The following is a 120,751-nucleotide window of genomic DNA, read 5'->3' on the forward strand; positions in this document are numbered from 1 at the left end:
ATCTTAAACCTGGTAATGGTTCCAGAGCAGCTCTCTAAGTACTCTACTGAAATACAACTCCCTTCTATTTTGAGGTTTCATTACTTATAGATTAAGAAAACATAATATTACAAAAAAATTAGGAAAATGGAAAACCTCTCTAGCCTATCCATTCCTACCCTGCTGGGTTTTCTTGTATTTTGCCCTGGTTAATTCAGACTGCTGTGCCTACAAAAAACATGGGGATTTCTCCACATCCTCCTTCAACCCTGGTGCAATGTAAGGCCCTTCTGGTCCCTTGGGTTTTAGTGCTGGTTTGATTCCCTAATACTAAATGAACATCAGTAGTAAACATTGTTGTTCCAGAGTCCTTGGTGGGGAGCTGTCCAAGTCTGCTGTTTACAAAGATTGTATTTTGGTTGATGAGGATTAATAACGTCAACAGCTGCAAATAAACTATGAATTTTTGCTGTCAAGATCTGTATTTAATTTGAAAGGTGCTAGTGATAATGTCTACTTGCTTTCCAGCCTGTTCTCACCAAGCATATTTAATATTTTTATGTGAGAATGGCTTTAAGTTTACATGGTATGCAGAGGGGCTCCTATGTTCTGTCTCTTTGTTAAAAAAAGTGGCAGGGTTCATTAGCTTTGTGCTAAACTGGGAAAAGGTAAATGTGAAAAATTATGCATATTTGACTATGCATTGAAAACACCTCTGTAAGTTCTGTGTGATCTTGAAGCAGGGAATCCTTACTGGAATTTCACCAACAACATGCAGAAAGAAAAATGAAAAAACTCAAGCTGACTCTTCTGGCTTTTCTATCCCAATTCAGATTGTACTGGGGACTTCAGCTGACAGCTTCCAGCATGAGGGAACTGCAACAGGCACATTAAAATTCTTACACTGTGTAAGTGTTGGGACTGACTCAGCTGGTTCTTGGCAGCAGTCCTTTGCAGGTCATGCACAGTTGGCTGGAGGCATCCAGACAAGTCTGTCTGTGTCTCACTGGTTCCCCACTTCAGCAGTTCCCCACTCCTCCATGCAGGAGCCCCTCACCTTCCTCCTGGGAGTTCCTACAAGGTAACTTGTTAGTAACCTGTGTTCTCCTTGGCTTTTGTGCATCATGTAAAAATAATAGAATGAGACAAAGCTGGACTGTGACCTCTTCCTACATTCTTTCAAATGACTCTTAACATTGCTTGAGCCCAATAAATTCCTCTTTGATAGCAACATGGTACAGAAATTGGTTAAGAAGTGGAGCCCAGCCTGCAGCTACACAGCAATTTCAACATATGCAAGTGAGACAGCTATTGAGCAACTTCAAGTTTGGGGATGGGTGGATGGGTGGATGGAAGGAACATGCTAAAATGTATCAGTGTGAGCAGTAGGACTAGGGAAGTAGTTCTCCCCTTGTACTCCACAACAGGTGAGGCCACACCTTGTGTGCTGTGTCCAGTTTTGGGCCCCTCGATTCAAGAAAAACAATGAGGCGCTGGAGCACCTCCAGATAAGGGCAATGGAGCTAGTGAAGGGTCTGGGGCACAGGTGCTATTGAGGAGGAGCTGAGGGAGCTGGGGCTATTTAGGCTGAAGAAAAGGGTACTCAGGCGGGACCTTAGTGCTCTCTACAACCACCTGAAAAGAGGCTGTAGCTGCGTGGGGGTCTGCCTGCCAGTGGCAGGGCAAGAGGACATAAGCTGGGCTAGAGGAAATTTAGTTTGGACTTTAGGAAGAATTTCCTCTACCTCCAATGCTTAACTGCAGATGAAGATATAAGAGAATCCTAGTTTCTATATTTTTGGATCCTCCGGAGCCGAAGATGCCACCCTGGCTCGGGCGGCCGGCGGGGGCGGCCTGAAGCGCTCCATTTCAGCCCCGGCGGACAGGCGGGCGATGCCGGCCCGGCTGAGGCCGCAGGGGGCCGGGCCAGGGCCGGGGCGGGGCCGCCGCTCCCGGCGCCGTCAGAGCGGGCGGGCGCCGGAGCCGCTGGGGGCGCGGGCCGGTGTCTGCCGCGGGGCGGTGCCCGGCCAGCCGCGGCTGCGGAGGTGAGCGAGGGGCGCCGGCCGGGCGGCCGCGGAGCGGGGGGCAGCGGGCAGAAGGTGCGGGGGCGGGCGCGGCGGGGTCGTGCGGCTGCGGCGGGAGGCGCGCGGCCGAGCCCCCATCTTGGGGAGGCCCTGCCCGGCGGGTTCGGTGGCCGGCGCTGTCACCGGCAGCGCTGCCGGCTCCGTCCGTGCGTGCTCGGCGCTCGCTGTGGCTCGTCCCGAGCCGTGCCGGCTGCGGCGGTGCGTGTAAACAGCGTGTGTAGAAGGTACAGCGAGTAAACAGCCGCCTCCGGGGGGGACGCGGGAGCGAGACATCGGGCGCAGGGATGGTGTTTAACCTCCCCTGAATTATTACAGGCTGGCTTTCACGATTCCTTTCTCATGTTGAGAAGCCTTAAAAGGAAGCAGATTGTGCGTTTAGTTTGGTGCATATTTCGGATTTTTGCTCGTTTATTGAGCTGGAATATGGTTGTGAAATACGGTAGAAATGCCTTTGCAGTACTGATGCACCATCATCTGTTTTATGTGGGTTTGGCAGAGCAGCATTAAGAATGAACTTGAAGCTTTATCCCAGTGGCAAACATTCCCCCCATACCATGAGTAAAGTCAGTATATGCTGATCATAGCCCAGCTTGGACTGCAGAGACACGAGAGGGGCTTTTTCCTGGGTGGTCCAGCAGGGTGTTGACAGAAGCTCTCCATCCACACAGGCCGATATCATCCTTCTGCAGAAGCCTCTGGTGTTGAGCTTGTCTAGGCTGGCAGTAGAGATCCAGCTGGGAGGGACTTGCTGGGTTACTTCTTAAGCAACAGAGGCAGAGACACATCTTTGTCTCTGCCCTCAAACTCTAAAAAACCCTGTTGGGCTTAAAACAAGATTACTTTGCAGTTTCCCACTGCAGAACAGCTATTTGCTAATGCTTTTCACAAAAGCACTTAATTAAAAGCTTACTAAGTTTTTCTTCCTGCTTCTGAAGATCTTAATTCAGTGGACTGCCTTGCTTCTAGGAACTCAGAGAATGTAATATCTTGCCAATTTTTTCACAAGTCTCTCTGACTCTCTATGCAAATGTTAGGTGGGAGCAAATGGTGGGGGGGGGGGACAGATGTATTTTTGGCAGGAACTTGACATTCAGAATTTTTAAATTTAGAAGTTCTGGCACTTTAAAACTTTGAGGTGTATGTGACCTCTTTTACTCACTGTTCCCTGCTGCAGTACTAAGTTGATAGCAAATCATGATTTCATGGCTGTTTTCAAGGATCTATAACTAGGCTGCATGGATTTTGCTAGATACATGACAACTTTGCCTCTGATTCCATTTATTTTTAATGATCTAATTTTAACTTAATCTGTAGTGGGTGGTAACTTGCAGGGAGCCATGGAGAAACAAAGAATCCTGCCAAAGTGTGGCAAAAGAGCCATGTGATCTTCAGAGGGTGTTGGGCTCCCTTACTGAAGACAGTGATGACACCTCTGCAGAAACTTGCTTACTTTACATCTGTCTCACTTGCTGTCAACTGAGACTGAAGGCTGTACCCCTTCTCAGGTAGCAGAATTTTCAGTCTTAAGATCTCAGATATACTGAGGGTTGGATGTCATTAGTCATCTCTTAGACCTGTTCAAGTCCAGTATCATTGTACTGTATTAAATGGAAGTTCTCCCTGTGGAGTGAACCGACTGCTAGGAGAAATAATTGCTTTGTTTCCTATATGTTCTGTTTTCTCAGTCTCTGTATTATTTTACATGAATTAGGAAGGAAAATGAGAAGGCCAAGGATCCCCTTTCAGTTCTTGTTTCCTTGTTAAGATATACTTCAGGCTGCTGTGTGTTCTGCTACAGAAAATTTTAATTGCCCAGTTGCTAGTGTGTAAGATGCACCATTAGAATAAAACAATATCTCTTGGACCCCTTTTGTAGATGTCTGTGTTGGAAAAAATTCTCCATTTCTTGACTGGATATGAAGAACAATTGCCTTGCTTGGAGATGAAGTTTGAAACCTCTGCCTGTTGTATTTGAAGAGAGATGGGAGATCAAATAACACATGCAGCACAGCTCAGAGCTCTGTCTTACACGTTCTTTGCTTCTGCTTGCCACTTCCTTTCCTGTTTCTTGTCTGACAAACTGAATTTCCTCTCCATTGTTGGATTATCTACCTAAATCTCAAACAGACATCCTTTGCAGAAACATTGTTAGAAAATGTTGTTGACCTTGGACGAAAAAAGCTTTAGGGTGTATCTACTTCATGCACATCTGTCAGACAGATAGGCGTAGCCTCAAGTGTGTTTAAATCACACCTATTGCTGCTTTATGTAATGTGATAAACTCTTTCCCACAGATGAAGTTGATTCTTCTGGTTCTCAAATAGAAGGAGCTGTTTCCCTTTTCTGTTTCATGGGCACCTCCTGCTACCACTGCCTGCCTTCCTTTGCTTCCTATGTTCTGTTCTCTGTAGTGCTTTGCTTCCTATGGCAAGTGCTGCCACAGACTGGCAGCATGTGAGACAAAACCAAGCAACAATCAAGACAAATCCATTTTGAGTGAAGAGCAAATCAAGTGAAGTACAGAAAATAACAGGAACATTGTAAATTAATTGATGTGACCGAGAGGAGGGTGTGTGTCTTGGCTGCACAGGGGAGTGGTAGGGTCATACTCTGTGTGGTTTGTGTTGTGCAGGGTAAGGGAGGTGTACAGGAGATAAGGCAACCACTCCAGGCTTTCCTGGCAGTTACTGCTCTATTTTCCCTGTACCATAAACTGGGGTTAATGACACTGCATGAGCCAACACAGGTGGACATTGTGCTTCCGTCAGCCCATCGATCCAGCTACTTTTGTCTCACAGAGGAAAGGCAGGTGCCAGTACTATAGAAATATGTTAGCACTTCCTGAAAACAGCACTTGAAGCTTTCAGTAAAGTGTATTCACTCAGCAAGAAGGCTGTTTCTGGACTTCCATTGAATGTGAAACTCTTTATGACAATTTTACTGAATATGCAATAAATAGTGATCCAGGAAGTTGAAGCACCAGGGTACATCCTAACTTAGGTAAAACCAACTTCATGATATATAAGAGAGTAATGTAGTTTTCCCCCAAATTTCCAGGCAAGTTGAGATCTTGACCTTAAGTGAAGGAGACTTTCTGTCCAGCTTGTATATGTGACCAAGGATTTCTCTGCAGTTGCAAGGAGGTAACCAAGTGAGGTGAAAGGGAATATAAAAGGAGAAAAGAAGTGTGATATAGAGGAGGGATGTGAAGGGAAATGAGTGTAGAGGGTAAGACAGTACAGGAAAGAGGACAGATAGTGATAGAAAAATTCATCCAGGATGCTTCTCATCAAGGTTTTGTAGCATTTGCCAGTGGAGCACTCTGGAGCTGTAATTTCTGAATAAAATCTGGAAGTATTCCAAACCTGTAGCTGTAGTTGGGGTGTGCTTGGAGGGAGGGAGGGATGCAAAAGCAGGGGCTGGGCTTTATAGCTGGACTTCCCTGGCAGATGCATCCTGAATCTGAGCATATGGGAAGCAAGAGGGGCTGTGTCACTCTGAGTGCTTGCAGAGGACTGGTACAAGGTTTGTGTGCTGCTAACTCCCATTGCTAGGTAAGGGGTTTTAGAGCTCTTGGGGTCATCAGCTCTCTTAAGCACTTGTATTTTAGTCTTCCTTAACAAAATAATATGTGTTACCATGCATCTAAACTTTTAGAAGGATAATTATTCTTCCCACCATATGACTAATTATAGGAAGCATATATGTACAGATGTTGCAACAGCACACTTCAATTCCTTGGGGCAGCTTATAGTTAAGGTACCCTTACTGCATTGTTGCAAACTGTGCAGAATCCTGCAACTATAATTCACAGTTCCTGTGAATACCTCTGCACGTGCTCAGTTCCCTCCTTTTATACAAGGCTAAGAAGCCCAGATTAACTCTGTGCTTGAAAAACTGTTCTACCTGGCTCTACCCTGTTCTATCACTGAATTTTTTGTAACTTCCTTCCAGCAAAATGAAATGCGATTAAAAAGAATTTGATGCCTGGAATTTCTCCTTGCCATGAGTAGAACAAGTCTCTAAGGTGGAAATTACAGCTAGGAGTAGAAACACAGAGATTTGCTGAGAATTTGTTCTTCCACTCATTCTCTGTTGTTAAATCTGTTGTGTTGAAATGCAGTGCTGGGTTTACTGCTAAGGTTAGGCATTGGACCTTTCTGTAATTCTGGTTTGTGTTTGCTTCAAGTGTTAACCCTTGGCAGTCTGAAGCTTGGATTCAGACTTAAGAAGAATTTTTAAGCAATTGTCCAGTCTTTAAGAGTTATAATAAGACTTCAAAATGACACAGATTTGTATCAGGTATTTTGAAAATACTTGGTCTGCTTAGAGTCTCTTCTGTTCTTTGTCCAGCTCTTTCTCTACATTTTCTCTGTGATAACCAGAGATAAGAGAATAATTTTTCATAGTTTCTAAGCCTCTAATTTTTCACAGTTCTCTTTCAAAAGCTAACTGTGGGGTGGGGGTGGGTTGTGTTGGGCTGAATACAGTAGGTATTGATTTCTAAAAATCTCTAGAGATTTCGATATTTTTAGTTTTTCCCCTTACCCACCTACATTTTGTCTTGCCACTAACAATTCCTTCAATTATGTAGCTACTTTTTACATTCATTTGGCTGGAAACTACTGCCTCCCACAGTAGGGCAGGTGGAATGAAATGTGTCCCTACGCTTCAGCAACTTCAGTGCAAAGTTCAGTGGCTTAATTTAAACTGTTGGCTTGACATTTCTGAAGTGTTCACTTGATCTGGTCCATTGATTTTGCTTGGGAGGCTGTAAACTTGAACAGCAGTGTGGTAGTATCTTCAGTCACCAGAGCTACTTGCTGAGCTCTTAGTGCCATTTTTCTGTTATATTTTTTACCATAAACTGCTAAGTGCTAGTGCACTGTTAATTTTGTTAATAGTTCTGTAAATATTAAAACTTACTGAACATTACATAATTTCTTTTTAAAAGGGTTCTCAGATGTTGTCTTGTGGAAGTTGCTACACATAAAATGTAAAATCTGGGAGAAGTCTTCCTGTCCAAGTCCAGAAGTCTGTAGAGCATTTCTCAGCATTTCCATTTTTGAAAATGGACATTATCTGCACAAGAGAATTATCTCATGGCTGTCTTATCCCTTCCAGGTTTTATGGGTCACTTTTTAAAGTTCAAAATTGTACAGTATCACAAAGTTACAGCAACATTTAATATGATACCAGTAGATGATAATATCAGTAGAAAAGCCTTATGTATATGTATATTATATATTTCAAAGCTGATATCACAGCTAGAAGCTGGAAGCTTTTGGCCTGTGACACTTAACTCCCTGTGGACTCACGAACTTGCTTTGTTGGCCACTTGCATGTTCCTATGAACATGGATGAACATGGTCCTCAAGGTTTTCCAGTGATCATAACTTCTACTGCCAAAGTGTGGGTGGACCATCCACCATTATTTCTGAGGCTGGGAGAAGTGTTTGGAACTGGTTCCCTGCCGAATGGAAAGCAATGCTGCTCCATATAAACATGACAGTTCAGAAGTATGAATGCAGCATTTTAAACTGCAAATGGCCCACACTGCTGTCAAAATACCTGTCTTAAAAGGGCAATGTATGTAATCACAGTTTGGCCTTGTAGATTCCAATTATGCTAAATCTTAAGTTAGATGATCTACTTTTCTCTTGTTGTATTTAGTGCACAGGAGGGGACTAATCTGGGGATGAACTGTTGAGTAAAGACCATCAGTGACTGTAACAGCTTTATTTGTTCCAGAAATTGGAAGTTGTACAGCCATGAAAGCAGGAGATTATAGGAAGAGCTAGACAAAATTGTTTTTCTGATTGAGAGCTGCGTCCTTCTAGAGGCCTGTGACACAACCCTACCACTCCTCAGAGTTTCTGTGTGGTTCAAGGCAAGTCTTTGAAAATTTTCCTTTTGCCATTGGTCAGTACAATATTCCTCAGATTTTGTTTGCCTGATTTAAGATCTGATTTCAGTTTCATAGAACATCTAAGCCCTCCCATCTATTACTGCATGTGTTATGTAAAGGCTGCACATTTCCAATGTTGAATTGTGGGTGTCTTGAGTTGGACACCCAAGCTAGTTGGTACTTTATTCTTTCTGCAGAAACTGGCTGGTTCTCCCTTGAAATCTGTGTCCACTATCTCTCCCATTCCCAGAGAGGGTTCCCAGCCTCCTTGTACTAGCTTATACTGTTCCCCTTGGTTTTCCTCCTTATGCTACTTGCCCCATCTCTTTGGTCTTCCCATTTTTGGCAATTTTCCCACTCTTTACTGCATTGATTCCTCTCAGCCCAGTTGTTTCTGGTGTTATTTCTACCTCCAAACATCCGTCCTGGTCTTCTGACAACTTGCCAGTATTGCTTTTCAGTTACATCTCCTGCTCCTTTGGCTTGGCCATTTTTACCTGTGTTTTTGAATTTGATATTTCTTTCTTATCCCTGAAGGCTTGTCATAGAAATATAGGTTCTGTTGGCCAAGGTCAATATTTAGCTGAACTGCTGAATGAGTATTATAAGGAACTGTCTTCTGAACCCCTCGGGATGCTTGTAAGGCAGTACATGTGCAGCTGTTACTTGTGGAAATCAAGAGTACTCATTCTTTTGGCATCTTTGGAGATTTTAGTTTTAATTAACCTCTACTGGATCTGTGTTTACTATGATTTTTAAAGGATTAGAATGGAAGGGAAAGATTGACGGTTGTTTTAAGGTGTTTTTTCATATTATGCAAAATGTTTTTTCTTTACACCTTACTCTTGATAGCAACTGTTTGAGCTGAAACTGATGACTGTTCTTTAAAAACTAGTTTGAGACAAATAGTCAGCATGAGAAACTTATTGGCACACACTTTGGAAAAAGGTAACCAAGTGAAAAGAATAGTCTTTTAAGAAGTGGTGTTGAGCAGGTGTAGTTACAGGCACGGGTGCTACTGGTCCCACCTTCTGATTGCTCCTCTTGTGCTGAACAATTAGAAAGTGCTTTACAAACTGTTCATTCACTTCATGGGGGCCCGTGTATCTCAGCCATTGTTCAGTGGCATGGCAGTGTAATGTTTGACAAGCAGTGGCATGTAAGAGGTTTTTAAAATAGTGTGGGACTAGTGATGGCATTTAAATGACTTGGCCATTAGAAAATAGGGGAAAAACAAGGAACTGCTTTTACCATAAGCAGAGATTTTCCTTTTCTTCCCCTTTAGGTAAGAATAGTGGAAATGTTGAAGTGCATCTTTGCTTTGATGTCTAGCAAAACCCTTTCTCTTCCCAAACAGTGTACCTTTTCTCCAACAACCGTGAGGAAACATTTGTTGAGCAATAACCCAAAATGTATGGTTGCTGCCATTAAAGTTGTCAGAATTACTTAGAGTTTTTAATTCAAGTAATAGACAGACTTCATCTTACCAAGTTTATAAGACTTGGGAAAACTACATAGAAGCTTTTCTACAGTATGTTTCTTCTGGCAAGAACAGATTTCCCAAGAATATGTGTTCCTGTTAGTTTGACCCCATCTATATTTTAGTGAAATTACCCTTTCCAAGAAGTTTCAGTAAGAACTGTATTTCTGCTACAAATACTAATGGCTGTGGTAGCAGTGCTAGAGACACAGACATCTAGCATGAGCTATGGATTTACTGCTTCACTGGATCTAGAGATGGATGTTTAAAAAAGCTTTGTTAATTCTATATCAGATTCTTACTTTGTGATTGCTGTGTCATGGTGTTTTGAAATGTTCTGTACTTAATATATGAATGGCAGATCACAGTTCTGTGTTCCAAAGAGGCTTTCAAGCCGGAAGCAAGCAATCTTTTATGACCAGAAGATTATATACTCTATAAAAAGAAAATACAGCAAAATGCAGTCAGTCAAGAGGGGTTTCAGGATTAGCAGAATTTCAGGTGACATACAGCATGTTATTTTACTATTTTTAATGGAGAGCTCCCCTTGGCATGCCTTTTGTAATTCCACTGTCCCTGGAGCTGTAGGCTTTGTGGTTTTCTCAGCCATAACCCTAAGGGTAACCCTAAGTGGAGCAGTAAATGCAGCCTTTTACTGAGGCTAAGGCTCCCAGCACATGGGTGGTGCCAAGGAAAATGATTTGGAGGAAGCTATGTTATGGCAGTGCCATGCTTCTCTTGGTCTGATACTTTCCATCTGAGACCTGCTGCTGAGATTTATGTTAGAGCTTGTGAACAGTTGGTATAATTTAAACGGGGAGATCTGAGGATTGGAGGAACAAAGAAGTGCTAAAACCCCATCTATTTTCTTGTCCTTGTTTGTTTTTTTGTTATTGTTTAGCATCCCAGTTAGAGAGCCCTTGAAGACACATTCCTCTAGGGAGGGTAATGTTGCGTGGCTCTGGAAGGACAGCTTCAGTTTACCCAAAATGTTGCAAGAGCTTGGGAATAAAAATAAGGAAACATAAGTGTGACTTCTCTAAGTAGAAGGAAAAAGTGTTACTTCTAAGTAGAAAGAAAAGGGGTTTTTTTGGTTTTTTTTTTTCCAATGGCCCCTTTTTCCTTATTGCTGCAGTAATGCAGCAAGAATTTGGATCAATTGAAACAGGGAAGCTATGAAGGTGGCAAGAGATGTATACCTGAGCACAAGTTGAGTGGCATGGTCTGCCTGTGAAAGTTTGGCACAATTATATGAGTTCTAGGCACACAGACTTTAAAAGACCGTGATGTAAGTTTATGGAGAATATGGGGTAAATATAATTTGTCTGTCATTTTGATGATATTGCTGGGAAGGAGATAATGGAAGACACTTTAGAATTGTGATTGTAGATCAGGAGGACATAAAGAACTGCAAAAAGGAAGGCTTGAAAAAGCAAAAAGCAATCACCAAAACAACCCTCTAAAAAAGATAAGAAAAATAAAGGAAGGGGAACTATGGAACTGAGGGAATTTTGGTACTAGTGAATTAACAGAATTAGCAGTCAGAAAGTGAAAGTACACAAAAGTTTAGAAGTTGGGAGATTTGCATTTCTCAGAAAGAAAATGAAAGGAGAAGCAGCCCTCTGCACAATAAATTTTAAAAATACTCGAATAATGGTTTAAGGGAGTACCTTCAAGGTACTGTGTGAATTAGAAGGTCCAGTACAGAGGCTGTGTAGAATTTTTAAGTGATAAGAACTTGCTCTACTTTCAAAAACACTGCACTAAAACATAAAAGGAAGAAAGAAAACTTAGAAGTGAAGCATGAGGTTCCCATACTGACTACTACAGACAGCTAAATCAAAGAAAACCATTAATTGTAGCTGATGCATATAAAAATACTTCAGTTTACATGGTTATCCAAAAATATTCTCAGCTACTTTGATTTTAGCGATGATGATTACTAATATGAAAACTTCATTAATGGCTACCCTGTGGGTAAAAAGGAGTATGCAAATGTAATTTCCAGAGAGGAAGAAAGATGACTTTTTAAAATAAAACTGTGGTTGATAGTTGCCTATGTCTTCAACAAGACATTGACACCAAGGAAATGGTTTGTTATATTGTCAAGTAGCTCTGCATTCTGAATCTCATCTTTCCTGTTTCCATCAGCTGCAAGATACATACCACTTTCTACTCTTTTGGTCTAAATGAACAGCTTTTTACTTCTGACAGGGCGCTTGGTTAGGTTGTTTGTCAAGGTGAAACACTTGTGGCTGGAAGTTTGATGCATTACTAAAACATTGGCTTGAAATCCTTCCTGTCAGGTAGCTCTGAGTGCCATGGCATATGGGATATAAAGGGTTTTTTTTTGTTTCCTAATGAGCCAAAGTTAAGTAACATCCCACAAGAAATAAACAATTCTATCCTCCCTGAGGCTAGGCAGCATGAGAGGTGGTTCTAGTCAGCCTCTGTCTCTGAAAAGCTGCTTCCTGACCTTCCCAAAGGCTAAGCTTTCCCAAGCTGCCAAATGGAAGTCAGTCCCCATTCCCGTCCCATCACCTGCCTCCCTGTTTGCCTTTGAACAGCTGTTGTACCCTTTTGCAAGGTGAATGGGTGTGTGTGTAAGGAAGAATTTGGTTAACAACATTTAAATGCGTTGTGTAGGTAGGTAACTTAGAGAAAAGCTTTTATTTTCTTCAGTTTGCTTTGTTTAGTGAAGATATTTTGTAATAAAATCTTGCATTTATCTGGGATTATTTTTTGCTGAAGAGAGTGGAATGATAAAATGGTGCAGGATATATTTGTGCCTTCCTGTTGTGCTGTGTATGTGGCTGGAAATAATCTGGGTGTAGACCTCCTAAATGATGTGTTTCACACGGCTGAGAGCAGGCACTGTGAGTAAAGTAGTGGAGAGCTAGGTTGAAAGGAAGGTTGAAAAGGAAGCTAAAGGTACGTATTTCCTTGTTATCATTGCATAGTTTAATTGGGTTGTTTTACATGTTTTTGGGAATTCATTTGAATATTCTTCAATAAGATTTAGTGAAGTTTTCTGGGAAAAAGCAACTGCACCTCTGTGTGTATATAGAATGCACTTATATTTAACAAAATACCAGCACAGCTGATAACTCCTCTTTTTCTGTCAGCCAGCTAAAGCCATTTTCTATGTTGCCTTTCAGGCATGTCCTGCTCTTTTCTGTGTGATTTTTACACAAAGAAACTCTACCATATGCTGTTCAGACCTCTTATTCTGTGTCTGTGTGCTTCAATTGCTAAAAGATCCCTTCCCAGAGGCCTCCTGTCACGTTTTATTTGAAAGTGATATTTTGGTACTGATGAGTGTGTATGACATTGCATTTATCAGATACTGAATTCCTCTGCAACACTGAGCATTGGGTGCTAGCAGGGGTGGAAATGAAGGCAGAGTTTAGGCTCAAGAGGGGTGTTCCTGGCAGTAATGATCAGTGTGGAAATCCTCGAAATGACTGACATAATGAGTAAACTTGGTAAGATGAGTAACAGGGAAGCAGTCTCCTCTCTGAACAGGAGGGACATTAAGCTGGAGTGGGAGGTCCGTGATGTCCCCATGAGGATGATTTTTATGTGAAAATGTGGTGGTGGGTGATGAGAGGGGGTGATGAGAGGGACATGCAACACACTGGAAGGCTTTGGAAATATAGTCATTTGTTTGTGCTGTCAGGCTGACTGGCCTATTTTTTCTCTGGAAAGGATTTGTCAACAACTGTGTGAAAATCCTACAAATGAAGGCATAGCCCCATGTAGCAGCAGTAGTCTACCTGTTGGAGTTGGAATTTCTCTCTTATATCTGCTTGAATCTGAAATCTCTTGCTGTTTGACCTCCAGGCTTTAACTGAATTTCCATATTCAGAACACTAGATGTTGACTTTCAGATGGAAGTGGAGACAGGTTCTCTCATAAAGAGTCACAGAAAATCTGCTGCTGTCTGCACCTTCACTTTGCTGATAACACAGCTTTTGAGATCATGCTCTTAATTAACTTGATACCCTGCTTCAATTTCTTGGTGCTGGAAGAATGTTTGAAGCAAAGTGGATTTGCTCCTGTCATTGGAGGCAAAGTTAAAAGGAAAGAGGAGGTGTGGGGGAGAAACATTGTTGCAATTTGATAACATATTCAAAAAACTATTGTAAGATGGTGTTTTGTATCAAAATCAGTTGCCTTCTATATTTTTATATAAGTCTTCGTTTTTAATTTGTTGTTAATGTAAAATGCAACACTTGAAATGGCATTTTGCAGAGTGTCTATTTTTAATGCTGGTGTTTTATCCTCTCAGGAACAGGGCATTTGCTTAATCATACCCTCTTGGATCTTATCTTCTTCTTTTCCCACCCATCTTTTTCACCCATAGTTCAAATGTCTGGCTGAATATCTGTTCTTTGGATGCATCAGTGTGAAATTTTGCAGATGACCACCTGTCTTAATGCACGTGAAGCTGTGATCACAGTTTTCTAAACAGTGCCAGAGATGCTGAATTATGTTTGCAGTATTGCCAAATCACTTAAATCAGTCTTGACTGAAAAAAAAGATGGCATAAGTCCCAGATTACTAATGTGCTTCTGTGAGTCATTAGCAGTGGTTATCTAGATGTGATTGCAAAAGATAGTTTTCACCAATACAGAAGGGCCAAGAACTGGTATGGTGTAGCTTAGAGCCATTTTTATGTTTTTGGACATACAGGAGAAGAAACTTCTCATGTATTTTGTTCAGCATAGTACTTTGTACCTGGCATCTGGACTACCATGCTGTATCTGTTAATCAGACCTGACAGTAATGTCTGTTGTGTACAATGACTATTTCTGCATAAAGTAAACATACATCCTGTATGATGACTTTGGGAAAGTTCTATATATCTGTATGTTTTTATTTTGGTGTGCTGTAAAACTCTGGGTTTTGTTTCAGGTGGTAAATTTGCTCAGATCTTTCTTTTCCCTAGGCAATTCTAAATGTAATTAAATATATTGCACTGCATGATGTGATTTTTTTTCTCTCTTTCTTTCAACCATCATCCCTTTTTAAGTAAAGAAAACAAATCCCACAAAACTAATTTCATATTTTTGCATTCCCATATCTATTTATGGCTACTTGCATCATGAAAGAAAAATGCAACACACAGGAGGGCGACATAAAAGGCTAAATGTGACTGTTGACTGCTGAGAGTTCCAGTCCTTTTAGAATATACCAAGAAACAGTATAAGCAGAAATTTGACAAATAGTTCTTCAGGTTTTGGGGTGGTTTTCTTTATGTTTTGGTACATGTCACCACCTGGTTTAGAATCTTCAGGCTTTGCTTTCCTTTGTTGTCACTGGCTTTGTCCAAGGGTAAGAAGAAGGGGTAAGTGGTCATGTGTGGACAGAATCCAGAGAGATGTGAAGTGTGCAGTTGCTGATTGTTACAGTGCAACCAATAATGGTGTTGTTTAGGAAAAAAGTATGAGTTCTTTCCCAGGCAGGGTGAATGTAGGCTTTGAGATGGAGAATTTTCTTAATGCTTGAGAAATAGTGCTTTTTTATTGCTCAAGAAAAACAAAATCTAAAAACAGGAACAACTCATGATGGTAAATTATTTTGCTGGACAGAGTTGTGGCTTTCCTTGAAATTGGCTTTTAATTTCAGTGAAATAGAATACAGTTGGTAGCTGTCTCTTATACAGTGTGTTATTCAGGAGCTCTCCAAAAACAATGAAAAGGCCAATCAAAATATTATGGGGTTTTATTTCTTTTTGACATATTGGCCACTTTCCACTTTCAATTTGACCTAATGACAGATTTTCTTAAGACACAATTATTTTAATGTACTTTTTTTTTTTTTTGGCTATAGGCAGAGAGAGATGTGAGACATCTATAGATGGTTTTCTGCTCAGAAAAAGGTGTTTGTCTACATAGGTGAGAAATACTTACAAATATGCAAATTTACATATACATGTCAGTTCCATATATACAGAAACTCTTATATTTGGCTGTACAGGGTGTGTATTTAGGTAACTACAGTCAACAGAAACTTTCGTTGGTAACAGAAGATAGGATGAAAAGATGTAATATTTTTCTGAGCTTTGGGTTTGGTTTTGTTTTCCTTTTAAAAAAAAATAAGAGTTTCAAGTTCTGTTCTGTTGCAGGAGCATAAATAGATTGCAGTGTGCAAATGGAGTTCATGATAAATGCACAGAGAATGAACACTGCACAAGCCCATCATCTCTGCTTATGGTACCTGCCAGGACTCCAGCTGAGGGAGTCTTTGTTCTTGGCACTTGGTGTCATTAAATCAGGGAAAACCAGACACTAAATTGGTCAGAACAGACCTTTTACATTCTGGCTATTTTCCTCTCTTTATGGTCTGACTTGTCTCTTCCTCTGACATCCGTGGGTGTTGGATCAAACCTTTACTTCTGTGGAAGTCGTACAGACTGCAGGTAGATCATAGAATCATAGAAAGAAAAAAAAATCTGTACGTTTTTGTAGCAGGAGAAATAGGACAATCTGACATGAGGAAAGGTAATAAGCAATATACAGAAAACAGAAATACTACTAGAACTAATAACTCTAATAACATCTAATAGTTTTAGATGAAAAAAGTAATTACTTTTAAATAAACTGTGTCATGTTCTGGTTCATCAACAAAACATCAAAGGTTTAGCTCTTCCAGGTGCGAGTTCAGGGGGCTGCCTGTTACTTCTTTGAGGAACAGAAAAGCACAGCTTTAACTGTTGCCTCCTTGCAAACCTTTGAAACTGAGAAATGATTAATTAATGTAATTAAACAGAGTTTAAGCAAAGTTAAAGAGTTTTCTAGGTAACTGTTGGAAATGAGCTGAAACAGGATGTGCTTGTTTGCATCAGCACTAGTGTTTTTGTCAAGGCTTTTGTAAGAGCACTTGTATTTGTCTGGGCTTCTGCCCAGTTGTTTGCATGCTGAGAGACGTGAACCTGCTGTTGGAAGTGAGATGAGAGTGAAGGGCTGGCTCAGATTGTTTTTTCTGCAGGTTTTACTGGTATAACTAATGCCAGTCTGGTTTGAACTGACTTGCTGGGGCCTCTACAGGTAGGTATGTTAGAATGTCCTGTAGCAAAGAGGTGAAAAATTAAATGATCTATTAATTCATTCTGCTGAAGGGTTATGGGGATAACAGATGTGAGCCAGAGGCAAGATGAGGTCTAAAGCACCAATAAATTTCATGTGGGACTTGGGGATTGCTATTTGAAGGCAACAGATTTAGTCAGAAGAACCCGAGATGTCTGCAAAGTTAAGTACTTTCATTTTCTTAGTGCTTTTAATTGTATCACTAGAAGCAATTAAAATCACAATTAAAAGCACTTAAAGTCCTTTTCTGTGTTAAGCGTGAAAGAGGGAAACTGTTGCTAAGAAGGATTTCTCATGTAGTTTACATTTTAGAGTGGATGTTTTGCTGTCACTTTTGCTTTTACCTGTCAAACACGCCCCCCCCCCCCCCAAAACGGGGATTACAGATGTGTTAGGTTTTTCTGATCTCTGTTTTGGATGTGCTTATGTCCCCACAGATTCCCTGACTTTTTTTTTTTTTATTAAGCCAGATGGGTTACTTCAGCCTTACACAAAGTGAAGCAGTTCAGAGTTACATATAGTTATTGAGCAGTGCTTCCCAGCCGTTTTAGTTCTGAAGGGGACAGGTTTGCACAAGACATCTGAGACACTCATGGCTAATAATGTGTGTTGGCTTTCTGCTCTTCCTGTGCTCATAAGGCACAAAACTCACGCCTTGGGAAACTGACTTCTTCCTGTTTGTCACCCAATCCTGGGTATTGAAAAACAGCTTGAATACTGCGTCGAAGTAGATTCGAGCCTTGGTGTCTTTCTTGTGCTGAGTAAGTTGTACTGGCATTGTCAAGTTACTTGCAGAACAGGAATCTGACTGAGAAGTTATCTGACTGGTGTCAGTGTTTTAAATAACTTCTGTTAAAGAAATTACCTATAACCATAGGGAAAACTACTTTGTCCTTGAGCATTTTTTAAAAACAAACTGAAAGGAATTACTAGAGGGAGAATGGAAGATGGCTTTACTGCTTTGCTTGTGGATGTCTGGCTACAGTGGCATAGGGCAGGCATAATTGAGTAGAGACTACCCTTTAATGTAGGATGGATAGAAGATGTCTTTATCTTTTTAGAGGGAAGTCTCACATTGGTGCTGTTCTTTTGAGAGAAAAGTGCTGTCCATATGGAGGGAACCAGCTTATTTTTTGTTGTCTTTTGTGCCAACATGTATCCTTCTTTTTGCTACTTGAGCCTGGTCTAAATATTTCTGCAGTATTCCAGTCCAAGCAACTGTAATTGGGCGCAGCTACCTTGCTGCCAGTGGTCAAAACTCACTATTCAAGCTAGTTGTAAACATTGATGAGTTTTCAAATAACCCTGAGGTGGAAGTCCTTCTAAAAGTGTTCTTGCACTTGAACTTTTGTGGTTCAGGTCATCAAAGTTCCCTCTGCTAAAACACAAAAAAGTAGAGATTTGCAGTGATGGTTAATTAATTTTAAGAGTCAGATCTGAGACTTTTGCCTAGTCTTGCAATGTTACCAATTGGGCATTTGAGGAAAACATTGAGTATTACAGAGTTTTTAATTCCTGATACATTATATACATCCGTAGGTCCTTTAAGACTTCTGACTCTGCCCCACCCTTGGGGCAACATAGTATCAGAGGGTGTATCTTGTCTAGCTTATGCTTCTCGCAGTAGTTTCATCCTGAGGTGTTTTTCTGCCTTAATTTTCTTTGCAAAACATGCCCTTCCTTTGTTTGATCCTCAGTTTCTCCATGCAGCATTGAGACAGATGTGAATGAGTATGTGCAGTAAGACGGGATGACCTGTACCTCTCTACTGTCCTCTTCAAGTATTTGCTGAGCTTATCCTAAAAAGATTCGAGTTTTATTGTCTATGTAGCTTCATGTTCCAAGTGACATTTTTTGAGAAATATATTAAAGGATTTCTCATAATTACAAGAGTTACTTCTTTGGCACAAATTTTATATTGCTTTAAAAAATGCCAGGAGGAAACTGTTCCTGCTTTAACTTTTAAAAATTACACCTGTCTGTAGGGAAATTTTTCAAGCAGATAATTAGTTCTGAATGATTTTGTTTTAATAATTTGAAGGGTGACAAAGCAGATAGACTTGAGGAAATAGAGCAAAATGACTGCAAAAACTAGCTGACTAATTTAGTGTTTTTACCTGTAAAAAAAAAGGTAAGTGCTTGATTATGGTGCATGTATGCATAAGTGTTAACATTACCTTTAATTAGCCCCAAGTGTACAAGTCTCATCCTTTAGTACCCATAGTGATTGCATAGTGCAAAAATAGATTATATTGTGTTTGTTCAAACAGGCAACAGGATAAAAAATACCTAGGAGATGGAATATGTTTTGGATGTTTAACTGGGTAATCTCTGTCTAAAATAAGACCTACCAGTCTAATTATGTATCTGAAAAATTATTTTGTCTTTTTTTTTTTTTCTTTTTTCTTTCTTATTAAAATTGTTAGCTCTCATTCTTGAAAGACTGAGGGAAATGAAAAAGACTAATACTAATTTCCTGAATTGTCTTATTTTTGTGGTTGCAGATGATAGTAGGAGCATTCTGGGCCTGGATAACAGTTTAGAGATTAGCTTGGAGACATGTTGCTCTGCACCAGCTGCTCTTAGTGCTCTCCCAAATTGAATACTAAGGATGCTATCCCCCATGTCTTGCTGGGATTAATTTTATGCTGTTTTGAAAAACTATGGTTGGTCTGCACACATTGGAGTATGTTGGGTGTTATGTGAGCTAAAGACAGTTTTTCATTCTGCTCGTGCTGTTATTCTCCACAGTGCTGTATTTAAGCCAGGTTTGTCCTGGATTTCAGCTGTTAATGTCTTTAGTTTTTAGAAACTAGGCTGACCCTGGAGTACCAAAGTACTGCCCTCTATGTATCTACCTTTTCCACACCTTTCTTCAGTGTTCTTTGTACTTAGAGAAAACTGATGATAGCAGATTTTTGAGGAAAAAGGATGAGCAGCCCCTACAACTTCTGGGATGTAAAAAAGCAATCCTGTTAGTTACCCTTTCCTTCTGTATTTGACATCCAGCTCTTCAAGAAGACCAGGTACTAACTAGCTGCTCAAAGTACAGAAACTGGTGTATGGACTTAAAGAGAACAATGAAAGGTAACTGCTACAGGCATCTTTGTTACAGATTTCAGGGTGTTGATAACAGAGGATCATAGAAAGGTTAAATTTGCTGTACCATTTTTTTCTTTTTCTATGTGGCTTCTGCAGCATTAGAGGCCACACCTGCCACAGTACCTTTCCAGGCCTGAGGCCCACACGGTAGATTATCCTGTGGAGGCTTTGCACAGCCTCTTCTAGAGTTACTGGTATTTTTCTTCTTGTTGGCTTTTTTGGTGGTATCACACAGTTCTGAAAAATGGCACTAGTGCCAATCTGCAAAGCGACACTTGGAGAAAGCTGTGCTGACAATAAAGGATTATCAAACTGGAGCCAGAAGGCCAGGAGTTCCAGGGGTGGGTAGTCCAAAACAGCATCCAAGCTCAGCCTGTCATGTGTTTTGTGTATCTGTGCTCCAGCACACTCAGAAATCCCAGAGGACTTGCATAAGTCCATATTACAAGCTTCAGGAGGCAAGCCTCTGAGGATTGCTTAATGCTCAGCCTTGAGTTTCTGATTGAAGCACTGCAAACTTGCATGGTATTAATCAATGAATAAAATGGTATTGCTTTCCCTTTATTCAGCATTATTGCCTTTATTCATTACAGAGGCTAAGCAGACCTTAAATACTTCATGTGAAGTATCACCTGCTTTGATGTACGAAGTTGTTGCCTTGTGGTAAATGCAGTGGTAAATCCTTGTGGTAAATCCCTTCCTTGAACAAGGAAGGGAGTGACTTTTGTAGCCTCTGACTAAATAAAGCTTTATTGGTTTAGTGTCTGACTTGGTTTCCTGACAGTCAGACTCAAACTTTCAGGGAGTGATATGTTCTTTGGAAAATGCAACTGGATTTTTTTCTAGACTGAAACCTTTAGAGATCTTCATGGCTCTTCAGACATCTGTGTCAGTGGAAGAGGCCTTGCTGCTGTCAAGGAGCATAGTTAACTACAGCAAAGTTTTATGTACAGCCTTAAAACTCTGCTGCCAAAATTCAAAATGAGAGACAGACGTGGAAAATTTTGGGTCTTTTTCCACAGAGAATTAGCAAGCATTATTTTTATTGCCAAATAATACTTCTGTGAAGCTTTCCTGATGATCTCTTCCCAGGTCCTTTTGTCTCATTGCTCTCCCTTTACTGTCACAGTTTCCCCAGCATCTCTCTTTGTTCTGAACAGCCTGTCAATCAGCCAGCTCTCTCTTGCCTGCGGGAATGTGTGCCTGTCTCTGCCTGAGTTCCTCCTGTCCTGAATCCACCTCTTTGCATCTTTCTCCATCAGAGTTAACTGTGCTGTTTTTCTTGCCCTGCCACACTTTCCCCTAAGATGACTTGCTGTGCACTTTTGCCATCATTTCTCCATTTCCTGCTCTCTAAACCAGTTTGCCCCATTAGTGAGCCACCACAGTGCTACTGACTTCTCTCCTTTCAAGACCATATGCTAAGAACTGCTCTCAGGTTGGTGTGTTAACTGGAACTTGTATCCTGTTGATGCTAACATTGATCTTTGCCTTGCTGAGGGTCTTGATTCCTCTGCTCTGACATTTCCTTGGTATCTTATATTATCTCATAAAAAATCTCATCAGAGATTCTTCCCATCTATGTTCTATTTTGAGCTCTGCTTCTACTGGATAGCTATTTGACTTAAGTCACTGCAGCATTTCTGTAGAACTTCTGTGGAATTTTTTATTTGTTGGTAGGCTTGATTGGGGCATATTAGCACTAGCAGACTTCATTCCCCCTGTGGTTTTAGAGGGAAGCAATTGCTTTTATAGTGGTTACTCCTGACAGAATCTAAGTTAGCAACATAGCTCCTGCTTAGCTTAGGTGCTCTGAATTGCACTCTGCCTTTCTTCTTGCTGAGAAAGTAGAGAATACAGTGCATTTTCTTACTCCCCTGGACATTCTTGTTAATGTAGTCTATTCATCCTCCACATTGCATATAAGGGGCAGCATGAATTGTAGTAATTTTCAACCTATTGAAGTGACGAGAAGCGTTGCAGAATTTTAAGGCATGACTTTTAGTTTCTGTAGTTAAATGTTCCCTTATTCCTGTTTGGCAGACCTCATCTGTAGGAGGAATAAATAGATTTGTTTCTTTAATGAAGTATTTTAAGTTCTCACTTTTATTTTCCTTTTTTTTTTTTCCCTTAATGGGATATTTGTCAATGAAAAAAATTAAATCTAACTATTTCATCTTTTTAGTACCTAAATTACAGGAGTTTGCACATTGGAGTAAGAGACCTGAAAAGGTTTCTCTTAAAAGCAAACAAACTAAAAGATCAAAAGTAAGATACCAAAATATCTTGCTTTCCTGTGTGGAATTCTTTTCTATGTGAGTAAAAAATTATTATTTCCTTTTCACTTTCTTATATAGGTGCTGATTGCTACCAGTTTCATGCAGAGTTTGTTACTATCTGTAAAAAGGCCCAGGCATGTCTTAATTATATTTTTTAAATCTGTAATCATGTGTTTTTTGGAAGGAAGAGCTTGGGGGTAGAGAGCAGGTAGAAGAAATATGCTCCATTTTTGTAGAAGAAAAAGACTTCTGTTGACTGCTTGTTACAGTCTATAAAAATAAATTTTTAGCTTATTTATATGAAACTGACAAAGCATCATGTCCTTTTGAAATAGTGTGTAGCCAGTATTTGTGTGGCTCCAGCCTATTATATGAATTCCTAAAAAAGGCAGTTTATTTAGAAACTGTGCCAAAAACAGGTGCTGCTTAAATCTTACTCTATTTTAGACCCACTGTGAAAAAAAGAGACACCCATACTTTTGAAATTGGTTTAATGTGAGGATAGCTTTTACTTGTCTTTCATTTTAATGCTTCTGTTTCCTTTTCCATCACCTGTAACACTGAATTACTGTGTGTGTATTTTAAGAGTCCTTTCACAATTATGGGTGTGGATCATGTAGTTTCCATGCTCTGTGTTCTTCCCTGTGCTCAGCTTGCTGTCTCTGTTCACTATTCATATAATCAGGAAATGTTAATGTACTGTAGTCTATTTCAGAAGGCCTTGCATGGAGACTTACTAGAACTGTTTTTCCCAAGAGAAGTTAACAGAGAATTAGTGCTATTTTGGAATATAGCAATTGATGAAGTATTTTCATACTACCTGTCTTTGTGTCTCTTGCTGACTTGTACTTTTGTGGTGCTTTTGGGTTTACAGCCAGGTTTTTTCTGTTAGTCTTCTTTGTCTTTAAAATTATTTAATGAGTTTTTGAAATCCTCAACTTGTAAAAGTGAACGCAGTTTGGAGTGCACCTCTTTATGAATGTGACTGTCATTTATTAAAAAGTTCTTTGAAGTGTTCTGCATTGATTAGAGTCAACCTCTTGACTGGTTTGATAGTTTTGGATGGGAGATAAAGATATGGACATCTTCCTTCTGAAGCTACATATAATCCCAGAATTAATACCCTAAAGAAAGCTTGTCCAATATTAAATGCACTAATTAGAGCTTATGATTCAGTTCCCAAGACTCTTTGCGTAATGTCAGGCAGGTAATGAATAAAACCATTACCATCTCAGTGAGGTGGGCCCTACAAGCTTGTGCCTCTGAGCCTAAGACTCAATCTGTTTCATTCTTCCATTTGGAAAAAAACAAACCAACAAGACACGGCCATTCAGTCCCACACCTTTCCCCCCCAGAAAAACCTAAAATAGGCTGAGGGAAGGAAAGCCAGCCTTCCTCTGGTTTGGGTTAAAAGCTGTGAGGTAATCTAGAGAACAGGTAATGAGGATAATGTGACCTCATCTCCAGGTGCATGCTTTTTCTCTATCCTCAATTCCCTCAGATGCAAAATGCATGCCAACAGACCCGTCCTTTTCACCAAACTAATGTCTGTGTGAAGGAAGCCTTGGTTCTGTGACCCAACCAGCCTGGAAAGGACAGCAGCAGCTGCCAGGGGTGCAGAGTGGCTGGACCTGTGGGCTGTGACCATCATCAGGAAGTTGCAGGAGCAGCCATCAATTTCAAAGAGCAGAAGTACATCACAGAATTAGAAGCTGTAAATGAGAGAGAGCAGGTTGATAGAAAATATTTGTTTTATTGTCTTTATAACATAAAAGGATGATGCCAGTAATCTTACCAGTTTAGATTGGTGCAGTTTAACTATAAACAAGAGGTTGTATGTTAACATTGAATTCAAGGACTCAAAGTCTTTTCCCAAAACACTGTATGATGCAAACATCTGTAATCTCTGGTCTCACCTTAGTCACCAAGCTATCCCATGCCAGAGACCTTTTATTCTACTAGAAACTGGAAGTTATCTAAACATATTGCAATACATTAATGCATGCTTATGGATTATACACAAACAAGTGAAACTCATTGAAAAGAAAGACAGAAACCCGTCACAGCACTGATATATCACTTGCTCTTCCAACAGGTACATGTAAAAAGATGTCATAACTGGTGGGTCTCTTTGGGGTCTGTATTTTTATGTACCTGCCAGAAAAGAAAATAATTTGTTTAATAAGGACATTCTGAATCTATTAATTTTTTTAATCATTATTACTTGCCTACTTTTACCATCCCTGTAGGTTTGCTGATTTGGAGTTGACTGTTCTTAGAATAAGACATGTAGCCTTTGACATAAAGATTTTTTGAAATCCCAATAGAAACATCACAGTGCTACTTTTAGTGAGCTTCTTCTGTGACCTAATTTTAGGAAAAATCCCAAATGACCTCAAATCAATTAAGTTCTGAATGTCAAAATTTAGATTAATCATGAAAGAAACTCTTTCCTTATCAACACTTCTAATAAGCTTTTCCACCTTGGGCTCCCTGCTCAATGCGCAACTCAGCGAGTACAGTCCCTTAGTCTTTGAATGGTCCCATTGATTATTTGGTGGCATTAATCTGGAGAATAATTTCCAGATTATTTCCACAAATACATAATTACTTAAAAGCTGTGAGCTTGCAGATAACTCTTTATGACTGGATTGTTTTCTAATGTTTTCTAATGTTTCTAATAATTTCTTCCTTTGAAAGAAGAAATAAAGAATTTTGAGAGAGAAGAAAAATGGTTTAACCCCATGGCCTTTATTTTATTTTACTTTTTTTTACTGATCAACTTACGTTTGAGGACCCTCTTAGCATTTTGTGAAGTGCTGTACTACACTGTACTAAGAGTAGGACTTCTTTTTTTTATTTTGCACAATGGAGGCAAAGAATGCCAAAAATAGGAATAGGGAATGAGGCCTGTAAACATGTCTAGATAGGCAGTTACCTTTTATGGCCTTACTAATTAGGAACCTATGGAAAGATGATTTCCCTGCTGAAAATAGGGACTGGTTAACTTAAGGACTACAGATGAGTTGGGAAGACAAGACCAAGTGTTAGAAATCTATTGTGCAACCACAGAAATTTTGCATTACAGCTGTTCTTTCTTTGAGGAGATGAGGAGTAAATTTTGTAACAAATGCTGCAGGAATAGTCATCGGAAATGTCATGCTTTGCATTCAGTCTTACAGGGTTTTGATTTGTTTTCCGAAGTGCAGCAGATGGTAGTGGGAAAACAATAAGTCTTTGCATCCACTTTCTCCAGCACTGACAATTGTTCTTTCTGTGGCATTTGAAGAAACTATGGTTTCTTCATGCTGGTCACCAGCATGAGATCTGCAAGTCCTGCATTTTGGAGACAACAGGAAAATCTTAGTTTGAAAATGTTTAGAGTATATTGGATGAACAAAATGAGTGGATTTAGAGAATATCCATCACAGTATAAAATTTTGTTAGACGACGTGAAGAACTGTGGTGTTTAAGTCAAACAGACTTGCCTCAAAATGAGTTTATGCCTAGATTTGTTTGGTGTCTCTTTTCTTAGGATTCACAAGTCAGTATTCAATTGAAGTGATTGTATGACTGCAGAAAATGAGCATGCTGGTTTGTAACAGAGGGGTAGTTGTGCATTGTATAGAAAAATAAAGATCAGAATAAGAAATTTGGGTCTATATTGATAGAACAAATTGTAATGTTCTTGGAAACCTGGGGAGACCGGGTGTGTTCTGACATACTTTCTCTGTTACCCAAACTGAACTTTATAGCCTGTATGTAAGATTTGAGATTACAGATTCTTCTGCACTTGCCCTGAACTGGGATTTTTTTAGGAAAAAGCTGAGTTCTGAATATAAGGGGAATGAGAGTGGCCATACAGTAATTGCAAATGGTGCATTGCTTGATTATGAGGTTTAATGTGTCATTAGGGTCTTGCTGACCTTTTCTGTTGATGCAAAACATGGGCAGATGTTAGCATGAGAGAGAAAAAGAGCAGAAGTGGATAGATGTGGGCAGGCCAGCTGCCAAAAGATCAGCTGACACTGTGCTGACATCAAGTGCAATCTGGAGAGTCCTTCTTACCCAAGCAAGCCTTTGCAATGTATCATTGTCTGTATATGCAGGAACCACAGCAGTGTCTGTAAACCGGTCTCTCGTCTGGTCAGTACATCTTTGTTGCTACGAGATATATTGTCCTTGCCTTGTTTTGGCTGATTTATCTGATCTTAGTCTCTGCAGTTTGTTGTTTCATCTGCTGAGAACAGACAAGAGGAAATGGGCATTTAGATTGTCTTTTACATTTTCACTGGATTTCCAGAAGTACTTCCCTCTGAGATCTGCATGCAATGTGTTACTGACAGCTTGTCACTTTGTTGTCTTTTTCCATTGCAGTCTATGTAGCTTTGGATTGTGAGAGTAATAAAAAATACATTTTACGTGGGTCATAGCTATAGCAGTAGCTTGAGGAGGTGGTCTCAGTGAAGAGATGTACTTGTGTGCAAGAAATGGTTTCCCACAGCCTCTTGTGGGTTGCTTTGCTAGCTGCTTTTTAGAGAGGACTGCAAGATGCTACTGAGTGGTGGATGATGTAGTGGAGGTAAAAAGTTCAACTGCTACAGTGTGTCCTGTTATTTATCTTCAGAAACCTTGAGATAACTCTGGTAAGTGTATCATCCTCTTCCCTCCCCCCATACCCAATCAGTAAAGATCTGCTTTCATGTGTGGCTTCCTCTGTTCATTGTCTGTGCAGGGTAAAGTTTCTGGTTCTGACACTTCCCAGCAGGAGTCTTAATTTTCATGAGAAGCTTTTGTCATGGCATATCAAAATACTCACAAAAGGTAATTAGATGGATGAAGGGAACCTGCTAGTGAGATGCATTGAAAGGGAAGTCTAATAGTTTAGTGAGCAAGACACTGAGATCTAGTTTCTGCATTTTGCTTTGCTGTGGACGTGTCAAGTCAGTTAGCTGTGTTTGTAGCGTAATGCAAAAAATATTTATCTCCTCAACTTCTTGCCTATATGTATTTTCAAAATACATGCTCTTTTTGCAGTGGGTTTCTTCTACTATGTGCATGCATAGTGCTCACTTCCATGTGTGGCTGCTCACTGGTACTTTGGAAAGTGTTGTAATGCCCATATCAATGATAATTGGAGTATTAGGCTGTCCAGGAAATTAGCTCTGCTTTTCCTCCTTAAAATGTGTCAGTGCTCCTCAAAAAATAGTATCTCTGAACTCTTACCTTTATACAGGGCTCAGAAAAGCAAGATTACAAAGCAGAGATGCAGCAGAGAGTGTAGGTGTTGGAAAGATCACTGGAAAGCTAGGAGGGTGAGAGTGGAAGGAGGCACTGTGGATATTGGCAGCGGTCCTCAATCTGCTTCTGTTGCCCAGCTGTATCAAGAGCCAGGTCTGTCCTTGAAGGAAAGGAATGCTTTTTTTTCTATTCTTTCCATTCCCTCCCCAACCCCAGACAGTATAACCTAAGAAGAATAAGGCTCAGAAACAGAAATAGAGGTTCATGTTCTCAGTAAGGACAATCTGAGCTTTCATGGGAAAGCAAGTTAATAAGAAATCTGAAAATCTGGAATAGGCTGTGGGAAACCATTTCCACCATCACTGGTTTAATGATGACTTGAAAAAAAATTCCAAACAAAGAAATTCCTAGAGACAGGGAGCTGATGAGGAGGAACAAGATTCTTGAACCTAGTACCATGTTGAATAGGTACTATAGAAAAGCCTTTGCTTGCTTGTCACCTAAAGGTGAAGAAGGATAAAACATTATCTGTAAAGAGTGTATAATAGTCTAAGCTGCCTCTTAATGCAGAATCTCTTGCAGCATTGTTTAGTTCAGTAGGCTGTACTAAATTTCTGATCAAGATTTCATCCACATCTGTTTACATTTACTTTTGTTGGGGTAAGAAGCTTCAGGTTTTCTCACTTTTCAGCCCCTGATCCAACCCCTTTCTACTGCAGAAGGTCCAGCAAAAAAGACGGATCAATTAAACATTGGGAAACTGCTGCCTACAGCAGCTAAATCACATCTGATTTGTAGATGAGGTCATTTACAGCTGAGGCAAGTATATGCGTTTTACACAGCGGGTGCTCGCTCTTGGTGTGCTTTATCTCTTTGAGGCCTTTAACAGCTCTTTTCTTTGAGTCAGCTTTGATCCAAATCTTCACTCTCAGCTGTACAGCAAATTCACAAAATTGAATGTAGATACACAATTGCATGCCATATATTTTAAAGGAGACAAAAAACACAATTCCCCACCTCCCAAGAGAAAAGAAACTACCATCCTCCAAACCCCCAGACATGTGAAGTATCATCCAGTTTTGTCGTCTTCTCTGCCTTTGTCACAGATGACATTTGGACCGTGTTAGTTCTCCTGATTAAAATCTCAGGGGTCTTGGTTTGGATTTTTGTTGCTGCCGTTGTGTTTTTTGGTTTTTTTTTCCCTGACATGCTGTGGTTCTTAGCATTCTCTTGCCTATTCAAGCATTTAAAACATGAAAATAAAACCTTGGAAGCTTGATAGGAGCAAATATTCACTGTCATTAGTAAATTGGAGGAAAAGATGGGATTCAGCAGAAGATTTTCCAAATGATAAAATACTAATGGTTTTAGGGGAAAGAATTTAATTCAGTGTATCTTCATAGATACCAGCTGTTCTATATCCCACTTGCTTATGCTGTCTCCATGACCATGCTTCAATGATTGTTTTGCTCAGCTTGATTCTTCCTCATCTGTTGATCCCTGCCAAGGCAGTGTTCTTGGCTACTTTGCGATACATGGAGTAAACATTCGCCATCAGTAGTACAAAGTTTGTTCAGCAGTTTTAACAGCCAGATATAGTCCTGAAGAGTGCTGCACGCATACTTGGATTAAATGGGCAGGGGTACCTTACATTTTACTGGGCTTTGAAAAAGAAGGAATTCTCTAAAATGACAAAACACACAGACCCTTCAAAGCCATGCTTTGATATTAGCCTTTCCATGAGAAAGCTCAACACAAATCTGTTTAGCTGGATGATAGCCAACTGGACATTTGCTAAGTATGAGGAAAAATGTTCAGCTGTAAATGCTTTGACATAAACCAAGTGTTTTTTCTCCAAACTCTCTGGGATGTTTACATGAGTGGCTGTTAAGCAGGTCTGTGCATTTTAGTGGCATCGTTCCTTCAGCCAGTATCTTCTTTTAACAATGTTTGATTCATCCCACTGTAATTTGTTTCCATGTACTTAACCTAATGGCTCGGTACTAGATGGCTTCATCTGCCTCTCTTGAAGGCTGAATCTATTAAATACTGCAACTGCTTAGTATAATGCGCCTTTCAGAAATAAGTGGGATCAGTACAGCAATGCATATCAACAGTGTCCAACATTAAGTGCCTAACATTGGCTTTGTGATGCCTGTTCTTGTTCATTGTGGGGAGTCTAGCAGGCCTGGGAAATAAATACGTGTTCAAAATGCTTTTTTGACTAGGTTATCAGTGCCTAGTGAGGTGGATAGCTGTGGGGGAGACTGCCAGAACTCAACCCTAAACCCAAGTGCACTGTTCCTGTTTATAATGCAGCTATTCTCTTTTCCTATAGGCTCTTTTCCCTGGTAAACTAGTGTCAGGCACACAGCATTTCTGCTCATGTGCATCCCTTCCTACAGTCCTTCCTACACCTCTTTCATCTCACTTCATTTGGGACCAAATTTGCAGTGCCCAGAGTATTTAATGAAGCCATATTTTGATATGAAGTTGTCATGAATAAATGGATATTGCCCAGACTCAATACTTTAATTTTATAATCTTTCATGTTTTTTTTCAGTTCTGCCCCTATTCTTGATGAAATACGTGAGCCCATGGGTATCTTGTAGTAGTGCATCACCTGACATACCATGGTATTGGCTTGGTCTGCAGAGCAAGCTTTTGCGTTCCAAATAAATATATTTGCAGCAAAGAAGCAGAATTGCTGTTCTCGGGGGAAAAACCCAAACCCCCCCCAAACAAACCCACACTGCTCAACTCTCCAAGATTATTCAGAAGTTAAAATCCAATTTCTGCTGCAAGAACAAACTGGGGCAGTCTGCAGGCACACACAGAGACACAGGCAGGCAGTGAGCGCCTGTGTGACAGGGAGCCGGAGTGAGAGCAAGCCTTGAAACTTAAACTCCTCCTGCAGCTCTGCATCTGCTCTGAGTCACTGGTATGACTCACACTGACAGTGTTCACGTTAGCTAGCGTTCAGATGGAGCAGCTCTGGCAACAGAAGAAGCAGGTTATATTATTGATTACCTGCTGCAGCAGACACTTGCACCAAGATTTTTTTTTACGAGCACAGATGAAACAGAGGAGGCTCTACTGAGTGCTGCTGTTTTTATTAGTATTGCTTTCTTAAGGTAAGAATGCCTGTTTATTTAAATATGTACCAAAGGGAATTTGGAGCTCGTGAAGTCTGAATTGCCGTTATTCTCAGAGGATGCTGATCTTTGGGGCTGTGTTACTGCAAAGCTTTGTCTGGACTGTTCGCTGTGCCATATGGAGAATCATATGGCTAATGGGCAGTGTGCGTCCTAGGAAACAAAATAACTACTTTCTCATTCATTGATGTTATGTAAGGCATGGCAGCCATGTTAAGGGCAGAAGACCTCTTTTGAAGAAACAGTGCTGCTAGATGGTAGGGCAAGGAAAACAAGTAATTTTTAAGCAGTTCTCTGTCCTTTGGAGAGTGCTGCAGTTCTCTAGTTCTTGCTTACTGAATTTCTGTGTCAATAGAATAAAAAAGCAATTGCATTAGAAGTAGCAAAATAATTGTTTACCTTTAGAATCACTGTGTTGTTTTGCCTTCAGCATTCAGGCTGGGACTGTGCATGTGATCCATGCAGTGCCTGAATGTAAACAGTTTCTTCAAATACTATAAATGGTGCTTCCAGATATTGGGGTGAATTCCAAATCTTCTGCTACTAAAAGCACATATGTCATATTCTGACAATTAGTAATATGCAAAAAAATGAGACATATTCTAGTTAGTGTAGACATATGCAGAGTAGGTATAACATTTGTAGTGGCTTTACTGCTATTTTACTCATTTTAGTGTTGTAATTTTAATGTAGGTTAGACTGGTATCACTTATGCTCATGTAGAATCCACTAAGTCTTGAGAAATTGCTGTATTCCTCACAACAGATTTTATAAGCTAGGGATTCTGGTTTTGAACTGCAGTAGTGAATTTATCTTAAGTGATTTTTTTCTTTTCTCCTCTTCCCCCCCAACCCTCCCATTTATTTTGGATTTGCAAAGCAGTATTCTTTTAAAGTGCATCATACAGTGAGGCTGGCAGCTGCTTTCAGTAATAAGGAAGCCAGATCCCTTGTATTTGTTTTGAGAACGAGGGAATGAGGGTATTTTCAAAACCTGGTCATTTACTAGGTTACTTTCAGGTACTTGAAATTACCACTCATTTCCATGTAGAATTTACATAAAAGGGACAACTGTCATCGTCTCTGGAAGAAATACAGTGCCGTAGTAATAGCATTTAAAAATGACAGCATACTTTAGGCTCTTCTTCTGTTTGCTAGTTTATAGCATTTGCTGATGTACTGTGTTTTCATTGCTATGAATTAACCAGATTGGGCATTATTCTAGCTTTTAAAATAGATTAGTTTTCTTAATAAAATGGAAAGTAAGGTCTGTTAGGGCATTTGTAGTATCTTTATACTTCTGGTGACATCCAACTTGGAAAACTACAGTGTAAGAGGAGCTTTTAAAACAGTGTCTGTCATGGATGCCCAACTCCCAGAGGAAAAGTTTTGTTGACTAATTTTAATGACTCATGTTTCTGACATTAAATATTTCTCACATTGGAGCAGTAGAAATGCAAACTAGTTTAAGCAGTGTTAGGGTTGGTTTTGGGACTATTCACTAACAAAGTTCTGGCATGTGACAGTCTCCTTCTCCCAAATCCAAACAAGTAGAAATAAAACATTCTTTATAGTCTTTATTTTTCCACTGATTTCTATCTTGCTATTATTTAAGATTGTATCAGAACTGTGTCTTAATGATTGCCTTTAAATATGCATTTAAGTACCAATTCTATATTATGTCAGAACAAATAATTTATTATAATAAAACTCAATTACCTTCAGTTTATTTTATATAATTTCTTTATTGTAACACATTGTGGACACAGTTAAATAATTAATGTTAAATTCAGTGTTTTCAAAAGACATTTCAAGAACATGCTTAACATCTAGAAAACAGGATGACAGCCTCTGAAACATCTAAAAACCAGGATGACTGCCCCTAAATCAACACAAACCTCAAGACATCCTCTCCATCTATTTGTCCATAGACTTTTTGTGTAAGAGCTGACCACCAGAGAACTCCCTCTGATTCATGTCATCCTCATGTCCTTCTGCCACTGGGATGCCACTAAGGAAAAAAGAATGTCAGCTGAAAAAAAGGACAAAAAGTCCAGTCTTGCAAGATAGCTAGACGGTTTGCTAAATGTGAGTTGGAGAGCTGTGAAGAACTAATGCAATTCTAGTAGTGATTGTTGTAATACCATGTCAGTAATTATGTGACTTCTTTGGAATATAGTAGCAAGTTACAACTGTAAACATAAATATCCAAGGTAGGAGAGATTTGTGCTCAAGGTAGGATAGCTGTGTTAAGTGGAAAGGAACCAGCTGCATTTGATCCTTCTATGGAGGGATTTTCCAGTAAGGGCTTGTCAAAGTCTGCTCTCTAGGCACCCTGAAAGCTGGGTTTTGTTACCTTAAGATGGCTTTGTATTATGCTGGAAAGGTAATGCATGGCAGAAGCTATTTGGATTATTTCACTGGTATTTTTGGCAGGACTTGAACTGTGAGAGTTCATGCTCTCCTTGGCCTTTCTTTTTAGTAAAACCAAACAGAAGATTCCAGCTCTCTGTTCTCCCCTCCTTTTCCTAACCTACAGGATATCACGGCTGTTTTTCTCATCTCTGCATTACTTCAGAGCCATGCTTTGTTATTTTTGCCTCTCTAAAGCTTTTGTGAAATTCCTGCTGAAATTTAAGGCCTCTTTTTGATTCTCACTTCAGCTGCTCAGGTGTGGCTTCTTTCCCTCTGGTAGGTTTTCCACCTAGGAAAGCCTTGAATCCCACAAGCCCATGTAATTCAGCACTTCCCTTTTGCTCCTCATGCTGCTTGTGTTCCAAACAACAAGTGCAGTGTTCAGGCTGTCCTGTATTTGTTTCTTCCTTTGTAAAACTTCCTGCTTTTTATTTTATTTTATTTTTTTGGTGTCTTCCTTTGTGGCCATACTCTAACTGTGTTACTCTGAGCCCTTTGTCACCCTTCCTGGCAGTTGGGGAGCTGCTGGAATAACTCTGATCTCTTCTATGTTCTGCTCTCTCAGTCCTTGAGCAGAAGTTTCAAAACAGACAGTGGCATCACCCTTAGGCATGTTGTTCTACCTCTTCCTGCCATGACAGTGGGAAATGGCTGCAGGAAACAGCTGTTGCTGTGGGTAGTATGTGGAGAAATGGGGACCCTAGAGAAAATACAGCATTTCTCCAAAATTCTTTAGTGGGAGGAAGCATCTACTCTCCTATTTTACACAAAAGCTGCATTAGCAATTACTTATAATTAGCCTTGCCTGATGAAGAACTTAGGGGAATCCAATCCTGTCATTGCAATTCATTTAATTTATGTGAGTCATCTTTAATAGGAGTGATATTTTTTATTGTATTACAGTTTTTGCTAATGATAAACTGGACCACTACTGTATCAGAAGCTGAGTTTTATACAGAGTAAAAGATGACTCGTGAACTGAATAAGGATTTATATTTTTTTTCCAGAAAAATGGTGGCCATATTTTCTATGGTGATATGCTATTTGCTGCTTTTTCATACACTGCAGAGTCCTTTCTCAGGAAGTCTAGAGACTGAGAAAGGACGCTGCAGTGTATGAAAAGGCAGCATCTTGGTGTTTGTGTAATACATCCTTGTCAGAGAACAGCACAGCATTTCTATTTTCAAATAGGAATTTGAAATGGAGGGAAGGAAAAATTGTATGAGTTGGGGTATTTTTCCAAGTTTTTGTTTCTTTTTTTGCATGTTTGAAATAAGCCCATGTAAACTGGAGGTACATTGGAATAAAATCCTTGCATGTGAGCAATATGATTCAGAGACAGTGTAAGGATGAGGATAGTTCATTTTGCTCTGGTTAAATGAGGTTATGGCCTGGATTATGATGGCATGTTATTTCTGTGCAGAACTGTCCTTGTATTTTATAGGGATGTAGAAATCTGGGATTAGCTCAGTTTTTGTTTCAAATTGATGCTTTGCCTTTAAAGCAGCAGAGTACCTCTGACTTGTCTTTGTGAGCTTAAATAAACAGCACCTATATATGCTAGGTTTGATGTCTCACATAACTGTGAATTGACCTTTTATGTTCAGGTGAAACACAGTTAAAAAGGGAATGGGTTCGTGATCTTTAATTCAAATTTACTTTTTAGATAAATACTTGATAGTGCCAGATGGCAAGGCAGCTACAGGCAGAGGTGAATATCAGAGCATGCAGGTTATTTGGGCAGCAAGTCTGCTGTTAAAAAAAAAAAAAAAAAAAAAGACAGGACCACAATATTCTGGATTGCACTAAATGCCAGTAACTTCACTGGGTTTCGTGTGTGTGATAGGTGAATGTATTATAAGTCCCAGATTCCTGAAATACAAACTGCTATGAAAGATTTCTTCTGTCTCATTTCAAAAATAGACACAAGTGATCTGACTTTACAGCATAAGATTTATTTTTTTCCAGGCTTCAGTGTTATTTTTGTCAAGCAGTTGGAAGGGCTTCTCCTGAGAACATATGGAGCAAAATGGTAAAATGTTGATTTGTATAATGCACATACAAGGACATGAAATAAATAATGGCATGTTGACAGTGTCCTCTGATGTTTCAGGAAAACTTGGAAGAAGAGCTATTTTGAGCTCTGTATGATAGTATGGTGGATTTGTATGAAAAGGATTGTGTCACAAGTATTACTATCACTAAATATTAGTATCATGGCTCTAAATACATGTCATAAAAATACATGCAACTGAGCTGGCTAGAGTGAGCTCTTTCTGTCATAAATTCTCTCTCAAATGTGGGTGTTTGGGAAAAGTTACTTAAATTATTCTCTGTTCCTGAGAGAAATAGATGACTTTCAATTGTGTTTTGGTAAACAGGAGGTAGTGAGTAATAGGAAGAATGTGGCATTTGTGGTTTTGCCTGCACAAGAAAGATTTCTCATCATTGTCCCATAGCTTTATAGATTCTGATGAGAACATGATATTATAATGCTGACACTTCTACAGAAAACTGATTTTACACAGGAAAGTTGCATAAAAAAGTGTCTACACTTTCACTGGTACGTAATAAGAGAGACAGAGTGCATGGGCATAGTGGAAAGAGATGAGCACCTTCAGGGTACAGAGAGCAGTGAGAGTGGGGGATCTGGTTGGGCACATGGGAGGATGAACTTCCATTTGCACTTTCAGAGTGTGAGGGAAACAGCTTCCTTTATGTACGGAAGTGAGGGAAGGCTGTCAGTGTCTATGTGTGTGTGTGTGCGATCTAAGAAAGGGAGGGGTTTGGCTTCAACACCCATGTTGTCTTGATTCTGACTTCCTTGTAATGTTTTGCCTTTTTTTGGTGGTGGGGGGAATGCAAGTATTTTGTAATACCTCAAGAAGGACTACATATTCATTTATGTACTTGTTAGTGGGATTTATATTTCAGATATCTAAACATCAGCATAGTCTTTAATTTAATGGAAAATCAAAATGTCACAAGGGGCCATGGGTAAGATTTTATTGTGGGCTAGAAAAAATTTGGCACAGGTTAGAATTGTCTCTTTAAAAACCAGGGGTGTCTTTAAATAGCAATTTTCTGTAAAATTTAGCAGAAAGACAAATGGAGGACAGAACACTTACCAGTGAAGATCTGCTTAGCTGGTGTTATATTTGTGACGAGTAGGAGACAAGAACTCTAGTAATTTGACTCAATTTGTGTGAAGACTTGATCCTTCCCTGGATGAGCAAGGCATCCAGGACTAATGGGAAGAGCTTTTTCTTCCTAGCACAGTGCTTTATTGTCACTAGCAACATTTGCAGACATCTAAAATACTGTTAAGAAGGTATGTGTCAAATAGGCATTTGGGAGGGCTGTGGTAGCTGATGAAGGAAGCATGTTACAGTGTGCAGCATTTATTTTTTGAAAGTATGATGTCTTTCCCAACTTCATTAGAACTTCCATTTTTGACCCCTGTTCCTTTGGGATTCACATTTCTGAGAAAACAGCCTTCACAGTAAGCATGACTATTTATATGAAAAGCTAATAATGGAGCCTAGATTTCTTCATATTGTACTGTATGTTTCATGGCTGGAGTACCCAATGTTCCCATTTACATGAGCTCTCAAGCTGCATTTGGGGGCTCATAAAATGAACATTACAAGGTCAGTGCAGTAAGGAAAACCCATCTTAATGTCTCAACATCTTGGGAATTTGTGCAAAACTGAACATCCTCAGAAAACTATCAGTTGGTTACACGGCATGAAGATAATTTCCAGCCATTGTTCCTTGGATGTTTAGTTTTACAGTGAAACATTATCTAGCTTGAAAACTTTGCCTCCCATGATAAAAAAAGGGAGAGACATTGTGGGCATTTGGTAGCTAGGTAAAATGTGTCTTACTGTGACAATGCTAGAATAAATGGAAGAAGAGAGTAAGAATTTTAGATACTGGACACCATTTATTTACTGTCAACACTACTATAAAACTGCTCACAGTTGGTGCACCATGGTCCTGGGTGTCACCTCATCTTTTTTGCATAAACACATAGCAGATGGTTGGGTCAGTAATGCTTGTGAAATCAAACCATGTCTTCTCTTTAGTGTATAAAATAGAATATGAAATACAGGATCCACTTGTGCAAACCACTTTGACCTTGAGACTGTCTTTTGTAATCTTCTCTTCCTGGCTTCCCATTTTGTGGAACTGCTCTCTTTATCTAGACTGACTTTGTGGAGGTGTGTATTTGACAGTGTTGAGGAATGGACCTAGTGTTTGGTCATGCTTGAGGTTCTGACTCTGTGTATTCAACCTGGGGTGGTATTGCTCTGTTCTATGATTTTCTTTTCATAAAAATCAGGTGCAGGGTAAGGTAAATTTTACCTGTGTTTCTGCCTGACAAGAAGTTGTGACTCCTTCAGGAGCACAGCCTAACATTAGGAATGCTAAAGCACTGCTGTAACCAGGTGATAGAGTTGCAGATGTGTTTTATTTCTTCCCAACCAGTAACTGAGAATAGATAAAATTTTAATGTTGTGTACATAATGTGCACAGTACAAGTTGCATACATAATGCAAGCAAATCTGAAATAATTCTGGGAAGTGAGATGAGGACAAGGCAAGTTCACTCTTTTTCTGGAGGGTATATTTTGGTGTAACAGTGACAGTGTCTTGTGTAAGTACTGCAAAAAGAGGTGCCATATTGATCACAATAGTGATATGCTCAGAATGAAGTGAGTTTATCTTCTTTATGTTCCTATATTTCCTGTAAACTGGTATTTCAAAACGGGGAATGAGGAAAGAGTCCAGAATATCATATATAGTTGCAAAAGAGTTTTATTTGCCCCAAAGCAAAGGAGATCAGACAGAGCACAGCAGGACACACAGTATTTTCTGCCTTCTGTCTGCTAGAAAAAGAACATGCTGCCTGTGTTTGTAGGCTGATTATTGGAAACTCAAGTCTTTAAAATGTGTTTACAGGAAATATCTTTTGAGCTACACCAGATCTAACAACTTGCTTTGAATGAGTGTCAGTTTGCAGCTCTGCTGTCTTGTGGTTCATCCTCAGCTTCTTGTCCGCTGCAGAGGTTCTTGCTCCTCAAATTTGGCAGCATTATCAGCAACCAGTCCTTCCCTGTCCCGAGCTTGTTAGAGAGCTTTGGTTTTGCATTGTACCTTTTGCAAAGTGTTCTGTTTTGCTCTTTTTTTCTGTCCAAGTATTCTGGGGAGAAGGGGGGTGGGTGGTGGATTCTTTTTTTGTTTGCTAGTTTGTTTGCTTTTGATGCAGTGTGCTTGGTTTTTTTTTAAAAAAAAGACAGTTATACCTAGTTTAGATTGGCAAAACTCTCGGGGGAATAGCACATCTGTTGGACTGAACCTGGACAAAAACTGTCAAGGCTAACCTCCAGTCAAAGTAGCTCTGTTTTTCCCTGATTAACTAATAGACAAAATCACACCTGGTACCATGGGTTGCATGGGTTCAGAGGTGTTGACACCACATTTAATTGCAAAGGAAAAGTGTTGTGCCTTCCTTCTTGGTATGACTTAGTTGCTATCCAGTGAGTCAGAAAGAAGGAAGAAGGGAACATGGAGGAGAAAGTGAGGGATTTCCAGTGGAACCATGTATACTTCCTGTTATTTTTATGTTTGGTTTTTATCACACTGAGGCTTTTCTACAGAAAATAGTGTCATGCACATCACTTTCTGCAGTACTTTGGAATAATGGCGTGGCAGACTTAATTGAGAACTGATGTTCTCCTCTTGTTTGTGTGGTAACCCTGGATGCCAGTGTAAGTGATTGGGCAGAAAAAAAGCCTCACTATATATAATTTCCTTACAGTGAAGGCTCTGAATGGCTTTTAAAATCTGGCAGCAAGCTCTGAGGTTTGAACTGCCATCACTGGTTGATTGCGAAACAATTTCTGTGTGGTTTTAATTAAGCAAAATCACGCTGCAGTCTTTAATAGAAGAATATATTTTTTTTTCTGTAATGAAGATATCTTAATGCAAAAGGCCAGAGACAGAAGGCAGAGCACGTCAAGATAGTCCTTTGCTGCAGTCTACAGTAGTGCATTACCACAATCTGCTGTAGTTTTGCTGCTATTACAGGGCAATATAATTTAAAAACTTTACAAAGTAGGGTGAAAAAAGGTGGCTTGAATTGGTGCCCAGTTAGAATCATTCATCTTCAAATGCCATTGGCATCTCTGGGAATGTAGTATCTAGGCATATGCTGCTGGTCTTCAGTTTAGTTGTTCTAGATAAAGCTGCACTTCGATGGTTCTTAATCAGGTACCAAAGTGCGACAGAATTGGAGGGCAATTAAAAACTGTGGTTGTGTCAAAGAGGAAGTGTGTGTTTAAAGATGGCCTCTGTAAATGTAGTTGGAAACACAAGTTGCTTTCAGAAGGAGGCACAGAGCAGGAGGGCATCTGCAGGAGGTCAGAACTTGCAGAGAGATTGTTAGGAAGGTCTTGCCTTCTCTGCAGAAGCTGAAATATTTTTTAAAATATCTCGCTGATGGGCTGATTTTAAAACACATCACTAATCTCAGTGTTGCTTTGCAAGATGTGTGTGACTTCCTGAAGGTAATGAACAAATTATGAATATGACTTAGCAGCAAAGAGGTTCAATGTAGTTACTAGGTTGCATTGTCTCTATTTTACAGATACGTGAGCTAAGCTACAAAGTTGCAAAGGATTTGTCAGTCTGCGTGCATTGAACTAATCTGTTTTTTGTCAGTTTGTTTCATTTAAAACAATGTTGTAAATAGAGTTTTTAGATTCCTTTATCATTGCTGTCATTTTAATTTCTTCCTTTAAATTAAATAAATAATAACTGACCAGGCTGAAGTATTTGTATTTGTAGATGTCCTGAAGGTTAATGGTGGTACATTATTACAGGATTTTAATGCAGTAGATCCACAGTATCAGCCCTTGATCTTGTGACTGGCAATGGCTTGTCTTGGGAGTAGCCTTCATGGTGTCTAGGAGCTTTCACAGCACTTGCCCTGCTTTTAGAGTGGAAAAAGAAAAAAAATAACCATACTAAATAAATACAGTTGAAGTTACAAAGTATGTTAAATTGGAACTTTGCAACTTAATATGCCAATATAAAAATTATTTAAAATAATATATGACATTGCATATCACACTTACCCTGGAAAGAGCTCCAGATAATATTAGATGTCTCTGTCCTCATGGAGAACAAAAAGCCAGGGTTAATTAAATGCTTTGTAACTTCTCATCTGAACTGATAGTCATATATGTGAACCTTGAGTTTGTTCTGCCCTCACCTTAGATGATGAAAAGAGACCAAAACATAAGCTGCTTTGCAGGTCACTTCTATAAAGAGGTATAATTTTGTAAGAGATTTTAGATGCTTTGCCGATGAGTCTATTAAAGCATAGGGCTGGATGCAGTTTCCTGAGTTAAGTCTAGTGTTAACATCAGCGTAACATTCCTATATAGAAAACGAGGTTACCCTTGGCTAAACTGTTTTCCTTCCTTGCTATTATTCAGCTTAGGCTTGTTACTTTGTTAATATCCTGTTTATCTTAACACATTTTTCACCTCAATGTTGAAAGCCCTTGTCATGTATCTGTGAAGAGCAAATTGTAACTCATCTCAGCTTCCACTTTGATGAATTTTACAGCGATTTTGCAGAAGGCAGCTCTTCCTTGTCCGCACAAGTCTTTCTCTACATGTTGCGCACTGAGCTGGATGGTGTTACACTTCTTGTAGTGAGTGTTCCTGACTTAGTTTCATTGCTGCTTCTTGTAGCAACAAGAGTATATTGGCTAGTAAACCCTGGTGAAGTAGCTCCCTTTTTATGGCTGTGTTACCTGACTCAAAGGCCCTTTTTCTTCCTGTTTTTTTTCAACTGATAAGCTCTCAATTGGTAGCAGAAGTTCTTGTTAGTCTGTTGTGTGCTGTTTTATCTCTGTTCTTTTTGAGTTCTTTCTTTTACTTCAGTCCTGGTTCTCCTATGTTACTTTTGCTGTAAACTCATGAATTGCATCTTGATCACTGCATCACACATTTGAACGCTGCTTTATGTATGAATCTTTCCTGAATTTAATTTTTTGAAGAGTGCTTTGCTTATGACTGCATTTTTCTGTGAATTAAGGATTTACCTATCTTAATCTTTCTGTATATATTTATATGGTTGCCCCATCTGTACATTTTAATAGAGAAGCATCTTCTCCACATAGAAACCTGTTGACTTGCCATAGTTTTCTGGTACCACAGTCAAAGATTTCTAACATGCTCTGTTGAAGCAAGACGGTAGACATTTTGGGTTAAAAATTATACTGGAAAGCATACTACTTGAAAAGTTCATGTTTTTTCATACTACTTGAAAAGTTCATGACCTTAAGATAAAAAATTTGATCCATAGAGTTATTTGCTCCCTCACAGTTATAGAGACTTTGTTCCCTGAGTGTAAATAAAGAGGTGGAGGTGTGAAACTGAAAGAACAATTTTGTTTCAAATGACAGAGAAGCTATGATATAAAATGTTAACACTCAGCATTTTTTCACAGGTTTTTAGTGGGGTTTTGTTCCTACACTGCTGCCCTCTCCCCTCCCCTCCCCCCCCCCCCCCCAAAAAAAAATTCCTATACTAGTAGCCTGTTTATTTGGATTGATTCAGTTAGAAATAATTTGTCCTTTTTGTGTCTTTCAGACTTCATTAAAAAAAAGAACAGGATACACATGCTGAATTTCATTTGTGACAGGTGGAGTAAGGTAAGATAATTTTAGTGATTATTACTGTAATGTGTGATGATCTGTTGACACTGAAGGCAAGAGTTCAAAGATTCATCATAAATTAGAGATTGAGAAATCTAAAGGAACTTCAGCCTTGGAAATAATGAAGTGCTGACAAGATCTGATGTTCTGGTACCAGTAGCACACTTTTATTTCCAAGTTTTATATTGTAGGTAGTTCATTATATTGGCCAGGGGTTTTCTGTTCTTATTTGTGTGCATTGCCCACAGTAGGTGAGGAAGTCCAATAGCTAGTGACATTATGGTATCTTTGTATTTGGACAAATGTGTTTCTGGAAGTCTGTGAGATTTAAACTGCAGCCTACACTGAAAGGCCAATATTTGATGCCTGTTTCTACTGTAGGAACAAACCAGTCTTTCTTTAGTATTTCTCCATAAATGTCCAGAGATGGAAGAAGGCAGGTCTGCCTGTCATTGAGCATTGCTGTAGCATAGAGCAGTAACCTTCAGGATGGGAACTGAACCCTGCTGGGCACTTCACAAACATTTGTCAAGTATTGCTTATCCCCAGTGGAAGAGCTACTTTATGTCCTGTGGTATGGCAGCGTGCAGACGCTGATGGTAACATTGCTAGGCCCTGAGAGAGAAATCTCTGTCCTGGTGGGACTCCTGTTAGCAGAAATAAGAAGACTCCTGGCCACACGTTTCCAACCCAAGTTCAGTCATTGGATGCCTCTTGCTTCCTGTGTGCAGAGCAGCTGTGTTTTGAGCTGAGCAGTTGCTTCTGGTATTCCAGAGAGTAAGAGAAGCTGATGAGATAGGGATGTGGCCTGAACTGCAAGGCAGTATGAAACAGACTAATAAAATGAGTCTTCTGGTAGAGGCAGGAAGTTTTGCTGGTGTGGGAGTAGGATGTAGTGAGAGGTGAAGCAGGATGCTCTTGGTCAAATGTGATGCTTATGGTTGCATGCAGAAATTGAAACATCTCAGTGTCCTTGTCCCTGATGTAGTGCCCTCAGTGCCCTGTTACAGAGTTCAGCAAATAATGAATGGTGGAATAGAGTCAATGGTGACTTCTCAGTGTATTGACTTCTCAGAGATGTTATTCCCCTGCTCCTGCTAAGGGAGATCAAATTCATTTGTAAGATCAAGCATAGTCAGCAGATGCCCTTTCTCCTGCAGCATTGCTTTTCTTGCGTTAAATGTGTGTCTTAATGCAGACTGAGAATCAATTACTGAAAAGTCTAGAGGTGTGCTGCCATGACTGTGCCTGCAACTGAAATGAAAGCAAATGGTCGATACCATGGACTCAGTTATTTAATTGGGACAGAATGGAATAGAGTGCATAACAGGATGCTCTAGGGGCTTATGTATAATTTTTTCCTTTCACCATCTTGAACTGCTCAGTGAATAACAACTTGAGAATAAGGCATGCACTTACAGATCTTTCTCCATCCCAAGAAGGCCAGGATAAAGTTGCCAGCAGCAAATTACCATTGCCAGACCCTGTAGCTATGACTTAAAAGGAATTGCAGTAATACTAGTCATTCATACTACCTTTCTTTCTTTTATTAATCATTGTATGCATTGGAAAAGAAATGCCTCAGGCAATCCTTCATCTCCATCCAATGCAGTGCTGCTTCTTGCTGAAGAAATTAATAAAGAATTGTCATTCTACCCAAAGACAGCTATGACTTCTCCCCTCTGGCGTTTGTCTCCACACTTGCAAAGAAATACATAATAATAGAGCTAAAAGCCAGAATTTGGGGCTCCCCTACAGTGACAGCATATCATCCTAATTAAGTGTTTCTCAAATACGGCCCTGGCTGTGCAACACATTCCATATTTCATCAGGTTGCACTACCTGATTGTAGCTTTGTATTAGAGGAGGTCTGGAGAGAAAATAGAAAAGGAAAAGAGAATGCCACCACTTCTGTTTGCCTGCTTGCTTGGCATTTTGATGCATACTTTCTTTCCACTGATGTAGATTTAGTGGCTTCTTTTTTAGGAGTCAAACTCCACGTTACATGTGTAAATCTCCACATAAGTTTTTGGATTAAGGCTCCTTAATTGTGTATGAGACAGATTATGTCACCCTTTTTAAGTAACAGCTTCCTCTTCAGTCAATTTTCTGGGTGACATTTCTAGAAAATGTGCCCTGCTGAAGTACAGTAGATGATGAGTGGACAAACAACACAGGTGACTGACTAAGGAGAGGTAATGGTTAATATAAGCACAGCAAGCTGCATTATGATTATTGTTGTTAGCTTTTACTGCAAGTTTACTATCTGCTTTTACAGTCTGGGTTTCTTTTAGCAAAAACCACTAGCATTTGCTAGCTTGTTTCTTTTTCCTTTTTGCCAGTTTGTAAAGTATAAATGCAGAGCAGGCCATGTGTGACTGTGTGGCTGTGTTACATACGCAGTGATCTTGTTTCTTAGGCCATAATGTTCATCATCCTCTTGTTAATGCTAGATTGATTCATGCCCTGTGCCAATGTGGCATATATAATTGCAATAACTACACGTGCAGTCATTGCATAATGTGTGGCACTTAGCCTTTCTGTAATATTCTGTATTCCATTAGAGGGTTTTCTGACTGGTGGCTTTAGTATACAGGGTTAACCATGGCTTTTAGCAGTGAAGAGGGAGATGAAGAACTGAATTTGAATAGTATGTTACACTAAGGCGTAATGGTATTGAATAGAGCCTGAATGCAGGGAGAGGGAAACAAAGAAGAGTGAGAGGACATGATGTCACATAGCTAATGAGAGCAGCTGAAGAGGGCACATAGGAGGATGGCAGAGGCAGAATTTCAAATGTTTTAAGTGTCTGGAAATGACAGTGATCTGTGGGCTATTGCTTTGGTTCTTTCTTATTACTTCTGTCTCTTTTTACAAATATTTTGTCTATATTATGTTCTGTGCAAACACAAAATCAAGCCTTTTCTGGAATTAAATGCTATTCTTACATCAAGCCCTTTAAAGTCTTTGGAATTTTATCCTGTCCTAGCTTACATTCAATTCAATCATGTTAATTTTACTCCTGTGTTTGCATTTTAATTATAAAGCTGTTACAATGTTTAAATTACAAAATGTCCAGTACCTAATGGTTAATAATGTCCATATTATCCTTGGGAGATACATAGATGAACTACCACAGATAATAATCAGTAATAATAATTCAGTAATAATTGTTTCACTAAAACATACTGAGAGAATTAACACTTAATCTCAACTATCTAAATCAACCTCCAAAACCAGCTGCCTACCATGCTACTTTCATTCTTGGAAACTCTGCATATGGATAATTTCCTACTTCCATTAGTATTTTCCTTTTAGCTAAGAAGATAGGATAGAAAGTGACCATGTAGGTCCTCAGGTACAGACTTCCCCACATCTAAAGGTCTGGACTGTGCAATACAGACACCTGTTAACACTCTGTATGGTTTTCATACGTATGGGCTGCAATAGCTTGAAGCACTGCAATGAAAGACAAAAAAATCTGCAGTTTGCTTCAGACTGAGGCATTGCTAGCATGCTACTCTCTGAAGAATAAATAGCAGCATAGGCTCATAGTTATTTTTAACTTTAGTGCAGGATTTGTCATAACTTTGGGGAGGGTAGGGAAAATTTTCAAATTCATATCTTTAATCTGAAGTCAGACATCTCAATAAAAGTCCTTGGTAGACACTGAAGATCTGCAGCCCTTAGTAAAGTCAGAAGCAATTGTCAGTGATCTGAGGTCTCCCAAGAAGTCAGGTGTCTCAAAATCTACATCAGGAGAAATCTTAACTTTTCTGCTTGCTTCAGTGGAACTGAAGCTTATGGTTATGCATCTGCTCATGTGCTGACACTATAATCTGAGTTGGAAGGAACCCACAAGGATCATCAAGTCCAACTCTTGATCCTGCACAGGACAGCCCCAGAAATCCCACCACATGCCTGAGGGTGTTGTCCAAATGCTTCCTGAGCTTTGTCAGGCTTGGTGCTGTGACCACTTCCCTGGGGAGCTGTTCCAGTGCCCAACCACCCTCTGGGTGAAGAACCTTTTCCTTATATCTGACCTAACCTTACCAACACAGAAAATAAGCATTTTTCATGCCATTCCCTTGGAATTCTGTCACTGGTCACCAAAGAGAAGAGATTGGTGCCTGCCCTCCCACTTCTACCTCTCCTATTGGATGTCCCATAGCTATTAATTTAGCACAATTAGACATTTTTAGCCATGATATTCAGCAGAAATCTTAACTGCTTGCCTATTTTGACTATTGTGTGACATGGCAGGCAGCTAAAACCTGCTTCTGAAGCACCAAGATGCACAACTCATACTTCTGCTGTTTGAAGAATGAATCAGTAAGTATATGAAAATTCAGGCCAGATTTGTCTGAAGCAGGCAACATATACAAATATTACCTTTTAACAAGATGATTACTTTCAGCTCAAGGCAGAGAAATGCAAATGTGGGTCAGAAAAAGAGCTTAAAATTGCAGACTAAGGAAATGTTTTGTGCTTTTAAGGTTTTTTTTTTTGGTTTTTTTTTTAATTTTTATGTCAATCCGGTAGAGATACCAAAATTCTAAAACAAGAGGAAGAAAACAAAAATTCTTACAGAATGTTAACTGTTTTCTTGAAATGAATAGTGTATTTATTCTTTTTAAAATCCTTTAAATATTATCAAGAAAGTCATCATGCTTTATAACAGAAACTTTTCCAGATGTTGCATGCTCGAGTGCCCTGAGTAATCGAAAAGCCTACATGAACATATGCAACAGTTTGTGAACATATGAAATTGTACTGAATAATGAGAATTTAAGGTCATGTGCAACTCTTAGAGGCTTGTGTAAAAGAATCCCACAAACATTTCATATTTACACTGGAACTTCCCATAGAATCATTAAGACTGGAAAAGACCCCCAAGATCACAGAGTCCAATATAAAGTTATACAGGGATTTTTAGCTATATCCTGTGTTTTTGTGGTCTCAGGAGGTTTCAGGAAGTCTTGGGTGTTTTACTCATGATTTTACATTTATGAGAAGAAGCATCCAGTTTTTGCATCTCTCATATTTTAAAATCAATCAGACTTGATGGCTGTCAGAATGGCTTTTTAAGTTGCTCCATTGGGAGTTTCCAATTTGGGAATTTCTTAAAGGTAACTTTTTAATGTGTGATTGAAATATAGATCTGTTACTAAGACTTTTTAGAGGATTTTTATTACTCATGCTATTGAATTTTATTTATATGGAAATGGTGATTTAGGCAACTTCAGGCTTGTTAATTTGACCCTAATAACCTTAGAAATTTTTTTTAAGGAATTCATAATTAAAGGCAGGGGAGTTGAGTGGAGGGAGGATGAAACACAATCTATTTTTCTAAGATAGGTCATCTCAAACTGGCCTAGTATCTTTTTTTAATAAGAAAGTAGGTTTTCTAGAAAAATAAGTGGGCTAGATCTGGTCTCTCTGGATTCTACTGAGCCATTCATCATGGTGCTGCATCAAAAATACTGTTCAAGGTGGAGGAAGATTAGGTTAGTGTAAGAACTGTAAACTCACTCAAGGAACTGACTCAAGAGAGACAGAAGGAGGTAGATATATGTGATGAATTATTCTCTGGGACTTGGCTTGTTTAGTTTTCTTGAGGCTTGTTTTGTTTTGTTCTGTTTTTTCCTGGAGCTGATATTGTTAGCATGATGCATTGAAAGCAAGCTGAAACTTGCAGATGGGAGGAGGACATTAATTTCTAGTGCGCAATTTTAGATGGAGTGACTAAACAATTAATTGGACAATTAGATAATGCTAAAGGGACAGAATTCAACCCAGCAAAGTGTCAGGCCACACATTGTCATGAATTCTCTTACCCAGTTTAACCTTGGTGTCAAAATTAGCAGTATGACAGTCTGAGCTCTTATGTAATAAGTGGAAAGAGGCAGATTTTTAATTAGGCACCCAATTCCTGCTTTCTGTCTTGACTGTTAACAGAGCCTGGGCACCTGACTCTGGCATCAGTGCTGAATGCCTGAAACTGGATGGTGCTACAGCCTCAGCTTAGGAAGTAATCCAACAACTTTTCCTATGAAGAGGGAGTTCAGCAATGGAAGATTTTGAAGGAGAAAGGCCTATATGAGGGTAAGTGGGTTCCAGTTTGTCTTTAGTCTGTCAGTTTGATACCATCGTGAAAATGATGTATGGGGTACAGGCAAATGTCAAAAAGAGGTATTTCCAGTTGAGGGAGGGCATCTCAGCTGGGTGCATCTGGGCTGGGACATGATCTAGAATAAGTGTGCAACACTTTTTGCAGTATATGAAGTAATACTATTTTTGCAGTAATAGAGATAGAGAAAACTGAAAGAGGGTAGGTTTAGATTAGATATTAAGAAGTAATATTTTATGGTGTGAGTGGTGAGACACTGGAACAAGTTGCCCAAAGAAGCTGTGGATGCCCCATCCCTGGGAGTGTTCTAAGCCAGGTTGGATGGGGCTCTGAACAACTTTGTCTAGTGGAAAGAATCCCTTCCCATGGCAGAATTAGTTGTTCTTTAAGATCCATTCCAACCCAAACCATTCTGTGAAAAACTACAGAGATGATCAAAATACTTGTGTTACAAGAGGAGTCTGAGACAGCTGTATTGGATAAGTCAGAAAGACTGGTAAAATGGGAAATGAATTGCCACAGCTCTGCTGCTGAAGTTATGGGGAGCTTTGAAATGTGGCTGATATCAGCTAGGTGATAGCCAACAAACAGGATGTCTGCAGACCATCAGAGGACTAATGCATGTCTATGTGCAACAAGGTATTGTAGAAGATTATGATACCAAAACAGAAGTGTCTACTTGTGTGATTCAGAGGTGATGTGAACTGAACATACTGATTGAGTTTGTGTGTTCACTTAGCACGTGGATAAAATATTTAACCAGCATAGAATGCATAGTGATAATTGCATAATATGTGACAGTAGTCAGTTGGAGAATGCTTTATGTACAGTTAGAGACAAGCTTAAAGATTTATGAAGGTCAATGATTGCTTGGATTCTTTGGATTTAGGCTGTTTGTCAGCTTGTGCTTTTTGGTAACTCGTACAGAGCATGATGCTTACTGTCTGCTGTATTGCCCTGCAGTTCCCCTGCATGACACAGGGAAAGCTGTGTGATGAATCAGGCTTTGAGTGAATTTGTAGGGCTGGACAAAGGCATGTTAAGCTTAGCCTGTGAGAAAGATACATTTAGAAGCTGACTGCTGGAGAGCAAACTCATGACCACTGAGAGAAAAGCTTGCTCTGAAGTGAAAACTGTGGTTGTAGATCCCTGATGTGCCTGTAGTGACAAGTGATGGGTGCAGCACTTAACAGTCAGTGGCAGTCCTTGCCCCAGATACCTCCTTAGTTTGACAAACACTGAAACTTAAAACTGTATGTTAGTGAAGAGCTGCCCTTTTTCTGGATGGTGATTTGTCCCAAAACTGGGTTTGAAAAGGAGTTGAATCCTTTGAGCAGGGGTGAGTAATGTGCTTTCTTCTCTGTTGCAAATCCTGAGTTGCTCTAATTGGCTTGTCAGCTATTAAGATATTGTTCAGTTTGCTCTTTACCAGAAATCTTCATAAAATAGCAGGAGGAAAACACCGCAGCAAGAAACATTTTTAATGCACTTCTGGAAGCACTATGTTTAGTTCTTTAGTTATTTGTTCATTAATAAGGGATCAGCCTGGGATTCTGAGGTTTTTAAGTACAGAGAAGAATATCAGGAGAGAGTAGTATGGCTTCTCTTTTTCTTTTCCTTCTGCTTTGTAATTAATTATTGTGTAGTGGTACTAAGTTGTTATTGTTCTGTGTTAAAAACAGTCATATGGTCATCTCACAGTCCTTGTTTGGAGAGTTGCCACAGTGAAGAAAAATTCTGTTTATGCACCGAATTGTCAGTAGTTTGGAAGGGGATTGTTCTGTTGGAAACAGAGTGCTTTGAATGGTAGTCCAAGAGGAGGGATGACAAGGAGGGGAGGATTGAGAAGATAAGAGTAAAAATGTGTCAGGGTTATTTCAGGTTTATTTTTTATTAGAGTCATGGTCAACTACCTTAGATTTAGAATCTGTCCCAGTTTTTATATGGCTTTTTTTCCCTTGTATTCTAGGTTGTATTTAGCTCCAGGTCATGTTTTTCTGGCTAGTAAACTCGGGGTTTAGAGAAATTGGTAATTAATAAATGGCTATTGAAGATAAATTCTGAAGAAGTCTTTTATGAATATTTAAGATATGTGGCACATATCAATAGTTTGAAAAGTAAAAGTGAAAATAGTTTGAAAAGTAGCATTTAGTTTCTGAATTACTTTAATAATAATAAAAAGCTTTAATAATTTCCTGATATTTCTCCATGAATCAATCAACTTTGAAAAACATATACTACCAGAAGAAAAGCTTTTTCTATTTTGGATTCAAAGTATGACAAGTCATCATTGTTTTGTGTGGTGCCTGTTGGTGCATTTTATCCTCAAACAATGGGTTATATGTGTTAAGCCATTTGCTTTGATGGGTTTAGCAGTAGTTATGAAATCAACCCTGCCACACAGGGTCTTCTATTTCTTTGAGAAGGAAGGCTGGGAGATAAATGCTTTCAGATAGTATTTGATATGGAAGGAGGAAAAAATTAAAAGAAAAGGGTTTTGAGGAGTATTTTTTTAAGGAAGCTCTGCTGGGAGTAAAAGTCAAGCTGAGGGGCAGTGGTTATGGATACCAAGGACAAAACAGATGCCCTGAACACTGGGAATGAGTAGTTTCAGTTGACTGGGTTTTACTATGTGTTTGTTGGTATTTACTCAACTTCAGGAGTTGGAGAAATGCACTCAGTTGTACTCCAGCTTGCCTGTAATTCAAAGTTCGGATATCTTGCTATGCAGTGAATGGAAGCGGCAAGTGCAGACAAAAAATGTCTCATGATTTATCTTCAAGTCTTAAAGCAGCTTGTAACTTCCCCAGCACAGCTCCAGTCATCTGGTGCCACTCTTGTGGGTCTTGTTTAAAAACTGTACTTCTTCCCCTTCCCCCGGCATGCCAATAGGTACCAATAAGTACTTGGCATCCTTTACAAAACATCTTTCATTAGACTAGACTAAATCAGTTTGCTAAATAGGAGCCTCACAGAACAGGAAAGATCTCTTCTTTGTCCAGCTGCATCCATCACTACAGAGATGACACTGGCATATTGTAACTTAATGTTTTGGCTTTGAAGTCATTTAGCAAAAAAGGAGTAAGATATATCTTGTTCTGATGTCAGTTTCCATATTAGTGATCAAAAAGGAAAACATGAACATGAGAACTGAAAGGATTTTGGTTTGTAAAAGTGCCTGGGAAACAGACAGGGCAATTACCACATAGTCACTGGTTTCCTAGAACTGAGGAGAAATTCACAGTATCTTTTGCCCTGTTGATTCCTGCATTCTGAGCTGTAATCTTGGCACATTAAGGAGTCCTTGTATAACATGACAGAATGCATTAGGAAAATCCATTTGGATAAATGTTTGTAAATTCTATTCTTACTTATGCAGGCTGGGCCTCAGGACTGTCACTGGGGAGAAAAATTGAGTATGTTTTAACTCTGTTTGGATGCTGCTGTCCACTCCCAGGTGATCTAATTTTATCTGCAGTTGTAAAAGGCAGACACAGCTGCAGTTTCATGACATATATTTTTATATAAATGTTATAAATATGTTAACTTTTACATCTTCTGCCTGACTGTACAGTCAAACTTCTATGCTTTCTCACCCCCTCTGGATCTCTGAAATCTCATACATTTGCAAGATTGTAATTTACAGTACCAATCATTTAAATTTGCTAAACAATTTATGGGACTTAGGTCATATAATAACTTGTAGAGTATAAATGAAGGATAGAGGACAGTATTTTTGTGACTTTTACAGTCTATATTGTGAACTGAGGCTGCATACCTGACATTCTCTAGCACTCAGATAATTTCTTAGCCAAAATAAGGATGCAATTTAGTAGCTCATTGCCTGTAGAGTGCTCCTTAAAAATCTTGTTTGTATTACTCCAGAGTTATCCCTCTGAAGATTCTTAGCCACAGACATTCAGAATTGAAGAATTAACAAAGTGCTTTTTGAATGTACACTAATACCACTTTTTCTGCATCATCCTTTAGTAGCTGGGTTTTCACAGGGCTTTGACACTGTTGTTGCTTCAGTATTAAGATGTCAAGACTACTCTCCTTCATTTCAACCAGTGGTTTCTGACTTCTTCCACATAGGTAATGCCAGACTAATTTTTTTTCTCTAACTCACTTTGTTTTGGATTAGCAAATGTACTAATTGTTTGTAACTGTATACTTTATGAATAACTATTTGCCCTGTAGGATTTCACTTACACTTTTTTTTGTTTTCTTTGTTGAATAAATGATTGCATTCTCAAAAAAAGATAGGGTTCTTTTTTCTTTCTTAATTACATAAAGAAAGGTATTAGTAAACGTTCCCTTTTCAGAACTGGAAAATACCCAGAAAGACATTTTCTCACACTTTCCAAATACAAATTTGCTTCTAAATTGAGATCAAACATGGGAAAATTTAGAATGTTAGGTGAATATTTTGTGTAGTTCTGAGCAGATGGAAACAACTGTTTAATTCTTAGAATGTTGAAGATGATGGTTTTAAATTGTCCATGAACTATGCAAATAAAGTTGGTGGGAAGTGACTGAGGAATGCAACCCACGATCAGTAGCTTTAAATTAGCTTGTTCTTCCACTGGAAAATTTTCAGGGTGTTTTCAAATCAGAAAAGATTGAAAGCTATTGATAACTGAGTTTAATAATGTCCCATTTAGTTTTGTCAAGCAGTTCTAGCTTATTTCACTTCTAAAAGTTAAAAAGTTGAGTTTTGTGACATTTGCTGTTTTAAAAAAATTATTTGACAAAGATGTATTACAGTGATGTCCGTGATTCACAGTGATATCTCTGTGGGCAGACAATCATATGTTTTCAGTGGAAGCAAATATATTGTGCTTGTAACGAGGAAATTATCCAAATGGTCACAAACTGTCCTGACTAGCCTCTTATGGCTAGCTCTCATTCTTGCATCCTTAGTCTATAAAACATCTGTAAATCAAGCTGAGGAGATCTACAGGACCCAAAAAGGCTGGAAACAGTAAAATTAATGCTCCTAACTGTTGAAGAAATTATCTCATAAAGCACGGGACTGCAGCATTTGCTGGTATATGTAAACAGTGAAGAATGGCAGAAAATTCCACATAGGTGCTCTTAGAATCTTTTTTATATAAGGGCAAAGATGAAACCCCTGTTATATCTAAAGACAAATAGTTGTTTTATTATTATTGAAAGTCATTACAGCCTGATCTAGGAATCATTACTTGGCTGGATCCAATAATTATTGGAAAAGAAATATGCTTCTGTATAGGGAAAATCTCAATAAATAACTATGCAGTTAAATTCATTGAACACATAAAGTGTTGAACACATAAAGCTCTATCATGCTGTAATGCTGACCTTTTTCCTTCCCCTCTGGTCTGTAAGGTGGTTTCATCCTGGTGGGTAGGTATGTGGAAGTATTTTAGCAGCTGGCAACATCCAGAGGACGTCACATCAGAAGGATCTGAATATCTGAGGAATATGATGTTCATGTTGGTAGGTTCTTCTTCTCCACTCTAGGATCCACTTCGGGTCATTTTTATATTTGCTGACAAGCTTTTAAACTTGGCTCTCTTTTCATTGGTCTGCAGCTCTGAGTTACATCCAGATTTACTTTATGTGATGCCATACATACAATTGATTGCTCTAGAGCCAATTTTGCCCAGCCTTAAGTCTGCAGTTCTATGAGTGACCATGGATGAGCTATTGCCACAGTCCCTCCAAGTGCCAGCTCTGTACCCTCTCTCTTTTTGACCATGCTTCTACTCCATCCTATGTCTCCAAGTCTGTAGACCTCTGCTATCATACCAGACCTTTATTTTTCTACACTCAATCATTGTGTTGAGTTGTAAAATGGTGATGGTACCATGCAAATTTAAACAAAAATAAAACCAAATCAGTCACAGACATTGTGGAGTTGGAAAAAATTGTTGTCATAGATGAACCAAGTTTAATTGCAGGCTAAAACAAAGTTGCAGGCAGGTCAACAGAAAGTGAAACAAAGCAAGTCTGGAAAACCTAAATGCTCAGAGGTTGCAAGCCCTGCTGCAAGGCTTCTGCTCAGTCACTGGTGATGGCAGTGTGGTATCTACAGGGCTGCAGGGTAACAGAGCAGTGAGGGACACTGGTAACAACATATTGTCTGTCATTGTCATGAACGCACTCAAGACTTACCTCCAGACCTTAAATACGAATGTCAGGGTGTGATGCCAGCTTAGAAGTTCTCAGAATGCTTGTCAGCTGAATATGGGAGTACAAACATGGAGATGCCGCACAGAATAGCAGTGCTGCTCATTATACTGTTTTTCTCAGTCTCTAGCATTGCTTGCTCTCAGAGAAGACTCCAGACTTGATTAAGCTTTTGTTCTGACCCAGTCTTTATATCCAGCTTTTGGTCCCACCCTTTGGCCAGAAGGTACTGCCTCTCCAGCAAAAACATGTATATACATCCTACATAGATGTTCATACATGTGCCCACACTGTGATGCGGTTCAGTAACTTAGTTTAACCTGTTGCTGAAAGCGGCTTTGATGAGGTGATGGACTCTAAATGCAGTGTGGCTGAAATGTAGCTACCTGCTCTCATCTGGGCCTGAAGAACAAGACAGATAGCTGTGGGCTAAATGATCATTTCTGCTGCCTTGCAAAAGGGAGGTTTGACTGCTGAGGTAGGCAGCATGCTTATGAATTTCTGATAAAGTGTGGTGGGAGGCAACAGAAGATAGCAAAAGTTGGTGTCACTGTGGCTTGCCTTAATATGCAAAAACTGGGAGTCAAATATATCAGTCATGAGAGCGAGTTAGTCATGAACTTAAGAAAAAAAAGTAATTTGGGATACATCATTCACATTTTCAGGCTTTTTTTGTGTTCATGCAAAATTTGCTTTTAAAAAAAGTGAAATTCAGGTAAACATGGCCTGTAGTAACATACCAGTTTTAGAAGTCATGTAAGTACTTGGAGAATTGACAAAACTCTGACATTTAAGTTTATATTTGTGAACACTGAGTACTGCAAGGAACTCAGCATTAATATACACCCTTTGTCTTTGTATACCATTTTTTCTATATATATTATGATTGTTGCTATCATCCCTGCAGCGGTTGTTATTTTTTTAAATAAATTTTTGAAGGCCACTAAACTGCTTCAGTTCTAAAGATTCATCAGTAGTAGCTGCTGAAAACAAACCAGTTGATTGTGGTTGCATTTACTTGAAAATTGTTTTTAAAAGCCCTGTGCTCCAGAAATCCATGGCCATACCCTATAGGAGTCTTAAAATCCTTCAAATTCTTGGAATTTTGGACTGAATTGTTTATTACATCTGGTCTGTAAGCTGAGAGTGAAAGAAAAGAATGTTATTGCAGAATAAAATGTTGCACAACACATACTGCAGCTACACAAGTACTTGTTACCTTCTCTGTCTGAATGGAGCATTTTAACCTGTAATATGTTGGCATGAGGAGATATAAGTATCTGCAATATTTTTATTTATCCTCAGGTGTTCACGTTTTCTCATCTTACACATGAAAACTGTCAGAGCAGTTGTAATACCTTTCGTTACTCTTACCAAACTTTACTTTTTGTTGTTTCTGTCTCAGAGCTAACATTATAATATCTGCTACAAGGCATTTATTTTCTCTAATAGCTCTTTTTCTCAAACACACCTCAACAAAGAATTTTCATTTGTATATTTGTATTTTGGTAAGGATGATAATCAAAACTGGGGAAACTCACAGGAATTTTCAAAAATAGGGAATAATTGTTAAAATATGGTATTCCAATAGAAAGCTGCTGTTCTTAGATACTGGTTTGTAATGAAATTCATAGAAATATGTCAGTGACATTTAGTCTGATTTCCTCTTACAACACTTCAAAGACAGTCAAGCCACTTATCTATTTTCTTTGTACCTTGTGTTCTTCATTTATTCCAGTTTTGTGTTACTGTTTTGGGCATTTTTAATTTAGCAGCCAAATACAATTAGTTTCAATACATTCCAGATATTATTCCACTGTGTTTTAAAGTGATTGAAGGTCATCAATTAATATCATGATTCCTACACAGATGGGTTTCAGTTGTTCTGCTACAAGTTAATCACAGAATCACAGAACAGGGCAGTTTGGAAGGGACCTCAGTGGGACATCTGGTCCAACCTCCTGCTCAAGCAGGATCATACCAGAGCACATGGCACAGGATTGTGTCCAGAGAGTTCTTGAATATCCTCAGTGAGGGAGACTCCTTACCCTCTGTGGACAGTCTGTTCCAGTGGTCAGTCACCCTTACAGTGAAGAAGTTCTTCCTCATATTGAGGTGGAACTTCCCAGGCATCAGTTTCTGTCTGTTGCGTCTTGAATTGCTTGGCACCAACGACAAGGGCCTGGCTCCATCCTCTCCACACCCTCCCTTCAGATACTTGTATACATTGTATACATACTCTCAGTCTCTTCTCAAGGCTGAACAGGCCCAGCCTTCTTAGCCTTCCCTTGTAAGAGAGATGCTCCAGTCTTTAAATCAACTTTACTTCCCCTTTACTTTTTCAACTTCCCCTCCCTGGGCTTGGTCCAGGAGCCCCACATCTCTCTGGCACTGAGGAGCCCAGAAATGGACACAGCACTTCAGATGGGACCTCATCAGGGCTGAGCAGAGAGGTAGGATCAGGTGATCCTCCCTCAACCTGCTGCCAGTGCTCTTCCTGCCGGTCCCTAGGACACCACTGACCTTCATGGCCCCAAGGCTTTCTCATGGACAGCTTGTTGTCCACCAGGACCCCCTGGTCCTTCTCTGCAGAGCTGCTTTCCAACAGGAAACCTGCTTTCCAACCTGTGCTGTTTTCCAGGTTGGTTCCTCACGAGGTGCAGGACTCTGTATTTGCTTTTGTTGAATTTCAAATGGTTCTTCTCTGCCCATCCCTCCATCCAACCTGTAGAAGTCTTTCCAAAGGGCTGCACAGCCACTGTGGTATCAGCCACTTCTCCCAGCTTAGTGTCACTAGAACTTGCTGAGAAGGCATCTGCCCCTTCATTCAAGTCCTTGATAGGTAAGTTAAACAGTAGTGGGCCCAGAATTGAACCTTGAGGGGCACCACTGGTGGCAGGCCTCCTGTAACTTGTCAAAGAAACTGTTTTGAGAAATTGGCAGGAAACCAAAGCAGCACACCCCCTTCATTGTATGTTACAGGGTGATCTTACTGTTTACCCACAGGGTAGTACTGGCATTAAAAAGGATTCCTTTCAGTGTCACAGCTGTTCCACTGAGGCGTTGAAACAGGAACAGTGGTGGGAAGCATAGACTGTTGTTGGCCTCTGAGGAGTTAGATGCTTATGCTTCCAAACTGCCAGCATCCCACCACTTGTTCACGTGACTCCAGAAAGAAATGCAGGGAAGAGCCATGCAGTCAGGATCTTGGCCTGCAGCAACCCTCTCTCCCATTGATTTAGAAAGGTCAGTGTAAGCAAACAAATAATTTTATTTTCCAGGAAGAAGAAATGAAAGCAGCACAAAGGAATCAGGTACTGGAACAACAGGAAAAAAAAAATTTGAAAATATATCTAGTGTTGTAGCGTATAGCATAGGCATAGTGTAGGCATGTACTCTGTAACAAAAAAAGTTGCATGATAGAAATACATGAACAAAACACTGTTCAGGAGTACAAAACAAGTGTTGATGAAGAAATAAGAACCAGCAGATTTGCTTTAGTAGCTTAAGACTCCAGTTTTGCTATGCTGCCTGAATCTTAGTAATAATCTTTGTGAAATATTACTCCTACACTAACATTTATTTTTAATTTTCTAAATACTTGACACTGTTTCAAATCCTGAGTCAATTAGTTATATCTTATTGAAAACACATACGTTAGAGAAAGAATTTGTGCATTGCTGGTTTGTCTCGAGGTGCTGTTGTGTGTTTTTCATTTATATAAACATTTAAAATAGTAAGTGTAAGAATTACAGTGAGTCAGAACAATGCCATGTGGAAATGAAGAGTGTTTGAGGGATTTTTTTGGTGTGCCTGTGACCTAATGGGTCGTTCCTTCCATGTGGGAAAATGTAGTGTCAGGAAAATAGTTTGCACTGTGACTCTGAGGTGGAGTCCTGTTGCTCAGGTGAAGCTCAGTGATTTCAGAGCAGGTTGTCAGATCCCATCACACCCATAGAGGACAGTGCTATCAGTACACTGTGACTCCTGGGTTCTTCTGACCAACATACACTAACTTTAAATTGTGCTATGTTAGTCTGTGGAGTGGATGAATATTATAGGCAGGTAGATCAGATAGTTCCCAAGGCATTTTGTTGTAATCCAAACTTGATCAAAACTTCTGTGGTCCCCCCTCTCATTGCCTGTAAGAGGGAGAATATGGTAATGCCATTGATCTATAATCAACAGCAGTATGAAATCTTTAGCAAGTGTTGTGTGTGTCTGGTTCATCTCCATTTCAGGTCATAAAGTTGGGGTTTGGATTTGTTTGTGGTTTTTGTTTTGTTGGGTTTTTTGTTTTGTTTTTCTTTAATCTTTTTTTTTGTTGTTTATTTGTGGTTTTGGGGGTTGGTTGGTTTGGGATTTTTTTCCTTTTTTTTTTTTTTTTGTGTTTTGGGGGGGTGCTTGGGGTTTTTTGTAGGTTTGTTTGTTTGTTTTGTCTTATTGTTTTTTTTCCCTGCCTTTGTTCTCCTGCCTCAGTCTTTATGGCAGCAGGAAGAGCTCGGAGAGGGAGTTAAGCTCTTTATTTTTTCCATCTTGAGCAGTGTGTTTCTGCATTATTAGCTTCATGGTTATGATGAAAGGCTGCTCTAGGAGAGGCAAGTGTTGGGAGGCAAGTGTTGAAAGGACCATCAAATTCAGATAAGTGTTTCCAGTCCAAACTCCTCAACAGAAAATATGTCCCCTTCTAATGGGCTTCTCCATGTCAGTGAGTAGGCAATGTGAGAACTCCAGGTCATGAGAAGTCATCCTGTGCACAGGAAATTTTACCACAAAGTGCCCAGCACATTTTTTGTGAAGAGGGTAAAGGTTAATTTGGGGTAAAGACCATTTTTAAGCTGTTTCAGTTTCTGCTGGTAAAGTGGCGGAGGAGGCTGAGAGGGTTTGACTTCAAACTTCCCTGCAGCAAAACTCAGCATTTTCCATGGCATTGGGCTGTGTTCAACTTGATAAAAGCTGTTCTGCAAAGTGAAACAGAGCTGTGTTTTTCCTTTTTAGCTAACAGATATATGTGTTACAAATGCTCACTTCCACCTTTAGATGTGCGTATTTTTGTGCTCCTAGAAATACTAAAGAAATAAAAATACTGCAATGACAAGTAAAATTAAAACAATATCTCATTAAGAAGAATGTTAGTTTTATTTCCATTGTGAATATAGACAAATAGTTTTAATTTGCACAGAAAACTAAGTGGCCAAAATTGCTGTTTCCTGTTAAAAGTACTCAAATATATTAAAGAGGTTAAATTGGCTTTTTCGATTCTTTGAGTTTGCTGAAGTTTGTAGAGGGGAAGGATCAAGAAGAAATTTTGTGACTTACAAACTTATCTGCAGCTAAGTGGGATCTGTGGAAAGCAAAAAGAAAGAAAGCCACTTCCTGGTGCTGAAATATCCTTTTATCTAAATACCACTGGAAGGTTGCATTTGGGGATTTTCACATTGCGCAAATACATTTGTTATATCTTGCATTTGTTGATTTCATTTTCTGGTGGAAGCCTTTTCCCTGTGCTTGCTGCAGTTACTCAGAATCCTCAGGGAAGCTTCAGAGAGTGACAAGAATATTCTTCAGGCCAAACTTAGTATTTTTGTCTTTGTTAATTAAGGTACTGTTGTGTGGGAGAAGGGGACATATAGCCAGGTTATGAGGGGAACCTAGACTTAAGAATCAGACTGAGAGTGAGAGATACAGCCTCTGTGGAGCTGACAAATTGGCACCTGCAGAGTGGGGGGAAGTAATGTCAGTGGGAGGCAAAGGTAGATTCTGGGATCACTTGAATTCTTTTGCCTTCCCAAGGCCTAGATCATGGAATGAATGGACTGAAACTGTTGTTAACCTATGGATCTGCAGTAGACGTACTCTGTGTTGCTGCCTCCATGAGTTTGGCTGGAAGGATCTGACTCAAAGTGCCAAATTCATGGCTTTGACTTTTCCTGTTTTGATCTGTGTGAGATTCAGGACATTCAGACTCTCATTAAATGAGACAGAAGAGTGAAGTGCATGTCAGACTGTAATTCTTAATTCAAGAAGGTCTTATCAGGGTTTAGCTGGGAGCTGCTGTCTTTTGAGCTGATGCACTCTGCTGCCATGAGTGATAGGGTTGATCCAGACCTTCACCTCAGATCCTTGCATGGTTCCTAAAGTTCCTTGCATCATCTTTGAAACAGCTGTTGGAGGTGGGTTGCTGAAATTTCTGAAAGATTGGGTTTGAGCCAACATGTCAAATCTTGTTTCACTACCAAATTTTTCTATTGTTTGAGGTAATAAATAAATAATAAAACACTTCCTGCTTGCTACTTATACTAGAGATGGTGCTCTTACTCAAACTTATAACTTAGCATTATCAGGCATTTCTTTCTTTCCATTATTTTGTCCATATTGACATGGTTAATAGAATGTTAGTTGGAAACCAGGCCATGCTTCAGATCCAAAATACTGTTTCAGGCAATATTCACTTTCATGATTTTGTATATTGTTAAAAAATTTTCAATCAGAGAAGCAATTTATGAAGATGTTATTTGAAGAATGCAGATGGGTGAAGGAGCCCTCTTGATGTTTCAAAATGGATTTTTCAGGAACAAGAACCCTAATTGGTAAGGTTCAGGGAATCATCTTTACAGTCTGAAGAGCCTTGAGACTCTAAAACTAATTGCAATGCACTAAGTAACCCATAACTACTTCTTCATGCTCTCTTGGAGATAGTGGTAAACTTTCAGTAGGATTCATCTGCAGTCTTTTTTTGGGTTTTTTAAGCATTTAAGGAAACTGTCACACTCTCCCTTTTTGTCTGTTATTGTCTTCATGTAGGTATATCAGTGCCATTTAGCCTTCCACTGCTGTTGCATTTTTTGCTCTGGTATGCCTCTTTACCTGATCAAATACCATAAGCCTAGAGCACTATGGCTGTAGAAAAGTCAAGTCTCAAAGTAGACTTAGATTCAGTCAGTAATTGGAGTGTCCTCTTTCTCCTGCTTATTGATGTGTGAATTTGAAAAATCCTGTTTCCTGCAGTTGTGTAAGGAGTGTCAAAAAGTAGATGTTAGGTTGAAATAAGGTTTAATCTCACCTCACATGTTTATTTCAAGGGGTAAGGAGATTTTTTTTTCAAGAAGGGAACAGACCAAAGCACTTTGCCAAAACAATTGGTGAGATGAGGAGAATATTATTGCTTGTAGTAGTACAAATTAATCATCAGGAGTTTATTCTGGGGCTGAGATGATCATCATTTTTGCTTGAGATATTTCAAGCAGAGTGAGACCAAACGTCCCAAACTTTCAGTCCCAGAAGACACAAGGTCATGTAGCTGAGTAGGATGGCGTTTGCTTTGCACAACTAATTGACAGGACTGAGGATAGCAGGGCAAAAGTGGCATCAGATAAAGACCCTTTCTTCAAGTCATATGCTTTTGTGCTAATATTGTGCCAAATAAATATTCATTTAACAGAAGGAAGGCTTGTTCAGAAGCCTTTTCTGAACTGTGGATGTGGTCTTTACTGATACTGGAGGTCAACAACAGCTTCTCACGTTTCTGTTGAAAGCTGGGCTCACAGCAAAGCTTGCTGAAGTGCGAAGCTGCACAACTTGTCAACATCCACTCTCTGCCATCTTATTAAGGGCAAAGCCAAAGGCTATGTGAAGACAAATCATGCCATCTTCAGGAGAGGTTGCCTCAACATGAATTACATCTGCCTTTGGCATTGCTGTCTGCTTGAGTGGTGCCAGTCTTCAGAAACCATCCATTTAAGGATAGGTACCATCTAACGAAACTATGTGATCTCTTAATACTATCTTTAATTTGGTAAGAATGCTACCTCCACTGGTTTTTATCAAGAATATGATCATAAAATTGCAATTGTTGAAACAGTCGTCATTCAGGAGAGGGACCAGAGCATCTATTGTTTGGCTATGCATTGGGTAAAGGAACTCACCTGCCTGAGCTAGCACAACTGTAGGAGGGATCCAGTTTTCCCAGCTGCAGCATCAGAACTCAGCGAGTCATCTAAATAATTTTTATAATTAGAGAGAGGTATCTCCACGGGGTGACTCATCCCACCTACCCTGGGAAATTGTGACTTATTCTCTGGAAGTGCCTGTGTCTCACCACTGCCTATACAGAGAGCCTGAGTGGTGAGTTGAGATCAGACACCTGCCTCCTATGTTCTTTAGGTAAGATAAAATCTTTCTGTAAGTGATGACAGCTCGTGTTAAATTCTTAAGCAGTCTTGGGTAATTGGTAGGGTGATTAAATCTAGAAGCTGAGACTGGAGTTCCCCATTTCTCTTACTGTAATATGGGATAAATGGGAGGTCTTAAAAGACCTAGCTTTTTAATGTAAATGTACTTGAATGAGGTGGCAGTATTATGAAATACAAACCTTCATTTAACCTCTAGTAAGCTTAAAAATAATTTGCTTTTACTGTATATTCATTGCCAGCTGTTTGTAGAAGGCTCCCTCACACAGTATTTTCACCCAATGATGTAGGAGACCTACCTCCAGATCTTTTGAAGTTCTGTGTTTTGACATGGGATCTTTTCTCATGACGGTAGCAGTTATAACTCTTCCAAACAACAAGGCTTTGAAAGTTTAGCTGTAGAAAAGCAAGCATATTAACAAATGGTGTCTTAACATAACATATACATTCCTTTTTCTTAATAGCACCAAGCCTTTTGGTAAACATGTTAATGTATGTTTCTTACACCTGTTCTACCCACTCACCAAATGCTGACCTGAAGTCAATCCTTTTCAGCATAAGCTTATTTCTTTGTGCTCCTACTCTGGCTGGGTATTGCCATGACTAATGCTGGGTGAGGTCTGTGAGATCATACAGTTTTTCTAATTTCAGTAGATTTTATTGTGAGCACTGGTAATCAGAAGTTAAATTTACTGTTTAATGTGAGAATGGTATCTGCCTACTGGCTGTGATTTATGCAGTATAAAAATACTGTGAATTTATGATGATTATTTTGTTAATTTTTTTTAGATGTGGATTTAACTGATACTATGACATACAAAATCCCTCCCCACATGAGCAAAAGAGCCCTCTGTAAGTATGGTACTTGTAAGTAATGTAAAGATGTATCATTAGATGATAAACTAATATTGCAATTTAAATGAATAATTGAGGTCTTAGAGAGCCTTGGAAAATTACTACACTCAGTAATATTTAAATAGAAATAGCTTCCAAACAAATTAGATACCTGACCCTCTTTTAACTTCCCAAGGATTGACCCTTTTTAAGGACATCAGGAATTGCAGAGATTTTAGCTGAAAAGCAGCCAGGCTGTTGAACCTAATGGCTGTCTGACCTGCGCCTTGGTGAACATTAGTTATTCTCTAATACATTATTTGTAGATTTTGGGGATAGGGACTATGGCATCCTGTCTAAATCTCTGCAAGTACATTTTGTAGGTCTTTCCATCAGGCAATTATGTTTAATAGACATACAGACCATTAAACATCACATTATATAAAGAACCAACCAAGGAAAGCCTATTGCTGAAAGAAGGGGAAAAAATAGGAGAATGGAAAACCTTGGAAACGGTCAAAGAATTTTGATGGAAGTTTTATTTGAATAAATACTAGGACATTCATTACTATTTGAGAAATGTTGGTTATTCACTAGCCCACTTAGACATTAATAAATACAATAAAGCTTTTTTACTGTGTGTGATCAAACCTTGGAGCAACCAGGCTGGCTAAAGAGGTACATTCTTGTCCAAAACCAACTGGACACAATCCTGAGAAGCTTCCTTTGAGCAATGGGGTTGGATTAGATGAACTCTAGAATTTATCTAACCTCAACTATTCAATATGAATTGGAAAACTGCCTGCTTGAATTTTTGGCTGTCAGAAATTAGATCTCTGGGCAGAGTGTTGTTTTGTATGTTGTTACTGACTTCCAACGCTTTGGAGATGAGATGTTCAGAGATCTCAATTTCTGCTTCTTCCATTCAAGAATTTTTTTTTTTTTTTCTTATTTGGAATTGACTAATGATATATTATGTAAAATTGACTAGAATCAAATTCTTAATTCCAAGTGGCAACAGACTGGCCTATCTTGTAGACACAACCCAAATTCCTTCCTCCCTAAAATGAGCTCCTAACTTAAAATCTAATTCCTAAGCTGATGTAGATGGCCAGGACTGTTCAGTTCAGTTCAGTTGTCTTAGATGCTTAACTTGCATTGGAATTTTTGATGTCCAGTGAAGCTGTGATGGTTAAGAAGAAGCTTGAGTACCCCGTGGAGAGAGGAAGATGCTTTCAAAATCCTCCAGAGGGAGATGCTGACTAATTAAATTCAAAGACTTAAGCAGGTTGAATGTTCCTTTGGAGGCCTTCAGAGAGGTTTAAAGTGGTGTTTTAGAACAAAACATAAGCTAGGTGCTTTATTTAATTAGAATGCATCTTGCTCATTGTTAGGTCCATCAACCTAAAAGGAAAAATACTCTTCCATTTTGCAGTATGGTTCAAATGTTTTGTAGAATGAATGAGAGGCTGCTGGGAAGGTGTTAGTTACTTTATTAGTTCTTTTCAGGTTTATCAGATTTTACTCCTCACTTGCTAAATTAATAAAGTTTGTCATAAGACAAAAATTCCATAACTGCAGTGCTAGCACGGTTGATTGAGGGAACATTCACATTTAAAATCATAACCAAATTTTCTGTAGGCTTTCTTTCCTACTGTAATTTTTCACTTCATAGGCATTGTGAGGGGAAGAACTGTCATGGATGTCTATAGTCCAAAAAAGTGTAGGGTGGAGGAAAAGCACAGATGCTGCCATCTGCCACATCAGCAGACATCCCTTTTTGCATTTTCTTTCCACCACCATCCCAGAATTTCAACCTCTCTCTGGCCCAGTAGGCCTTATTTATAGTTTTCATTATCCCTTTCTCATGGCAGTAGAGCCTAGAACAGCACAGTGTGCTGACACTGACAACATTTCCTGCCCTTTTGTTCTGCACTCCACCAACCTGTTGTCCCTTTGTCCTTTTCCCTAGTGCTTCCTCTGCAGACAGAGGGCCCCATCTGACAAATTTATTTGTTCTCCCCAGGGATTAGAAACCAGGAAACTTCATTAGGGATGGTTTAATAACTTAGACAAAGGAGAAGAGCAGCTGGTCTGTTAACATGTCTCTCTCAAACCCCTTTCTCTGACAGAAAATCTTTCTTGCACATGGTCCAGTTTTCAACAATTTGATGTAAAATGCTACAGATGTACAGTTCATGCAAAAGTATTGTGCATTGGATCAGCCTTGAGCATTTTATTTGAATGACCAGAGATGATTTTATGCTAGTAGGTTTGCTGCTGTTGAAAAGATCAGTAGCTGATAGCAGTCTAAAATTTTGGTATATGTTTTTTGCTTTCTCTGTTGCTTAGCATGGTAATGTTAGAGGAATAGCAGCTGGAGACAACCTGCTGCACTCTGCTACTCTGTGAGACAAACATCAGTAAAGCCAAGCAGCAAGAAAAGAAGGGCCCTTCATGAGAAAATGACAGCAAGAGAACACAGCCCCCGCCATGGTGCCAAATCCCGCACTGTGCAGAGGGCCTCCACCATTGATGTCACCTCTGACATGGTTGGCCTTTCTCTGACAGGTTTGTACCTTCCTGTCAGCCATTGCTCTGTTGCTGCTCCTTTCAGAGCAAGCTTTGTACTAATGTTGGATTTTTTCTTTTAATTGCTTGAAGACTTAGACCTTTCTGGCTATCTGGAGGTAATGAGATAAAGGAATTATGCTAAAAAATTCTAAAAATCTTGAATTTGCAACTTTTAAAATAGACAAAGCATTAAAATCAGAGAGGGATTTAAAAAAAAAAAAAGTTAGGTTTTATGTAGTTATGTTTATCACTCAAAAATAAACAACAGAGAGAAATTAACAAAATAATGCCATGGTTTAGGAAGAGTCTTGGCAACCCCCTTGTTTGACATTGTATAAAATTTTCAAGAGAGTTAAGGGAGCTGAGGCTTGTCTCCCATATCTTTTGTGGTTATTAAATTAGGATTCTAACCCTCAGAGGCTTTCCTTCATTAGCGAGAGACAGGTACTTTAAAATTTTGTCCTATTAACTACCACAGATGTAATAATTTAGAGTTAATACTGGCTCAGGCTTTAATCCTGTTGTTTTGTATTGATATTAAGATCTTAATATTCCCATATTGCATCTAATCTCACATAGATTTACATATTTTAATATGTTTTATAAACTGAAATAATCCCAGATTTTCCAAATAATTATTAGATACCAAGGATTACCAGATAAATGTTCTAGATATCAGTCATGGCTCATTGAATTAAAGAATTTTTTTTTTGTATAAAATGTCATTTCTTTTTCTGTGTGATTCCAACTTCAGGAAAGAATTCATGTGGCAGTGATGTGAATTGGCTAATCTTGTGTTAATTTTTCTGATTTACAGGAAACATTCAGGATCCAGATGAGCCGATTTTAGAGTTCAGTTTAGGTAGGCTTAGTGATTTTTATGCTAGTTTTGATAATGCATGCCATTGAATATGTGTGAGGTTTTATAAGTGTTCATTTTGAAGTGCATTTCATATAGTAAGGTTTGCAACTTTGCTCTGATTTTTATGGAGATGTGGTACAGTTTTCATGCTGCCTGTACAGTATCTTTTGATAAGCAACCAGCAGTTCCATTTTGTGAAGTTTCTAAAAGTCTGTAACTAAAACATCGGTCTTACAAAATTTTAAATATTTACTATGTGAATATTATTATTAAATGTTTACTTTGTTTATGTGAAGATGCAGTGAAACTGCCTTCACTGTCAGTAAATCAGCAGCTCAGATCTTCAAGCAAACTGAAGATTTGCTGGCAACACCATTTTAGGGCAGAATGTTTTCTAAGAATTGCGAATTATGCACAACTTCTTTCCTTGGTCTTTGCTGTCAAGTGATAATGCGAAATGCAGAAGTGATCTGAATTCTGAGATGGTTGAATTTGGACAGGAAGCTTGTGCATTGACTCACCTCACTGGAAAAATAAGTAGAAAATATTTTCTTCATGAAAATTCAGTCCATAGTTTCAACTGCAGGATGGTTTTCTTGGCTTAATAATGGTCTAGTATTTGGAAAGTTATGCTATTAACGGTGTGCTAATGAAAAATTAGAAAGTTTTCTCAGTTGTGTGCAATTGTGTTATGAATAATAATCTTAACAAGCATTCTCAGAGCTGAATAACGTACTTCAGTTATTTTCAGATAAAAGTATCTAGAATTAGGTACTTCAATTATTTTCAGACAAATTAAAAATATCTAGAATTACAAAGCCGTTTAGCAAAATTTCAGAATTAGCTTCCTGCATGTAGCTGAAGCAGAGTTGGACCACGCTGTAGTTACCTCTATCTAGCTTGATAGAATTTGGCTCTGAAGTTTAATGTAGTTGTGTAGAGTCACTCGTTGAAATTTTTGGAAGTTGTTTCCTACTCACTGTAGTCCTTTCCCAGCAGTTAAATTCACAGTAACATTTTAGAGGAAATACATTGCTGTTATCTTACAATTACAAGCTGGTGTTCCTCAGTAGTGCTGCTTGATCAATGTTCAAGCGCTTCTGTTTGTTCTCCCTGGGCAAATGCCATTTGATAATGGGCTTAATGGAGCGTGACTTCGAATCAAATGCAGCCACCCTCATGAGATTACCAGGAGAAAACCTATGAATGTGGGCTGTTAAATTGCAGCTCTAGAACTTGGAGCCAGACTGAGCTGATTGCATGTTTACTGTTTGCATGTACAAAGGTGAGCAATGTCTGTGTTTATAATGTAGTGATGAATATTAAGCCCTTTGTGATTTGATTGTTCAGGGTATATAATGTAGTTCTATAAAAATGTAGAGTCTTACAAAAATATGAAAAAGATCCTGAATATAAATTTATTTATCTCTTGCATACCCAAAGCTTGCAGTGAGCTGCTAACTCCATCGCTAGATCGAAAACCAAATAGTTTTGTAGCAGTGAGTGTAACTACACCTCCCCAGGCATTCTGGACGAAGCATGCACAGACAGAAATTATTGAGGTAAGTGTTGAGGTACTTCTAGATTAGGTTTAAAATCAAAGCTAACACAGGAGTAATTTCTTCCCTAATAAATATCACCTTACATTAACTTTTGGCTTTTTGTTTATGATTCCAGGGAACAAGTAATCCTATCTTTCTAAGCAGCATTGCCTTTTTCCAAGACTCTCTTATCAATCAAATGACACAAATCAAGCTCTCCGTGTATGACGTCAAAGATAGATCTCAGGGAACAGTAAGTTTTCTTTATTCTGTTGCCTGACCAGTCAGTGTGGAGCAAAGAAATGAGAGCCAAAGAGATAAAATTAGTAGCTTCTGTGGAAGAAAACAACGGGATAGCAGCACTGATCATATAGAAAATAAGATAGGTAGGGAAAGGAGGAACAAATGAGTTTGGCTTGGCAGAATGAAAAGCATTGCCAATTTTCCCAAATAAGGCTTCTCTGCAGCAAGTTTGGAAACCATAAATTAAAAAGGTCCTGTCACTTGTGCTCTTACATTGTGGACATCTTTAGTGAACTAGATAATGAATAGGATCCAACATCCCTAACCAAGGCTTCTAACATGTGTCAAAAAGCCACAATGAAACTGTACTTTGGAACAGACCACCTGAATTCCAGGAATCACCCTGCCCTGATACATTAGATTTTTTGCAGGGGTAAGGTTTGCTCCTTTACTGAAAAAACTTAGTGTCAGCACTCCCATGTTGCTACTTGGATCTGTGAGCAGTACAGGCCATTTATTCTCAGTCTGTTGTCCAGAATACTGTTTCAGGCCTCATGTGTCTGCTCTTCTATGGTTTCTTCAGGGGCAGAAGAGCTGTCACTCTCTGTTCAGTGCTTCATGGAGAAGCTCTAGGGTAAAATGAATACCTCCAGAGGAAGTAAGTTCTTCAGAAGGAGACAAATTTGGGTCAAGGATGCAGCCTAAGCCCTGTTCAGTCTTTGCTTTCAGTGTTCCTGTATTGCTTGGCCTAAGCTCATGTATATTGAGGTGCCTCCATTTATATCCTAGGGAAACAAAAAATGCATATTTTCCTTCAATAGAAGAAAAACTTTTATAAATTATCAAATATATTAAATTTTAAGATATTTTAATTAGTTATATATGGCATATTTGGTTATGGTTTTGCTCTTGGACTTTTATGCATAATAATTGTATTTTGCACTTCAGTGCTGTGGTTAAAGCCTTTGCTCCCTGTAAAGGTAAATACAATTCTGCAACTCGTCTTCTTTCAGATGTATTTGTTGGGTTCTGGGACGTTCACTGTAAAGGATCTTCTTCAGGAGAAGTACCACAGGTTGCACATAACACTAAGGTTAGTAATATTTTCCTTCCTTTAAGTGTTAATTCTTCAAAACATGCTTAAGATATGATGAAAACCTCTTATTTAATGGCTAAGTTGAAAATGGACTTAATTAAACTCCCTTGTTTTGATATCAAGTATATTCTGATTAGCAAAGTGTGAATACATGCATTTCTTCTCATTTTTATATTACCCTCAAATGTATAAGCTGAGCACTGCCTAGGCTGCCTTCAATTCTGTACAGCATCCTTACGGAATAAGGGGAATGTATAACCCATTATAAAGTCACCCATTATAAAATTACTCCAAATGAAGTTGAAAAGCTTCCTGTTTAAAATGTTCTTTAAGTTTGAAGATTAATAGCCTTTTATAAGTGTCTCCTTGTTGATGAACAGGTCCTCCTCCAAAAAAATCTCAACGCAGAGTATTTGTTGCAGGTCGGCTGAAAGTGACCGTGTTGGTAACATCACAGTTATTGGATGGCAGATGGAGGAAAAATCTGACCAAAGGCCTCCAGTGACAAGGTCACCTGATACAATTAATGGAAGGGTGAGTATGAGCATTGTACCAAATTCAGAAGAATGCAGATTCATTGCCATCATTGAAATTAGCTAGGTTGACATCTGCTATCAACTTTCCTGTCCCTCTTGATACCTAGTAGTGCTTTACATTTTCAAAATAATGTAAGGAGCAGCCTAACAATGATAAAGACATTTTGAGTTTTGCAGAGCTCTTGGTGCTCATGTGTGAGATTAAAAGTCTTGGGAAAAAAAATTAATTTAAAATGATTAAGCTTTAGTATCAAGTACTCATGTTCTTCATTGGAAGAGGCTTCTGGTACTGTTCATTGGTGCACTTGTTGCATGGATAACTGGTTTCAGAGACATGTGATATTTCATTTCAGATCGTGGATTGAAAGGTACCATTAAGCAAAACTGTAGTGAGGATGCTAGGGAATTCCCAGAATTTAGTAAAACTGAAAAAGTTACTTGACTACTGGATTTTTTTTTCCTGATCCCCAAATAATTGTTTGAGAGTAGATGTTTGCAGCACTTTCTCAACCTAGACATATATTCAATCCTGTAAAGCTTGTGTTTTGAGTATCTTGGTGATCATTGCACTCTAATATGTGTATTAAATTCACAGTGTGCAATAGAATCCCTTTTTATCCTCCAGATCTGTTGATGCCTATTGATGCAGTACCTGTAAGGACTCTGGAGCTGTGCTAGCATAAGTTGAAAGGCTGAATAAAATTTTTTGTGGCATTTTTAACTGTGCAGTAGAAGTAAATAGGAATGTTTAGGATTTGTTATTCCAGCCTGCAATATTTTTTGTCCACAGTAAAAATATTTGAAATATTAATTTAAGGCATGTGTGGAATTAATTTAAGGAATGTGTTGAATATTTCTTTGAAGTCACTCTGATAGGTCATCACTGCATATTGCTTAGGCACTGAGGTTTCATTCTTTACTATTTCTGGTTTTTCTTGGTTTTGTTTTTGTTCAGACTGTGTTACCAGTTGATGAAAGTTTAACAGAATCCTTAGGAATCAGATCCAAATATGCTTCATTGCGGAAGGATGCATTACTGAAATCTGGTAAGCTGCCCTGGGCTGTAACAAGTTAGCTTTAGGTATCAATAAAAACTAATCTCTCCCTGTGTGCCTGTGGCCCCAGGGCATTTCAGCAGATGATTCATTTGAATAGGAGGAGACTGCTGACTGAACAGTCCTTTCAGGGTCATACCAGAATAAATAATCTTATTATATGCACTATATTGTAAAAACAGCAGAAGCAAACTTTTGCCGTTAAGTTGACTGTAATATAACATTTTTTGTGCAATTCCATAGTCCTAAGCAATTGTTGCAGGGTGAGGAGAAGGACAGAGGAAAGCAAGCTGCTTGAAAAAAAGAATCTTGCAGAAAGGTTAGTTTTACAGCAAATGATTGCATGAGAGGAAAATGCACAGTACATAGACAAAAGAAAAACCAAAAAAAAAATTTAAAAGGTGAATATGTATTTAATTTAATTTCCTTAGCAGTGTAGTAAGTAGTTTGGAGTGGAGGCTTTTCCTGCAAACACTTGAAGAATGGTCATTGCAGAATGACCATGTTTGCAAAAGGTAGACTGATGTCTGGTTAAACCAGATCTTGACAGCAGGGTGTTTCAGCATGTTAGTAAACTGAAGCCATTTACTTTAAGAAAGAAGAGACTTTGTACACTTTTAAGTCAAACTGTAGGCTTAAATAGTATCATTTTATTTCTATAGTGTTTGGTGGTGCCATTTGCCGAATGTATCGTTTCCCAACCACTGATGGAAACCACTTGAGAATCTTGGAGCAGATGGCAGAGAGCATCCTGTCACTGCACATCCCTAGACAATTTGTGAAGCTGCTTCTAGAAGAAGATGCAGCAAGGTAAGTTTTGGGATGGTTTGCATGTGCAGTAATACAGCAGTGATGTGGCTGTTCTTGAGTTACAAAGGCATAAATATATCTGTGTTAATGCACTAACTACTCAGTGACATAAGAAATGTCTTTGAGAGTCAGAAGAGTTGTTTTGAATGAAAAACAAAACAGAATAAAAGCAAGTAAAATGAAATGCTGTAGTACAGTAATGACATTGTCTCATTTTAGGAGGTGGGAGGGAGAAGGAAATCTGTTAAGCATTTTGTAGGTTTATTCTGAATTTGCTTCTTTTTGAAGCAATTAATTCTCTTCCAGGCAACATACTCATTTATGAGTGTTTCTTCCCTACATTTGTAGGCTGTGGTTTACAAATCTAATGGTTTATGTATGCTTAAGAAAGGCCAAGATTGGAATGTTAAAGAATTTTAGATGTGTTTTTGAGTAATGGGCTTTTATTTCAATTGTGTTTGAATTTAATCCTATAGACCTTAACTAAGTCTGACCTTAATTAAAACTAATTTGTGCTCTTATTATTGTATATTAGGACATTTCAGTTCCTTTGTGATACTGTGAAATAAAATCATGGGTTAATCCATTCATTTTAGGTATTTTAATATTTTGTGAAAATTATAAACTCTCACGGGAAGATGGCAGAGACGTTTTGTAATGCACGGGAAACCTATTTGAATTTCTGAACTTCACATTGATTCTTTTTTCTGATGTTATGTTTTTAGTGATGTGCTCTTAGATTCTAGAAATTGAACGCTGTATCTTGTTCAGCTGTCCTGACACAACCTTGATGGAGCAGGCTAGGGGTACGCCATTGGATATTTAGTCATGGATTATTTGTTTTTTATTTTGTATCTTTGTTTCTCTACAGCTTTCCTCACAGTAGGTTTAAAAGCACCTATTCATTATGAGTTATAACCATAATAATAATAAAGAGTTGGAAAGCTTATCCTTAAGGTGCCGTGTATAATGGATGTAGGTTAAGGACTTGAGGATAAGGAGAATTTAGGGTGAATGAACAAAAAGATATCTTTCTGTAAGACTGTAGACAGTGAAGTTTGAGGCCTTGACCATGAAATGTGACTGTTCAGAGGCTCTTGCTAAAGTCATACAGAGATCAGTGGATGCCTTTCGTAAGCAGGTACAGGTTAATAACAGCCCAGGTGATTGTTAATATGACCTTGTATATGTACACTGGGTGTTGTGGCTCAAAGGTAAATAGGTCTTTGTGTAATTACTGAGAAAGGCTCCCTTGTCTCTGTTCAGTTGAGGTGACCCTCAATAACATGCACAATCACACTTTTCATAGAGTCACTCAGATTTGACAAAGCTCTCTGTTCTCCATTCTCACAGTGCTGCAGCCCAGAGCAGTGACAGACAGCTACACAAGTACAGCTGTTTTTTGTCTTCACATCCTGGTGACTTTTAAAATGTCCTTGGATAATCATAACTGCTGTCTCTTAGATAAAACTCTTCTGGGCCAGAGCTCTTTGAAAGGAAACTTCTCACTGGGGGGTGTGATGTTTTGACTGCCTCATTATTTATGGCATACATATTCTTTGCTGCTTGGCTGTATGCGACAAACAAGTAAACTTGAAGTGTTAAGCTGTGAATTTACTTCAGGAAGACCAGGGCTCAGATGCATGGCTGGTCTTGAGCAGGGAGTTTGATGAGGTAATCATAATAGCATCTTATGCAGAATGCAAGTTTTAAGATGAAACTGGAAGTGTCTTTATCTAGGTCACTGATAAATATACTTTACTCTGTTGCCTGTCGGCAAATCAATCTGATGTTTTTCTTGGAAATGTAGTTATTTTGGATAATATCTTAAGTACTGTGGAGTGGGAGTTGCTCTGTGAAATGCTGTCTTAAATTATACACAGGCAATTGGTTAAAATTGTGGAATTAGGGATATTGAGAGAACTGCAAAAAGAACTGCTATATCCTTCTGACAGATGATTGTTCTACCTTTTATGGGGTAACATGCTGTTGAATTGTGCCTGGTGTTGACTTGTTTACTTTTTCCCCTTCTTCCTTTATTCCAAATAATACACTAATCCAAGAGGACAGAAATACAAACGTGACACACATCCCATACATACATGAAATACACTGAGTATTTTCTCAGCAGCACTGCTGGGGAACAGTATGTAACACAGGATTGCCACGTGTGACTGGAAACCTGGCAGTCAGGGTACAAGGGAAAAGTCAGGGGGTTCATATCAGGGGATGTCCAGTCCTCCTTTATTCTACTCTGAGTGCCCAAAATCCTGGATCTTAGATGAAGGTTTTGTGGGCTCATCTTCAGTCTCTCCAAATGCTTAATGCTTGCAGTCTCTCCAAGCCCTTAATGCTTACACTTATTAGGCTTTCCCTGGCCTTGCCAACTGTTATGTACATAACTTACCAGTGAATATACTCCTTGTACCTAACATCAGACAGGTGCTAATAACACCCAAACTCTGTCACAGTTCCTAATTAATTTAAGAACCACTACAGTTCAGTAAAGTGTCCCTTAAAGGTCCTCATTGTCCCAAGTCACCTGACATGATGACAGTTTCCATCATTTACCAATACTCATATAGTTTGAGAGCTTCTGCAGAAAGGTGGGAAGCTCTGCTTATGACCAACACCTGAGGCTCCTGGGGGGAATACAGTGTATTCTGCCTGTGAGGAAGAAATTTACCTCAACAGTGCTCAGCCTGTGCTTTGGGATGTGTGTTTGGAAGCTTTTCCAGTCTGATGAGTAGCTTAGACACGGTAAATTGAGAGCATGTCAGCTGAGGATGGTGCTGGTTGATACGATGTGAAACTCATTCTTGGTCAAGTGGACTATGGACATAAACACCTCTCTTTCCCTCCCCACCCCCCTCCATTTTCTCTTTTTTGCCCAGGGTTTGTGAACTAGAAGAACTGGGAGAACTGTCTCCTTGTTGGGAAAGCCTTCGTCGACAAATAGTTACACAGTACCAAACAATTATTTTAACTTACCAGGAAAATCTAACTGACCTGCACCAGTATAAAGGTGATTTTTATTTTTTGCTTTTTTGGTAAAAACGTGATTCTTCTCTACCAGGATTGTTAGTGCTTCTTGGAAATTGGCAACCCAGAACGTTTTATGTAGAATAAATATTTATGAAGAATAAACTATTATGTTTCTTGTCTTTCTTAATATTTGAGTTTGCTAATTACCTGGGAATATTTGTCTGTTCTATTTGCTCTCTTATCTTACTCTGAAAGTAGAGGACGCGTGTGAACTGTAACAGAAATATTTTGTTTTGTTTTTATCTTTTTAATTTTCTTTACTTTCAGCACATAACAAATGATGAATTAAACTTCTTGAATGTTTTAGGATAGGCACAAGGAGAAGGGTTTTATGCTTACTTTTGTGTCTTGCATTTCTTAGGTCCTTCATTTAAAGCCAGTAGCTTGAAAGCTGATAAAAAATTGGAATTCGTTCCTACGAATTTACATATACAGAGGATGAGAGTCCAGGATGATGGAGGATCAGGTATTAGTTTCTCTTTCTTCACTTATTTTGTTTCTTTCCTCTCCATTTTTTTTTTATTTCAGTCTTCAGCCACACAGCCAAGTTTCTACAAACTTCTGTAGTAGTGCTACTTGGCATTTTTGTAGCACCTTTTATTCTCAGATTCCAAATCTCTTTGCAGAAGAAGAGATGTAAGTATAATTACTGCTGCCCTACAGGTGGCAAAACTAGGTTCTGGAGTTAACTGAACTCTAGGTGGCACAAGTTAGCCTTTGTACCAAGGTTGGGTTAAGTTGCTGTGTCCCTTCCAAACATTTTGAATTGCAGTAGAATAAAAAAGGTTCTGACTGTTGTTTCTTGTTAAGCTTGTGTGCTTTTTCTCCAGAATCAACATGTATGGTTATGCAAAATCGTGTTTTTTCAAATCAAGCTTGTTCCATCATAAAATGACCTGGGTTTTTCATGCTTTTAACAGTAATTCCCTGTGACCATGGACACAGACTTGCCCCACATGTCCATGTGAGGGATTCCTGTAGTGGCAAGCTTTAAATACAGATCAGTGTTCAAGACTTCTTTTTCACTGTCAGTCTTCTAGATTAGGAAACAGAGGACCTGCATTCACATGTGGGTCTTTCACCTGAAAAAGTGTTTGATTGATTTCTAGGGCCTCTAGAACAACTCAGTTTTCCATGTCTTTCAAACCATGGCAAAGTTTTCCAGAAACTACTTTCAGAAAAGTTTTTGAACTTACACAATTGTTTGTCTCTGTTAAAGATGACAAGTTTTCATTTGTAAGTCCTTTTTGTCCATCCCAGATCAGAACTACGACATAGTCACCATAGGAGCACCAGCAGCTCATTGTCAAGGCTTTAAATCAGGTGGCTTGCGGAAAAAGCTGCATAAATTTGAAGAGGCAAAGAAACAGTAAGTAGAAATACTATTGTGTCAGCTGTTATTGTGCCTTTTTCTCCTGGTCCATGCTCAGTTATTTGGAAAATCATTCCATTCTGATTTTATTTCATTCAATAGTACTACTATACAATATTTTGTATATATATATATATGTATATATGTATATATATATATATATTTTCTGTGGGTTTTTTTTTTTTTTTTCCAAAGAGGGAGAGAGAAAACAGTTTTTTCCTTATATTACTGTATTTATTTGTTTGCTGACATGCTCTTTCTAAGAGCCTTTTTATTAAAACTTTATTTTTTCTGAATACTTGTTGAGTCATTTAATTTAGCTATTTTAGGTGTTGGGTTTGGGTTCTACCTAATTGTGGGTCGGAACATTTGTCTGCTGAACCTCCTCAACTGCACTGCATCATGCTTCAACCCATTATTTTCAGGAGACTTTCACCGCTCTCATAGCTTCAAGGTCCTGTTGCTAAGCTCCCTTTAGCAGGAACCTGCTGTGTCTGATTGGTAAATTCCTTGTTGACAAAGTGGGTTTAGTTCTGAAACAATTGCTGGAGGCCTTCCTGCATTGCCTGAAGGCTTATGCACAGACTGGACTTCTGGATTTGGCCTCTGCCCTGCAGGCAGGATACTTGACCCCCATGGTCCTGTCTGCAGGGACAGCTGAGTGACCTCTGTAGAAGTGTGGATATGTGAACTAGAGGAAGGTACAGAAGCTGAGAAGGTCACATTTGCTAACAGAACACCCACTCCAGCTCCTAGAGAAGGGAGAGTGCTGAAGGGTCTGCATTGCTTCTGCTACTGTATGGAGCATTTACAACACGAGAGCAGCAGGACAAGGAGTTGTTGTAGTCAGGAAAAATGAGACCTTGATAATGCCCTTCCAAAGAAAGGATTAGTAGGATTTGGAGCTGATAGGAGGAGGGAATGACGTGGGAATCAACTGCAGAATTAATTTTGGCAGTAGAGAAATGAATAGCAGCATCGTGTGCATGTCAGTCAGATATGTTCTGATAAAAAGATTGGTGCAGAAATACCTAGTGTAATTATTCAGGCTGACAGAGTGCACTAGGATAGGACTAGAGGAAACTGTAAGCTTGGGAACACTGGTATGCCAGGCTCACCTTTTGATACTACTGTTGCTTTTTGAAATAACCTCCTTCTGTCAGCATAGCCACTGAAGCGGTTCTTACTCCTGCAATAGCTAATTTCCCATGTGGATTTGTTCTTTTTCCCCTCACCCAATTATTAGGTTGATTAGAGAGTTTAATTTTTATCCAGTACTTTTCCTCTAAGTTTTTCAGAACTGTTCTTTCTGGGCCCATGAAAACTGCAGGTTCAACATTTGAAGAACAACTTTCATTTTAAGTACATCTATGTTATCAAAAAAGACAGTATAGTAGAACTGAGATCCATCTCCTCAGTGTCATTGTTACATTCTGTTCCTTCTTCTGTCATTGGCATAACTGTGCTTGGTGCCTTCACAGCATTTCCCCAGATCAACTCATGGTCATCTGGCAATCTGTGGTTTTTTGCTTACAAGTTCATGTACCCACCTTATTGATAAAATGACTCAAATAAGTTATTTCCCCAATCATACTTTGTTTTGTTTCTGCTTTTGGTATTTGCTAACAATCTGCTAATTTTATTTTGGTTTTTTGTTTTTGTAGCAGTTATGAGGAGTGTTGGTGAGTTTTCCGTTTCTGAGAGTTCTATAGAGGGTTTCTGTTCCCTGGGTTGTTTTATTTTCGTTTTTTTTTGGCAGAGATCTGGTGTGTTTTAAAGTGTGCAGGGCTTTTTAATGTCATGCATCATGGCATCCCTAATTGTGCTCTAAGTAATTGTAGCTGCTTTGTAGAACATGACGTGTGAGTGAATTTCATTTCATCTGCAATGTTTATTTGCAATGAACAGCTAGCTTCCTGGCCCTCTCTGATGATTAAGAAGTTAAGAAACTGAAAATCAGAACACAAGGATTTTATATATTTTCCTTTGTTATTTCCAATGAAAACTGTCTGGAATGAGAAACTTTTATGGCAGTGATGGAAGATAATTAAGATAATTTCTGTATTTTAAAACCTTAATATTGACAGATTTGGCATGGTGTATATTTTTGTAATCCATGTCTTTATTTAAACATTTTTACATAATTTTTTTCCTCATTTTGTGGTGTCCAGTGCTATCAAAAGCAGACATTACTGGATGGTTCAAAACTGCAGAAGTTCTGCTCTAAATTACTCTTATTAAGGTTGAATCCCTAATTCTCTGAGAGTTTAAGTCTGTGTTACAGTTTGCTAATACAATGAGAGCTGTTCATTTGAAAAAGCAATTGCAGGTTGGAAAGTAAGTATACGTGAACTCTACACCTTAATTTTTCCCCAATCATCCTAGCAAATGTTTATGATTAAAAATATAATAATTCTAAATCCACTCTCAATATGCTGCATGGCCTTTTCTGCCAACTATGTCTTCATGCATGTTAACCACACTGTTGTGGAAATAAATTGCTCAGAGGAATTGTCACTAAGATCACCAGTCACTAGAAAGCACAAATCAAGTACAGAGAAAACCCTAAAAGCTGAGATTAATTTGCTGTATGGCACAGCAGTACTGGGGAGTGGTTGTTCTCTGCCCCACTTGGGTGGGTGATCAGAGCACAAACAAGGAAACTTTTTCAAGGATCACTTCTGAGTTACACAAATTCCTCATCTTTCTTTTGTGATGGAGCTCAGGGAGACTCTGGCATTAGGCTTCTTCCTTGCCTTATCTGTTAAGGGACAAGAATTGGAATTGTGGCGCGATTTTGAAGTGTGCCCCACGCAACCCTGATGTCCTACCTCACAGATACGCTGCAGAAATTAACAGCATTGCTCTAAGGGGAGCAGAGGAGTTCACACTCCTTAGAGGTCATGATCTATGGTCACCATGCCTGACAAAGAAACTCCTCTCCATGTAACCTCAGTGTGGCTATCCCCGTTTAACAGTGCTGAGATCAGTGCAAACAGTAGGTTCTTCTGTGCTGTTACCATGCTGAAGCCATTCATGACCGAAAAAAAATTAATAAAATTAAGATAATACACAATTGGTGTCCCCTCATTCTTGATGCCGTGTCGTGAATGGGCATCGCACTTGGCACAGCTGGAGATGATGTAAAGGCCTGGTCTTTGGGCACCTTTCCTACTGGGAAGGAAGAACCCAGCATTTTGCTTAACAAAGGGAGTAGTGGTCAGTTGGTTCCAAATGGTTAACTAAGAGCACAACTTCGGCTTTGAGTAATTTTCTAAGTTAAAAGGCAGCTTTTGTGAATGACTCTTTCAGGTGGGATCAAATTACCCTTTGAAAGAGCTATTCTTTCTCCAGCAGTTGTGGAGCATCTGTCTTGGATTGGATAAGCAACTTCTGTAGACATCTAAACTTAAAAGGGCATAAACTGTTCTCCACTTTCAAATAAACAGTCTTAGTGTAGCTGTATTATCCCCATATAAAGATATGTTTGTCCCTAGTTTAGTATATTAATTGTGTGCTAACAGAAATTACACAAAGAACAGTGTCCTTGGATTAGCCTGAAGATGCATGTTGATTTTTTATGTATCATAAAATTGCTTTTGCTGCTATAATTTGATTCTGGTCTGCAACAGAGGAAATTCTATACTAGCAGAAGGACTTTTTTGTTAATACCACAATGTTTGCATTACAGAACATTTCTGCGTTAGAAGTAGCACAGGTTTTCTTTTCATTATTTTAGTAGATATGTGTTTGTAAACAAGGCCTCAGTGAAGTATCTGTGTTGTAAGGAGAGGGAGAATGGAGCAAGATGTCTCCGCAAACAGTAGTTCTGCATCTGATGGCAAAATCTGTCACCCACATTTTCCTCAGCAAAGCTGCCCCTCTGGCGTATACTCTGCCCACAGCCCCTTGATATTAGGGACTAGTAAATCTGCCTCTGAATGCTTTTATTAAAGGCAGAGAAGTCTTTAGGATCATGTTCCTGCTGTGCAATTGCCCACTGGACTTTCACCGTTATCATTAGTTTAGGTTAATTTTTGTTGTCTGCCATTAATTCCCCAGCATGCCACTGTAATGTATATACCTCTAGACCAATTCCTCCCTAAAATCAATTTTTCTTTTTCAGCACTTCAACAAGTTCCCAGTCTATAATATACATCCCACAGGACATTGTTAGAGCAAAGGAAATTATTGCACAAATCAACACCCTGAAAACGCAAGTCAGTTACTATGCAGAAAGGCTCTCAAGAGCTGCCAAGGATAGATCAGCTAATGGCCTTGAAAGAACACTCGCCATCCTAGCAGATAAGGTAGGAGAATAATTCATTTCCCCACTGAAGCACAGTGTATTGTTTGTTCTGTCTGTACCTTTAGTAGGTTTTCTTGAAACATCAGTTTTGCCTTTTTCAGTAGGGTTGTAACATGCATAGACCAAAAAAAATTATATCAGCCTTTAAAAGTTTCTGGTTTTATTTACCTTGTCTCCTACTTGTGACACTCTTGCTTCACCTCCTCTTGAAAGTGCAGTGGAGAGCAATGTCCTCTGATTCCCTCTATTCATTCATCACATTGCAGTAATGTGCATTCTTCACTTTCTTTTATATCCTTTTCTCCATAACCACCTGGGATTTTTTAATGTTCTGAGTCATCCATCAAGTAGCAGCAACTGTGTGAAAGTTAATGACACAATTCTGTATTTTTCCACTGGTGAAATAAGGAATAATGGTGACACAGCCTTTGCTTGAATTATAGCAATGTAAATCAGTTATTTCTTGATGTGTGCTAACAAAAAACAGACTGGACCCACAGATGAACACAATCTTACAGGGAGAAAAAACCCAAGTACAGTTTTACTGACCTCTTCTGTCCTTGAAGCAGATCTGAAGGTTCTAAACAGCAGTAGTGCTAATCAGCTTGCCAGAAATTGTCTCAGTGGAAGGGATATGCATGCAACTTATAATGGGACCTCATGTAAATGTATTATTTATTATAATACTCATTCTAAATAAGTACAGTGTATAATTGATCTATGGGATTTCCTGCAACTGGATTATGTGAATATATAACATATTCATGTCTTGTTTCTACTTTTTTTAGTAGACACACAGGCCGCCTAGTTTTCATATTCATATTCATAGGCTTACAGAAATAAGTGTAATACAAGAAATAAGTTTAATACAACACAGTTAAATAAGACAGGGAACAAATTGCATTGATTAGTGCGTTATACCTTCAATCCTCCTCTTCAGTCTTGTTATAATTTCGGATAGGGTGATGGGGGTGAAGCCTGATCCTTCTGGTGTGGAAACTGTTGTGTGGGGTATAAAAATCATGTAATCATAGAATACAGTGAGTTGGAAGGGACTAAACAGGATCATTCTGGTCCTGCACTCCCAGACTCACACCATGTGCCCAAGAGCATTGTCCAAACACTTGAACTCTGTCAGGCTTGGTGCTATGACCCCTTCCTTGGGGAGCCTGTTCCAGTGCTCAAACACTGCACGTGTCTGCACCTTATTCTAAGCTGAGGTGCAGATAAGGATGATTCGTACATTGCTTAGTGACATTTTCAACAATTAAAAATCTAATATAGTAGTACAGACTTTGGAAATGTATAATTTGTGTTTAGGGATCTTACACTATTTTTTAAGGTCATTCTGTAAAGGTATTCTAAAGGCACCTTCAAGCAATAGTTTCTTCTATAGAATACTTACTTTTTTTTTCTTTCTTGAAAAAAAATGCAGTATAAATTGTGTATGGAATAATGAAAAATTTTCAAAATGTGGGGGTTTATTGCTTTTCAGACCCGGCAACTTGTCACAGTCTGTGACTGCAAGCTGTTGGCCAATTCAATACATGGACTGAATGCTGCAAGGCCAGACTATATAGCTTCAAAAGCATCTCCAACCTCTGGAGAAGGGGAACAAGTGATGCTAAGGAATGATCAAGATACACTTGTGGCCAGATGGACAGGAAGAAATAGCCGATCTTCTCTGCAGGTGGACTGGCATGAAGAAGAATGGGTATGTTTGCATAATGGGGTGCTGAATCCTTTGCTCTTTTTAATTTCTTTTTTAATAAGCTCTGTAGCTGCTCACCAGATATACATAGGATGAGTATGTAGGAGGTATTGGTCAGCTAGCAAAGATGTTGTCTCTGTCCTGCAGGCAGTTACTCCTTGGCATGGCAATACAAGCAGGCTTTAATAAGTATTTCTGGGTCTCCTAAAAAGTGGGACTTGTTGCAGCAGATGCATAAGATTTTTTAGGTGAGGTCCAAGGGAAAGTAAATAGCTTTGAAAGTGAAAAACTGACCATACTACAATGGACTTTTGCATTCTCCCAAATAAAGTGTATTTTGTGGGTTCTAGCTATGCAATTTAGCCTTCCTCTTACAAAAATTCTCCTGTGACTATTTAAAACTTCCAGTCAACCACTATTTCAATTATGAATAGCATTTTAAAACAGTTTGCAAAAAGTACTTAAATAGTTTTTGCCTGCCAATCAAAATGAGAATTGGACTTTGTAAATTCTGTCATTGTATTAAATAAACAGAAGTTAAATAAATCTCATAAATAGTCAAGATGAATTAAAGCAATTATTTATATTGTGAAATACCGATTTTTAAAAGCAATTAAATTAATTTTGGAAATGGATCCTTATCCTTGCTAGTTGTAACTATTTTAGCATACTTTGACTTACTGTCAAAGTCACAGTAATAACATACAAATAAAATTAATTCAGTATTTAGACATTACTATAATACAGTAATTTTATCTCCTGTTCACTGAGTTACAGAGAAAAAAGAGATGTGTGATTGTATACAATTACTATGTCAAACATGAATTGCAAGAGTAAACAATAGTGCCAGCTAGAGATTGGAATAATAGTGCAGAAAGAGGATCTTAAAATTGTTTGGCAAGCTTACACAGAAAATAACTTTGCAATTTACCACATAAGTCATGTCACTACATATTATTGACATCCTGGTGTACTTTACTTATATATCCATCATTTTTGTGTGCACACATGCAACCACAATAGCCCAGAGGAAACTTTGCAGAGGAATTGTGACTAGAATCACAGGAAGAAATATATCGCCAAGGGAATTGTTACCCATTGTCTCTTTTGGTTTTAAACTGAGAAAGAAATGTTTTCTTTTAAGGAGAAAGTTTGGTTGAATGTTGACAAAAGTCTGGAGTGCATCATACAGAGAGTGGACAAACTTCTCCAGAAGGAACGCCTGCAAAGTGATAGCTGTGAAGACGTTTTCCAGTGTGACGTCAGCAGTAGTAGTAAGAAAGGTAATCGGGACAGTCGTGCCTACTGGATAAATCCAGAAGATTTAAATGAGATCTCATCATCCTCACCATCTTCATCATCCTCACCACCATCTTCATCCACACCATCCTGTGCATGCCATTCTCTCAAGACAAGTGCGTATGCCAGACACTGCTTCTCACTGCTGCTCTCTTCCTGTGTGCTGGCATCATTCCTGAGCCTCCCTTACAGCCCTCCATGTGTTTTTAGCTCAGTGCTAGTGTTAAGCAGTGATGTCAAGCAGAAAGAGCTGTTGATGTACTGGGAACTGCTGAGCCCATTACTTATTTTGGAATCCTGGTCCCACTGAAATAATTGCCAAATCCATTGGTGGCACTTGGTTTTTGCTCTGTGGGTTTTAAGCTGGTAAAAGAGTTGTATGGGTTATCACCACAGCCACCACCTCTGGTAGCTTTCCTGTTGGCTTCAGATCCTTTGCAGCAACCAAATCTTATTAGAGGTAAATAAAACATGAGAGAAGTGCAGGCACTACTGAAAAACTGATAGTCCCAGCTAGACTGCTAAAGCATGATAGAGGACCAAGCAGACCCATTAGATTGAGCTGAATGTAGGTGAACCTAACAGAGTTCAAAGCAAATTTTAACCCAAATGGTGGTGCTGAGGCACTCAGTTATTTAGACTTCTTGTAGCTGGAATGTAGGAATTGGCAGTGAAAGCTCTTAGTTGAATAATCCATTCAAAATTTAAGCTCAAGTGGGTGCTGTATTGTAGCCAGTGTAAAATTGTGAGCATGTGAATGGAATATATCCTTATCAGTTTAGACTGACAGTTTAGAAGGTATGCATTAAATTTCAGAATTATTTTATTTAATTGACTTGTTCTCACATTCTTTACGTGTGGTCACTCTGATTTGGCCACTTAATAGTGCAGGTGGGCGAAGTGAAACTCTAAAAAGTCTGATCTGTGTTCTCATTTCCTTTGTCCTGTTCTGTCTGATCATTTGATGGCCCTTTGTCCCTTATGTGTGTCTGTGACTTCATGTCCATCACATTGTTAGTGCTGCAGTGGAAGGCAGTGCCTTAAGGAAAAAAAAGACAAAAAGGAAGTGAAAATAAATGTTAATATATTTTTGTGTAGCTTTGCATGTCACCTGTAGTTTATTATCTTAGACAACCATGTTTTTCTAGATTAGATATTTTTGTGTGTTATTAAAAAATAGGAGAGTAGGTTCTTGTTTTATGAATCTTTGACTAAATTTCTTCTACCAGTGTGATACCTATAAATGTTTTTGTTTACTAGCTAGTTTACATGAAGTTTTATATGTATTTTACCTGTAAGTTTAATCAGTAACCTTCAATGCACATTCACATAAATGATTGAATGTGAATTCTTTAAGTTAAAGATTCACAGGAAAAATCTGTGATGAGTGATATCAGAAGCTTTTCCCAAGACAATTTGATGCTGAAAACACCTTAGAACAATATTTTTCTACTATATTCAATGGATCTTTTAATTCTACTCTGGATCTTGACACTTACGCCATATAAAAGTGGAATTGGCTGCATGGACTTACCAAAGATTTTGTTAGTACAAAGAATTTTTGTAACTTTTCCCTGCTGTCCCTCCAAAATAGGAAAAAAAATAAATCTTTCTATTTAACCAGCAGAGCCAGGGGCAGAATTGAAGGACAAAGAAGGTCCTTCACCTAAGTTCAGAATCACAACATTTTTGTTGTTGTGTGTTCAAAGAATTAATTATTTTCTTGCTAGTAATTCTGTGTTTTGAACAAAGGAGCAGAGAGCAGACAGAAATTGTTTTGAAAGCAATGTAAAAACCAGCCAAGCAAGATAGTTCCTCAGCTGGTAAGAGAGAGACAGTAAAATTTTATTGAAGGACTTTAGAGGATCTCTCTAGAAATAAATGTTTGTGAAAGAAAATGCTACCTGAAATAGTACAAGGGAAAGATATAAACAACAGAAGCTTAAATCCTGTTAGCTTAGTACGCTACTCTTTATTAATGCAGGACTTGCTGTAACAGGGCATATGTTATTTTTTTACTGTTAGCATTGACCTATAGTATATTTTCATCTGACAGCTTGATCTTCCCACTGAAGTGAGTATGGAATACTCACAGACTTCACTGGTGGGGTTTCAGCCCTTAATATACCTTCTAATGTTTCTGTTAATTAATTATTTCAGAAATTGTGTAATGGAATCTAAACTAAAGTAGCTAAGTACTGGTTTTTTATTACTCTTGCATTGTGGATGCCTTAATGTCATTTTCTGTTAAGTGCATTGAACTTACTGCTGGTCTTTTGCTCTTCTGTTTAGCAGCCTTACTGCAAGCTTAATCTATAATTGCAGTAAACCAGTGGTTCTCAAATTGTGCCCTGTGGATCACTGGGGATTGACGGTGCACTTGCTGGTAATCCACAGCGAGCCTCTGAGCTAGCAGGTACTGGCTTTCCTCCAAGTCCCCATCCAGGTGTTCCTCTGATCAGAACCGTGGAGTGGAGGACACAGTCCATGCCCTCCATGCCTGTGGGCAATAAAGCATTTCTGCTGAGCTCCTCTTCACTCAGTAAAAATGTTTGAGAACCCTGGCACTGAGCATTTGAGTTGCTTGTATTTAGACTGTGTTGCTGCTCCTTAATCATGCATGTTGCCCCTCCATTTCTGTGCAGATTGCAGCCCTACTCCGGAAGAATCTGCCCCAGGTATGTGCATTCATGGCTTCTGCTTCTTCTGAAAACAGCAAGGGTTTGTTCATAGTTAACTGAACAAGTGCCTTGCCTTAAGATGGACCATTTTGAAATGGCAATGCTTTACAACACCACGTGAGTTACCTAAGCTGTTGAGAAGTTATTATTTCCTAATAGTGCAGGGGGTATCTGGTCATTTCTCATGCCCAGATATGGGAGAGCGCTTGTTCAGGGCCTCTTTGGTTTCTCCAGATGATGTGTTTTAGCAAACTGATGTAGGTGGCAATGGTTTGAGGCTTGTTCCAAATGTCATTGAAGTCTGTGGGCGTCTAATATTTCAGACATGCTCTTTCACACAGGCTGTTGAACTGGTCTTTCTGAATGAGAAGTCAAGCAGAACATGGAAGAGTCAACAAGACTGATGTTGTGGGTGCACACCAAGTAGTATTGGGGATTGCAAGTCTCATGTTTCAGGACACAGAATTTAGGAGTCTCATCCCAGTGTTAACCTTCTGTCCTTGTCCCTCTGTACTTAATATGAAAAGACTAAAATATCTTTTCAAGGTCTTGGAGGACAGCTGTTTTAATAATGTATTTATTGCTCTAGAGAAGAGAGACCCTTAGGGAGAAAAAAGCAAGAATTTTTCCCGCCTAATGTTACATCCTACAAGCTTTATGTATTTGGTTCTCTTAATAAGACATTAGTTTTTGATGAAATAGTCGGTAGTATATAGTCAGCAAAGTTCACTTTGTGAACTCATTGCCTTTCCCAACCCCCCTACCTTGTTCCAGCCTAATTTGAGACTGGGAGTGCAATTCCTGACTACTGTTAATAACAACTACCATTGACTAAAAAATAAAAGAACACAGGTGACACCTCTTTAAAGTAGTTAGCAAAAATAATTTAGATCTTTGCAGACTGACAAGGGTTTGTTTTTTCATGGCCAGAATTTGAAACCAAGAGAATACACAGCACAGAGGATTTTTGCTCAGATGAGTCCCTGCATTATATGTGAATGTTGAAAGAAAAAAACTTACCTAATAATTGCATTATCTTCACCAGTGTACTTTGTGATTACTGAAGATAAACATATCTTTCAAATGAAGTCCTGTCAGACACGTTACAGTTTTAAATCTTTGCTGAGTTAGTAACTATACACATATATGTACATACAGTCAATGAGATGATGATGTGCTGGAAGATATTTTCAGTTCTTGTTATTCTCATTTGCTTACGGAAAAGCTCTTAATAGCAGTAAGAGAAACACTATTAGTATCATCTGTATTTTGCTTTCTAAGTGTTCACAAGGCCATGTTATGGCATCTGACTAATTTTGAGATAAAATATTTAATAGAATTTAAAAGACAATCTGTGATTCCTTTCTGTTCTTTTGATGTTTCCTCCTTTTTTGTAAGGCAATGGCAGAGTCAAACAACTTTCTCTTTGTGTAGTTTGTTAGATTATCTATCTACCACATAGAACAAAAGCCAAAAGGTTAGTTCTGTTAATCTTACCAGATATGTTTCTGTTAACAGGCTTCCAGAGTTCCCCTCTTTGGCTGGTTATCAAAGGAACATATATTATTACTGACTCTTAGTTTTGCCTTTGAGTCAAAATCCCAAACAATTTCCTTTCAGGGACTTTCAGTGTTTCATTCATGCAGGTTCTGATCTGTATGTTGCCTTGTTCCTACACCCAACTGGGTGTGTGTGCTGTTTGTGAGCTCTGCTGCTTTTAAAAATAAAACATTATCCTGCCCTTTAAAAACAGAAGAGCTCGAACAACTCAGTTTCACTTCTGTACTTCCTGTGCAGGACCTTGAACAGAATCCTTCTGGGTCATATCTTGTGTATTTCAGTGGAAGAAAAGCTCCAAAGTACTTCCAACAACCTGTATGACTCCCATCTAAATCATTATATTTAGTATTTCTTGTAATCTAGCTTAAAGCCTTTAAAACTGCTCAGGAGATAGGAAGCACTTAAAAGAGTACCTGCATTAATTTCTCACCTCACACCTTATTATTCTTAGCTGCAAATAGGAGATGTGCATCATCTTGCTTCACTGAGGTGCAATAAGGATCAATAAGGTGGTGAGGCAGTTAAATGATACACCTATGAGCCTAGAGATTCAAAAGGTGGGATATTTGGCAGGAATCTCATTGACGGAAATGGCTAAGAAGATGGTCCTATTTCTGTAATACAATGAACTCCTTACTGTCTGTCCATGCATGTGCAGTGAAAGGGTTTGTTTGAACATGAACATGCAGTTATATACACTTCTGTATATAGTTATTCATATTTCTGTTATGATTTCCAAATCAGCTATTGTACAGCCTGTTGTGTGGGCACAAACTCTGGTAACTTTCACATGGTCTGGAAAGTCATAGCAGCTTTACAGAGTAAAATTCTCCATATTTTCCTCATGCAATAACTACACTGTAAGGTTACTTAATTATTACAAAGCAGGGAATAACCATCCAGCAAAAATAAAATGAGTTCTAAATGTGAATTATTAACAACTTTGACTTGCAACAGGAGGTTTCTTAATGTGTATTTGTTTCAAATAAAGTACTTCTACTGCTGCTAATTTTTTTTTTTTTTAACCAGGTGAATGGAGTGAAGCTCTTTATCCCTTGCTGACCACTCTCACTGACTGTGTAGCCATGATGAGTGACAAGGCAAAGAAAGCCATGGTCTTTTTATTAATGCAGGACAGTGCCCCGACAATAGGGCTCTGCCTGAGCCTTCAGTATCGCAGGGATGTTGTCTTCTGCCAGACTGTAAGCAAACAAATATGGATTATTTGATTTCACTTCCACAATTGTTTCTATGAAATATGAAAGATTACTCTTTCCAGAATTTTTAAGATCTCTTCCCAGGTTTGACACTGATTTCCCCTCAAGATTTTCCTCCACAAGCTGTGCTATCCTGTCCTTACTGGTTACTTACATGCATTTGACAATACATAAATTAGGTGTCCCCTTGGTTATACAATCATTCACTACTGAAAATACAAATTATTCCAGAACTAGTAAAAATATACTGCTGTATTCAGAAACAGCCTTTGCCTTCCAATGCCACTGAGCTAAAGCAAAAGTAAGATGAGAAAAAGGGAGGAAGAAAGGCCTGTGAATAGCAGGTGTACTCCCTCAGTTACCTTTTCTTGTTTTCTTCATTGAGAAACCCAGCAGGACATATGGTACCTAAGAACATAAGTCCACCTATGGGAAGAGAAATTCGTTCTGGGTTTTTTTCTCAGAAGTTCTGTTTCTAGACCTGCTGGCATCTCTTGTGTCAGACACTGACTAGCAGGTGTCTGCACGAAAAAAATTTCCACTGCCCACAGAAAAAAAATTTTCTGCCCACTACACTTCCGTGTAGTGTCTGCTTTCCTGTGAAATCATTATCTTGCTCATTTGTTCCAAACAGTTTATTTCTTGGACATCATTGGCAGGACTTTTGTTCCATAATGTAGTATCAAAAATGTAAAACAAGTGACAGGATAAGAGGAAATGTCCTCAAGTTGTGCCAGGGGAGATTTAGATTAGGTACTAGGAAAAATTTCTTCATGGAAGGGGTTGTTAAGACCTGGAGTGGGCTGCCCAGGAAAGTGGTGGAATCACCATCCCTGAAGTGTTCAACAAATGTGTGGATATGGCAGTTAAGGACATGGTTTAGAGGTATACGTGGTCATGGTGCTGGGTTGGACTTGGTGATCTTGGAGGTGTTATCCAGCCTTAATGATTCTTTGATTCTGTGATCTCATAGAGATAAAATCAGGGAATTTTCCTATATCAAACCACCTCATAATGCAGATAATTCTTAAACTCAATCCTTTGAATATGTTTACCCATCAGGATCGGAACTTTATTCTCTTCTGTTTAATTCTTTGACAAAGTCATACACCTGTGTACATAGTATATGGTTTACATGCGTGGGAAATTCCTTTGTTGACAGTGAATTAAGACTAGAATTAATATTGGATAATAGTACTGACCTTAGTACTAGATCTTCAGGATCTTGTTCTGAATGTCTCGTAACACCAGAGTTTAAATCTGCATAATGCAAACAGATTCTGCATTTTTAAGCTTTCTCAAATGTCATTTTTGAAAAACAATAATTTATTCATACTATCAAAATTCTTGGCCTGGAACTAGCCATATTGCTTTTCTGTCTAAAACAAAAACAATTCTCTAAGGAGCAACTTCTGTAATTCATAATTTGTAGACCCTACCACAAGTGATTGTGTTCAGAAAACAAAAGGGTGTGAGATCTACAGCAGCCCCATTTTGAGACAGCTTGTGAGAAGAATGCGGTGTGCCCTGAGTCGGATTTTATGAATGTTTTGGGTCTTCATTGATTGGTTGTCTTCAGCTGCAAGGAAAAGAAGATGTTTAAGGGAAAAGAGCATCTGTTTGACAGATTTTACTGCACCTCTTATACATGCTATCATTTTTGTTTGGGGCTAAAGAACCATTTTTATTCTGAATCATTTCATTCTTGTCTGTTTCCTCTCTCACAGCTGACGGCTCTCATTTGTGGTTTCATTATCAAACTGAGGAACTGCCTGCATGATGATGGATTTCTAAGACAGCTCTACACCATTGGCTTGCTGGCACAGTTTGAGAGCCTGCTGAGCACTTATGGTAAAGGCACAGGGCCAGGGGGTGGGATTATCTGTTGAGTCAGCAAATTCTGCATTAAATTGACTGCAGCAGGATCTGAGTGTTTGAGACAATCTGCAGCTCAGCTACAAAATTATTTTGAAAACTAAAATGCAAAACTAGATTATAGCTGAAGTAATTAATTATCTAGCAACTATGAATTTCTTCACACTTACTTGTATTGCTTCTAAAAGATTATGTGTACTTCTTTTATAAGAGAATGTCAAAGTAGAAATAGAAAGTCTTAAAGAAAGACTAAAATGTATCACAGTGGTCTTTGGGGTTTTTTTTCGGAAAATAATTAGATGAAAATTCTGGTAATCTGGAAAAAACTATGCCCAAAATATACTCTTCGAATTTTCTTGTAACTTCTGTAGTCTTGAAGCACAATGTGAGACTGAAGAGTGAATATAAAAAGGGAAAGTACTTCACTCAGAAGTGTTTCACTCCTGTGTCTCAAAAGCTGTCTGGATGCTGGTTAGGGAATGCTTTACCAGATAAATCCAGAATACCTTGTAGCTGCTCCAGTGCAAAGGATATCCTGGCTCTGACAATGCTGAGAAGTACTTATAAACTTTACCTAACTTTGAAAATCAGCATATGAACTACTTAAAGATCAGTAGTCTGGGCTGTTCTAGATAACTGGTGTTTTCTAAAGTTGCTGAACTCAAAAAATCAGCCATGACATTGTCTGTAGGTCAAGGGGGAGGTTTGGGCTGCAGCACTGCTTCATCTGTGGAACTTCTTCATGGGGTGATGGCCTGGTGTTTGTCATCAAACTGACAAAGGGAAGTTGTGCATAATAAATAATTACAATTCACTTTTTCCTCTTGGGTTTAGGTGAGGAGCTGGCAATGCTGGAGGACATGAGTTTGGGAATCATGGACTTGAGGAATGTAACCTTTAAAGTAACTCAGGCTACGTCAAATACATCTACTGACATGCTGCCAGTCATCACTGGAAATCGGTAAAAAACAATAAATATACTTTATTCTGGATGAGTGGGAACATGCCAAAATTTGGCTTTTTCTACCCAAGCTGTATAAGAACTGCAGTATTAATGAGCAGAGCAAAATCAGCTATTGCCAGTAAATTGGCAGATCTGGTTTGAATGTCTGTGAGGATATAAACAATATAAGCAACATTACAGGTTGCTGCTGTTTTTGAACTAGATTTTCTGACTAGAAGCAAGTTCTGGCAGTTCCTTAGAGTCAGTTTTGACTGATGGTTGCTTTTTATTGGTTATATTATGTTCTAGGTGTTATCCCTCTTTAGATAAATAACACATTATTGGAACATAGCTTTTTGATCCTTATGTCTAACAGCTGTTTATTTCTTTTCAGTGATGGATTTAATGTGAGGATCCCTCTGCCAAGCGCCTTGTTTGATTTGTTGCCACGCGAGATTCAAAGTGGAATGTTACTGAGGGTTCAGCCTGTTCTTTTCAACGTGGGAATCAATGAGCAGCAAACCCTAGCAGAGAAGTAGGTATCCAGTCAGGCAAGCTCAGCCTTACTGGCAGTTCAGCAATTAAACTACACTGCTGTGGAATTACACTCTGGCATAACTAGCAGTGTCTCAGTTTCTCCAATACACGAACATGGGAACACCGTTCTAAAAGAATCTGCCAAATGCCAAACAAAAGGAGGTCCTTCATATTTATGAATATATTTATGAACATATTTATGAAGCTCCTTGCCTCATGGGTTTGAGAGTAGTGTGGGTTTATGTGGTTCAGATGTGAATCTGGAAAGTTTACAATGGGAGATCTATCAAGGGCTATTTAGCACACAGGTGCTCCTTGTGACTTAAGATCTCTGTGACTGACAGATCACTAGAGGCTGAGATCTTTCTGGGTATTGCTGTATATTTGCTGTCTTGGTTTTGCACTCTCCCTGTGACTCCCTCTCCTGGTCACTGTCAAAATTCAGGATAATGGGCAAGGTGCACCTCTGTTTTAACATACCTTCACAGTATTTATGTAATGCAACACTGCTGTTGTAAAGCTGAAAAATATAATTATGTAATTATATTTTTTTTGAAAACTGTTCAGTTCTGGAAGAGCCAGCAGATTCCCTCTGCTATGGCCACATCCTGCAAAGAGTACATTGACACAGTACTGCTCCAACAGAGCACTCCAGTGAAGCCAGGCACATGCATTTTGTGACAACAACCTTGGTACCGGGCTGGAGTGTGCACTGTGGTGGCGGACAATGAGAAAAAGTCTAACAAAAGCATTCCAGCAATTGCTCTTATCCTCTGTTGCCTGCAAAGGAAGCCCAAGATGACTAGCACAGTTACAGATGTCAGCACTCTGTGTGCACATCTGTGTATGTAGATATATTTAGATGAGATGAATCGTGGTGTTGTTGACAATATTTATTGCATTCATGGTTTCTTAGTCCTAGATCCATATTTTTCATTTACATACCTGCTGTCAACATTCTCAGTCCTATCTACTGATGTTATGGTTGTTATTATTAGTTTATGAACTAAACTAATAAATCCACTATTAAAAGTTTAAATTTAGATAAAACAATTTGCAGGTAGGAATTTAATATTGAAAGAGAGACATGAAAGCCAGAGAAATAAATTGCAACTGTAATTGAAATTAATTAAATACTATTTTCTACAAGATTTTTCTTGCAACTTCCTTCCCTTTTGTCCCCTCATACCCGTATATTTTCTTTCACTGTAATGAATCATTACAACAGTTCTCTGTTACACTTCACCTGGCATTTGAATGGTTATGGAACTGCTGGGATGAATCTTTAAATTGGTTTTTGGCAGGCATATTGCCAAGTCTAGTTGTTTCAAAGAAAAAGAGAAACATTTTACCTTGAACTTAATTGTATCTTTCTTCTATTAAAGGTTTGGAGACACCTCACTGCAAGAAATAATTAACATGGAAAGCTTAGTGCGGTTGAATTCATATTTTGAGCAGTTCAAGGAAGTTTTGCCTGATGATTGTAAGTAGTTTGTAATTAGTGACAAATTTGCTTGAATAGCACAATTCAGGCTGATTTTTTCATTTGTTTGCTCTATGTTGGTTTTCTAAATGTTGATGATACACCAGCATTAATAACCTCCAAGAAATGATACAACTCTGTTTTAATACTTAAGTACTAATTGGAGTGGATTCAAGAGGTTTAAAGGTCAGACTGATTAACTTTCCTTTTTAAGGTTACTTTTACATCCAAGTGGCACTATGTACTGTATAATTATCCAGTTAGGCAGTGAGATTGTTGTAAGGTAAAGGTGCAAAAGGGACAGGTTCTAGCAGCAGAACTTTTATGTGCAGTTTTTGGTATGCTCGCTGCACTTTTGATAAAACCTGCAGAGAGAGAAGCTGCCAGTTTTTAGGAACTGTCACTTCCCTTTGTTTTTCCTTTGGCACTTCCCTATGATTGTTGAATCTTCAGCCAGCAACAGAGAACCTGGAAGAGAGACAAAAGCTACATGCTTAAATTTTACTGATTTTCCTTTTTTTACTGGTTAATTTCTTGCTTGTTACTGCTTGGGATTTTTTTTTGAGAAGGCAATGGCATGTGTTATTTACATGTGACCACAAAAATGGTGAAAATTCATCAACTCATTATTATTACAATCAAACCTTTTCTAAGGTTATTTCATGTGCCCTACAGTTGCAATTTCATTCCAGAAATATAAGTGCAATGACATGCAACAGGACAGTAAGAATTCTGTCTTTTAAAGTGTGTTATTGCATGTTCAGTTACCCTGATTTTTTTTTGATGCAGCTGAGGTCAGAACCTACTTCCCTCCATCCAGGCATTCATAATACTGCGTCATATATACTCTGGAATGTTAGTTGCAGAATTTATTTTTTTGTTCTATAATAGTCTAGCATCAGATTATCTTCTACAATTCAAAAATTAATCAGTTTAAATTTAGTTTTGTTCATACCTTGGTCTAGTATTTTATAATAGTAATTCCCATTCAACTCCTTCCTCTCCCCTTTAATTTTTCTTGCTTTTTTTTTTTTTTACTTCAGTCTCTTCCCTCTTCCCCACACCACTTACGTTTGAATCATCTTTTAGCTTTTGCCTTTTTTTTCTCCTGAAAGTCTGAAAGTTGTGGTGATATTTAGGATATACAAAATGAAGTGTACTTTTCTGTGAACCCTTATCAAGGGTGAATAGCATTTTACATTTAACTGCAAACCAGCTGATTATGTCCAGTAATGTAGTCTGTGGGAGGTAGAGGCAAAAGGAAGTACAAACAGATTATTTTAGGGGTCAAAGGTCCCAGTGAAGTATCTGCTGGCAGATTGCAGCAAGTGTTCCCTTCAGGAGTAGTACACAAGAAAAGTTGATTCCTTATCCACTGTTCATGTCCCTGTGTTCTTAATTCTAAACTCTGCAGAATTTCTAAGAAATTAATTAGTCTTAACTTCACTAGCTCCTTGTCCTTGTTCTATTCGCTCTCCTTGTCTTTAGAAAGAGGCCTGTGCCCTCCTTTTGTTTACCTAGGTATTACTTTCTAGGTGTAGTGGTCAAGCAGACCAGACCAGGACAGGCACAGTAGTGTTAATTATAGAATAGAAATGTAGAATTGTTTAGGTTGGAAAATATCTTTAAGATCATTAAGTTCAACTGTTTCCCCAGCACTGCCAAGTCCACCCCTAAACCATCTCCTCAAGTGCCCCTTCTCCACATTTTTTAAATACCTCCAGGGATGCTGACTCAACCACTTCCCTGAGCAGCCTGTTCCAGTGCTTGACAAAACTTTCAGTGAAGAAATATTTCCCAATATCCAATCTAAATCTCCCCTGGTGCAGCTTGAGGCCTTTTTCTCTTTTTCTGTCACTGGTTGCCCGGGGAAAGACCCTCCCTGGCTTTCAGGTGGTCATAGAGAGCGATAAGGTCCCCCTGAGCCTCCTTTCCTCCAGTCTAAACAGCCCCAGCTCCTTCAGCTGCTTCTCTTAAGACTTGTGCTCCACACCCTTCACCAGTTCTGTTGCCCTTCTCTGGACACCATTGAGGTTTCAGCACCTCGATGTCCTTCTTCAGTGAGTGGCCCAGAACTGAAATACAGCATTTGAGGTGTGGCCTTCCCAGTGCTGTGTCCAGGGGGACAATCCCTGCCCTGCTCCTGCCGGCCACACTACTGCTGCTATAGGCCAGGGTGCCACCAGCCTTCTTGGCCACCTGGGCACACACTGGCTCAAGTTCAGCTGCTGTGGACCAGCATCCCCAGGTCCTTTTCTAACAGAAGCTTCCAAGCCAGTCTGTCCCCAGCCTGTAGCACTGCCTGGGGTTGTTGTGACCCAGGGGCATGACCTGGCACTTGCTCGTGCTGGACCCCATAAGAGTGGCCTTGGCTGATTGATCCAGCTTGTCCAGATCCCTCTGTAGAGCTTTCCTGACCTCCAGTAGATCATCACTCCTGCCCAGCTTGATGCCATTTGCCACTGACTGAGCGTGCACTGGAGCCTCTCCTCCAGATTGATAAAGATTTCAAGCAGGACTGACTGCAGAACTGAGCCCTGGGGAGCCACACTGGTGACCAGCCACCAGCTGGATGTAGCACCCTTCACCAGCAGTCTGTGGGCCTGGCCATCCAGTTGGGTTTTTGACCTAGTGAACAGTATGTCCCACCAAGCCATGAGCAGCCAGTTAGTCCAGGAGAATGCTGTGGGAAGCAGTGTTAAAAGCTTTGCTAAAGTCCAGGTAAATATTGTCCACAGCCTTCCCTCATCTACTCAGTGGGCCACATTCCTGTAGGAGGTCATGTCTACCATACTATTTGCCATGAGAAGTAGGCATAAAATAAAACCTCATATGTCACTCAGGTAGGATTCTTTTTGTCACAATGTCATCTCTTATAGTGCATACCTCTGTATTTATTCAGTCACAACTTTAGTTGGTGTTCTCCATGGTTATTCCGTTAACAAAAAGAGAAACGACAAAAAAGACAACTCGTTGAATACTTGTAATTGATTGTCTGGAGTATCTTGCTACATATGTAAGAGATGATGTGCAGCAATTTGAACACAGAAGATGAGTACTGAAGGTACTCCGAAAAAAATCAACTACTTTATTTCCACTTAGTAAAATATTAATAAACAGATCATGACAATATGGTGTCCTGTGGGTGTTTCTTGTAACTGAAAGCTGACCAGCTTGCAAATTTAAAATTGAAAATGTGAGCAGAATATAATATATTTTCAGAGTTTCTCTGAGGTCATGCATGTGATCCTGTCACCTCTGTCTCACACAAACCAAAATCCTAGACAAATCTTGCTCCCTTTGTTCATTCTCTTATTATGCTGCTATTAGATTCTGAGTCCCTGAAGTTTTAAATAACTGGAATTTATATTTCCAACTGAGTTTAATTAAGCTTGAATTTTTTGTTGATGGTACTAAGTCAGAACTTGAATAATTTTTCTAGTTTAAAAAAAAATGTGTTTGCAACAGGCACATAGAAACACTTTGTAAAAGATCTATTGAATACAGATGAATAAGTGGAGTTGGTTTTGTTTGTTTCGTAGGTCTACCTCGATCTCGTAGTCAGACGTGCCTGCCTGAACTGTTAAGATTTCTGGGACAAAATGTACATGCAAGGAAAAACAAGAATGTTGATATCCTTTGGCAAGCTGCTGAGGTATTTATTCATCTAAGCATATCTGCATAGTTCACCTGATTTTCTGTATGCATATGTATTTACCCCTTTTTTTATTACTGATACATTTGAATTTCTTCTTTTAATTGCATGTAGCTTAGAAATGCTGCTGGGCTAGACCTTCTCTATCATGAGGAGATAAAATGTATTTTTCATATCAGAATTTTCCCCTCAACTCATACAATGTAGTTCTCCTCTCTCAAACATGCCAAACTTTGACATCAAAGCCCTACACAACATTTGTGTCTCTCTAAGGGGGAGTACAGGTGTTTTCTGACAGGAAGTTATGCATGTAGAAGGAGTGATGGATTGTCTCATTTCTAGATATGCCGCAGACTTAATGGTGTTCGATTTACGAGCTGTAAAAGTGCCAAGGATAGGACTGCCATGTCCATCACCCTGGAGCAGTGTTTGATCCTACAGCATGAACATGGAATGGCTCCACAGGTCTTCACTCAGGCTCTGGAGTGTATGAGGAGGTAAGAGTTTGACCACATCACTTATTCCTAGATAAGGAACCATGCAAACTGCAGAGGAGTGGTGGTCTCTGTTTCCATCAAAAGAAAAAAAAAAATAAAATAAAGTCAGGAAACTAGATTCATCCCTCCCATGCATGCGAGTTGCATATGCTAAAGCTGATTCTCACCAGATTTAAATCAGATGGGCTTGAATTTTCAGTAGAAAATGAGGAATTCTCAGACAAGCATGTAAAAATATGTTTTCTGTTAATGCTGAGCTTACAGAACAGGAAACTGGTGCTTTTTTGAAAGTTGTTTAATGACTTTACCTGAACTGTCATAGCACTAGGTTTCTTAGTTCTAGATCAGGGAGATTACTCAGGGATGACCTGTCTTTTGTTCTTTGAAACACAGACACCTGCAGTTTGCACTGGTTTGCCACATGTATTTAGCAGTGAAACACTGCTCACTGGGTGAAATGTCAGTATGAGTGTTTCACACTACAGCAATCAAATTTCATCACAACATGTCAGTGTGCTGTTGTCGTATCAATATAATGATGTTCTGTATTCTGAAGCAGCAGAGATGTTTGCAGAATTAAGTACTGTACTTAAAAAAAAATAATAAAATCTGTTTACTGTTGTTCAATGCCTTGTTTCAAGCACTGCTGGAAAACTCCGTAAGTCACATACCAAAAGAAAGGATAAGAAATCTAGCTTTAGTCTTTATCAATGTAGTTCAACAATGCTGTTCAGTCCTGTTTTTCAACATTCACTCTTATTGAATGTACTGTACTGTGTGTCTTTTCACCAAATTCTCTAGAGTGTTCAATTCTCTTATCCTTTCTGTATGTTTTTGCTGTTTGACCCTTTCTTACTCTTCAGTTACTTAGAAGAAAAATGTCTCATATAATCACAAGTGCAGCCTCTTACACTAGTAATTTGGGGGTTTATATCTACATCTAGTTGGGTAGCACTGAACTTTTTTATTTTCAGTTTTTTGCTGCACTTTTTGCTACATTGTCACAGACTTAGTACACTACACAGTGCACTTAGAAACTACTTAACCTAAAGATTAGAAACAAAACTTGAAACAGCTTTGCGAATGAGAATTTACTAACTTAAAATGGACTAAGTGGTTTTCAAATATCTTTATTTAAATTACACAGCTTGTTGACATAGGCATCTGAAACTGTTATACAGTTTCCTAGTTGTGTATTTAATAAGAATAATCCCAACTAGGAAAAATACTGGGAATCTTGTCACTTTCTTCAAATTCTTTTCTGGGTCACTGGGTTTTTTTTAATGCAATCATGGACACAATAGAGAGAGAGAGGTTAATAATAACATTTGGCCCTTCAGTCTACCAATTTAATATAACACAGGATCAGATGAAATATTGATCCAAGGAAAATACTGCTTTGTGTTGACTATTTGTGTTTCATTATCAGCAATATTGAAAGAGGGCAAATTTCATCAAAACCTTTGGCTTGAGTGTTCTACCAACATCAGGGACTTGCTCTGGCAGGTGAAGGACATGGCTCTTTCTTCTGTTAAATCTTTGACTAAGAGAGATTGTGCAGGACAAATACTGACTAGACTAGAAGGAAAACCAAGATTAGACCATTCTTCAAGCCCATCACTCTTCCTCACATCTTATTGCTCTTTGTGATAGGTGGTTGTGTTTTTAAAATTATTTGTCAATTCTTCTCAGGAAAAATGGCACAGAATTAATAAAGTTTAATGAGAGAGATAGGATTATGGAACAAATATGTAAGAGTCCAACTCCACCAAATCTCATTCCAGCCCAAACAGTTTGACCTGACCTAGATGACAGACAGGATACGAAAGGGTAGCAAATTTTACCCAAATTGCATCCAGGGCATTCAGAAAACTTGGGTTTTGTTCTTTTAACTTGAATCTTTTATTTAACTATTTATTTAACTTTTGTAGAAAGAAGGTTTGGCTCATTCTTAAAGACTTTTGAAGTTTCTGAGGCATTTGGAAGGATAGGGAAGAAGTACAAGTAATTTATGAGACTCAAAGTATTTAGTCTCTTCTGTACTGACAACTTCTCAAAGAAGAAAAATGTCCTTACTTATACCATTATTGAAAAAATAAAGAAAGCATCATCTTCTCCCATGCGATGTTGTTCTTCAGAGGTCTTAGTTCCCTCTTACTTGTCCTCGGGGACTTCCCTTCTTTCCTAGTCTTATGATAATTATGTATCTGTGATAATTGTGTTCAGTGAGCAGGGACATCAGGGAGGAAACATGGAGTGTTCTTCCAGATTCTTGTAGAAATTTACAGATACAAGTTTGTGGCTTTCACCTTAGAAACAAATACACTGTTAGAATAAACTAATTTTCTGTAGATAAGTTACAGCTTTTCCAGTCCTAAATCAAACACACAGTAACTCCCAGCTCACAAATAGTAAAATCATGATGACATGTCTGCAAGTCCAAGCTAAGAGGACATGGCTACCTGACCAGTAAAGGCAGAACAAGATTCAAAGTCCAGGTGGTTCTGGTAGCCTCTTCCATCTGCAGCCCACTCTTCTCACTAGATCTTTGACTCCCTGCACTCCTTCCTGCCAGGTTCCCGTCCTGTCAGAAGTGCCAGTGGAGCTCTTTGTGGGAAAATGCTCTAGTGCAGTTTCAGTCAAGATCATCCTGGGTAGCAAAATCCTTTACATGTTTCAAGTAGCCCAGCTCATTTTCATTAAAGGAATTAGGAAGGTGAAACATAAGCAATTTAGCAACAGAGAAGAACCATCTCAGATGGGGACTCTTGAAAAGCAGTTGGAAACGAGGTGAAGAAAATCACCATGGTGCTGACTGAAAAGATTACATAATAAAGTCCTAGGAGTCATGTTTGGGTATGACCACTACTGCAATTAAACAGCTATAATAAAAAGCTTGGTTGGATTTCTTCACTGATTGATATGCTTTAAGAATAAAATCATACTGAGTTGAGCTAGACCACGTGGCAAATGTCCACTCAGCTGCTCACTACCTTCCTCCAACAGGACAGGGGGAAAAAATATGTGAAAAAGCTTATGGGTTGAGATAAAGACAGTGAGATCCCTTGCCAGTTGCTGGTACAGAACTGACAAAACAGACTAAGACAATTATTTTTATTTATTCCCAGTGGATTGGAGATGTTAAGAAATAAAGATGAAAATTAAAAACCTTGCCCTCCATTTCCCTTCTTGTCCTTAGCCAAAGTATTCCACTGCTTCTTTCTCAGCTCTTTTACCTCTTCCCCATACTGAGCAATGCACAACAGATGTGGAACAGAGATTTGCAGTCAGTCCATAATAGGTCTCCTCTGCTCCTTCCTCCTTGCACTTATCCTCTACTCCAGTGTGGGTCGTTCCCGTGGGCTGTAGTCCTTCAGGATGAACCTGCTCCTGCATGGGTTCTCCATAGTTTTCAGTTTCCTTCAGTAAATATTTATCTGCTGCTCTATGGGTCCTCCATGGCTACAATGTTCCTCTCCATGACTGCAAGGGAAACTGCTTCAGCTCTTTCTCCTCTCCTTCCCTGACTCTGCTCATAGGGCTTTTTCTCAGATCTCTTCCCATCGCTCTTCACTGCCATGCAGTGCTTTGCCTTTTCTCACATACTCCTTCCCCGAGGCACCAGCATGGGTGAGGGCTCAGCTGTGCCAGCAGTGGGTCACTGAAGCTGGCTGGAACCAGCAGTGTCCAGCATGGGTAGCCCCAGCCTCTCCTCACAGAGAGAATTCTCATATGCAAGCTAAATTAGAAGGGAAGTTTCTGTGTCTCCTAACCCTAGTCCTCTCCTAGAGGTAGTCTGCTGATGAATCTTTTGATTTAAGACACTGTACAATTTGGTATATTTGATATTTCCAAAAGGTGACTTTTCACTCCTTGGAGGGAAGCATCTACATGGGCCAACAGTGACAAGGAAAGCACTTTCCAGCTTTTGCCTCCATTCCCACCATATGTGTCTGTTTATACGTCTTTGTGTAAAATTGAGTAGCATGATACTAATTTGTAATGGTGGAGATGTGGCATGTGATGTTCATAATGCTAATTTAGCATTTTTAGCCTTCCTTCTTTCCCATTGTTTTACATTTTATCTATATTCTAAAACACTTTTCTTCCTCCAGACTTTTTCATTGAGCCTTTATCCACCGCTTTCCAGTAAGCACTAGGTTTCCACTGGCTGATTCTCCTGATCACATACACACACACACACACACACACACACTCCCCTCTCCCCTCTGTTACAAAGGATAATTGGGATTTGTAGGCATCACAGATTCAATCTGCCCTTGTCCACTGTAGGCACCAGGAGTGAAAACATCTTCATCACCAATTTGGATCAAATCCAAATCAGAAATACAGTTGGTTTAGTTCCCTGTCCACCTAATTCCATTTGGCTTGATGTGTCACCAGCATCTGAATGCTCTTTTTTACCACCTCCAGGGTGTATCTGATTTCTTGCAGGACACTGATGCTTACATAACCCTGCTACACAACCATCAGGCTTATAGATGGTTTGTTATGGATGGAGCAAGTGCACAAGCAGTAACAGCATCAGGCTTACAGATTGTGTTTAGAATCACAGAATCATAGAGTTGAAAGGGACCTTGAAGATGATCTAGTTCCAGCATCCCTGCCATGGACAGGGACGCATTCAATTAGACCAGGTTCATCAAACTGCCATTCAGCCTGGCCTTGAACACTCCCAGGGATGAGCATCCGTGGCTGTCTCATCACCTTCAGCGTAAAGAATTTTTTCCTTACATCTAATCTAAACCTGTTCTCTTTCACTTTGAACCTATTCCCCCTTGCCCTGTCACTACATGCTCTTGCAAATAGTCTCTCTCCCTCTTTTTTGTATGCTCCCTTCTGGTACTGTAAGGCTGTAATTTGGTCACCCTTAAGCCGTCTCTTTTCCAGGCTGAACAATCCAAATTCTCTCAGCCTCTGCTTGTAGGAGAGGTGTCCTATCCCTCTGTTCATCTTGGTCATTTAGTTGTTGCTTTGTGAACTAAAAATATAGTTGGGGTGCTCAGGGTATAAGAGTGATCCAAAATTAAGGACCACTTGACAAAGCGTACCGGGCTACCTGAGTTGTTCTTCACTATAGCCTTTGGTGCTCAATGTAAGAAGTGGAATACACAATGAGATGGGGTTTGCAGCATGTCTTCAGAAAAATGCCTATTGGTATACCCTTGAATTTGTGTCCAAGCAGAAAAATAGGTGGGTGGTTTGTTTTGGTTTTTTTTATTAATGTGTTGGATAGGTAGTTAAGAGGTTAAATTAAATCACTGCAGCCCATGGAAAGATGTTTGAAAGGGTCAAATACTACAATGGTTATTCATGTTCAGCTTGCTTTTCAGAGCTCCACTTCTTTGCAGCATGCCAACGCATGGCAGAGCAGCATGGGGTATTATTGCTTTGTAATCTGAAAGAATGAACATGGAAAACCATTAATGTTCAACCTACATGTGTTTATTTTCACTAGACTACAGTACTTCTTTCTTATTTTTCTCTTTTATTCTCTTTCCCTCTCCTTATTTCTATAATTGTACTGATACATATTTTTGAGATGTTTTTCCACTCTTTCTTTGCTTCATCTTCTGGTTTCGTTGTGCGTTCTTCCATGTTTTCTCATTTTCCTGACCACCTTGTGTTGCCATCTCTTTTTATCCATTCATTTGCATGTCCATCTTCCTTTCTGTTTTATTTTCCCTCTTCCCAAACTTCTTCCTTTTCACAGCATTGGAACACGGGAGATAGTCACCCAGAAGAACTTGAGTGGCTTGGTGCCCATCCGAGATTTCAGACTAGATCCCAGCCTCCTCTACTCTATTCCTTTATTAGCTCTCAGCCCCAATTTACTGATTGTGTGGCTGTTTCTGAGCATAGCATACCTGGTGGCCAGATTACGTTGCAAGTGAAGATAGAGTTCAAAAACAAAAAAAGAAAAAAGAAAAAAAAAACCAACAAAAAAGAAACCCACAAAAAAACCAAAAAAGTGCTTGAATGTGTATTGCCACTTGGTACCTGCTGGACAAAGGAATGTGTCATAGCATTGTCTGCCAAGAATTATTATTATGCCTTACAATTTTACGTTTCTATTGTACTAAACTGTAAATATACATCAAATTATTTTATCAAAAAGAATTGTATTGAAACTTTAAATTATTGTTCTGCTTTCAGTGCTTGTAACATAGTCTAACATTGGCCTGTTACCTCGTTACTTTAGCCGGCCTGAAGATCTCTTACCAAATACAGTTTTGTGTTACTTGTTTCATGTATTCCAGAGAAAGGAACTCTGTCTGAAAAGAATTTGTATCTTTTTGTATATTTAAGGTGTATGCTAATCTTGCCTTTCATTTTTACGAGGTATGAAGAGAAAAATTTAAACATGGGTGGGGTTTATAAGAAATTGTAAGAAATTTATTTAAAGAAGCAACAAATTTATACCTTAATTTCAAAGCATAATATCCAAATTACATTACTGAACAGTTTGTAGAACCATAGTCTTGTTCCTTTCTCATGGTTAAGTATATTCTAGTAGACTAGAAAATACTCAGAAAACAACTTGCAGTGTGCTGCATGCAGAATTATTTCATTCTATTTGTAGATCTGCAGTTTGCAATGTATTAAAGACATGAAGAGAATGACTTGTGGTTAGGAAGGGGATGTGACTGGCATTAGCCTGCTAATGAGCCATTATCTATTTTAGGTGCTCTGTTAGAGAATTTATTGTAAAATAGGGCCATTGTAGAAGTTAAAGATAATGGTCTTAAATTTTCAGGCAAGAAGAGGGAGGTATCAGTTAACTCCTTTAGTAGGTGGGTTTCAGGTTTTCCACTAGGCTTTATTTTAATTTCATTAGACTAAATATTACTGTTACTTCCATTTTTAAGCGTTGCACAGCTTTAATAAATTATGATGCTGATAGTGACTTAGTGATAAGCGAGCGATGGTAAGTTAACATTTATTTAAGTGGTGAGACTAAAGTGGCTTCCTAGTTTAGTCATGCAGAGTAAGTGCAGATGAAATTTGATCATCATTTATACATAACATCAAACTAGGGGAGGCCTATTTAAATGGAAAGATTCTGTTGATGCTGTGGTCTGGCAGAGCTTTTCAATAGCAATAGCTGATAAAAAAAAAAAAAACTAACCTCATTTAATGTAGTTTGATAAATTCATAAAGGGTTTTACTTCGCTTGGTGCCTGAGATGACATTGGGCTTCTGAGGAGAACTAGTACTGTGATTTGTATTTTCTACTATTATTAACTTGCTCAATAAATATAGGTAGCTTTAGCTTTTATTATAAATTTTAATGGAATTGAGAGCTGCTGAGAGAAGTATGCTGAAATAAAAAAACAAAAAAGCACAGTTAGAAAAAAAAAAATCAGAATTAAATCCTAAATTTGGATTTAATTATTCTAACTAAAAAAAAAAAAGTGTGTGTGGTTATATTTGTGTCTTCATGAAATCAGACTGTACAGTACACTATCTCTTAATATTTTTCCTCACTATTCTTCCAATTTTGTTTTAAAAAGGCAAACAAAAAAAACACAACAAAAAACCAACAAAACAGACCACCACAAAGACATATATGTTTATATATCTATATCTATATATATATATATAAAGCACGTATCCTATTTTTACTTGCAATGTTTCGGTACATCCTTACTGCTGTTGAGGTTTATCATGATATGGTGGTTTGGGACACATCCATGTGCTGTGCTGGTATCTGATGCTTCTGTGTCTCCATAGAAATCATCTGTTCTTTATGGTTAGCACTGGTTTGTTTGCTGTGGATGCCCCACTCAACATTTTTACAGAGTCAGGTTGGACTGTGGCCTTGATCTTGCAATATGTGGAGTGTCCTGGGTTCAGTCTACCCAGATGTGAAAGTAGCTTTAAATTCACAGGGTATCCTGAGTTGGAAGGGATCCACAAGCATCAAGGATCAGATCCTGGCTTGGCACAGGACAGCCACAGGTATCCCCCCATGTGCCTGAGAGCTCTGTCCAAACACTTCTTGCTCTCTGTCAGACTTGGGGCCATAAACACTTCCCTGGGCAGCCTGTTCCAGTGTCCAGCCACACTCTGGTGGCAGGCATATTCACTGAACTCCCTGAGAATATCAATACTTCATATTAAAGTATGAAGGTACTGCTCATGATTACTACTAGGGTTGCAGTAAGACCACCTTAAAACAGTTTAGAATGAAAGCCCAGGATTTTTGAAAACAATGTAGATTTTTTTCTTTTCTTCTTAAACTTTGATGGGGACAAGTTTGTTGGTTTTTTTTCCCTTTTGGTGCCTGGCCTGTACTTTTGTCAAGGCATTCAGATTTAAGATGCAGTAGTGCATCCTGTTTATGTACCTCCAAGAGAAGGAAGACAATGTGAAATCTGGGAAATAAATCCTTGTCACTTATCTGCACCATGAGGGACACGTGCAATAACCAGATGCAGTGAAATGTGTTATGAAGAGAATGATTCACTTTGCAGTTAAAATGCTCACCTAGCATCACATATTTGCTAGTTAAACTTACTGCTTTTATTAGTAGTCTGAAGTATGATTTGTGCAAACTTCTGATGTATCTATTTGGCTGCAAGAGCCATCGGGGGAGTTTTGTGAAACACAAACCAGTGCCAGTGAAACAAGTGTCACCGCAGATGATCCATTCTATAAACGGCAAGTACAGAATGTGCTCCAGAGACAAATTTCAAACTTAGTTAAACTGTTCCTTAAAAAAAAAAAAAAAAAAAAAAAAGAGGCTGTATTTTATGAAGTTAAACTAGGTGTTACATACAGAATACAGTTACAGCCAGTTTCATGAACCAAAATTAGAAGAACGGTGAGGTCTGTAAGAGCATGAGAGCTTTCAAACTGAACCAGAATCCAAACCCTCCTTTTGAATCAGATGATCACAGCTTAACCTGGTAGATGCTGCAGCCATCTCCAAGGCAGGACTAATGTGACATTTCCACTGTAAGATGTTGTACTGTACACTTTGCCGTGAAGGTCTAGTATTCGTTGTTTAGGTTCCAGTCCTCAATCAGGGAAAGACATTCTCCTGCAAGCCTAAATTGATTTATAATATATATTTAAAAGATAGTGCTTCCTCTTTGTATGTCTGTTTTTTGGATATAATCAAAGGAACTCTGAATTAGATTTACAAGTGTAAAGAAGCCTTATAACTGGAGTAGTTTTCTATTGTAGCACAGAACCTCTTTGTAATGTGGGACAGTTGCACCAAAACATTGGGTGAAAATTAAATTCTGCACAGCTTTGTTTCTTTGGGGTTATGACTGTCAATGCAGCCAGTCTTTTTTGCACTGCTACTTCATGATTAGGAATTTTTTTTAGATTGTGTTGGTTTTCATGTCCATTTATGCATGCACAGATAACTGGAAAGTCATACATTATTTTTGTATCAGCTCTAATCTTTAAGTAAGTACTTATAATACTGACATGCAGGGAATAATAAAATTACTTTAAAGCTCTTATAGACAGATCAGCAGGTTTTGGTTTTCAGCTTTATGTGTTAATAAACTAGCAGAACTGCTTTTAAGCAATCCCTTGGGATCCCTTGTGCAGTGGATGGCATGTGAATTCCACAACAGTGTACCTTGAAATACATGAAACCGGCGTGAAAGAATCTTTTCAGTAGATGTGCTGCTGCTTTCTAGAAATGCAAAACTAGCAATCAGACATAGCTTGTGTCCATTCTGTGTGCTTCTTACCAGCATTGTATGATAAGTCATCTCTTTTAATATTTGCAGTGGCAAATTAATTAAACGCTCATTCAATATAACCAACTTTATTTTAATGCTATAAAATAACCAGTTCATTTCATCTTAGTTTAAGTCTTTTTTCTTTTTTTTTTCCCCTTTTACTGCTGTCATTTTTTGTGCTTGTTTTTTTTCCCCAGTGAGGGTTGTCGCCGAGAAAATACAATGAAGAATGTTGGATGTCGCAAGTATGCATTTAATTCCCTGCAACTGAAGGCTTTCCCAAAGTATTACAGGCCTCCAGAAGGAACTTATGGAAAAGTTGAAACATAAGCATACTATGTCCTTTAATTGCTGTTCCATTAAAACATGTGGATACACTCTAGATTAACACATGGTTTTGTCATCCAGAAGAGATAAATAACCTTTTTGTACGTTTCGCTAGGTCATACAGAGCATGTTACCGAATTGGAATCTATAGTAACAATTATTCTGACACCTTAGCTTGAGAATAGTGTGATGACTTTCTGCCCGTTTCAATAGCCTTCAGTGTATGTAAGATGAGCAGATATTGTGCTATTTAATTATTACCTATATGCAAATAGCTAGGTACCTCCTGGATGGGCAAGGACTCTAGGATCGGCATTTAGGCAGCTGTTTCCATAACATCTTTTTATACAGAGTTGATTTGAGATTGAGCTTTTCCTAAACTTTTTAAAACTGAGAGTAAAAGTCAAAACTTGTAAATAAAAAGGATCCTAGACAGTTTAGTAATTGTAGAACATTGTTACAATCAATAAAAGGGGGTTTAATGGGCAAAAAAAATAATCAGCACAATAAGAGTCAGGAGAAAGAATTGTTTTACTGTATATAGGATGCCATCTTCATGTATGAAATTAACAATATATAGAAGGCCAGACATGTGAGGTGCGGTTTATAAGTCTGTTCAAATAAAACAACTTCCTGTCATCTTTGGCAGGTAAGGCCTTGGGCACACAACTGATTTTAAAAAGTACTTCAGAAACATCATAATGCTTAACTATTAATGCCAGCAAACAGTTCCCCATGCCCTTCCCCACCCTAAGACAAGTGCAGCAAGCAAATAGCTGATGTTGCACATGACATTTTCAGTACATTCCATGGTGTTGTACATTAATGAACGCATTTTTACCCATGTTTTTTTTATATCACTTCTGGATTGTAAGCATTAGTATCTCGGGGTGTTACACTATTTTGGTCAGCGTACGATTTTTCTGTGTTGGTTTTGTACGTCATTACAAAAATGCTCAAAGTGCCCAGTGAATCCCCCTTGCTCCAAAATCCAAATTGGTTTCTGTTTACCTTTGCATTTCACCTGTTGAGAATCCTGGTGGGCCGAAGTGTGAGCGGTGTCAGGGTATTTCTGAGGAAAGGTAGCAATGCCCTGTGATGACAGAGGGGAACTGCTCAGTGCTACTGCTTGTGCCTGAGAACCATGGGTGGGTTCTAGCTTATGACAAAGGTGGTCAGTTGGATAGCATTTGATAAAAAAAAAGTTCAACAGATCTCCTCCAAAATAATCTCCCAAAGAATGCCTTCGAAGCTAAGATAGCATTTTAAAAAGCAGCTAAACATTCATTTCCAAATTTTAACAAGATCCAGTAATCTCTAGCTAGATTCATTCATTACACTGTCCTTTCCTTCTTGGTTTCTAAGGATCTAAGTTTTAGAATAGAAAAAAATCTGCCCATTTATTCTTGTGGGAGTAGCAACAGCCAGGTAAGTATATGGCTGTTTTCTGATTTCTTTCTCCCTCTCACTGATGTTTGTCTGTGCTGTCACTGCTCTATCAATCAGCCATGTCCATTCTGCTCCCATGTAGGTTTGGGGGTTACAGGTCCAGCAGTTTTTGCATTTTGCTTTTTGCAGTTTAACACTGAGCAGCATGTCACTAAGCCAGGTCAGAGAGTTCTGCTGAACTAGGCTGTTACCATTATTTCAGACTCTTTAGGATAACAAAACATGGAACTCTGTGCAAAAAAAATGTATTGTAGAACCTACCCCAGTCTGAACAAATCATCTACAGTAGAACAGTCCCTTGGAAATGTTACAAACCCTGTTTGACAATTAATAAATGTTGATTCTGTTTTATTTTTTGATAATAATTAAGTGAATATATGATGAAAAAATTTTCAATGGGATCTCTTTAGACATGTTACTCCATTAGTTCTGCTCAGCCTTCAGTCCCTGGCCCATTATTAAATGCTAGTTTATTTTTGTATAAACTATGCTCTTTATATCCCTCTGTTTTTATGAGTTGATAATTTTATTTTGTATATTTCAAACATGGTTAATTTTAAGTCCTGTATTGTTTCACTAAAAATCTTGTGATGTTCAGCTTCAGAAGGAAATAACAAATGTCTCTTGTAGCAATTAGCAGCGCCACCCGCTTAGATGGTGGCCAACAATCGTTAGACCTGCTATAGAGCTTAGCAATCCTTTATTTATTTTGTATGGCAATGTAATCTGAAGAAGTTGCTGAATTTTGTCTGCGCGTAGCGGAGCCGCGGTGCCGCACGGTTGTGCCCAGGGTGCTGAGCTGGCCCGGGCACGGCACTGCCGGGACGGGCACGGCTCCGGCTCCTCCCGAGGGCAGCGCCGACTGCGAGGGCTCCAGCGGTTCCTCCAGAGAAAACTGTGATGTGTGAAATCCACATGGGACACTCACAAGGGGGAAGGGAGCTTTTCTGTTGCACAGGAGAGGCGAATCTAAGGATTACTGTAAAATGAAGTTCTGTCTAATGTTCCTTTTTTGAGTACATTTTTTAAATTATAAAACATACAAAGGTAAAAGAAGAAAACTGTTGCCAAGTATGTTCTGTGTATGTTCTGTGAAAGTACCTACAGCACAGTTGCCTTTTTTTCATTTACACGTGTAAAATTATTGTATAATATGACACAGTTTTGTCCCAACACGACTGTATTTGCCAAGCTTTGTGCATTGAAATATTTTTATTTATTTGGTTTTGGGCAGTATTAATATATCATAAACATATGGCTACTGTTTTATATATTCTAGTTCATCCAATCCATGTATGCTGTAAATGTGCTAGTCTTTAGGATGAAAACCAATAAAGAACTGACAAGAATAACGATGGTGGCTTACTTTTAATGCTTTTGTGGTAAGTGAAAATAAACACTTTCAGGCTCCTTGACTTTTGATACACTTTCATCTGTTGGAGAGCATATAAAGCCAAGTTGTGTAGGGGGACATTTTACACAGATGTGCAAGTCAGGAAGTAGTTACTTCTAACCCCTGCTAGAGAACAGCTGCTATCAATTTTCTGTAGCTTAGTGAGGCACCAGCTTGTCCCACATGCTACACATTGTGCAGCAGCAGTTAAATAAAGAAGTGATATGAGGTATTTTTCTTCCTTAATTTTATCTGCTTTCTCTGTGAATATTCTGTAAGAGCTTCCTGAGTTTTCTTCTCAGTTCTTTCACTTTTCCTTCCGTTAGCAGAATTTTTCTCTACTGCTTCCCATTGTGCCAACTCATCCCTCCAGCAGCTTTAGCAGTTGGGCTGCTTTTCAACAGGGACAGGTTATCCTTGTTGATGGTCATTTTGATTTCAAATTAAATAAAGTTTATATAATAGTGTAATAGACAATAATTCAGAACATTCTAATCTCTGTAATATACAAAGAATAGAACACAAAAATATATTTATGTTCCCACTGGGAGTTTGAGAGCTGCCAAACAGAATTTTCTTTGTGTGAAAGAGGGCTGAAGAGCATTGGTGGAGCTCACTGAATTAGTGAGCTTTTAGTTATATAAAAGGAAAAACAATAGAAGATAAAAACCCACACTGCTTTCATTCAAAATGCAGAAGAAGAAGATGCTTGACAGGTAGGAATTCCTAAACTGCAAATGCAAAATGCATCTGCATATATGCACATATATATCTGTATCTCCAGGTTTCAAAATTTCTAATTAGTGTTTAAAAAGTATCTACCAGTTATTAATCTTAATTTTAAAATGTGGGGTGTTTAAAAAACGGTTGAAAATCTGACATCTTTAAAAGGCATTCTGGGCTGTCAGGAAGCATCACGTGTTTGCAGCTGGTGAATGTTTCTCTGTAAGGATTGCTCCATTTGGCACCCGCAGTGACCGTGAGCCTGGGCTCCCTGTGCACCTGGGGCTGTGTGAAGGGCATTTCTGTGCCTGTGGGCTGTAAATGATCCCACAGGAGCTGCTGGGAGCAGCAATGACCACGTGTAGGGCTGGGGGTTGGATCCCTGTATGGGCCATTCACTTAAGAGTTGGACTCAATGGTCCTGGTGGGTCCTTCTGACTCAGAATATTCTTGTGATCCTGCATGGCAGACACACAGGGGAGATCACCATGGCCCAGCCAGGTGGGCCTACTCACCCTCTTCCACCCACAGCCACCTGCATATTCCCACCTATGCTGGGTGTCCTGGCCAGCCAGAGTGACCCCACCACTGCCTTCCTCTGGGGAGGGAGGGAGGGAGGGAGGGAGGGTGCTGTGGAAGTGAGGCTGGCCTGGTGGTGTGGTGCTCACACACATCCTCAAACATTGCTCCTCATGGGTAAGAGCTGCTTGGTAGCATGGACCATCCCTTCTCCCAGATGTGCAGCATCTCTTGTGGAAATGTGCTGGGAATGTAGTATAATTTAATCTGGCAGGATTGAGAATCCTGTTGAAGTGTTTGTTAGATCCTGCACTTAAGTGGAACATCCTAAAGATCATACTCTGATGGCTGCTTATCTTTTAGTTTTCCATTGGCTCAGCATATTGGTGGCACCTGCAATTTTCATTTTGAAATAGAAGAAAGTTGATCTTTGTAGTTCCCAAAATAAGAGCAGTAAATCATGTTTACATGAAGGCAAGATAGATTTAAGTGCTCTTTGTATTTGTCTACAAATTCCCTAAATTGTAGCCGTGTCTCAAAATGCTGCTGTTAGCATACAGTACTGATTTGAGAAGTTCTGAAATGCAATATTGAAACAACTCCCTTTTTTTTTTAGGTACTTCAAGATGTTGATTGAATTGCCACCAACTGATGTTGGCATCAGGCAGATGATGGCACTAGAACCAAACATTAAAATCATTGAGACTACCTGCTGCTATAGAAATGCTCTGAAAATGTTGATAAAATGCCCTTCATGTTTTAGGTTTGTAACAAACATGAGATGAACTTGCCTAGATGTTTGAGGAACATCCATCAGGTCTGGAATATCTTCATTAGCTACAATAGGATACCATCCTTCTGATGGGTTTTTCTGTATTTTTTTCTGACAGCAGAACTCTCTCATTTGGGGGTATTCCTGCCCCATTTTGTTCCTCTAACTGTGGTGTTTCATTCCGTGTTTGCCATGTTGTATTTTGATCAAATTTCCCATGAGTGTGTCAGGACTTTCTTTCACAGCACACAAACTTTTATTTTTAATCAGCTTTAGTTTCGAGTATGAGCGAGTGGGTGTTCGAGTGGGTGTTCCCTTGAAATGCTGTGCCCGTACCCACAGCTTCAGGGTCTGTAGGCAAATGGCTGAAGAGGAGTCTGACTTTTCTCAGTTCCTTGTTAGATTTAGAATTCTGTCATGAAACTTCTGGTTCTTCAAAAAAGAGTGAACTTTCTGGTGTGTGGAAAATATGGCTTTACAATATTTATGTGGGATTAGTCTCTGGAAGGGGGTTACTTTGGAACACCTATGTGAGATGGCTGATGGCAGGAGCTAGAATAAAGCTTATTAAGAAATATCAGCCAGTAGAGTGCTTATTTACTGAGAAAATGAGCAATATTTGTGTTTACTGTGTGTATCTAGATTGGTCCCGTGTGGTACCATGGGCTGACTCAGCACACAAAACCCACCTTTCATCCTTGACTGTGTGGCTGGATCTGCAGCGAGTTGCACACTCCAGATATTGGCTCCACTGCTGCCACCAGCAAAGCTTTGCAAGAACCACTTTGACTAAATCTACAAAGGACACTTGCAACCTATAACTTCCCCAACTTGTAGATGTCTTACTTGCCTGATGAGCTTCCTAAGGCTTTCTATGTTAGGAATTGCTAAACAGAAATTTGTCAGTGAGATTCACCTCAGCCTGGGCTTCCTTCTCTCACCCCAGTGCTGGGAATAGAGACAGGGATTTGTACCTCTGGCCTTGCTGGCACAGCTGCAGCCTTACCCCAGCCACATTTGCCACACCTGGTTGAAAAACATGGCTTGTGGACAAGGTCCTCGAGAGCTGCCTGTTCCCTGCTCTTGGATGCTCTGCAGTCCTCAGGAATCCATCACCAGCAGGCACCGTCCTTCCCCTCCAAATCTTGTTGCAGCTTCACTGCATCAGCTGTTGCCCAGGATGCTGGAAACCGAGATCTTCTTTTTCTGTTCTTTGCTTCTCTCCCTTTTCCTCAGTCATCCTCAGAAAGCAGCTCCAAAAGCACCAGGTGGCTTTTCAGTAAGGCAGTGAAGTGCTGCTGATTTAGGTTCTGAAAAATCAGTGGGAATTTCACTGAGTGGAGGGATGGGAAAGTGACTTTGCCAGGAGAGATTTTCAGTAAGGCAGGCAGGATGAGTGCCATGGGGCATTTCCAGGGACAAATGCTTTCTTGGGGTGAATTTATGCTAGGTTAACTACCTGTTTCTCAAAGTTTGGGGTGAAAGCAAGAAGCAGCCTCTTGTTTGTAATTCTTTGGCCCAAATATTCCCTCCATGAACATTTCATTTCGTGAGCAATGCTGGTCTTCTGGTGAGACTACCCAGGGGCCAGAAAAACTCTCATTTTCTGGGTCCTGCTTGAACAGAAGTGAGAATTACTTAATTAAACAGGGAGTTAATATGTAGGATTCCGCAACCAAATAGATTCAAGATTTACCAACCTGAATTAGAAACTTCAAAATATCTGCACTTTGTGATAGGAAAACCCAGCCCTATCTCATGTCCTGTCTTGACAGTGGCTTCTACCTTTTATCTGTGGAAGGGTAAACATAGCATGGAATTTCCACATGCATTTGCACAATTTTTTAAAAATTATTTGCATTTTTGGAAGTGTGTTGGTGAGAAGTGTTAGCTCTGAGTTGATTTATTTAGTGCCATTATGGTGTTTTCCATTGTGTCAGTTCATCTCTACTTCCCCTTCTCTGAGTATTCACTTCTTTATTTCTTCTTGGGCTCTCACCATTTGAGTCCTCTGAAGGAGAGGATTTGGATGTTTATGCAGATGGGGCATAGAATACTTGACCTAACTTCTTAGTTTGTTGTGGGAGTAGTTAACCAGAAAGATGATGGCTCATTGATATACTGTAGCTGTTTTGTTTGTTGGGGTTTTTTATTATTACTGATTTTTATTTTATTGATACATTCCTGTCTACTGTCAGGCTATGGACATAGATATCAGCAATATCTAACAGCAATCACTGTTCTTGTTTTCATATTATTAACAAGAGTGATAGCTGTTTTGAGAATACAAAACTGGTGAATAGTGTTACTAAAAAGGCGGGGAAGTAATTTTGTGTGGTGAGCAGATATGGAAAAAGAGATACTGAACACACCTGTGTAGAAGAGGAAAGAAAAAAAGTTGTTCCTTTTAGATAGTTTGATGAAAGAAATATCAGAATAAATACAGGAAATAAATAGTTTGATTGCATTAGGCTTCTCTGGCATGTTGTGATACTATGCTTGAAGAGAAGTTAAAAAAAACGGGAAAAAAACAGTGACTGGTGTGACTGGGTTTTGCCCTGGTTTGTGGACTTTCCCTACTGAACTACAAGAACTTTCCAATTCCTCTTGCTTTAGGACTCATGGCACACCACTGTTGAGGAATGGTAGCTGTGTAGCCTGACAGTGAGGAAAAGAGTGTTGATTTTCGCAATGCACAACTAACTAAAGCAAAATGCTACTACTAAAGCCGAAATATTTTTTAAAATGTGTCAGGAAAAGCCTTAGAAGAAATCCTAAAGCCACTGGCACTGCTGTGGTGTTCAAATTGCTCTTTGCAGCCACAGAGGGGGGCTGTTGATCTAACAGTGGAACTCTCATTCTTCACTCTGCAAAGGGAGGAAACTGCATTACTCAAATTTACTATGGGGAAGAGTTTTCCATTGTGCTGATTTAATCAGAGTTCCTAAAAGCCTTTTTTTCCCCAAGAGTTATTATTGCTGTATAGACCAAATCAGTCTTTTCCCAAGGAGGATCCATTAAATTACAAAGGATAAATACTGTCCATTTTCTGAAGCTCTCTCATGCTGAACCTGCTGACTTGAGCAATATTCAGTATTTATTGTTCTAATAACTGCACCATATGGATTTTTGCATGCACTGGATCAATGCAAGGGCACTAAGTCAGCTCACAATGCACCTCATTCTCATTCCACACACCTGGAACTGTATGGAACCTGAACTCACAGCCAGTGCCCAGCTCCCACATTTTCACATCTGAAATTAATTTCCACATAAGCATGGGATATTCTGTGTGCTGACAGCTGTAGCATGGATTTTTGCTATCTGTTTGAGATGTGATGCGTTTCCCATTTGGAGCATTTCTTTAAAATGTTGAGTTCAGCTGCTTCAAAGAAAGGACAATCTTTAACAGAAACAGAACCATAGAACAATTTATGTTGGAAAAGACCTCTCAGATCATCAGGTCCAACTGTTGACCCAGCACTGCCAAGTCCATCACTAAACTATGTCCCCAAGTGCAACTCCTATTTTAAACACCTCCAAGGATGGTGACTCCACCAGTTCCCTGAGCAGCCTGTTCCAATACTTGACAACTTGTCTTGAAAAAGTTTTTTCTAATAGCCAATCTAAACCTCTTTTTTCCCACCCTCCCTTCCTCACATGCACATGAAATCTGAATTTTTCACTAACTTGTTAAATTCTGCTGAACTATTTTATTCCTTATGTGCCTCCCTATTATTTCAAACATAAATATAATGTTTTCTGCCTTTGCACAGTTTAACTGAAGAGTTAAGATACTGTTGATGTGTTCTTAAGATCTGTTGATTTTTACCCCACCCCTCCCTTGAACTGGAGATCCAGTCCTCAGCACAGAACGGAATTTGGCAGGTGGGCCAAAATTTGGCAGCTTTGGCAATTAGACCTGCATTGGAAGCTCATAGGAATAAACTTTCAGTTTGGGTTAAGATATAAATGAATATTCCTTAAAATTATTGTTGTCCCAAAAGATTTCTAGCACATCAGGAATTCCCCTGTAAGCTGTAAGCTGAGTCATACCCATTTCATGAAGAATGTTGTGTAGTTTTTAGGGACCTGCTTCATTCTTTTTTGTTAGACTCTTCAGCGCTGGCAGGATTTTGCTGGTGATTAACTGACTGATAAGGACAGGCTAGAGCAGGAAGGTGGGTGATGGAAAGCCAAAGGGGCTAAAAGCCCTTCCCACTTCCAGGAAGCCAACAATAGCCACTGAAGGAGCATTTCAGTCTCTCCTCTGATTCCAGTCTCTATATACTTCCTTCTTGACAGGCAGTGGGCCATCCTTACTGGCTTCTCTTGTGTCCTACATTGCCATAAAGCAGGTTAATGTCCTCTCTCCAGTGAGCAGTGTCTTCCCTGACAGGAACTCCAGAGTGGGCCAGGAATTGATACTGGATGAGGCAGAAGCTTTTCCAGGTGCTGCTTTCCTGGTACTTGTTTCCCAGCAAGATTCTTGTAACTAAGCTGAAACTGAAGTGATTTCATCCTGCCATGGACTTACACTAAGAACACTCAGGAAACTTTCCAGAACAGCTAACTGGATTTGTTTTGGGGCTGTCTTTGTGTTGTTTTTTTTCTTTTCTTTTGGGAATATTTTATCAGTCCCTTAACTATAAAATGGTCAGCCTGTATCTATTTAATTCTCTTTCCACCCACCCCCACCGCCTTGGTGCCCTCCCCAGCCAATACCTTTTCTCTCTCTCATGGATGCTACACTCCAGATGCTCTGGTTTGTTTAGGGCAAGTAATTGAGCTGTGATTTTTCACAGCTTGCAAGAGAGTCCCATGTGAAGCTTGTTACCGCAGTGTGAGAACATCCCACTCACTTCCTGCTGCCACTCAAGGACTATTTGAGTTTATCTGGTAAAACTTCAGGAGAGTGTGCCTCCTGAAGATCCCACTTTTTCCAGTGCTTATGACACTCTGACTCAAACATTTCCACAACAGGCAAATAGAGAGTGAATTTTCAGATTTTCAATTTTCAGATACAGGGAACTTTCTGGAGGACTACTATTTGAGATCCCAGCTTGACAGAAACACCTCAAGGGGATTTTCTTAGAAATAAATTGACATATAAAGATTGACATATAATAGTTGACGCTTACTTCTGCTTTCTGCACTTCTCTTGGTACAATTTAATCTGCTGTTTAAGATCAACTGATCCAACTGATATCCTTGGATCTGAGATCTCAGCAGCTACCTTTATAAAATTCTTCTAAAAAAATAAAATAAAATAAAATAAAATAAAATAAAATAAAATAAAATAAAATAAAATAAAATAAAATTTGTTCAGGACTGTCCTCATGTTCCATATCTATATATCTCTATATATATTTCTATATATACCCACATTAAAAAGCTCATGCCCTGCTTGCTGCTGGATTACACAGCATGAAGCAACATATTAGTAGAAGCAAGCATGGTTAGAAGTTGTGTTCAGAGGGTTGCTGAGGAGTGTGCTGATCCAGTTATCTTGAAGGCTGCTTTAGCATGTATGTGACTAAAGCATCAGCTGAACATAAAGTCCGTCAGTGAATGGCATTGGACAAAAAACAGGTACTGGGTAAAAGATTCAGTTTTGAAGCAGAACCTGTTTAACACAAGGTGACTGGATGCTCTTCCAGTTGCACCAGCCATACAGTAGAAGCTGGGTTATTTTCAAACCCTCTTCTAACAAACTGACTCATTGAGAGCTGCTGTCATAGTTTCATAAGGTCAGAACACCTGAGGCTCAGAAAACTTGCCCATAATTAAAGGTTGGGAAAACAGACAAAGCCCAGTTGAAGCTGTACTTAGTGTTAAAACACGTGGGTGAAACAGTGTCAGTGGAAGATAGCTTCATACTTTGTGTACTCCTCTTTTTACCTCTCATTCAGTCAGGCACAGCTCATCGTCAGCTGAAGTGCAGAGCACAACTTCTCTAGTTTCACCACTGTGCTCCAGTGCTGGGAATCTGCTGTTCACTCACATTCTCATCCTACCTTGCACTGGAGCTTCACCCAGTTCCATGTTTCCCTCACAGGCCAGTGGCCCAGCCACATCCTGCACTGCTGCTGAGAGAGCTGCGGCCAGGGCTGGGCCCAGCATGTCTGCATCAATGAAATAAACACATCCTGGCCCCTGATTGGAACAGTGTATCCTGTTCTGATACGGCATTACACTTTAATGAAGTACCTAATGCCTTTCAAGGGCTTTTGGAAATAGAGCTCATGATAATGAAACTGATTTCACATGTTAGGGCCATACTTTCTACCTCAGATTTCCTGATTTTAGTAACAGGCCAGAAACTTTTTAGGCTTTTTAGTCTATTTCTTAGCACTGGCAGAACATAAATGCCCTTTAGGAGCACCAAACTAATTGCTAAAATGAATGGTAATTGTTTCTTGTTTCTTTTCCTTGCTGGGAACGTTGCACTCCTGGTAGTTTCCAAATCTGGACGAGTAGAACTGACTCATGGAAGTTTGGCTCTGATTCTATTCCAAATAAATGTTTTAAATTATCTGAAGGGCTGTGAGCTCCATGGTTTCCAGGACAGCCTGTCTTTGAGCACTTGAAGATGTTTTTTCCTCTGGTCTTTTTTCTCTGGACAGAACTTTCCTTGTGTGTGAGCTTCAGTCTTTTTCATGCTGTCTTTGCACAGTCACCTTGCTGCCCAGCTTCTGACCTCCCATTTCCCCACGCTCAGCTTGTCCTCCCAGCACCCTGCAATGTTTTCAACCCCATCTAGATTTTTATGCAAGACTGCACATGCTTTGTCAAAATCTCATTCCTTTTTATTTTTACCTCATCATACGAGGTCTGTCCTCTTCACAATTCTGTGATGCTTCTTTCTCATTACCACCTCACCTTCTGCTAAAGAGACTTTTCACTGCATGTCAAGAGTGACTACACCGTAGAAGCTGGAGAACAGGTACCTCAGGAAGAGGCAGCAAAAGCCATCTTGTACATGTACTTACCATACACAGAGGTTTCTTTAGTTATACCAAACTTCTGCCTAGATTTTATTTCACCCAAATTCTTGTCAATTGCAATTATGGCTTCTCTTTAAGGCAGCTCTTTTGCTTTCTTCAATCAGGGAAAACAAAGTGAAGGTGCTCTCCAAAATTACCCTGGAGAAGCAAGATAGGACACTCAGGGAGTATTTAGGCTTTGGATATTTTCCTTGGGAGAAAGACAATTTTTCCCCTCTTAAGAAACTGAAAACTGCATGTCAAATCTCTTCATAGTTCAGGTGGTTTCACCAGAACTGGTGCTCAAGGGGAAGCTCTTCCAAAACAAGAACTAAGAGTATTTTAACAGTGGCCAAAGTTATTTGCATTATCACAAGGGAATGGCTCACATTTTTGGGGAAAGGGGAGGCTCAGGGAAAGGCATCTAAATTACTTGTGTTTTGCCTTGTCTTGTTCAAAAGGAAATGTTCTTAAACCAGAATTTTTTATTCCTACCCTCACTGATTAAACCACTGCAGACTACTAGCATCTCAGAATTAATTTCTGCTTCTATCCTCCATGGAATCAATTCCAATGTAAACACCTGCTGGGTAAAAGAGGTGGCATATGACCTTAAGCAGCTCCTTTCACCTTGCAGTTACTGCTAGTTGTCTTCCCAAGCTCCGTTTGCAGAGAAGCAGGTCCTGGCATGTCAGGACCTTAACTGCTTATTCTTTATTTTCATGCAGTAAAAGACATGTTTGCTCAGTTACTCAGAGGGAAATTGCATACAAATCCAAGTTGAATATTTCATGACCTTGTGTGGCTCTAGAAGTAGTTAAATTTTAAGAATAAAGGAGTTCCAGCAGGTTCCTGTTCAAGAGATCTGTATCTCTGAGCTTCTGCTGGTGGCATCAGGAAGGACTGACACCTGGAGAGTTTGTTCACTCAGCAAGGTGGAAAAGGACTCCCTTGGTAAAATAAATGGGACACTCATATTTCATTGCACACAAAACCTTGCTAGAAGGAATATTAACTAAAATATACATTTCTTACTCTTTTACTGGATGGATGCTGACAAACACCTGTTTGTAGTTTGTCAAACTGCTGCTGTAAATTGGTGGCGGTGCCACTGAGTCATAAGTAAATTTAAGGCGCTAGTGCCTGTTAATGCTTTCTGG

General features: G+C 39.1%; 1 protein-coding gene across 17 annotated transcripts; it reads left to right on the forward strand.

Moving 5' to 3' along the window:
• Nucleotides 1–1,932: 1,932 nt before the first annotated feature.
• Nucleotides 1,933–110,553, forward strand: INPP4A (inositol polyphosphate-4-phosphatase type I A). 17 transcript variants are annotated; one of them, XM_088052071.1, is made up of 28 exons: nucleotides 1,933–2,024; nucleotides 41,402–41,463; nucleotides 47,425–47,571; nucleotides 62,749–62,811; nucleotides 65,146–65,364; nucleotides 66,185–66,229; nucleotides 67,673–67,791; nucleotides 67,907–68,023; nucleotides 69,027–69,106; nucleotides 69,490–69,643; nucleotides 70,601–70,691; nucleotides 71,363–71,510; nucleotides 74,405–74,535; nucleotides 74,917–75,021; nucleotides 75,816–75,924; nucleotides 77,592–77,609; nucleotides 80,054–80,237; nucleotides 81,732–81,950; nucleotides 83,092–83,362; nucleotides 85,892–85,924; nucleotides 88,517–88,689; nucleotides 90,432–90,555; nucleotides 91,414–91,540; nucleotides 91,917–92,057; nucleotides 93,445–93,542; nucleotides 97,085–97,197; nucleotides 97,540–97,694; nucleotides 103,429–107,612. In XM_088052071.1, the coding sequence occupies exons 5-28, from the start codon at nucleotides 65,259–65,261 to the stop codon at nucleotides 103,607–103,609; spliced, it is 3,042 nt and encodes a 1,013-aa protein (XP_087908197.1). In that variant the 5' UTR covers nucleotides 1,933–2,024; nucleotides 41,402–41,463; nucleotides 47,425–47,571; nucleotides 62,749–62,811; nucleotides 65,146–65,258; the 3' UTR covers nucleotides 103,610–107,612. The 17 variants fall into 17 exon arrangements, with proteins under 17 accessions (XP_087908197.1, XP_087908199.1, XP_014104938.1 ...); XM_014249463.2 differs by lacking the exons at nucleotides 1,933–2,024; nucleotides 103,429–107,612 and adding exons at nucleotides 30,124–30,298; nucleotides 107,620–110,553; XM_088052070.1 differs by lacking the exon at nucleotides 1,933–2,024 and adding an exon at nucleotides 30,124–30,298.
• Nucleotides 110,554–120,751: the final 10,198 nt, after the last annotated feature.

This window comes from Pseudopodoces humilis, chromosome 2 (genome assembly GCF_049639895.1).
Source record: "Pseudopodoces humilis isolate 2021_Gansu_Grassland_sample_001 chromosome 2, ASM4963989v1, whole genome shotgun sequence".
In the NCBI taxonomy this organism is placed as follows: domain Eukaryota; kingdom Metazoa; phylum Chordata; class Aves; order Passeriformes; family Paridae; genus Pseudopodoces; species Pseudopodoces humilis.

Excerpts from the sequence above, each read along its gene's own strand:
- INPP4A (XM_088052071.1), top strand. The coding sequence starts at position 65,259 with ATGACAGCAAGAGAACACAGCCCCCGCCATGGTGCCAAATCCCGCACT. Across the intron at positions 65,365-66,184 it reads GGTTGGCCTTTCTCTGACAG|GAAACATTCAGGATCCAGAT; the intron begins GTTTGTACCTTC and ends TCTGATTTACAG. Across the intron at positions 81,951-83,091 it reads ACTGGCATGAAGAAGAATGG|GAGAAAGTTTGGTTGAATGT; the intron begins GTATGTTTGCAT and ends TTTTCTTTTAAG.